The sequence below is a fragment of the Ranitomeya imitator genome, chromosome 3 (assembly GCF_032444005.1).
Source record: "Ranitomeya imitator isolate aRanImi1 chromosome 3, aRanImi1.pri, whole genome shotgun sequence".
Taxonomy (NCBI): domain Eukaryota; kingdom Metazoa; phylum Chordata; class Amphibia; order Anura; family Dendrobatidae; genus Ranitomeya; species Ranitomeya imitator.
The window spans coordinates 7,267,221-7,411,399 of NC_091284.1; the positions used below are offsets into that span (position 1 = coordinate 7,267,221).

General features: G+C 51.5%; 3 protein-coding genes across 10 annotated transcripts in view; 2 read left to right on the forward strand and 1 right to left on the reverse strand.

The window, feature by feature from the left end:
- The first annotated feature begins 16,681 nt into the window (after positions 1–16,681).
- Positions 16,682–70,992, forward strand: TTF2 (transcription termination factor 2). Of its 2 annotated transcripts, XM_069760421.1 has the most exons (24): positions 16,682–16,813; positions 17,020–17,055; positions 17,141–17,252; positions 25,060–25,143; positions 25,217–25,280; positions 25,476–26,951; positions 27,888–28,014; positions 28,632–28,808; positions 30,496–30,653; positions 30,727–30,808; positions 39,615–39,734; positions 39,850–40,000; positions 58,451–58,556; positions 59,711–59,898; positions 63,576–63,729; positions 63,819–63,910; positions 64,870–64,952; positions 65,030–65,166; positions 66,133–66,303; positions 67,361–67,407; positions 67,594–67,747; positions 67,822–67,904; positions 68,978–69,052; positions 70,676–70,992. In XM_069760421.1, the coding sequence occupies exons 2-24, from the start codon at positions 17,028–17,030 to the stop codon at positions 70,818–70,820; spliced, it is 4,014 nt and encodes a 1,337-aa protein (XP_069616522.1). In that variant the 5' UTR covers positions 16,682–16,813; positions 17,020–17,027; the 3' UTR covers positions 70,821–70,992. The 2 variants fall into 2 exon arrangements, with proteins under 2 accessions (XP_069616522.1, XP_069616523.1); XM_069760422.1 differs by lacking the exon at positions 16,682–16,813 and having other exon boundaries at positions 16,897–17,055.
- Positions 70,993–79,269: 8,277 nt separating this feature from the next.
- Positions 79,270–110,285, reverse strand: TRIM45 (tripartite motif containing 45). 2 transcript variants are annotated; one of them, XM_069760424.1, is made up of 6 exons: positions 109,397–110,285; positions 84,758–85,494; positions 84,546–84,672; positions 80,967–81,081; positions 80,759–80,885; positions 79,270–80,688 (listed from the first exon to the last, which is right to left on the reverse strand). In XM_069760424.1, the coding sequence occupies exons 1-6, from the start codon at positions 109,801–109,803 to the stop codon at positions 80,543–80,545; spliced, it is 1,659 nt and encodes a 552-aa protein (XP_069616525.1). In that variant the 5' UTR covers positions 109,804–110,285; the 3' UTR covers positions 79,270–80,542. The 2 variants fall into 2 exon arrangements, with proteins under 2 accessions (XP_069616525.1, XP_069616524.1); XM_069760423.1 differs by having other exon boundaries at positions 80,759–81,081.
- A 22,268-nt stretch (positions 110,286–132,553) lies between these two features.
- Positions 132,554–144,179, forward strand: part of LOC138672452 (uncharacterized) — a 91,035-nt gene continuing 79,409 nt past the window's right edge. For all 6 annotated transcript variants that reach the window (XM_069760425.1, XM_069760426.1, XM_069760428.1 and 3 more), the window contains exons 1-2: positions 132,554–132,693; positions 144,177–144,179. The exon at positions 144,177–144,179 is cut by the window's right edge and continues 291 nt beyond it. In XM_069760425.1, coding sequence (XP_069616526.1) covers positions 132,636–132,693; positions 144,177–144,179 — 61 coding nt within the window. In that variant the 5' untranslated portion in view covers positions 132,554–132,635. The remainder of the gene's footprint in view (positions 132,694–144,176) is intronic.

The following is a 144,179-nucleotide window of genomic DNA, read 5'->3' on the forward strand; positions in this document are numbered from 1 at the left end:
ACCATATGCTGACTCTTCAACTGAAGAAATGGATGAAATCGAGGTAGATCTGTCCCTTGGAGACGTTTTATTTTTACCAGGATGGCGACCACGCCACCTGTAAACACGATTCTGTTGTCGATCTGCCATATCGCGTTGGTACTTTTTCGTTTTTCTCTGAACAATTTCTGCCTCCCATTTCTTTAAAAGTATATCTAGTTCGGCTTTAAACTTTATCATTTCCGTCGTTAGATGTTTGTTGATTTCATCTTGTATAGTCCCAATTTCCCCATCCAATTCACTGAGTTGTTTTTCATTAGATTTGGATAACAATTCCATAAATTTTTTGGAACACATAGAGGCCGCCTCCTCCCATTGTGCCACAAAATCGACATCGTTAACAACAAACGAAGGAAAAACTTGAATCCGTAAGCCTCTTGGTATGAGGCCGCAGGTCAAGTATCTCTGCAGGAATGCCTTAATCTTACGCGTTTATTCAAAAGTTCCTTATGTCTAATGGTAAGTACACCAACATCACCTGTCCTGTGTTCCAAATTGCTACCCGAACCCTCATTAAAAACTTTGTCAAGCTCTGTCAGCCACGCTTTTTCTGCTGCAATGACCGGAGCATCGCTGATGGCGATTTTGGATGACACTTGCGTTTCAGTGATGTCATTACGACATGCGACTGACACGCAGTGTTACTCCTCCCCGCCGGAAGTGATGCTAGCACCGGCGTGCAGACCTGAGACATGCGCCGATGAGAGAGGTTCTGGCACGACTGGCTATATAAACACCGGCCCTCACACATGACATCAAAAAGAGCAGCGAAACGCGTGTCGGTAGCAGCGATACACAGGTTCGGCACTACACTTTATGATGGGTAAGCACTCCGGATAAATATTATTATATGCCATTATGTTGCCACTGAGTGATGAATATGCGACTTGGTACTGTGCCTCATAATAGGGACACAGTGTGGCTGCTTCCCAGGCTTACTTTTGAGCACTAAGCACTTTACCTTATAAGGGTATGTTCACACGTTCAGGATTTCCATCCTTTTTTTTTCAGGACAGTTTTTTTAAAAAACTGCAGCTCTTGGCAGAAAACGCAGGTCCTTTTTTTGTCCTTTTTTGATGCGTTTTTTGATGCGTTTTTTTTATCCTTTTTTTATGCAGTTTTCTATGCAGAGACTGTGTGTTTCCTAGGAAGCTTTTTAGGGCTAAAATGGCTGAAAATACCCTAACCCTACCCCTAACCCTACCCCTACCCCTAACCCTAACCCTATTCTAACCGTAGTGAAAAAAAAAAAAAAAATTCTTAATTTTTTTATTGTCCCTACCAATGGGGGTGACAAAGTGGGGGGGGTGTCATTTACTATTTTTTTATTTTGATCACTGAGATAGGTTATATCTCAGTGATCAAAATGCACTTTGGAGCGAATCTGCCGGCCAGCAGATTCGGCGGGCGCACTGCGCATGCGCCCGCCATTTTGCAAGATGGCGGCGCCCAGGGAGAAGACGGCCGGACGGACACCGGGACGCCGGGTAAGTATAAGGGGGGGAGATTAGGGCACGGGGGGGCATCGGAGCACTGGGGGGGGGGCATCGGAGCACGGGGGGGGGGCATCGGAGCACGGGGGGCGGGATCGGAGCACGGGGGGGCAGCCACACTCCGCCCACGCACTTCCGCCCGCTCCCCCGCACTTCCTGCTGCAGCGGTTCTGCACATCAAATCGCAGTAAAACCCGCAGATATATTTTTGATCTGCGGGTTTTACTGCGATTTTGACCTCACAATGGAGGTCTATGGGTGCAGAACCGCTGCGGTTCAGGAAAAAGAAGTGACATGCTCCTTCTTTTTTGCCGCAGCTATTCTGCGCGGCTTTTTAAACGAAATTACGGATCATGTGCACAGCAGTGACTGTTTTCCATAGGGTTACATTGTTATGTACCCTGCATGGAAAACTGCTGCGGAACCGCAGCGGCAATACCGCTGCGGTTCCGCAGTAAAAAACGCACTGTGTGAACATGGCCTAATAGTTGGCTTGACATATACCTGTGGCTGACCTGATCCCTCCTGTTTGTACCTGTTGTTATATGGATGTATATGTAATTGGTTGATTAATTTAATAATTTTATACATATTTTTACATATTTTTTTGTGGACTAAATACTCTTTATTCTCTCTTGGTGGCTATCAGCATGGAGGAAGCCCAGTCGCAGCTTCCCAGGAGCTGCAGAATCGCTCGTCTCCACGGCCCCAGCTTTCCTTCCTCTCTCCTTACTCATTTTAGTACCAGGGTGTCCTTGTGCACCAACAACAGTAATGATGCGGGGGACCTGGTCTTCGGCGGTGCCAGTGTTTCTTTGGTCTTAAGGACAAACAAGGCCCTACCCACGCTGGCAATGTGGGTAGAATCAATAGGCTGCACCTTAACCCCTTTACCCCCAAGGGTGGTTTGCACGTTAATGACCGGGCCAATTTTTACAATTCTGACCACTGTCCCTTTGTGAGGTTATAACTCTGGAACGCTTCAACGGATCCCAGTGATTCTGACATTATTTTCTCGTGACATATTGTACTTCATGACAGTGGTAAAATTTCTTTGATATTACCTGCGTTTATTTGTGAAAAAAATGGAAATTTGGCGAAAATTTTGAAAATTTCACAATTTTCCAACTTTGAATTTTTATACAATTAAATCACAGAGATATGTCACACAAAATACTTAATAAGTAACATTTCCCACATGTCTACTTTAAATCAGCACAATTTTGGAACCAAAATTTTTTCTTGTTAGGGAGTTATAAGGGTTAAAAGTTGACCAACAATTTCTCATTTTTACAACACCATTTTTTTTTAGGGACCACATCACATTTGAAGTCATTTTGAGGGGTCTATATGATAGAAAATACCCAAGTGTGACACCACTCTAAAAACTGCACCCCTCAAGGTGCGCAAAGCCACATTCAAGAAGTTTATTAACCCTTCAGGTGTTTCACAGGTTTTTTTTTAATGTTTAAATAGAAATTAACATTTAACTTTTTTTCCACAAAAAATTTACTTCAGCTCCAATTTGTTTTATTTTACCAAGGGTAACAGGAGAAAATGGACCCCAAAAGTTGTTGTACAATTTGTCCTGAGTACACTGATGCCCCATATGTGGGGGTAAACCACTGTTTGGGCACATGGGAGAGCTCGGAAGGGAAGGAGCGCCATTTGACTTTTTAATGCAAAATTGACTGGAATTGAGATGGGACGCCATGTTGTGTTTGCAGAGCCCCTGATGTGCCTAAACATTGAAACCCCCCACAAGTGACACCATTTTGGAAAGTAGACCCCCAAGGAACTTATCTAGATGTGTGGTGAGCACTTTGACCCACCGAGTGCTTCACAGAAGTTTATAATGCAGAACCGTAAAAATAAAAAAATAAAAATTTTCCCACAAAAATTATTTTTAGCCCCCAGGTTTGTATTTTCCTGAGGGTAACAGGAGAAATTTGTAACAACCCTGCTGGCATCACTGCATGGCCTCCCATCCCCCACCTGCATTACACTCAAACTCATTTACTTCTCTGGGCCTTGTGGTGACTTCTGTCTGCTGCCAGCTTCATGCTGTGTGCCTCATGTCTGCTGTTTGCTCTGTCTGTGTGCATAGGGGGGGCAGCGCCAGCAACTCCTGTTTCTTATAGAGACTGTGCGCACCTTGCTAAGGTGTCCCTATATTTAAGACATCCCCACCCATTGGTGGGGGCCTGTGCAACTAAAGGTACCGTCACACTCAGCGACGCTGCAGCGATATAGACAACGAGCCGATCGCTGCAGCGTCGCTGTTTAGGTCGCTGTAGAGACGTCAAACACAGCAGCTCCAGAACGATGCAGGAGCGATCCAGTGACGTAACGGCGACTCACTTATCGTTCTCGCTGGTTGTTAGCTCCATGTAAAACATTGCTGGCATCGTTGCTTTCAAACATGACGATACACGCCGACCTGACGACCAAATAAAGTTCTGGCCTTCTAGCTCTGACCAGCGATGTCACAGCGGGATCCAGATCGCTGCTGCGTGTCAAACACAACGAGATCGCTATCCAGGACGCTGCAACGTCACAGATCGTTGTTCTTCTCATAAAGTTGCTGAGTGTGACGGTACCTTTACTCCTTCAGTCAGTTCTTTGCTGCTGAGGTGCCAGGCCCTGTCTCGTTAACTCTCATGTCTGCCACCCAGTGGGGCATCGTACCCTGGCCTATGTCTGCTGTTGTGAATTCTGTGGTCAGGCTCCCTCCTGTGGTCATGAGTGGTACTTCGGCTGGTTCTGTCCATGAGCTTCCTTTGGTGGATGTGAGTGGGGCTGCGGCTTCTGAGTTTCCTTCCTCAGGTGACGAGGTTAGGTCGTTAGGTGCTGCTCTATTTAACTCCACCTAGTTCTTTGTTCCTGGCCTCCAGTCAATGTTCCAGTATTGGTCTTGCTCTCTCCTGGATCGTTCTTGTGGCCTGTCTGCCCTGCATAAGCTAAGTTCTGCTTGTGTTACTTTTGTTTGCTATTTTTTCTGTCCAGCTTGCTATATTGGTTTGTCTTGCTTGCTGGAAGCTCTGGGACGCAGAGGGAGCACCTCCGTACCGTTAGTCGGTGCGGAGGGTCTTTTTGCGCCCTCTGCGTGGTTGTTTGTAGGTTTTTGTGCTGACCTCAAAGCTATCTTTCCTATCCTCGGTCTATTCAGTAAGTCGGGCCTCACTTTGCTAAAATCTATTTCATCTCTGTGTTTGTATTTTCATCTTTACTCACAGTCATTATATGTGGGGGGCTGCCTTTTCCTTTGGGGAATTTCTCTGAGGCAAGCTAGGCTTATTTTTCTATCTTCAGGGCTAGCTAGTTTCTCAGGCTGTGCCCGAGGCGCCTAGGTCTGGTCAGGAGCGCTCCACGGCTACCTCTAGTGTGGTGTGATAGGATTAGGGATTGCGGTCAGCAGAGTTCCCACGTCTCAGAGCTCGTCCTATGTTATTAGTAACTATCAGGTCATTTTCAGTGCTCTTAACCACCAGGTCCATTGTGGTTCTAAATCACCAGTTCATAACAGTCTGCCACCCAGCGGGGCATCGTACCCTGGTCTATGTCTGCCACCCAGTGGGGCATCGTACCCTGGCCTATGTCTGCCACCCAGCGGGGCATTGTACCCTGGCCTATGTCTGCCACCCAGCGAGGCGTCGTACCCTGGCCTATGTCTGCCACCCAGTGGGGCTTCGTACCCTGGCCTATGTCTGCCACCCAGAGGGGCATCATACCCTGGCCTATGTCTGCCACCCAGTGGGGCTTCGTACCCTGGCCTATGTCTGCCACCCAGAGGGGCATCGTACCCTGGCTTGTGGTCCATGTCTCTGTGTCTTGTCTCGTTCCTGACTCTGTCTTAGTCTAGTCCTATTCCGGTGTCCGTTTATATCCCTGTCTTGGTTTGCCTTTTCTGCTGTGTGTACCCTGTGTCTTGCTTTGCACTATGTATCTAGCTCTGCCCTCTGTGTCTTGCTTTGCTCCGCTTTTGGCTCCGCTCTCTGCGACCTTGCTTTGCTCCTTGCACTGCATTCTCTGACCTTGCTCTGCTCTCTGTAGCTTTGCTCTGCACTCATCTCTGCACTTTGTGGCTTAGCTCTAGCTCTGCTCTCAGTAACTTTGTTCTGCAATCTGTGCTTTTGCTCTGACCTTGCTCTGCGGCTCCGCTCCTTGCGGTTCTACCTGGCTCCGCTCTTTGCGGTTCTCCTTCTCTCCGCCCCCTGCGTTTCTGCACTTGGCTCCGCCTCTGGCATCTCTGTTATTGGCTCTAGCTCCTGTGCTTTCGCTCTGCATCCGCTCTTGCGGTCTTCTTCTACCTTTTCCTTAAGTCCTCCTGTCTGAACAGGTTCTTACCTGTTTTACATACCTGTCTGCAGACCGGTCCCTACCAGTTCTTCCAGTGTTCCAGCCTTGTCCGCCTGTCCTGCCAGAGAGCCAGCCGTACCTGACTGCCTACCAGTGTCTCTGTTGTACCCGTCTCTCTGTGTCCCAGCCGTGCCCGCCTGTCTGCCAGAATGCCCGCCTGCCTATGTTCCGTTCCCCGGTGGGATCAGCATCCACAGCCAGACACCACCCTGGATTGGTACCTGGTAGCTTCCTATTGCACAAGTCTGACCTCACCATCAGAGGCTCCAGCGAACACCTAGGAAGCTACTTAGTTACGCCCCTTCCAGGGAAGTTTGGTCTGTGGTCCAGTGGGGCCACAACCCTGCACCAATCAGTCTGAGCGTGACAAAATTCGACCCCAAAAGTTGTCCAATTTGTCCTGAGTACGCTGATACCCCATATGTGGGGGGGAACCACCGTTTGGGCGCATGGCAGAGCTCGGAAGGGAAGGAGCGCCATTTGGAATGCAGACTTTGATGGATGGTCTGCAGGCATCACATTGCGTTTGCAGAGCCCCTAATGTACCTAAACAGTAGAAACCCCCCACAAGTGACCCCATATTGGAAACTAGACCCCCCCCAAGGAACTTATCTAGATGTGTTGTGAGAGCTTTGAACTCCCAAGTGTTTCACTACAGTTTATAACGCAGAGCCGTGCAAATAAAAAAAAATTTTTTTCCACAAAAATTATTTTTTAGCCCCCAGTTTTGTATTTTTCCAAGGGTAACAGGAGAAATTGGACCCTAAAAGTTGTTGTCCAATTTGTCCTGAGTACGCGGATACCTGATATGTGGGGGGGAAACCACCGTTTGAGCGCATGGCAGAGCTCGGAAAGGAAGGAGCATCATTTGGAATGCAGACTCAGATGGATTGGTCTGCAGGCGTCACATTGCGTTTGCAGATCCCCTAATGTACCTAAACAGTAGAAACCCCCACAAGTGACCCCATATTGGAAAGTAGACCCCCCAAGGAACTTATCTAGATGTGTTGTGAGAACTTTGAACCCCCAAATGTTTCACTAGTTTATAAACGCAGAGCCGTGAAAATAATAAAAAAAAATTTCCCACAAAAATTATTTAGCCCCCCATTTTTGTTTTTTTCCCAAGGGTAATAGGAGAAATTGGACCCCAAAAGTTGTTGTCCAATTTGTCCTTAGTACGCTGATACCCCATATGTGGGGGGGGGAAACTACCGTTTGGGCGCATGGGAGGGATCGGAAGGGAGGGCGTCGGCTCAGTCCAGCAGACACAGCACACCGGCCTCTGGGAGCCTCATATTTGCCAGTCGCACCTCCACCTGTGGTGCCATGCACCATTCCAGGAGGGAACGATGTGGAACGGAGTATGGGAGTCGCCTGTATAGTTTATCAGGCACTGAGGACTACGCAGGTTAGGGCTCGCTAATCCAGGAGTGCGGGATGATTATTTCTCACTTCTCATCCGCGTACAATCCGTTTTGTTACCCAGCAGCTTTTAATCATTTACAGGAACATTTACAGTTTCCTGCTATAGAACTGTAATGTGTCCGTAAATATCTGATGCCGCTCTGGTGGTCCGTATGACATGGGATTGTTTTCGCAGACACATCCGATTTCGGGGTGAGATTGCAGCATGCTGTGATTTTCTCTTCAGCCCAATTCCAGCGGAGGAAAAACTCACAGACGAACACTGCCACATTAAATAAAATTAGTGCAATTTTTTTTGATCGCATTGCGCTTTGTGCAAGGCCTTATAGAGAGGGATGGACCCTACACTGCGATATTGTGGGGTCACCGCTGACTCCATCATAATGCAGGCACTCCCTCCAGTGGTCTCTCTGCTGTACTCCACTCCTCTAAAAGGGTTCCTGGGCCGGCAGGTTCACACGTGTTTAGTATTTCAGGTAGGGGATGGTTATGCGGGTCCCTGGGATCCTCAGGGGCCACACTATACCGGCATCAGTTGATGATTAGTCAGATCTGTTTACGTCTTTATTGACATGAATATAAGAAAAGTTCAATGAGCACAGTCCTAAAAAAAGACATTGGCCCAGAGGAAGGACCACGGACACTGTGACAGAAAGGAGGATACCAGGAACGTGGAAAACGTAATACCTGTAATATCAGGAATGCAGTGGGGGAAAAAGTATTTGGTCCGCCACCAATTGTGCAAGTTCTCCCACTTATAAAGATGAGAGGCCTGTAATTACCATCATAGGTGACCACAACTATGAGAGCCACAATGAGGAAACAAATCCAGAAAATCACCGAGTCTGATTTGGCAAGATTCATTTTGCAAATTATGGTGGAAAATAAGTATTTGGTCATTAACAAAAGTTCATCTCAATATTTTGTTTTGGCAATGACAGAGGTCAGACGTTTTCAGTAAGACTTCACAAGGTCGCACACACTGGTGGTATGTTGGCCCATTCCTCCATGCAGATCTCCTCTAGAGCAGTGATGTTTTGGGCCTGTCGATGGGCAACACGGACTTTCAACTCCCTCCAAAGGTTTTCTATGGGGCTGAGATCTGGAGACTGGCTAGGCCACTCCAGGACCTTCATATGCTTCTTAGGATACTTTCACACTTCCGTCGGTACGGGGGCGTCGCAAACCGTCGGCCCGACGGACGTTGTGCTAAATTTAGCACAACGTGTGCAGCGGATGCAGTTTTACAACGCATCCGCTGCCCATTGTGATGAGCAGGGAGGAGGGGGCGGAGTTTTGGCCGTGCATGCGCGGTCGAGAATGGTGGGAACGTCGCACAAAAAAACGTTACATTCAACTTTTTTTGTGCCGACGGTCTGCCAAAACATGACGCATCCGTCGCACGATGGATGTGACGTGTGGCCATACATCGCTAACGCAAGTCTATGGAAAAAAAACGCATCCTGCGGGCAACTTTGCAGGATGAGTTTTTTCTCCAAAACGACGCATTGTGACGTCCGTCAGAAGACGCAAGTGTGAAAGTAGTCTTACGAAGCCGCTCCTTCGCTGCCCTGGCGGTGTGCTTGGGATCATTATTATGCTGAAAGACCCATCCATGCTTCATATTCAATGCCCTTGCTGATGGAAGGAGGTTTGCACTCAAAATCTCACGATACATGGCCCCATTCATTCTTTCATATACACGGATCAGTCGTCCTGGCCCTTTGAAGAGAAACAGCCCGAAAGCATGATGTTGCCACCCCCATGCTTCACAGTAGGTATGGTCTAGAGGCCATGACACCCCCCGTAATACACAGGTTGTCCAGGAGACCATGACGTCCCCCGTAATACACAGGTTGTCCTGCAGACCATGACGCCCCCTGTTATGAATAGGTAATTCAGAACCACAATGGACCTTGAAGTTCAGAGCACACAAGTGACCTGACAAAAACCACAAAACATAGGACGAGCTCTGAGACGTGGAAACTCTGCTGACCGCAATCCCTAATCCTATCACACCACACTAGAGGTAGCCGTGGATTGCGCCTAACGCTCCCTATGCAACTCGGCACAGCCTGAGAAACTAACTAGCCCTGAAGATAGAAAAATAAGCCTACCTTGCCTCAGAAAAATTCCCCAAAGGAAAAGGCAGCCCCCCACATATAATGACTGTGAGTAAGATGAAAATACAAACACAGAGATGAAATAGATTTAGCAAAGTGAGGCCCGACTTACTGAATAGACCGAGGATAGGAAATATAGCTTTGCGGTCAACACAAAAACCTACAAACAACCACGCAGAGGGGCAAAAAGACCCTCCGCACCGACTAACGGTACGGAGGTGCTCCCTCTGCGTCTCAGAGCTTCCAGCAAGCAAGCAAAACCAAAAAAGCAAGCTGGACAGAAAATATAGCAACAAAAGTAACACAAGCAGAACTTAGCTTATGCTGAGCAGACAGGCCACAGGAACGATCCAGGAGGAAGCAAGACCAATACTAGAACATTGACTGGAGGCCAGGATCAAAGCACTAGGTGGAGTTAAATAGAGCAGCACCTAACGACTTAACCTCATCACCTGAGGAAGGAAACTCAGAAGCCGCAGTACCACTTGTGACCACAGGAGGGAGCTTGATCACAGAATTCACAACAGTACCCCCCCTTGAGGAGGGGTCACCGAACCCTCACCAGAGCCCCCAGGCCGACCAGGATGAGCCATATGAAAGGCACGAACAAGATCGGCAGCATGGACATCAGAGGCAAAGACCCAGGAATTATCTTCCTGACCATAACCCTTCCACTTAACCAGATACTGGAGTTTCCGTCTCGAAACACGAGAATCCAAAATCTTCTCCACTATATACTCCAACTCCCCCTCCACCAAAACCGGGGCAGGAGGATCAACAGATGGAACCACAGGCGCCACGTATCTCCGCAACAATGACCTATGGAATACGTTATGGATGGAAAAAGAATCTGGAAGGGTCAAACGAAAAGACACAGGATTAAGAACCTCAGAAATCCTATACGGACCAATGAAACGAGGCTTAAACTTAGGAGAGGAAACCTTCATAGGAATATAACGAGATGACAACCAAACCAAATCCCCAACACGAAGTCGGGGACCCACACAGCGTCTGCGATTAGCGAAACGTTGAGCCTTCTCCTGGGACAAGGTCAAATTGTCCACTACCTGAGTCCAAATCCGCTGCAACCTATCCACCACAGTATCTACACCAGGACAGTCCGAAGACTCAACCTGCCCTGAAGAGAAACGAGGATGGAACCCAGAATTGCAGAAAAACGGTGAGACCAAGGTAGCCGAGCTGGCCTGATTATTAAGAGCGAACTCAGCCAACGGCAAAAAGGACACCCAATCATCCTGATCAGCAGAAACAAAACAGCTCAGATATGTTTCCAAGGTCTGATTGGTTCGTTCAGTCTGGCCATTTGTCTGAGGATGGAAAGCCAAGGAAAAAGACAAATCAATGCCCATCCTAGCACAAAAGGCTCGCCAAAACCTCGAAACAAACTGGGAACCTCTGTCAGAAACGATGTTCTCTGGAATGCCATGAAAACGAACCACATGCTGGAAGAACAATGGCACCAAATCAGAGGATGGTAATTTAGACAAGGGTACCAAATGGATCATCTTAGAGAAGCGATCACAGACCACCCAAATGACTGACATCTTTTGAGAGACGGGAAGATCTGAAATAAAATCCATAGAGATGTGTCCAGGGCCTCTTCGGGACCGGCAAGGGCAAAAGCAACCCACTGGCACGAGAACAGCAGGGCTTAGCCCGAGCACAAATCCCACAGGACTGCACAAAAGAATGCACATCCCGCGACAGAGACGGCCACCAAAAGGATCTAGCCACCAAATCTCTGGTACCAAAGATTCCAGGATGACCAGCCAACACCGAACAATGAACCTCAGAGATAACTTTATTCGTCCACCTATCAGGGACAAACATTTTCTCTGCTGGGCAACGTTCAGGTTTATTAGCCTGAAATTTTTGCAGCACCCGCCGCAAATCAGGGGAGATGGCAGACACAATTACTCCCTCTTTGAGAATACCCGCCGGCTCAGGCAAACCCGGAGAGTCGGGCACAAAACTCCTAGACAGGGCATCCGCCTTCACATTTTTAGAGCCCGGAAGGTACGAAACCACAAAGTCAAAACGGGAGAAAAACAGCGACCAACGAGCCTGTCTAGGATTCAACCGTTTGGCAGACTCGAGATAAGTCAAGTTCTTGTGATCAGTCAAGACCACCACGCGATGCTTAGCTCCTTCAAGCCAATGACGCCACTCCTCGAATGCCCACTTCATGGCCAGCAACTCTCGATTGCCAACATCATAATTTCACTCAGCAGGCGAAAACTTCCTGGAAAAGAAGGCGCATGGCTTCATCACCGAGCAATCAGTACCTCTATGCGACAAAACAGCCCCTGCTCCAATTTCAGAAGCATCAACCTCGACCTGGAACGGAAGCGAAACATCTGGTTGACACAACACAGGGGCAGAAGAAAAACGACGCTTTAACTCTTGAAAAGCTTCCACAGCAGCAGAAGACCAATTGACCACATCAGCACCCTTCTTGGTCAAATCGGTCAATGGTTTAGCAATACTAGAAAAATTACAGATGAAGCGACGATAAAAATTAGCAAAGCCCAGGAACTTCTGCAGACTCTTCAGAGATGTCGGCTGAGTCCAATCATAAATGGCCTGGACCTTAACAGGGTCCATCTCGATGGTAGAAGGGGAAAAAATGAACCCCAAAAATGAAACCTTCTGAACACCAAAGAGACACTTTGGTCCCTTCACAAACAAAGAATTAGCACGCAGGACCTGGAACACCATTCTGACCTGCTTCACATGAGACTCCCAATCATCCGAGAAGACCAAAATATCATCCAAGTATACAATCAGGAATTTATCCAGGTACTCTCGGAAGATGTCATGCATAAAGGACTGAAATACTGATAGAGCATTGGCAAGTCCGAATGGCATAACTAGGTACTCAAAATGGCCCTCGGGCGTATTAAATGCAGTTTTCCATTCATCGCCCCGTTTAATACGCACAAGATTATATGCACCACGAAGATCTATCTTGGTGAACCAACTAGCCCCCTTAATCTGGGCAAACAAATCAGATAACAGCGGCAAGGGGTACTGAAATTTGACCGTGATTTTATTTAGAAGGCGGTAATCAATACAAGGTCTCAGCGAACCATCTTTCTTGGCCACAAAAAAAGAACCCTGCTCCCAATGGCGATGACGACGGCCGAATATGACCCTTCTCCAAGGATTCTTTTACGTAACTGCGCATAGCGGCGTGCTCAGGTACAGATAAATTAAACAGTCGACCCTTAGGAAACTTACCACCAGGAATCAACTCGATAGCACAATCACAATCCCTATGCGGAGGTAGAGCATTGGACTTGGGCTCATCGAATACATCCCGGTAATCAGACAAGAACTCTGGGACCTCAGAAGGGGTGGATGATGAGATAGACAGAAATGGAACATCACCATGTACCCCCTGACAACCCCAGCTGGACACAGACATTGATTTCCAATCTTATACTGGGTTATGGACTTGTAGCCATGGCAACTCCAATACGACCACATCATGCAGATTATGCAACACCAAAAAGCGAATATCCTCCTGATGTGCAGGAGCCATGCACATGGTCAGCTGGGTCCAATACTGAGGCTTATTCTTGGCCAAAGGCGTAGCATCAATTCCTCTCAATGGAATAAGACACTGCAAGGGCTCCAAGACAAACCCACAGCGCCTAGCAAACTCCAAGTCCATTTAATTCAGGGCAGCGCCTGAATCCACAAATGCCATAACAGAATACGATGACAAAGAGCAGATCAAAGTAACGGACAAAAGAAATTTCGACTGTACCGTACCAATGGTGGCGGACCTAGCGAACCGCTTAGTGCGCTTAGGACAATCAGAGATAGCATGAGTGGAATCACCACAGTAAAAACACAGCCCATTCTGACGTCTGTGTTCTTGCCTTTCAGCTCTGGTCAAAGTCCTATCGCACTGCATAGGCTCAGGTTTATGCTCAGATAATACCGCCAAATGGTGCACAGATTTACGCTCACGCAAGCGTCGACCGATCTGAATGGCCAAAGACATAGACTCATTCAGACCAGCAGGCATAGGAAATCCCACCATGACATCCTTAAGGGCTTCAGAGAGACCCTTTCTGAAGATTGCTGCCAAAGCACATTCATTCCATTGAGTGAGCACAGACCACTTTCTAAACTTCTGACAATAAATCTCTACCTCATCCTGACCCTGACACAGAGCCAACAAATTTTTCTCTGCCTGATCCACTGAATTAGGTTCATCGTACAGTAATCCGAGCGCCAGAAAAAACGCATCAATATTACATAATGCAGGATCTCCTGGCGCAAGGGAAAATGCCCAGTCTTGAGGGTCACCACGTAATAAAGAAATAATGATCTTAACTTGTTGAACTGGGTCACCAGAGGAGCGGGGTTTCAAAGCCAGAAACAGTTTGCAATTATTTTTGAAACTCAGAAATTTAGCTCTATCTCCAGAAAACAAATCAGGAATAGGAATTCTTGGTTCTAACATAGAATTCTGAGCCACAAAGTCTTGAATATTTTGTACTCTTGCAGTGAGAAGATCCACACATGAAGACAGACCTTTAATGTCCATCACCACACCTGTGTCCTGAACCACCCAAATGTCTAGGGGAGAAAAAAGGCAAAACACAGTGCAAAGAAAAAAAATAGTCTCAGAACTTCTTTTTTCCCTCTATTGAGAAGCATAGTACTTTGGGCCTCCAGTACTGTTATGAATAGGTAATTCAGAACCACAATGGACCTTGAAGTTCAGAGCACACAAGTGACCTGACAAAAACCACAAAACATAGGACGAGCTCTGAGACGTGGAAACTCTGCTGACCGCAATCCCTAAACCTATCAAACCACACTAGAGGTAGCCGTGGATTGCGCCTAACGCTCCCTATGCAACTCGGCACAGCCTGAGAAACTGGCTAGTCCTGAAGATAGAAAATAAGCCTACCTTGCCTCAGAGAAATTCCCCAAAGGAAAAGGCAGCCCCCCGCATATAATGACTGTGAGTAAGATGAAAATACAAACACAGAGATGAAATAGATTTAGCAAAGTGAGGCCCGACTTACTGAATAGACCGAGGATAGGAAAGATAGCTTTGCGGTCAACACAAAAACCTACAAACAACCACGCAGAGGGGCAAAAAGACCCTCCGCACCGACTAACGGTACGGAGGTGCTCCCTCTGCGTCTCAGAGCTTCCAGCAAGCAAGCAAAACCAAAAAAGCAAGCTGGGCAGAAAATATAGCAACAAAAGTAACACAAGCAGAACTTAGCTTATGCTGAGCAGACAGGCCACAGGAACGATCCAGGAGGAAGCAAGACCAATACTAGAACATTGACTGGAGGCCAGGATCAAAGTACTAGGTGGAATTAAATAGAGCAGCACCTAACGACTTAACCTCATCACCTGAGGAAGGAAACTCAGAAGCCGCAGTACCACTTGTGACCACAGGAGGGAGCTTGATCACAGAATTCACAACAGCCCCCATAATACACAGGTTGTCCTGGAGGCCATGACGCCCCCATAATGCACAGGTTGTCCTGGAGGCCATGACGCCCCCATAATGCACAGGTTGTGCTGGAGGCCATGTTGCCCCCATAATGTACAGGTTGTCCTGGAGGCCATGACACCCCCCGTAATGCACAGGTTGTCCTGGAGACCATGACGCCCCCATAATACACAGGTTGTCCTGGAGGGCATGACGCCCCCATAATACACAGGTTGTCCAGGAGACCATGATGCCCCCATAATACACAGGTTGTCCTGGAGGCCATGATGCCCCCGTAATACATAGGTTGTCCTGGAGGCCATGACGCCCCCGTAATACACAGGTTGTCCTGGAGGCCATGACGCCCCCATAATACACAGGTTGTCCTGGAGGCCATGACGCCCCCATAATACACAGGTTGTCCTGGAGGCCATGACGCCCCCATAATACACAGGTTGTCCTGGAGGCCATGACGCCCCCATAATACACAGGTTGTCCTGGAGGCCATGACGCCCCCATAATACACAGGTTGTCCTGGAGGCCATGACGCCCCCATAATACACAGGTTGTCCTGGAGACCATGACGCCCCCGTAATACATAGGTTGTCCTGGAGACCATGACGCCCCCATAATACACAGGTTGTCCTGGAGGCCATGACGCCCCCATAATACACAGGTTGTCCAGGAGACCATGACGCCCCCATAATACACAGGTTGTCCTAGAGACCATGACGTCCCCGTAATACACAGGTTGTCCAGGAGACCATGATGCCCCCATAATACATAGGTTGTCCTGGAGGCCATGATGCCCCCGTAATACACAGGTTGTCCTGGAGGCCATGACGCCCCCATAATACACAGGTTGTCCTGGAGGCCATGACGCCCCCGTAATACACAGGTTGTCCTGGAGGCCATGACGTCCCCAGACCATTCAGGCTTTGCTGTGGGACCAGTCGCCGCCATTTTTGACTCCACATGATACGACTCCCGGATACACCACAATCCGGTGTCAGTGATCGGACGATGGCGACTTCTCCACAAGGACCACAAACAAAGGAAAAATACAAAAAGAAACTAAAACTATAAAAAAAAAACTGAATCCGTCGCCGATCACAGACCGGACCGGTGTCGCTGCGCCCGCGGACGTCGACCTCTCGGAATTCCATTATTTCACCATCAGCGAAACTCGTCAAGGAAAAAAATCGCAAGTACAAAATTCCATCTTCCACCTCCCGAAAAACCACAGGAAGAAGCGATGAAAGCGCCGCGTCCTCCCCACAATGCACCATGAGAACCGCCAGCTCAGCACCGGCCACAGAGCAACGACCACACACAATGGCCGTCACTGGAGACTGTCAGCTGCCTTCAACCAACACAGCCATCACCTGCCTCACCCACGTGCCAGGTCCACAACAGAGCACCATGGCAGCCGGAAAATACTAACATGGGCTGTTTCCCACAACGTCCGCTGCACAGACGCCATGTTCTCGAAGCCTCGCTGATTACTTGGAACGTAACATCCAACCAAATATGGCGGCCGTCAAGCTCTGTGATTGGAGTCACAACCTGAGAAAAGCTTTGACCTCTAACGTCAGTGATGGTCTGTGTGCTGATTGGCTGACTGAGCCATCTCGCACACAATGCGGTGACGCTTATTGGACGGGAGGAGGAGCGCAAGGTGTAGAAACGCCATGTGATTGGTTACTGAACGTTGCCTCAGTAAACTCGGTGGCCGCCCACTAAGCCGCGCCAGCTTTTTGAAAACTGTGACGCCTGGCTGCTGAGGAAAGTAATTGGTGGCTGCTTACGTGACGTCATCGCTATACTGCGAGCTCATTGGCTGAAGTTTCAGAAGTCGTGGTGAAGATACCGGTGAGAGTGAGGTAAGATCGCCGGTGACTGCAGCGCGGGGCCGGGGCCGCAGAACCGCCGCTCTCTACAGGAAGTCCGTAGTGATTGTACGGGCGGGTCTGCGGGTAGTGGTGATCGGTGTGCGGGCCCCGCAGCGCTCTGCACTGAGTGCGGGGGAGGGTCCAGCTGTGTCCCCGCCCCTGCGCTGCTCATTGCCCCCGTGTTTCCTCCTCCGCAGGTGACGTCATGGAGAAGGTTCGCTGTCCTGAGCACGGTGAGTAGTAACATGGCGGCCCCGGACGCCGCATGGGCCCCGGTGATTGGTTAAACTAAGTCATGTGACCTTCATATGTCTCCAGGGGCCGTATGTCTGCTGAAAACTGGCACCCGGGAGGGGCCCAACAAGGGGAGGAGCTTCTACGTCTGCCCAGCCAATGGTGGCCTGAACTGCCCATATACCCGCCCCACAGAGTAAGTGGGAGGAGTCAGGCAATGGTGACCAACCCCCGTGCAATGTCTCCGTCCCCTCCCATCTAGTGTCGTCATCCCCTCTTCCTCCTCCTCCCATCTAGTGTCGTCATCCTCTCTTCCTCCTCCTCCCATCTAGTGTCGTCATCCCCTCCTCCTCCTCCTCCCGTCTAGTGTCGTCATCCTCTCTTCCTCCTCCTCCCATCTAGTGTCGTCATCCCCTCCTCCTCCCGTCTAGTGTCGTCATCCCCTCCTCCTCCTCCTCCCGTCTAGTGTCGTCATCCTCTCTTCCTCCTCCTCCCATCTAGTGTCGTCATCCCCTCCTCCTCCCGTCTAGTGTCGTCATCCTCTCTTCCTCCTCCTCCCGTCTAGTGTCGTCATCCTCTCTTCCTCCTCCTCCCGTCTAGTGTCGTCATCCTCTCTTCCTCCTCCTCCCGTCTAGTGTCGTCATCCTCTCTTCCTCCTCCTCCCGTCTAGTGTCGTCATCCCCTCCTCCTCCTCCTCCCGTCTAGTGTCGTCATCCTCTCCTCCTCCTCCCGTCTAGTGTCGTCATCCCCTCTTCCTCCTCCTCCTCCCGTCTAGTGTCGTCATCCTCTCTTCCTCCTCCTCCCGTCTAGTGTCGTCATCCCCTCCTCCTCCCGTCTAGTGTCGTCATCCTCTCTTCCTCCTCCTCCCGTCTAGTGTCGTCATCCCCTCCTCCTCCTCCCGTCTAGTGTCGTCATCCCCTCCTCCTCCTCCCGTCTAGTGTCGTCATCCCCTCTTCCTCCTCCTCCCGTCTAGTGTCGTCATCCCCTCTTCCTCCTCCTCCCGTCTAGTGTCGTCATCCCCTCTTCCTCCTCCTCCCGTCTAGTGTCGTCATCCCCTCTTCCTCCTCCTCCCGTCTAGTGTCGTCATCCCCTCTTCCTCCTCCTCCCGTCTAGTGTCGTCATCCCCTCTTCCTCCTCCTCCCGTCTAGTGTCGTCATCCCCTCTTCCTCCCCCTCCCATCTAGTGTCGTCATCCCCTCTTCCTCCCCCTCCCATCTAGTGTCGTCATCCCCTCCTCCTCCTCCCGTCTAGTGTCGTCATCCCCTCTTCCTCCTCCTCCCGTCTAGTGTCGTCATCCTCTTCTCCTCCTTCTCCTCCTCCCGTGTAGTGTCGTCGTCTCCTCCACCTCTCGTCTATTGTCGTCATCACCTCCTCCTCCTCCTCCCGTCTAGTGTCGTCGTCTCCTCCTCCTCTCGTCTAGTGTCGTCGTCTCCTCCTCCTCCCGTCTAGTGTCGTCGTCCTCTTCTTCTCCTCCCGTCTAGTGTCGTCGTCTCCTCCTCCTCCCGTCTAGTGTCGTCGTCCTCTTCTTCTCCTCCCGTCTAGTGTCGTCGTCTCCTCCTCCTCCCGTCTAGTGTCGTCGTCCTCTTCTCCTCCCGTCTAGTGTCGTCGTCCTCTTCTTCTCCTCCCGTCTAGTGTCGTCGTCTCCTCCTCCTCCCGTCTAGTGTAGTCATCCTCTTCTCCTCCTCCCGTCTAGTGTCGTCGTCCTCTTCTTCTCCTCCCGTCTAGTGTCGTCGTCTCCTCCTCCTCCCGTCTAGTGTCGTCGTCTCCTCCTCCTCCCGTCTAGTGTCGTCGTCCTCTTCTTCTCCTCCCGTCTAGTGTCGTCGTCTCCTCCTCCTCCTGTCTAGTGTCGTCGTCCTCTTCTTCTCCTCCCGTCTAGTGTCGTCGTCTCCTCCTCCTCCCGTCTAGTGTCGTCGTCCTCTTCTTCTCCTCCCGTCTAGTGTCGTCGTCCTCTTCTTCTCCTCCCGTCTAGTGTCGTCGTCCTCTTCTTCTCCTCCCGTCTAGTGTCGTCGTCCTCTTCTTCTCCTCCCGTCTAGTGTCGTCGTCTCCTCCTCCTCCCGTCTAGTGTCGTCGTCCTCTTCTTCTCCTCCCGTCTAGTGTCGTCGTCTCCTCCTCCTCCCGTCTAGTGTAGTCATCCTCTTCTCCTCCTCCCGTCTAGTGTCGTCGTCCTCTTCTTCTCCTCCCGTCTAGTGTCGTCGTCTCCTCCTCCTCCCGTCTAGTGTCGTCGTCCTCTTCTCCTCCTCCCGTCTAGTGTCGTCGTCCTCTTCTTCTCCTCCCGTCTAGTGTCGTCGTCTCCTCCTCCTCCCGTCTAGTGTCGTCGTCCTCTTCTTCTCCTCCCGTCTAGTGTCGTCATCCTCTTCTTCTCCTCCCGTCTAGTGTCGTGGTCTCCTCCTCCTCTCGTCTAGTGTCGTCGTCTCCTCCTCCTCTCGTCTAGTGTCGTCGTCTCCTCCTCCTCTCGTCTAGTGTCGTCGTCTCCTCCTCCTCTCGTCTAGTGTCGTCGTCTCCTCCTCCTCTCGTCTAGTGTCGTCGTCTCCTCCTCCTCTCGTCTAGTGTCGTCGTCTCCTCCTCCTCTCGTCTAGTGTCGTCGTCTCCTCCTCCTCTCGTCTAGTGTCGTCGTCTCCTCCTCCTCTCGTCTAGTGTCGTCCTCTTCTCCTCCTCCCGTCTAGTGTCGTCGTCCTCTTCTTCTCCTCCCGTCTAGTGTCGTCGTCTCCTCCTCTCATCTAGTGTCGTCGTCCCCTTCTCCTCCTCCAATCGTCTAGTGTCGTCGTCTCCTCCTCCAATCGTCTAGTGTCGTCGTCCTCTTCTCCTCCTCCCCTCTAGTGTCGTCGTCCCCTTCTCCTCCCGTCTAGTGTCGTCGTCTCCTCCTCCAATCGTCTAGTGTCGTCGTCCTCTTCTCCTCCTCCCCTCTAGTGTCGTCGTCCCCTCCTCCTCCCGTCTAGTGTCATCGTCTCCTCCTCCTCTCGTCTAGTGTCGTCGTCTCCTCCTCCTCTCGTCTAGTGTCGTCGTCTCCTCCTCCTCTCGTCTAGTGTCGTCGTCTCCTCCTCCTCCGCCTCTCGTCTAGTGTCGTCGTCTCCTCCTCCTCTCGTCTAGTGTCGTCGTCTCCTCCTCCTCTCGTCTAGTGTTGTCGTCTCCTCCGCCTCTCGTCTAGTGTTGTCGTCTCCTCCGCCTCTCGTCTAGTGTTGTCGTCTCCTCCTCCTCTCGTCTAGTGTTGTCGTCTCCTCCGCCTCTCGTCTAGTGTTGTCGTCTCCTCCGCCTCTCGTCTAGTGTTGTCGTCTCCTCCGCCTCTCGTCTAGTGTTGTCGTCTCCTCCGCCTCTCGTCTAGTGTTGTCGTCTCCTCCGCCTCCGTCTAGTGTTGTCGTCTCCTCCTCCTCTCGTCTAGTGTTGTCGTCTCCTCCGCCTCTCGTCTAGTGTTGTCGTCTCCTCCGCCTCTCGTCTAGTGTTGTCGTCTCCTCCGCCTCTCGTCTAGTGTTGTCTTCTCCTCCGCCTCCGTCTAGTGTCGTCGTCCCCTCCTCCGCCTCCGTCTAGTGTCGTCGTGTCCTCCTCCGTCTAGTGTCGTCGTCTCCTCCTCCTCTCGTCTAGTGTCGTCGTCTCCTCCTCTCGTCTAGTGTCGTCGTCTCCTCCGCCTCCTCCCGTCTAGTGTTGTCGTCTCCTCCGCCTCCCGTCTAGTGTTGTCGTCTCCTCCGCCTCAGTCTAGTGTCGTCGTCCCCTCCTCCGCCTCCGTCTAGTGTCGTCGTCTCCTCCTCCGCCTCCGTCTAGTGTCGTCGTCTCCTCCTCCTCTCGTCTAGTGTCGTCGTCTCCTCCTCCTCTCGTCTAGTGTCGTCGTCTCCTCCTCCTCTCGTCTAGTGTCGTCGTCTCCTCCGCCTCCCGTCTAGTGTCGTCGTCTCCTCCTCCTCTCGTCTAGTGTCGTCGTCTCCTCCGCCTCCTCCCGTCTAGTGTCGTCGTCTCCTCCTCCTCTCGTCTAGTGTCGTCGTCTCCTCCTCCTCCCGTCTAGTGTCGTCGTCTCCTCCTCCTCTCGTCTAGTGTCGTCGTCTCCTCCTCTTCCCGTCTAGTGTCGTCGTCTCCTCTTCCTCTCGTCTAGTGTCGTCGTCTCCTCCGCCTCCTCCCGTCTAGTGTCGTCGTCTCCTCCTCCTCTCGTCTAGTGTCGTCGTCTCCTCCGCCTCTCGTCTAGTGTCGTCGTCTCCTCCTCCTCCTCCCGTTTAGTGTTGTCGTCTCCTCCTCCTCCCGTTTAGTGTCGTCGTCTCCTCCTCCTCCCGTTTAGTGTTGTCGTCTCCTCCTCCCGTCTAGTGTTGTCGTCTCCTCCGCCTCCCGTTTAGTGTTGTCGTCTCCTCCTCCTCCCGTCTAGTGTCGTCGTCTCCTCCGCCTCTCGTCTAGTGTCGTAGTCTACTCCGCCTCTCGTCTAGTGTCGTCGTCTCCTCCGCCTCCCGTTTAGTGTTGTCGTCTCCTCCTCCTCCCGTTTAGTGTTGTCGTCTCCTCCTCCTCCCGTTTAGTGTTGTCGTCGTCTCCTCCTCCTCCCGTTTAGTGTTGTCGTCTCCTCCTCCTCCCGTTTAGTATTGTCGTCTTCTTCTCCTCCCGTCTAGTGTCGTCGTCTCCTCCGCCTCTCGTCTAGTGTCGTCGTCTCCTCCTCCTCCTCCCGTTTAGTGTCGTAGTCTACTCCGCCTCTCGTCTAGTGTTGTCGTCTCCTCCGCCTCCCGTCTAGTGTTGTCGTCTCCTCCGCCTCCCGTCTAGTGTTGTCGTCTCCTCCTCCTCCCGTCTAGTGTTGTCGTCTCCTCCGCCTCCCGTTTAGTGTTGTCGTCTCCTCCTCCTCCCGTCTAGTGTTGTCGTCTCCTCCTCCTCCCGTTTAGTGTCGTCGTCTCCTCCTCCTCCCGTTTAGTGTTGTCGTCTCCTCCTCCTCCCGTCTAGTGTTGTCGTCTCCTCCTCCTCCCGTTTAGTGTTGTCGTCTCCTCCTCCTCCCGTTTAGTGTTGTCGTCTCCTCCTCCTCCCGTTTAGTGTTGTCGTCTCCTCCGCCTCTCGTCTAGTGTCGTAGTCTACTCCGCCTCTCGTCTAGTGTCGTCGTCTCCTCCGCCTCTCGTCTAGTGTCGTCGTCTCCTCCTCCTCCCGTTTAGTGTTGTCGTCTCCTCCTCCTCCCGTCTAGTGTCGTCGTCTCCTCCGCCTCTCGTCTAGTGTTGTCGTCTCCTCCGCCTCTCGTCTAGTGTCGTCGTCTCCTCCGCCTCTCGTCTAGTGTCGTCGTCTCCTCCTCCTCTCGTCTAGTGTCGTCGTCTCCTCCGCCTCCGTCTAGTGTTGTCGTCTCCTCCTCCTCCCGTCTAGTGTCGTCGTCTCCTCCGCCTCTCGTCTAGTGTCGTCGTCTCCTCCGCCTCTCGTCTAGTGTCGTCGTCCCCTTCTCCTCCTCCCGTTTAGTGTTGTCGTCTCCTCCTCCTCCCGTCTAGTGTTGTCGTCTCCTCCGCCTCTCGTCTAGTGTTGTCGTCTCCTCCTCCTCCCGTCTAGTGTCGTCGTCTCCTCCGCCTCTCGTCTAGTGTCGTCGTCTCCTCCGCCTCTCGTCTAGTGTCGTCGTCCCCTTCTCCTCCTCCCGTTTAGTGTTGTTGTCTCCTCCGCCTCCCGTTTAGTGTTGTCGTCTCCTCCTCCTCCCGTCTAGTGTCGTCGTCTCCTCCGCCTCCCGTTTAGTGTTGTCGTCTCCTCCTCCTCCCGTCTAGTGTCGTCGTCTCCTCATCCTCCCGTCTAGTGTTGTCGTCTCCTCCGCCTCCCGTCTAGTGTTGTCGTCTCCTCCTCCTCCCGTCTAGTGTCGTCGTCTCCTCATCCTCCCGTCTAGTGTCGTCGTCTCCTCCTCCTCCCGTCTAGTGTTGTCGTCTCCTCCGCCTCCCGTCTAGTGTTGTCGTCTCCTCCGCCTCCCGTTTAGTGTTGTCGTCTCCTCCGCCTCCCGTTTAGTGTTGTCGTCTCCTCCGCCTCCCGTCTAGTGTTGTCGTCTCCTCCGCCTCCCGTTTAGTGTTGTCGTCTCCTCCTCCTCCCGTCTAGTGTTGTCGTCTCCTCCGCCTCCCGTCTAGTGTTGTCGTCTCCTCCGCCTCCCGTCTAGTGTTGTCGTCTCCTCCTCCTCCCGTCTAGTGTTGTCGTCTCCTCCGCCTCCCGTCTAGTGTTGTCGTCTCCTCCTCCTCCCGTCTAGTGTTGTCGTCTCCTCCGCCTCCCGTTTAGTGTTGTCGTCTCCTCCTCCTCCCGTCTAGTGTTGTCGTCTCCTCCTCCTCCCGTCTAGTGTTGTCGTCTCCTCCGCCTCCCGTTTAGTGTTGTCGTCTCCTCCTCCTCCCGTTTAGTGTTGTCGTCGTCTCCTCCTCCTCCCGTTTAGTGTTGTCGTCTCCCCCTCCTCCCGTCTAGTGTTGTCGTCTCCTCCGCCTCCCGTGTAGTGTTGTCGTCTCCTCCTCCTCCCGTCTAGTGTTGTCGTCTCCTCCTCCTCCCGTCTAGTGTTGTCGTCTCCTCCGCCTCCCGTTTAGTGTTGTCGTCTCCTCCTCCTCCCGTTTAGTGTTGTCGTCTCCTCCTCCTCCCGTCTAGTGTTGTCGTCTCCTCCTCCTCCCGTCTAGTGTTGTCGTCTCCTCCGCCTCCCGTCTAGTGTTGTCGTCTCCTCCGCCTCTCGTGTAGTGTTGTCGTCTCCTCCTCCTCCCGTCTAGTGTTGTCGTCTCCTCCTCCTCCCGTCTAGTGTTGTCGTCTCCTCCTCCTCCCGTCTAGTGTCGTCGTCGTCTCCTCCTCCTCCGCCCGTCTAGTGTCGTCGTCTCCTCCGCCTCCCGTCTAGTGTCGTCTCCTCCGCCTCCCGTCTAGTGTCGTTGTCCCCTTCTCCTCCTCCCGTCTAGTGTCGTCGTCTCCTCCGCCTCTCGTCTAGTGTCATCGTCCTCTTCTCCTCCTCCTTCCGTCTAATGCTGTCTCCTCCCTTTGTGTAACATCCCTGGTCGGTGATGGCCGCCTTCTTCTTGCTTGATGTCTCCTCCGCTTCTCGTCTAGTGTCGTCTCCTCCTCCTCCCGTCTAGTGTCGTCGTCCCCTCCGCCTCCATCTAGTGTCATCGTCTCCTCCTCCTTCCATCTAGTGTCATCGTCCTCTTCTCCTCCTCCTCCCGTCTAGTGTCGTCGTCTCCTCCTCCTCCTCCCGTCTAGTGTCGTCGTCTCCTCCTCCTCCTCCCGTCTAGTGTCGTCGTCTCCTCCTCCTCCCGTCTAGTGTCGTCGTCTCCTCCTCCTCCCGTCTAGTGTCGTCGTCGTCTCCTCCTCCCGTCTAGTGTCGTCGTCTCCTCCGCCTCCCGTCTAGTGTCGTCTCCTCCTCCTCCCGTCTAGTGTCGTTGTCCCCTTCTCCTCCTCCCGTCTAGTGTCGTCGTCGTCTCCTCCGCCTCTCGTCTAATGTCGTTCTCCCCTTCTCCTCGTCCTTCCGTCTAATGCTGTCTCCTCCCTTCGTGTAACATCCCTGGTCGGTGATGGCCGCCGTCTTCTTGCTTGATGTCTCCTCCGCTTCTCGTCTAGTGTCGTCTCCTCCTCCTCCCGTCTAGTGTCGTCGTCTCCTCCGCTTCTCGTCTAGTGTCGTCTCCTCCTCCTCCCGTCTAGTGTCGTCGTCCCCTCCGCCTCCATCTAGTGTCATCGTCTCCTCCTCCTTCCATCTAGTGTCATCGTCCTCTTCTCCTCCTCCTTCCGTCTAATGTCGTTCTCCCCTTCTCCTCCTCCTTCTGTCTAATGCTGTCTCCTCCCTTCGTGTAACATCCCTGGTCGGTGATGGCCGCCGTCTTCTTGCTTGATGTCTCCTCCGCTTCTCGTCTAGTGTCGTCTCCTCCTCCTCCCGTCTAGTGTCGTCGTCCCCTCCGCCTCCATCTAGTGTCATCGTCCCCTCCTCCTTCCATCTAGTGTCATCGTCCTCTTCTCCTCCTCCTTCCGTCTAATGTCGTTCTCCCCTTCTCCTCCTCCTTCTGTCTAATGCTGTCTCCTCCCTTCGTGTAACATCCCTGGTCGGTGATGGCCGCCGTCCTCTTCTTTGATGTCTCCTCTTCCCTCCAGTCTGCCGGCCTCGCACTGTCTGCTCCATGACGACTCCCAGCTGGACCTTCAGGCTCTGGTGAAGCAGGACGCTGGGAATTACCGGTGAGACTCTCGGTGCTGTAGCTGCGGGTGAGGATGATGGGGGTGATTATGATGATTTCTCTGGTCTTTGCAGGTTGTATTATCGCTGTATAAAGAGCGATGGGAAGAAGTTCTGCGGCAGCGTTCCCTGGAAGCAGGTAACCACCAGTAGCTGGGTGACCACTGACTGGCCGCCATCACTGCTGTCCTATGTCCAGCAGCAGTGGTGGGGAAGAATACATAGCAGGATGAGAACCCTCATGGAGGCCATCATGGCGCCGCTCGGGGGGCTGTCCCTGGAGGATAAACTCCCGGGAGCGCTCACTCACTCATCTGTTGTTATATTCTTCCAGGAGTCAAGCAGCAAAGTCCCACAGAGATATGACCTTCCCCCTGAGATCAAGGAGAAGCCCCCCAGAAACCCCTTCAAGGTTTTAAATGAGGGGCCAAGACTTGCTACCTGGAAACAGATCAGCGAAGAGCAGAAGCGCAGCATCGAGGGCAGTGGTGAGGTGACCACTGATGGGAAACAGAAGATTAATGGCGAGAGAACTGCTGCTGATCATCGGAAGACGAGCGGCAAGAGAATCACTAATGATCACTGGAAGACAATCAGCGATAGAACTAGTGGTGGAAACCAGAAGACAAGTGGCGAGAAAACCGCGGATGATCACGGGAAGACGAGCGGCGAGAGAACCGCGGATGATCACTGGAAGACGAGCGGCGAGAGAACCGCTGATGATCACCGGAAGACGAGCGTCGAGAGAACCGCTGATGATCACCGGAAGACGAGCGTCGAGAGAACCGTGGATGATCACCGGAAGACGAGCGTCGAGAGAACCGCGGATGATCACCGGAAGACGAGCGTCGAGAGAACCGCGGATGATCACCAGAAGACAAGCGTCGAGAGAACCGCTGATGATCACTGGAAGACGATCAGTGATAGAACTAGTGGTGGAAACCAGAAGACAAGTGGCGAGAGAACCGCTGATGATCACGGGAAGACGAGCGGCGAGAGAACCGCTGATGACCACCAGAAGACGAGCGGCGAGAGAACCACTAATGATCACTGGAAGACAAGCGTCGAGAGAACCGCTGATGATCACCGGAAGACGAGCGGCGAGAGAACCGCTAATGATCACCGGAAGACAAGCGTCGAGAGAACCACTGATGATCACGGGAAGACGAGCGTCGAGAGAACCACTGATGATCACCGGAAGACGAGCGGCGAGAGAATTAGTGGTGGAAACCAGAAGACAAGTGGCGAGAGAACCGCTGATGATCACCGGAAGATGAGTGGCGAGTACAAATCAAGCAATCAAAAGAAAAGCAGCAAAGAAATGAGGCCCCTAAACATTGTGGAAAAGATAAGTAATGATCAGGCGAGGCAAAGCAATAAGAGCAGCGAGGAGTCCAGGAGAATGTCTGGGGACAGAGACATCATGGAGGAGAAAACCTGGAGCTCCGAGGTCAGGAGGACACGACCTCCCAGCGATGGCGGACATTCTGATGAACAAGCATCATTTCAGGGGTGGAGAGAGAGACAGCTGCCAGCCGGGGTCACCATCAAGAAGAAGCTTCCAGAAGAGACCATCGAGAAGGAAGGAGAGACCTCGGGGGGCCCCAGCATGAGACCTTCTGCTCCCGTACAGGATCTCGTGGAGGAGAAGGACGACGATGTTGTGTTTGTGAGTTCTCAGCCAGGAAGAGATAAAACATTGGGGAAACAGAGAACCATCACGTCCTTCCCGGGCTTCACCCCTGCGAGCGAGGATCAGAGCGCTGCAAGCCTGCACTCCATGCTGTCCGCCCAGCTGCAGCAGAAGAAGGTGAGGGGCTCCATCTGGGGGTCACGTGTGGTAAGGCAACAGCACAGGCAGGGCAGAACTGTCTGGGGGCAGGTGGCTGCAGTCCTCATCCTACCCTCCATTGTGGTCAGGGGTGCAGCCTCGCCTTCATCTGCCCCAACAGCTCAGTCACCTCCTCATATTACCCCAATACTTCTCCTGTGCCTGGTTCCACCCCCTCCACAGGTGTACCCTCTGTGGCTCAACACCTTCCCTCCATGGGTGTGCACTCTATGGTTCCACACCCTCCCTGGGTGTGCCCTCTATGGCTCCACCCCCTCCACAGGTGTACCCTCTGTGGCTCAACACCTTCCCTCCCTGGGTGTGCCCTCTATGGCTCCACCCCCTCCCAGGGTGTGCCCTCTATGGCTCCACACCCTCCCTGGGTGTGCCCTCTATGGCTCCACCCCCTCCACAGGTGTACCCTCTGTGGCTCAACACCTTCCCTCCATGGGTGTGCACTCTATGGTTCCACACCCTCCCTGGGTGTGCCCTCTATGGCTCCACCCCCTCCACAGGTGTACCCTCTGTGGCTCAACACCTTCCCTCCCTGGGTGTGCCCTCTATGGCTCCACCCCCTCCCAGGGTGTGCCCTCTATGGCTCCACACCCTCCCTGGGTGTGCCCTCTATGGCTCCACCCCCTCCACAGGTGTACCCTCTGTGGCTCAACACCTTCCCTCCCTGGGTGTGCCCTCTATGGCTCCACCCCCTCCACAGGTGTACCCTCTGTGGCTCAACACCTTCCCTCCCTGGGTGTGCCCTCTATGGCTCCACACCCTCCCAGGGTGTGCCCTCTATGGCTCCACACCCTCCCTGGGTGTGCCCTCTGTGGCTCCACACCCTCCCAGGGTGTGCCCTCTGTGGCTCCACCCCTTTCCCAGGTTTGCCCCTATTTAATCCCCTCTCCTGCACTTCAGGCCACCCTGGCGTCAGTGAACCTGAAGGCTCTGCCAGATGGAGGAGTCCGGCTCATGAAACAGGTGCAGGAGCTGGAAGAAGCGCTGGGCTCCCTGTCTCTATCTACTGAGGCTGTGACCCAATCAGGTGAGGATGGTGTCGGGGGTGGGTGATGCTGGGGAGGACGGTGTCGGGGGTGAATGATGCCGGGGGAGGACGGTGTCGGGGGTGGATGATGCCGGGGGAGGACGGTGCCGGGGGAGGACGGTGTCGGGGGTGGGTGATGCCGGGGGAGGACGGTGTCGGGGGTGGGTGATGCCGGGGGAGGACGGTGTCGGGGGTGGGTGATGCCGGGGGAGGACGGTGTCGGGGGTGGGTGATGCCGGGGGAGGACGGTGTCGGGGGTGGGTGATGCCGGGGGAGGACGGTGTCGGGGGTGGGTGATGCCGGGGGAGGACGGTGTCGGGGGTGGGTGATGCCGGGGGAGGACGGTGTCGGGGGTGGGTGATGCCGGGGGAGGACGGTGTCGGGGGTGGGTGATGCCGGGGGAGGACGGTGTCGGGGGTGGGTGATGCCGGGGGAGGACTGTGTCGGGGGTGGGTGATGCCGGGGGAGGACTGTGTCGGGGGTGGGTGATGCCGGGGAAGACGGTGTCGGGGGTGGGTGATGCCGGGGAGGACGGTGTCGGGGGTGAGCAATGACGGGGGAGGACTATGCCGGGGAGGATGGTGCCAGTGAACAGGACTCCTCATGTGATCTTTCAGGTAATGACCAGAAGACGAGGCCAAAGCTGCAGCCGATCCCCGGACCCCCGCCCAGCAGAGATGTCCTGGCAGAGGGACAACGAGGGGTGAAGCCTTTGAGTTTCCATGAACTTCCTCCCAGCACGCTGGGTCTTCAAGGGTTAACTCTGAGCCAGAATTACAGCAGCCTGTACAGCGGTTAGTGGGAGGGGGGAGATGCGGCATTGTGGGGGGAGATGCGGCATTATCGAGGAGGGGGGAGATGCGGCATTGTGGGGGGAGATGCGGCATTGTGGAGGAGGGGGGAGATGCGGCATTGTGGAGGAGGGGGGAGATGCGGCATTGTGGAGGAGGAGATGCGGCATTGTGGAGGAGGAGATGCGGCATTGTGGAGGAGGAGATGCAGCATTGTGGAGGAGGGGGGAGATGCGGCATTGTGGAGGAGGGGGGAGATGCGGCATTGTGGAGGAGGGGGGAGATGCGGCATTGTCGAGGAGGGGGAGATGCGGCATTGTGGGGGAGGAGGAGATGCGGCATTGTGGGGGAGGGGGAGATGCGGCATTGTGGAGAAGGAGGAGATGCGGTATTGTGGGGGAGGGGGAGATGCGGCATTGTGGAGGAGGGGGGAGATGTGGCATTGTGGGGGAGGGGGAGATGTGGCATTGTGGCGGAGGGGGGAGATGCGGCATTGTGGCGGAGGGGGGAGATGCGGCATTGTGGGGGAGGGGGAGATGTGGCATTGTGGGGGAGGGGGAGATGCGGCATTGTGGAGGAGGGGGAGATGCGGCATTGTGGAGGAGGAGGAGATGCGGCATTGTGGGGGAGGGGGAGATGCGGCATTGTGGAGGAGGGGGAGATGCGGCATTGTGGAGGAAGGGGGAGATGCGGCATTGTGGGGGAGGGGGAGATGCGGCATTGTGGCGGAGGGGGGAGATGCGGCATTGTGGCGGAGGGGGGAGATGTGGCATTGTGGGGGAGGGGGAGATGCGGCATTGTGGAGGAGGGGGAGATGCGGCATTGTGGAGGAGGAGGAGATGCGGCATTGTGGGGGAGGGGGAGATGCGGCATTGTGGAGGAGGAGGAGATGCGGCATTGTGGGGGAAGGGGAGATGCGGCATTGTGGGGGAGGGGGAGATGCGGCATTGTGGGGGAGGGGGAGATGCGGCATTGTGGGGGAGGGGGGAGATGCGGCATTGTGGCGGAGGGGGGAGATGCGGCATTGTGGAGGAGGAGGAGATGCGGCATTGTGGGGGAAGGGGAGATGCGGCATTGTGGGGGAGGGGGAGATGCGGCATTGTGGGGGAGGAGGAGATGCGGCATTGTGGGGGAGGGGGGAGATGCGGCATTGTGGCGGAGGGGGGAGATGCGGCATTGTGGGGGAGGGGGAGATGCGGCATTGTGGAGGAGGGGGAGATGCGGCATTGTGGGGGAGGGGGAGATGCGGCATTGTGGAGGAGGAGGAGATGCGGCATTGTGGGGGAGGGGGAGATGCGGCATTGTGGAGGAGGAGGAGATGCGGCATTGTGGGGGAGGGGGAGATGCGGCATTGTGGGGGAGGGGGAGATGCGGCATTGTGGGGGAGGGGGAGATGCGGCATTGTGGAGGAGGGGGAGATGCGGCATTGTGGGGGAGGGGGAGATGCGGCATTGTGGGGGAGGGGGAGATGCGGCATTGTGGGGGAAGGGGAGATGCGGCATTGTGGGGGACTGCGTTCTCTGGTGGTGGGGGCAGCTTCTGTGTCCCCTGTCCTCTGGGGCTGCTGGGGAAGTACAGCTCCCATCCCTTAGGACCTGGTGGGTGTTGTAATTTTGTGTCCCCCCCCCCCCCTCCCGTATGATCTGTGCCCCCTGGAGACATTGGCTGACGTCCTCTGTGCCCGCCGCAGTGACCCCTCAGTGGCAGAGCCTGTACGGCGGCCGGATGACCGAGGAAAAACTATTTGCTGTCAGAAATGCAACCAGCGACGCCATCGATCATCTGCACAAGAGCCTGGAGACCTGTCCGGGCCCCGAGAGCAGCACGGAGGACCCCCGAGGACTAAAGGTGACACCCCCCACCATCGGCCTCACACAATCACCAGCGGACGCCAGTGTCACAGCAGATCTTCATATTTCAGGTCCCGCTGCTCCTGCACCAGAAACAAGCCCTGGCCTGGCTGCAATGGAGGGAGACTCAGCGGCCACAGGGAGGGATTCTGGGTAAGTGGCAGCTGCTGCTCCGCAGATCTCAGTCTACCTAGTAGCGCAGGGTGGACAGCAAAATCACAGGACCCCAGTACTGCATATTCATCCACCACTAGAGGGAGCTCACTACATACAGATTTATACAGTCATCACTAGGGGGAGCTCACTACATATAGATTATACAGTCACCACTAGAGGGAGCTCACTACATACAGATTTATACAGCCACCACTAGGGGGAGCTCACTACATACAGATTTATACAGTCACCACTAGGGGGAGCTCACTACATACAGATTATACAGTCACCACTAGGGGGAGCTCACTACATACAGATTTATACAGCCACCACTAGAGGGAGCTCACTACATACAGATTTATACAGTCACCACTAGAGGGAGCTCACTACATACAGATTTATACAGTCACCACTAGGGGAGCTCACTACATACAGATTTATACAGTCACCACTAGGGGGAGCTCACTACATACAGATTTATACAGTCACCACTAGGGGGAGCTCACTACATACAGATTTATACAGTCACCACTAGGGGGAGCTCACTACATACAGATTTATACAGCCACCACTAGGAGGAGCTCACTACATACAGATTTATACAGTCACCACTAGGAGGAGCTCACTACATACAGATTTATACAGTCACCACTAGGGGGAGCTCACTACATACAGATTTATACAGTCACCACTAGGGGGAGCTCACTACATACAGATTTATACAGTCACCACTAGGGGGAGCTCACTACATACAGATTATACAGTCACCACTAGGGGGAGCTCACTACATACAGATTATACAGTCACCACTAGAGGGAGCTCACTACATACAGATTTATACAGCCACCACTAGGGGGAGCTCACTACATACAGATTTATACAGCCACCACTAGGAGGAGCTCACTACATACAGATTTATACAGTCATTACTAGGGGGAGCTCACTAAATACAGATTTATACAGTCACCACTAGGGGGAGCTCACTACATACAGATTATACAGTCACCACTAGAGGGAGCTCACTACATACAGATTTATACAGCCAACACTAGGAGGAGCTCACTACATATAGATTTATACAGTCACCACTAGGGGGAGCTCACTACATACAGATTTATACAGTCACCACTAGACGGAGCTCACTACATACAGATTTATACAGTCACCACTAGAGGGAGCTCACTACATACAGATTTATACAGCCAACACTAGGAGGAGCTCACTACATATAGATTTATACAGTCACCACTAGGAGGAGCTCACTACATACAGATTTATACAGCCAACACTAGGAGGAGCTCACTACATATAGATTTATACAGTCACCACTAGGGGGAGCTCACTACATACAGATTTATACAGTCACCACTAGACGGAGCTCACTACATACAGATTTATACAGTCACCACTAGAGGGAGCTCACTACATACAGATTTATACAGCCAACACTAGGAGGAGCTCACTACATATAGATTTATACAGTCACCACTAGGAGGAGCTCACTACATACAGATTTATACAGCCAACACTAGGAGGAGCTCACTACATATAGATTTATACAGTCACCACTAGGGGGAGCTCACTACATACAGATTTATACAGTCATTACTAGGGGGAGCTCACTAAATACAGATTTATACAGTCACCACTAGGGGGAGCTCACTACATACAGATTATACAGTCACCACTAGGGGGAGCTCACTACATACAGATTATACAGTCACCACTAGGGGGAGCTCACTACATACAGATTATACAGTCACCACTAGGGGGAGCTCACTACATACAGATTATACAGTCACCACTAGGGGGAGCTCACTACATACAGATTATACAGTCACCACTAGAGGGAGCTCACTACATACAGATTTATACAGCCACCACTAGGGGGAGCTCACTACATACAGATTTATACAGCCACCACTAGGAGGAGCTCACTACATACAGATTTATACAGTCATTACTAGGGGGAGCTCACTAAATACAGATTTATACAGTCACCACTAGGGGGAGCTCACTACATACAGATTATACAGTCACCACTAGAGGGAGCTCACTACATACAGATTTATACAGCCAACACTAGGAGGAGCTCACTACATATAGATTTATACAGTCACCACTAGGGGGAGCTCACTACATACAGATTTATACAGTCACCACTAGACGGAGCTCACTACATACAGATTTATACAGTCACCACTAGAGGGAGCTCACTACATACAGATTTATACAGCCAACACTAGGAGGAGCTCACTACATATAGATTTATACAGTCACCACTAGGAGGAGCTCACTACATACAGATTTATACAGCCAACACTAGGAGGAGCTCACTACATATAGATTTATACAGTCACCACTAGGGGGAGCTCACTACATACAGATTTATACAGTCACCACTAGACGGAGCTCACTACATACAGATTTATACAGTCACCACTAGAGGGAGCTCACTACATACAGATTTATACAGCCAACACTAGGAGGAGCTCACTACATATAGATTTATACAGTCACCACTAGGAGGAGCTCACTACATACAGATTTATACAGCCAACACTAGGAGGAGCTCACTACATATAGATTTATACAGTCACCACTAGGGGGAGCTCACTACATACAGATTTATACAGTCACCACTAGAGGGAGCTCACTACATACAGATTTATACAGCCAACACTAGGAGGAGCTCACTACATACAGATTTATACAGTCATTACTAGGGGGAGCTCACTACATACAGATTTATACAGTCACCACTAGGTGGAGCTCACTACATACAGATTTATACAGCCACCACTAGGGGGAGCTCACTACATACAGATTTATACAGCCACCACTAGGAGGAGCTCACTACATACAGATTTATACAGTCATTACTAGGGGGAGCTCACTAAATACAGATTTATACAGTCACCACTAGGGGGAGCTCACTACATACAGATTATACAGTCACCACTAGAGGGAGCTCACTACATACAGATTTATACAGCCAACACTAGGAGGAGCTCACTACATATAGATTTATACAGTCACCACTAGGGGGAGCTCACTACATACAGATTTATACAGTCACCACTAGACGGAGCTCACTACATACAGATTTATACAGTCACCACTAGAGGGAGCTCACTACATACAGATTTATACAGCCAACACTAGGAGGAGCTCACTACATATAGATTTATACAGTCACCACTAGGGGGAGCTCACTACATACAGATTTATACAGTCACCACTAGGGGGAGCTCACTACATACAGATTTATACAGTCACCACTAGACGGAGCTCACTACATACAGATTTATACAGCCAACACTAGGAGGAGCTCACTACATATAGATTTATACAGTCACCACTAGGGGGAGCTCACTAAATACAGATTTATACAGTCACCACTAGGGGGAGCTCACTACATACAGATTATACAGTCACCACTAGAGGGAGCTCACTACATACAGATTTATACAGCCAACACTAGGAGGAGCTCACTACATATAGATTTATACAGTCACCACTAGGGGGAGCTCACTACATACAGATTTATACAGTCACCACTAGACGGAGCTCACTACATACAGATTTATACAGTCACCACTAGAGGGAGCTCACTACATACAGATTTATACAGCCACCACTAAGGGGAGCTCACTACATACAGATTTATACAGCCACCACTAGGGGGAGCTCACTACATACAGATTTATACAGTCACCACTAGAGGGAGCTCACTACATACAGATTTATACAGTCACCACTAGGGGGAGCTCACTACATACAGATTTATACAGTCACCACTAGGGGGAGCTCACTACATACAGATTTATACAGTCACCACTAGGGGGAGCTCACTACATACAGATTTATACATTCACCACTAGGGGGAGCTCACTACATACAGATTTATACAGTCATTACTAGGGGGAGCTCACTACATACAGATTTATACAGTCACCACTAGGAGGAGCTCACTACATATAGATTTATACAGCCACCACTAGAGGGAGCTCACTACATACAGATTTATACAGTCATTACTAGGGGGAGCTCACTACATACAGATTTATACAGTCACCACTAGGGGGAGCTCACTACATACAGATTTATACAGTCATTACTAGGGGGAGCTCACTACATACAGATTTATACAGTCACCACTAGGAGGAGCTCACTACATATAGATTTATACAGCCACCACTAGAGGGAGCTCACTACATACAGATTTATACAGTCATTACTAGGGGGAGCTCACTACATACAGATTTATACAGTCACCACTAGGGGGAGCTCACTACATACAGATTTATACAGTCACCACTAGGAGGAGCTCACTACATACAGATTTATACAGTCACCACTATGAGGAGCTCACTACATACAGATTTATACAGCCACCACTAGAGGGAGCTCACTACATACAGATTTATACAGTCACCACTAGGAGGAGCTCACTACATATAGATTTATACAGCCACCACTAGAGGGAGCTCACTACATATAGATTTATACAGTCATTACTAGGGGGAGCTCACTACATACAGATTTATACAGCCACCACTAGGAGGAGCTCACTACATACAGATTTATACAGTCACCACTAGGAGGAGCTCACTACATACAGATTTATACAGTCACCGCTAGGAGGAGCTCACTACATACAGATTTCTACAGACACCACTAGAGGGAGCTCACTACATACAGATTTATACAGTCACCACTAGGAGGAGCTCACTACATACAGATTTATACAGTCACCACTAGGAGGAGCTCACTACATACAGATTTCTACAGACACCACTAGAGGGAGCTCACTACATACAGATTTCTACAGACACCACTAGAGGGAGCTCACTACATACAGATTTATACAGTCACCACTATGAGGAGCTCACTACATACAGATTTATACAGCCACCACTAGAGGGAGCTCACTACATACAGATTTATACAGTCACCACTAGAGGGAGCTCACTACATACAGATTTATACAGTCACCACTAGGAGGAGCTCACTACATACAGATTTCTACAGACACCACTAGAGGGAGCTCACTACATACAGATTTCTACAGACACCACTAGAGGGAGCTCACTACATACAGATTTATACAGTCACCACTATGAGGAGCTCACTACATACAGATTTATACAGCCACCACTAGAGGGAGCTCACTACATACAGATTTATACAGTCACCACTAGAGGGAGCCCAGTACATACAGATTTATACAGTCACCACTAGGAGGAGCCCAGTACATACAGATTTATACAGTCACCACTAGGGGGAGCTCACTACATACATATTTATACAGTCACCACTAGGAGGAGCCCAGTACATACAGATTTATACAGTCACCACTAGGAGGAGCTCACTACATATTTATACAGTCACCACTAGGAGGAGCCCACTATATACAGATTTATACAGTCACCACTAGAGGGAGCTCACTACATACAGATTTATACAGACACCACTAGGGGAGCTCACTACATACAGATTTATACAGCCACCACTAGGAGGAGCTCACTACATACAGATTTATACAGCCACCACTAGGGGGAGCCCACTACATACAGATTTATACAGTCACCACTAGGGGGAGCTCACTACATACAGATTTATACAGTCACCACTAGGAGGAGCTCACTACATACAGATTTATACAGTCACCACTAGGGGGAGCTCACTACATACAGATTTATACAGTCACCACTAGAAGGAGCCCACTACATACAGATTTATACAGTCACCACTAGGGGGAGCTCACTACATACAGATTTATACAGTCACCACTAGGAGGAGCTCACTACATACAGATTTATACAGTCACCACTAGGGGGAGCTCACTACATACAGATTTATACAGTCACCACTAGAAGGAGCCCACTACATACAGATTTATACAGTCACCACTAGGGGGAGCCCAGTACATACAGATTTATACAGTCACCACTAGGGGGAGCCCACTACATACAGATTTATACAGCCACCACTAGGAGGAGCTCACTACATACAGATTTATACAGACACCACTAGAGGGAGCTCCCTACATATAGATTTATACAGTCACCACTAGAGGGAGCCCACTACATACAGATTTATACAGCCACCACTAGGAGGAGCTCACTACATACAGATTTATACAGTCACCACTAGAGGGAGCTCACTACATACAGATTTATACAGCCACCACTAGGAGGAGCTCACTACATACAGATTTATACAGTCACCACTAGGGGGAGCTCACTACATACAGATTTATACAGACACCACTAGAGGGAGCTCACTGCATACAGATTTATACAGTCACCACTAGAGGGAGCCCAGTACATACAGATTTATACAGTCACCACTAGGAGGAGCCCAGTACATACAGATTTATACAGTCACCACTAGGGGGAGCTCACTACATACATATTTATACAGTCACCACTAGGAGGAGCCCAGTACATACAGATTTATACAGTCACCACTAGGAGGAGCTCACTACATATTTATACAGTCACCACTAGGAGGAGCCCACTATATACAGATTTATACAGTCACCACTAGAGGGAGCTCACTACATACAGATTTATACAGACACCACTAGGGGAGCTCACTACATACAGATTTATACAGCCACCACTAGGAGGAGCTCACTACATACAGATTTATACAGCCACCACTAGGGGGAGCCCACTACATACAGATTTATACAGTCACCACTAGGGGGAGCTCACTACATACAGATTTATACAGTCACCACTAGGAGGAGCTCACTACATACAGATTTATACAGTCACCACTAGGGGGAGCTCACTACATACAGATTTATACAGTCACCACTAGAAGGAGCCCACTACATACAGATTTATACAGTCACCACTAGGGGGAGCTCACTACATACAGATTTATACAGTCACCACTAGGAGGAGCTCACTACATACAGATTTATACAGTCACCACTAGGGGGAGCTCACTACATACAGATTTATACAGTCACCACTAGAAGGAGCCCACTACATACAGATTTATACAGTCACCACTAGGGGGAGCCCAGTACATACAGATTTATACAGTCACCACTAGGGGGAGCCCACTACATACAGATTTATACAGCCACCACTAGGAGGAGCTCACTACATACAGATTTATACAGACACCACTAGAGGGAGCTCCCTACATATAGATTTATACAGTCACCACTAGAGGGAGCCCACTACATACAGATTTATACAGCCACCACTAGGAGGAGCTCACTACATACAGATTTATACAGTCACCACTAGAGGGAGCCCACTACATACAGATTTATACAGCCACCACTAGGAGGAGCTCACTACATACAGATTTATACAGTCACCACTAGGGGGAGCTCACTACATATAGATTTATACAGTCACCACTAGAGGGAGCTCACTACATACAGATTTATACAGCCACCACTAGGAGGAGCCCACTACATACAGATTTATACAGTCACCACTAGGAGGAGCTCACTACATACATATTTATACAGCCAACACTAGGGGGAGCTCACTACATACAGATTTATACAGTCACCACTAGAGGGAGCTCACTACATACATATTTATACAGTCACCACTAGGAGGAGCCCACTACATACAGATTTATACAGTCACCACTAGGAGGAGCTCACTACATACATATTTATACAGTCACCACTAGGAGGAGCCCACTACATACAGATTTATACAGCCACCACTAGGAGGAGCCCACTACATACAGATTTATACAGTCACCACTAGGAGGAGCTCACTACATACATATTTATACAGCCAACACTAGGGGGAGCTCACTACATACAGATTTATACAGTCACCACTAGAGGGAGCTCACTACATACAGATTTATACAGTCACCACTAGGAGGAGCTCACTACATACAGATTTATACAGTCACCACTAGGAGGAGCCCACTACATACAGATTTATACAGTCACCACTAGGGGGAGCCCACTACATACAGATTTATACAGCCACCACTAGGAGGAGCTCACTACATACAGATTTATACAGTCACCACTAGGAGGAGCTCACTACATACATATTTATACAGCCAACACTAGGGGGAGCTCACTACATACAGATTTATACAGTCACCACTAGGAGGAGCTCACTACATACAGATTTATACAGTCACCACTAGGAGGAGCTCACTACATACAGATTTATACAGTCACCACTAGGAGGAGCTCACTACATACAGATTTATACAGTCACCACTAGAGGGAGCTCACTACATACAGATTTATACAGTCACCACTAGGGGGAGCTCACTACATACAGATTTATACAGTCACCACTAGGGGGAGCTCACTACATACAGATTTATACAGTCACCACTAGGGGGAGCTCACTACATATTTATACAGTCACCACTAGGAGGAGCCCACTACATACAGATTTATACAGTCACCACTAGGGGGAGCTCACTACATATTTATACAGTCACCACTAGGAGGAGCCCACTACATACAGATTTATACAGTCACCACTAGAGGGAGCTCACTACATACAGATTTATACAGTCACCACTAGGGGGAGCTCACTACATACAGATTTATACAGCCACCACTAGGAGGAGTCCAGTACATACAGATTTATACAGTCACCACTAGGGGGAGCCCACTACATACAGATTTATACAGCCACCACTAGGAGGAGCTCCCTACATACAGATTTCTATATCTGTTATTAATGGGACCTGTTGGGTAGTCTGGGCAGTATAATTCAGGGCGCACGCACCCCTTTGCTGTTGATTGACATGTTGTCCCCTCTGACTTTTGTGTCTTCAGCGGATGACATGGGGTTGGGGAAGACTCTCACCATGATCGCCCTCATTCTGGCCCAGAAGCAACAGCAGAAGTCTGTGAAGGAAGAGGAGAAGCAGTTGGAGTCCTGGATCTCTAAGACGGGTAATGATGGGGTTTCCTGCCTCATGTACCCGCTGATGCCCCCCTACATGTCTATAGCGGGCACAGTGGTCACATGACCCTGTACGCTGTGATAACACAGTCCTCCTGTTCCCAGATTCCACGCTGACGGTCTCTCGCGGGACTCTCATCATCTGCCCGGCGTCCCTCGTTCATCATTGGAAGAAGGAAGTAGAGAAGAGAGTGAGTGACGGGCGGCTGCGGGTGTACTTATATCACGGCGCCAACCGGGAGAAGGACTGTAAAACGTGAGTTACAGACAAATGTGATCTGTGCGCATGGGGCTACTGGGAGTGTGCTGCCGAGAATGCTGTGCCGTCTGAGGGTACTGTGCTGCCGAGAATGCTGTGCCGTCTGAGGGTACTGTGCTGCCGTGAATACTTTGCTGTCTGAGGGTACTGTGCTGCTGAGAATACTTTGCTGTCTGAGGGTACTGTGCTGCCGAGAATGCTGTGCCGTCTGAGGGTACTGTGCTGCCGAGAATACTTTGCTGTCTGAGGGTACTGTGCTGCTGAGAATACAGTGCCGTCTGAGGGTACTGTGCTGCCGAGAATACTGTGCCGTCTGAGGGTACTGTGCTGCCGAGAATACTGTGCTGCCTGAGGGTACTGTGTTGCCGAGAATGCTGTGCCGCCTGAGGGTACTGTGCTGCCGAGAATACTGTGCTGCCTGAGGGTACTGTGTTGCCGAGAATGCTGTGCCGCCTGAGGGTACTGTGCTGCTGAGAATGCTGTGCCGCCTGAGGGTACTGTGCTGCTGAGAATGCTGTGCCGCCTGAGGGTACTGTGCTGCCGAGAATGCTGTGCCGCCTGAGGGTAATGTGCTGCCGAGAATGCTGTGCCACCAGAGAGAACTGTGCTGCACTGACACTTTATGCCCCCGAGTGTCTCCAGGGTGGGGGCCGCTCACTGGCATTGATCCCCTCATGCAGGACCTGCCTGCATATGAATCCGGCCATTGTCTTGCACAAGGAGCCCCGGGCCACGGCACCAGCACACGGCGTAGTAGTGGCGCCAGGCGTTTTATTTCAGTAGTCGGGGCGTCGCTGGCCACGTGGAGGCTGTGCCTCATACCTGCCTTATGGTGCATTTGACGCCTGCACTGGACTATATGGCAGTAGACACTGGATTACACTAGATGGCAGCACTACACAGCACATACCACAGAGGCTGCATTACCCTGCAGGTGACACTAGATGGCTGCACTACACAGCACATACCACAGAGGCTGCATTACCCTGCAGGTGACACTAGATGGCAGCACTACACAGCACATACCACAGAGGCTGCATTACCCTGCAGGTGACACTAGATGGCAGCACTACACAGCACATACCACAGAGGCTGCATTACCCCGCAGGTGACACTAGATGGCTGCACTACACAGCACATACCACAGAGGCTGCATTACCCTGCAGGTGACACTAGATGGCTGCACTACACAGCACATACCACAGAGGCTGCATTACCCTGCAGGTGACACTAGATGGCAGCACTACACAGCACATACCACAGAGGCCGCATTACCCTGCAGGTGACACTAGATGGCAGCACTACACGGCACATACCACAGAGGCTTCATTACCCTGCAGGTGACACTAGATGGCAGCACTACACAGTATATACCACAGAGGCCGCATTACCCTGCATGTGACACTAGGTGGCAGCACTACACAGTATATACCACAGAGGCTGCATTACCCCGCAGGTGACACTAGATGGCAGCACTACACAGCACATACCACAGAGGCTTCATTACCCTGCAGGTGACACTAGATGGCAGCACTACACAGTATATACCACAGAGGCCGCATTACCCTGCATGTGACACTAGGTGGCAGCACTACACAGTATATACCACAGAGGCTGCATTACCCTGCAGGTGACACTAGATGGCAGCACTACACAGTATATACCACAGAGGCCGCATTACCCTGCATGTGACACTAGGTGGCAGCACTACACAGCACATACCACAGAGGCCGCATTACCCTGCAGGTGACACTAGATGGCAGCACTACACAGTATATACCACAGAGGCTGCATTACCCCGCAGGTGACACTAGATGGCAGCACTACACAGCACATACCACAGAGGCTGCATTACCCTGCAGGTGACACTAGATGGCAGCACTACACGGCACATACCACAGAGGCTTCATTACCCCGCAGGTGACACTAGATGGCAGCACTACACGGCACATACCACAGAGGCTGCATTACCCTGCAGGTGACACTAGGTGGCAGCACTACACGGCACATACCACAGAGGCTGCATTACCCTGCAGGTGACACTAGATGGCAGCACTACACGGCACATACCACAGAGGCTTCATTACCCCGCAGGTGACACTAGATGGCAGCACTACACGGCACATACCACAGAGGCTGCATTACCCTGCAGGTGACACTAGGTGGCAGCACTACACAGCACATACCACAGAGGCCGCATTACCCTGCAGGTGACACTAGATGGCAGCACTACACGGCACATACCACAGAGGCTTCATTACCCTGCAGGTGACACTAGGTGGCAGCACTACACAGCACATACCACAGAGGCTGCATTACCCTGCAGGTGACACTAGATGGCAGCACTACACGGCACATACCACAGAGGCCGCATTACCTAGCAGGTGACACTAGGTGGCAGCACTACACAGCACATACCACAGAGGCTGCATTACCCTGCAGGTGACACTAGATGGCAGCACTACACGGCACATACCACAGAGGCTTCATTACCCTGCAGGTGACACTAGATGGCAGCACTACACAGCACATACCACAGAGGCTGCATTACCCTGCAGGTGACACTAGATGGCAGCACTACACAGTATATACCACAGAGGCCGCATTACCCTGCAGGTGACACTAGGTGGCAGCACTACACGGCACATACCACAGAGGCTTCATTACCCTGCAGGTGACACTAGATGGCAGCACTACACAGCACATACCACAGAGGCTGCATTACCCCGCAGGTGACACTAGATGGCAGCACTACACAGCACATACCACAGAGGCCGCATTTCCCTGCAGGTGACACTAGGTGGCAGCACTACACAGTATATACCACAGAGGCTGCATTACCCTGCAGGTGACACTAGGTGGCAGCACTACACAGTATATACCACAGAGGCTGCATTACCCTGCAGGTGACACTAGATGGCAGCACTACACAGTATATACCACAGAGGCTGCATTACCCTGCAGGGGACACTAGATGGCAGCACTACACAGCACATAGCACAGAGGCTGCATTACCCTGCAGGTGACACTAGATGGCAAAACTACACAGCACATACCACAGAGGCTGCATTACCCTGCAGGTGACACTAGGTGGCAGCACTACACAGCACATACCACAGAGGCTGCATTACCCTGCAGGTGACACTAGGTGGCAGCACTACACAGTATATACCACAGAGGCTGCATTACCCTGCAGGTGACACTAGATGGCAGCACTACACGGCACATACCACAGAGGCTGCATTACCCCGCAGGTGACACTAGATGGCAGCACTACACGGCACATACCACAGAGGCTGCATTACCCCGCAGGTGACACTAGATGGCAGCACTACACAGCACATACCACAGAGGCTGCATTACCCTGCAGGTGACACTAGGTGGCAGCACTACACAGCACATACCACAGAGGCTGCATTACCCCGCAGGTGACACTAGATGGCAGCACTACACACCACATACCACAGAGGCCGCATTACCCTGCAGGTGACACTAGGTGGCAGCACTACACAGCACATACCACAGAGGCTGCATTACCCCGCAGGTGACACTAGGTGGCAGCACTACACAGCACATACCACAGAGGCTGCATTACCCTGCAGGTGACACTAGGTGGCAGCACTACACACCACATACCACAGAGGCTGCATTACCCTGCAGGTGACACTAGGTGGCAGCACTACACAGCACATACCACAGAGGCTGCATTACCCTGCAGGGGACACTAGATGGCAGCACTACACAGCACATACCACAGAGGCCGCATTACCCCGCAGGTGACACTAGATGGCAGCACTACACAGTATATACCACAGAGGCTGCATTACCCTGCAGGTGACACTAGGTGGCAGCACTACACAGCACATACCACAGAGGCTGCATTACCCTGCAGGTGACACTAGGTGGCAGCACTACACAGCACATACCACAGAGGCTGCATTACCCTGCAGGTGACACTAGGTGGCAGCACTACACAGCACATACCACAGAGGCTGCATTACCCTGCAGGTGACACTAGTTGGCAGCACTACACAGCACATACCACAGAGGCTGCATTACCCTGCAGGTGACACTAGGTGGCAGCACTACACAGCACATACCACAGAGGCTGCATTACCCTGCAGGTGACACTAGGTGGCAGCACTACACAGCACATACCACAGAGGCTGCATTACCCTGCAGGTGACACTAGGTGGCAGCACTACACAGCACATACCACAGAGGCCGCATTACCCTGCAGGTGACACTAGGTGGCAGCACTACACAGCACATACCACAGAGGCCGCATTACCCTGCAGGTGACACTAGGTGGCAGCACTACACAGCACATACCACAGAGGCTGCATTACCCCGCAGGTGACACTAGATGGCAGCACTACACAGCACATACCACAGAGGCATCATTACCCTGCAGGTGACACTAGATGGCAGCACTACACAGCACATACCACAGAGGCTGCATTACCCCGCAGGTGACACTAGATGGCAGCACTACACAGCACATACCACAGAGGCTGCATTACCCCGCAGGTGACACTAGATGGCAGCACTACACAGCACATACCACAGAGGCTGCATTACCCCGCAGGTGACACTAGATGGCAGCACTACACAGCACATACCACAGAGGCTGCATTACCCTGCAGGTGACACTAGATGGCAGCACTACACGGCACATACCACAGAGGCTTCATTACCCTGCAGGTGACACTAGATGGCAGCACTACACAGCACATACCACAGAGGCTGCATTACCCTGCAGGGGACACTAGATGGCAGCACTACACAGCACATACCACAGAGGCTGCATTACCCCGCAGGTGACACTAGGTGGCAGCACTACACAGCACATACCACAGAGGCTGCATTACCCTGCAGGTGACACTAGGTGGCAGCACTACACGGCACATACCACAGAGGCTGCATTACCCTGCAGGTGACACTAGATGGCAGCACTACACAGCACATACCACAGAGGCTGCATTACCCTGCAGGTGACACTAGGTGGCAGTACTACACAGCACATACCACAGAGGCTGCATTACCCTGCAGGTGACACTAGGTGGCAGCACTACACAGCACATACCACAGAGGCCGCATTACCTAGCAGGTGACACTAGGTGGCAGCACTACACAGCACATACCACAGAGGCTGCATTACCCTGCAGGTGACACTAGATGGCAGCACTACACAGCACATACCACAGAGGCTGCATTACCCTGCAGGTGACACTAGATGGCAGCACTACACAGCACATACCACAGAGGCTGCATTACCCTGCAGGTGACACTAGATGGCAGCACTACACAGCACATACCACAGAGGCCGCATTACCCTGCAGGTGACACTAGATGGCAGCACTACACAGCACATACCACAGAGGCTGCATTACCCTGCAGGTGACACTAGGTGGCAGTACTACACAGCACATACCACAGAGGCCGCATTACCTAGCAGGTGACACTAGGTGGCAGCACTACACAGTATATACCACAGAGGCTGCATTACCCCGCAGGTGACACTAGATGGCAGCACTACACAGCACATACCACAGAGGCTGCATTACCCTGCAGGTGACACTAGATGGCAGCACTACACAGCACATACCACAGAGGCTGCATTACCCCGCAGGTGACACTAGATGGCAGCACTACACGGCACATACCACAGAGGCTGCATTACCCTGCAGGTGACACTAGGTGGCAGCACTACACAGCACATACCACAGAGGCTGCATTACCCTGCAGGGGACACTAGATGGCAGCACTACACAGCACATACCACAGAGGCTGCATTACCCCGCAGGTGACACGAGGTGGCAGCACTACACGGCACATACCACATAGGCCGCATTACCCTGCAGGTGACACTAGGTGGCAGCACTACACAGTATATACCACAGAGGCTGCATTACCCTGCAGGTGACACTAGGTGGCAGCACTACACAGCACATACCACAGAGGCCGCATTACCCTGCAGGTGACACTAGGTGGCAGCACTACACAGCACATACCACAGAGGCCGCATTACCCTGCAGGTGACACTAGGTGGCAGCACTACACGGCACACACCACAGAGGCTGCATTACCCTGCAGGTGACACTAGGTGGCAGCACTACACAGCACATACCACAGAGGCTGCATTACCCTGCAGGTGACACTAGATGGCAGCACTACACAGCACATACCACAGAGGCTGCATTACCCTGCAGGTGACACTAGGTGGCAGCACTACACAGCACATACCACAGAGGCTGCATTACCCCGCAGGTGACACTAGATGGCAGCACTACACAGCACATACCACAGAGGCTGCATTACCCTGCAGGGGACACTAGATGGCAGCACTACACAGCACATACCACAGAGGCTGCATTACCCTGCAGGTGACACTAGGTGGCAGCACTACACAGCACATACCACAGAGGCTGCATTACCCCGCAGGTGACACTAGATGGCAGCACTACACGGCACATACCACAGAGGCCGCATTACCCCGCAGGTGACACTAGATGGCAGCACTACACGGCACATACCACAGAGGCTGCATTACCCTGCAGGTGACACTAGGTGGCAGCACTACACAGCACATACCACAGAGGCTGCATTACCCCGCAGGTGACACTAGATGGCAGCACTACACAGCACATACCACAGAGGCCGCATTACCCCGCAGGTGACACTAGATGGCAGCACTACACAGCACATACCACAGAGGCTGCATTACCCTGCAGGTGACACTAGGTGGCAGCACTACACAGCACATACCACAGAGGCTGCATTACCCCGCAGGTGACACTAGGTGGCAGCACTACACAGCACATACCACAGAGGCCGCATTACCCCGCAGGTGACACTAGGTGGCAGCACTACACAGCACATACCACAGAGGCCGCATTACCCTGCAGGTGACACTAGGTGGCAGCACTACACATCACATACCACAGAGGCTGCATTACCCCGCAGGTTACACTAGGTGGCAGCACTACACAGTATATACCACAGAGGCTGCATTACCCTGCAGGTGACACTAGATGGCAGCACTACACGGCACATACCACAGAGGCTGCATTACCCTGCAGGTGACACTAGATGGCAGCACTACACATCACATACCACAGAGGCTGCATTACCCCGCAGGTGACACTAGGTGGCAGCACTACACAGTATATACCACAGAGGCTGCATTACCCTGCAGGTGACACTAGGTGGCAGCACTACACAGCACATACCACAGAGGCTGCATTACCCTGCAGGTGACACTAGGTGGCAGCACTACACAGTATATACCACAGAGGCTGCATTACCCTGCAGGTGACACTAGATGGCAGCACTACACAGCACATACCACAGAGGCTGCATTACCCTGCAGGTGACACTAGGTGGCAGCACTACACAGCACATACCACATAGGCTGCATTACCCTGCAGGTGACACTAGGTGGCAGCACTACACAGCACATACCACAGAGGCTGCATTACCCTGCAGGTGACACTAGGTGGCAGCACTACACAGCACATACCACAGAGGCTGCATTACCCTGCAGGTGACACTAGGTGGCAGCACTACACAGCACATACCACATAGGCTGCATTACCCTGCAGGTGACACTAGGTGGCAGCACTACACAGCACATACCACATAGGCTGCATTACCCTGCAGGTGACACTAGATGGCAGCACTACACAGCACATACCACAGAGGCCGCATTACCCTGCAGGTGACACTAGATGGCAGCACTACACAGCACACACCACAGAGGCTGCATTACCCTGCAGGTGACACTAGATGGCAGCACTACACAGTATATACCACAGAGGCTGCATTACCCTGCAGGTGACACTAGGTGGCAGCACTACACAGCACATACCACAGAGGCTGCATTACCCTGCAGGTGACACTAGATGGCAGCACTACACAGCACATACCACAGAGGCTGCATTACCCTGCAGGTGACACTAGGTGGCAGCACTACACAGCACATACCACAGAGGCTGCATTACCCTGCAGGTGACACTAGGTGGCAGCACTACACAGCACATACCACATAGGCTGCATTACCCTGCAGGTGACACTAGGTGGCAGCACTACACAGCACATACCACATAGGCTGCATTACCCTGCAGGTGACACTAGGTGGCAGCACTACACAGCACATACCACAGAGGCTGCATTACCCTGCAGGTGACACTAGATGGCAGCACTACAAGGCACATACCACAGAGGCTGCATTATCCTGCAGGTGACACTAGGTGGCAGCACTACACGGCACACACCACAGAGGCTGCATTACCCCGCAGGTGACACTAGGTGGCAGCACTACACACCACACACCACAGAGGCTGCATTACCCCGCAGGTGACACTAGGTGGCAGCACTACACAGCACATACCACAGAGGCTGCATTACCCTGCAGGTGACACTAGGTGGCAGCACTACACAGCACATACCACAGAGGCTGCATTACCCCGCAGGTGACACTAGGTGGCAGCACTACACAGTATATACCACAGAGGCTGCATTACCCCGCAGGTGACACTAGGTGGCAGCACTACACAGTATATACCACAGAGGCCGCATTACCCTGCAGGTGACACTAGGTGGCAGCACTACACAGTATATACCACAGAGGCTGCATTACCCCGCAGGTGACACTAGGTGGCAGCACTACACAGCACATAGCACAGAGGCTGCATTACCCCGCAGGTGACACTAGGTGGCAGCACTACACAGCACATACCACAGAGGCTGCATTACCCTGCAGGTGACACTAGGTGGCAGCACTACACAGTATATACCACAGAGGCTGCATTACCCTGCAGGTGACACTAGGTGGCAGCACTACACAGCACATAGCACAGAGGCTGCATTACCCCGCAGGTGACACTAGGTGGCAGCACTACACAGTATATACCACAGAGGCCGCATTACCCTGCAGGTGACACTAGGTGGCAGCACTACACAGCACATACCACAGAGGCTGCATTACCCTGCAGGTGACACTAGGTGGCAGCACTACACAGTATATACCACAGAGGCTGCATTACCCTGCAGGTGACACTAGGTGGCAGCACTACACAGCACATACCACAGAGGCCGCATTACCCTGCAGGTGACACTAGGTGGCAGCACTACACAGCACATACCACAGAGGCTGCATTACCCTGCAGGTGACACTAGGTGGCAGCACTACACAGCACATACCACAGAGGCTGCATTACCCTGCAGGTGACACTAGGTGGCAGCACTACACAGCACATACCACAGAGGCTGCATTACCCTGCAGGTGACACTAGGTGGCAGCACTACACAGTATATACCACAGAGGCTGCATTACCCTGCAGGTGACACTAGGTGGCAGCACTACACGGCACATAGCACAGAGGCTGCATTACCCCGCAGGTGACACTAGATGGCAGCACTACACAGTATATACCACAGAGGCTGCATTACCCTGCAGGTGACACTAGGTGGCAGCACTACACAGTATATACCACAGAGGCTGCATTACCCTGCAGGTGACACTAGGTGGCAGCACTACACAGCACATACCACAGAGGCTGCATTACCCTGCAGGTGGCACTAGATGGCAGCACTACACGGCACATACCACAGAGGCTGCATTACCCTGCAGGTGACACTAGGTGGCAGCACTACACGGCACACACCACAGAGGCTGCATTACCCTGCAGGTGACACTAGGTGGCAGCACTACACAGCACATACCACAGAGGCTGCATTACCCTGCAGGTGACACTAGATGGCAGCACTACACGGCACACACCACAGAGGCTGCATTACCCTGCAGGTGACACTAGATGGCAGCACTACACGGCACAAACCACAGAGGCTGCATTACCCTGCAGGTGACACTAGATGGCAGCACTACACAGTATATACCACAGAGGCTGCATTACCCTGCAGGTGACACTAGATGGCAGCACTACACGGCACACACCACAGAGGCTGCATTACCCTGCAGGTGACACTAGGTGGCAGCACTACACGGCACAAACCACAGAGGCTGCATTACCCTGCAGGTGACACTAGGTGGCAGCACTACACGGCACATACCACAGAGGCTGCATTACCCTGCAGGTGACACTAGATGGCAGCACTACACGGCACACACCACAGAGGCTGCATTACCCTGCAGGTGACACTAGGTGGCAGCACTACACGGCACAAACCACAGAGGCTGCATTACCCTGCAGGTGACACTAGATGGCAGCACTACACGGCACAAACCACAGAGGCTGCATTACCCTGCAGGTGACACTAGATGGCAGCACTACACAGTATATACCACAGAGGCTGCATTACCCTGCAGGTGACACTAGATGGCAGCACTACACGGCACACACCACAGAGGCTGCATTACCCTGCAGGTGACACTAGGTGGCAGCACTACACGGCACAAACCACAGAGGCTGCATTACCCTGCAGGTGACACTAGGTGGCAGCACTACACGGCACATACCACAGAGGCTGCATTACCCTGCAGGTGACACTAGATGGCAGCACTACACAGTATATACCACAGAGGCTGCATTACCCTGCAGGTGGCACTAGATGGCAGCACTACACGGCACATACCACAGAGGCTGCATTACCCTGCAGGTGACACTAGGTGGCAGCACTACACGGCACACACCACAGAGGCTGCATTACCCTGCAGGTGACACTAGGTGGCAGCACTACACAGCACATACCACAGAGGCTGCATTACCCTGCAGGTGACACTAGATGGCAGCACTACACAGTATATACCACAGAGGCTGCATTACCCTGCAGGTGACACTAGATGGCAGCACTACACGGCACACACCACAGAGGCTGCATTACCCTGCAGGTGACACTAGATGGCAGCACTACACGGCACAAACCACAGAGGCTGCATTACCCTGCAGGTGACACTAGATGGCAGCACTACACAGTATATACCACAGAGGCTGCATTACCCTGCAGGTGACACTAGATGGCAGCACTACACGGCACACACCACAGAGGCTGCATTACCCTGCAGGTGACACTAGGTGGCAGCACTACACGGCACAAACCACAGAGGCTGCATTACCCTGCAGGTGACACTAGGTGGCAGCACTACACGGCACATACCACAGAGGCTGCATTACCCTGCAGGTGACACTAGGTGGCAGCACTACACGGCACACACCACAGAGGCTGCATTACCCTGCAGGTGACACTAGGTGGCAGCACTACACAGCACATACCACAGAGGCTGCATTACCCTGCAGGTGACACTAGATGGCAGCACTACACAGCACATACCACATAGGCTGCATTACCCTGCAGGTGACACTAGATGGCAGCACTACACAGCACATACCACAGAGGCCGCATTACCCTGCAGGTGACACTAGGTGGCAGCACTACACAGCACATACCACAGAGGCTGCATTAGCCTGCAGGGGACACTAGATGGCAGCACTACACAGCACATACCACAGAGGCTGCATTACCCTGCAGGTGACACTAGATGGCAGCACTACACAGTATATACCACAGAGGCTGCATTACCCCGCAGGTGACACTAGATGGCAGCACTACACAGCACATACCACAGAGGCTGCATTACCCTGCAGGTGACACTAGATGGCAGCACTACACAGCACATACCACAGAGGCTGCATTACCCTGCAGGTGGCACTAGGTGGCAGCACTACACAGCACATACCACAGAGGCTGCATTACCCTGCAGGTGACACTAGATGGCAGCACTACACAGCACATACCACAGAGGCTGCATTACCCTGCAGGTGACACTAGGTGGCAGCACTACACAGCACATACCACAGAGGCTGCATTACCCTGCAGGTGACACTAGGTGGCAGCACTACACGGCACACACCACAGAGGCTGCATTACCCTGCAGGTGACACTAGGTGGCAGCACTACACAGCACATACCACAGAGGCTGCATTACCCTGCAGGTGACACTAGGTGGCAGCACTACACAGTATATACCACAGAGGCTGCATTACCCTGCAGGTGACACTAGATGGCAGCACTACACGGCACACACCACAGAGGCTGCATTACCCTGCAGGTGACACTAGGTGGCAGCACTACACGGCACATACCACAGAGGCTGCATTACCCTGCAGGTGACACTAGGTGGCAGCACTACACAGTATATACCACAGAGGCTGCATTACCCTGCAGGTGACACTAGGTGGCAGCACTACACGGCACATACCACAGAGGCTGCATTACCCTGCAGGTGACACTAGGTGGCAGCACTACACAGCACATAGCACAGAGGCTGCATTACCCTGCAGGTGACACTAGGTGGCAGCACTACACAGCACATACCACAGAGGCCGCATTACCCCGCAGGTGACACTAGGTGGCAGCACTACACGGCACATACCACAGAGGCTGCATTACCCTGCAGGTGACACTAGGTGGCAGCACTACACAGCACATACCACAGAGGCTGCATTACCCTGCAGGTGACACTAGGTGGCAGCACTACACAGCACATACCACAGAGGCTGCATTACCCTGCAGGTGACACTAGGTGGCAGCACTACACAGTACATACCACAGAGGCTGCATTTCCCTGCAGGTGACACTAGGTGGCAGCACTACACAGCACATACCACAGAGGCTGCATTACCCTGCAGGTGACACTAGATGGCAGCACTACACAGTATATACCACAGAGGCTGCATTACCCCGCAGGTGACACTAGGTGGCAGCACTACACAGTATATACCACAGAGGCTGCATTACCCTGCAGGTGACACTAGATGGCAGCACTACACAGCACATACCACAGAGGCTGCATTACCCCGCAGGTGACACTAGGTGGCAGCACTACACAGCACATACCACAGAGGCTGCATTACCCTGCAGGTGACACTAGGTGGCAGCACTACACAGCAGATACCACAGAGGTTACATTACCCCGCAGGTGACACTAGGTGGCAGCACTACACAGCACATACCACAGAGGCTGCATTACCCTGCAGGTGACACTAGATGGCAGCACTATACAGTACATACCACAGAGGCTGCATTACCCTGCAGGTGACACTAGATGGCAGCACTACACAGCACATACCACAGAGGCTGCATTACCCTGCAGGTTACACTAGGTGGCAGCACTACACAGCAGATACCACAGAGGTTACATTACCCTGCAGGTGACACTAGGTGGCAGCACTACACAGCACATACCACAGAGGCTGCATTACCCTGCAGGTGACACTAGGTGGCAGCACTACACAGCACATACCACAGAGGCTGCATTACCCTGCAGGTGACACTAGGTGGCAGCACTACACAGCACATACCACAGAGGCTGCATTACCCTGCAGGTGACACTAGGTGGCAGCACTACACAGCACATACCACAGAGGCTGCATTACCCTGCAGGTGACACTAGATGGCAGCACTACACAGCACATACCACAGAGGCTGCATTACCCTGCAGGTGACACTAGGTGGCAGCACTACACAGCACATACCACAGAGGCTGCATTACCCTGCAGGTGACACTAGGTGGCAGCACTACACAGCACATACCACAGAGGCTGCATTACCCTGCAGGTGGCACTAGGTGGCAGCACTACACAGCACATACCACAGAGGCTGCATTACCCTGCAGGTGACACTAGGTGGCAGCACTACACAGCACATACCACAGAGGCTGCATTACCCTGCAGGTGACACTAGATGGCAGCACTACACAGCACATACCACAGAGGCTGCATTACCCTGCAGGTGACACTAGGTGGCAGCACTACACAGCACATACCACAGAGGCTGCATTACCCTGCAGGTGACACTAGATGGCAGCACTACACAGCACATACCACAGAGGCTGCATTACCCTGCAGGTGACACTAGGTGGCAGCACTACACAGCACATACCACAGAGGCTGCATTACCCTGCAGGTGACACTAGGTGGCAGCACTACACAGCACATACCACAGAGGCTGCATTACCCTGCAGGTGACACTAGATGGCAGCTTTCCTCGCTATGTGACAGATCTTCCATTAGTCAGTAGAGATGAGGGAACTTGTTTGGAAAATGTCGCTAATCTCACATTCGGCAGGAACGTCGCACATTCTGATTTGCATTTTTACTTAGTCGGTAAAATTCCGTCACACTTTGGTAAATCCTTGTTTCCACTGATGCTTTTGTTATTACTTTGGCTAGGATAGTGGTGCTGTATGATGAGCGGGGGACGGGAGGACGTGTTTGATGAGGGGAGGGGTGTGGAGCAGTTAGAGGAGCCACAGAGTGTAATTTTTATTTTTAACAGCTTTATGTGTGTTGATTCTGGCAGCCAATCAGGGCTCAGAAACCATCCACAAGGTAGTGACACAAGGTCTTCTGTGATTGGCTGCAGAAGTCACATGTCCTTGTCCATATATATAGCAGACATCTTGTTTTGCTGGTGCTGTTTTCTCAGTGTCACAGTGCAGAGAGGTCGCTCATGTGCTAGAGCTGCTGCTGAAAGTGAACTTGTCAGTCAGATCGGATCCTGTCCTGTGTGAAATCCATCTTCCAGCATTAAACTGTGCGGCCGTCTACAGAAGCTCCATTATCTGCTCCACACTATTTGTGATAAACCTGTGTCAGAGATAAATCAGGAGGCCGGATTTCACCTTAATAATCGTTAGGACCAAATTCTGCTGAACATTATACGTGGTGGAGAATTGTGTCTCAGAAATCACTATTAACTATTAATGCGCTGCACAATGTGGATGTAATGTGGACGACTGCCCCAACCGTAGTAATATGAGGAGAAGCCGGCGGCCATAGATCCGTCAGTGACATCTCCTCTATGGACATCTATAATAAGGCAGACGGACGTACAGGGCTGAAAGATGGCGGCACGATGATACCATCATAAGGACGGGTGCGGCACTGGATGCACGGCGTGGTAGCTGGTCACACAGATAATCACCATGTGGTAGGAAATGACACGGCAGAATGCAAACAATACCTCAGAGATGATGGACGGATCTCCAGGACTTTCTGCCCTGTCATTTCCTGCCACATGGTGACCCGTGATTATCTGTGTGACCCGCTACCACGCCGTACATCCAGTGCCGCACCCGACCTTATGCCGGTTTCATCGTGTCGCCATCTTTCAGCCCTGTACGTCCGTTTGTATCATCTGCCTTATTATAGATGGTGAAACACCCAAGAGACAGTAAGATAACGGTGACTCCAAAGAAGCAAAAAAACATCCAAATTACATCTTAATGTAGCCACATATTCAACATGACACCATATAACCCCACGGAGGGTAAACAACCGACCTATTTACATGAAGGAAACAACAATAAAAAATAATATTTTATATATCTCTATGTATTAATATTTCCTTCCCAGCACAAACAACACTTGTAGAGCAATTGCTTCCCACATAGCACTAAGAATATCTCAGGTGCTGCATAGCATCCTAAAAGGTTAGTGACCATATATAACTGCAAGGAAACAAAATGCCTTAAAAATGTGTGCTTAATGCCTTGATAAGGAAGAGGACAAGTACATCTAATCCGATAAATAGGGCAATAAAGATGAGGACGAGTGAGTGAAGCAGGTTCCCTAATATAGTAGAAAAGAAAATGTCCATATACTTTACCTCCAAAGTTGCCGTAATAGAGAGAAAGGTGCCGGTGTGTGACCCTCCGTGCCCCGACGCGCGTTTCGCCCACTAGCTTCTTCCAGGGGCGTGCCTGATAGTGTTAGGGAGGTCTTTTTATGTCCACAAAGGACCAATGAATGAGCCAATAAGGTTTGTTTATACTAGCGTGCCCGGTCGTTGTGTGTTTCAGTATTAGTAAGAAGTTTCATCTAAATAGGTCATTGATTGGTAGTCTCTTATTATAGATGGTCCACAAAGGAGATGTTATTGATGGATCTATGACCGCCTGGTTCTCCTTATATGTAATGTTAAGAATCGTTCACTATAACAGTGATGTTCAGGAACACTAAGAATATAATTAGTGATTGTTCATGTAGTGACAGGAGACTGACAGTGTCACCATAATGTTAATCTGCCATGTTTGGAGGCTTTTCAGCCTGCGTGCAACTCCCTCCCCCTGCTATATAGTGTAATGTGAGACCAGTGCGCCAGCAGCACTCACTAGAATCACTGAAGAATGTCTATGGCCTTCATCCGCAGAAGCTGATACTGGCCTAAACTGGTACAGCAAGCATGGGATTCTTTTGTTCTTGTAACGCTAGATATACTGGCACCGATTCGGGCTAGAGATATAAGGATTATGTATTCCGGATGTCCATCGAGAGATCTATAGCTCACAGAAATCGCTAGGAGCTAAACCCAACGAGTGTAAGGAGCTAGTTTCAACGTAAGCAGGTCGTGTAACTACACAGTGTTTACACTTAAAAGAATCACCACGACGTGGTGAACATCCCGATCATGGTGTCATTCGTATACGCGGTTCATACAGCGAGCTATATATAAAAATGGTTTGTCTTAACTCAAAGAAAAGGGGAGGATTCAGCCTCTGAGTGAGGTCACCACAGGGGGAGTGCCTTGGTTTTAGGCTGGGAAATAAGTGAGTGAAGCGGCAGTCTTCCAGTGTCTTTTGTCCAGTGTCTAGCTGCTATACAGGTGTCCCCTGAGCACATGGTCAGCCAGGAGATGAAATGATCTGAACAAAATGTAAGTGTTTTTTTTTTACAGTGTTTGTAATTGTACTGTACATACGATACTTGTCTTCTTTATATCTTTTTATACTTCTGTAAACACTGCCTACCTTTTTTGGAGTAAAATCTAAAATTACTAGCTTTCTCACTCCTTGCTCTATAACGTACAGTCACGTCCTCTAAAGTGAATTGCGCTACTAATCTGGGTTGGCTCCAGACCCGTTAATAATTAAGAAATCGGAGCTGGTGGCAGCGGATTTGTCCTATGCATTTGGGAGGCTTTGTAGCGACCGGCGGTGTTGATAATTATTGTTCCCGCCTTAGTGGGAGTAGTTATATCGCCCTCGCTGCAGTGTGCCCTTTAGCCAGTACAAAGTAAGGCAGCCTTTCTGGCGACTAATTATCCTAGGTGCAGTACCGTGTCTGACCTGAGGGTAAGGGGGCGCCAGAGAGCTGGAAGTTCCAAACTGGAACTGGGAAGTGGGATATAGATAAATCCTCTTCAGAAAGAACCAGGGGCAACCAAACCACCCCGGTGTGAGTGGCAGGGATGATAAAGGTATCCTCCCCGTGAACTGTGACTGACAGCTGTGGGCCTAAGGTTGTGAAACAGCAAAGTACAAGAGGGGAAGGCTACATACAACATGAGTGGGAAACAGCGAGGTCGTGGTGGAATTGGAATAGGCTTGGAGTTCAATGTGTACATGGGTTAGGTGTTAATGTGAATGAAAGTGAGCTGCAGACTTCACAAATATGTACAAGAAGAGGAAACACAGTGCTATGTATGAGAGGTAGAAACGCTAACAGTGAGCACCAGACTTCAGTACTATGTATGAGAGGTAGAAACGCCAACAGTGAGCCCCAGACTTCAGTGCTATGTATGAGAGGTAGAAACGCCAACAGTGAGCCCCAGACTTCAGTACTCTGTATGAGAGGTAGAAACGCTAACAGTGAGCCCCAGACTTCAGTACTATGTATGAGAGGTAGAAATGCCAACAGTGAGCCCCAGACTTCAGTACTATGTATGAGAGGTAGAAACGCCAACAGTGAGCCCCAGACTTCAGTACTCTGTATGAGAGGTAGAAACGCTAACAGTGAGCCCCAGACTTCAGTACTATGTATGAGAGGTAGAAACGCCAACAGTGAGCCCCAGACTTCAGTGCTATGTATGAGAGGTAGCAATGCTAACAGTGAGCTCCAGACTTCAGTACTATGTATGAGAGGTAGAAACGCCAACAGTGAGCCCCAGACTTCAATACTATGTATGAGAGGTGGAAACACTATCAGTGAGCCCTAGACTTCAGTACTCTGTATGAGAGGTAGAAACGCCAACAGTGAGCCGCAGAGTTCAGTACTATGTATGAGAGGTAGAAACGCCAACAGTGAGCCGCAGAGTTCAGTACTATGTATGAGAGGTAGAAACGCCAACAGTGAGCCCCAAACTTCAATACTATGTATGAACGACGTTTCTCACTTATGTTTCCTAAATACTTAAAGCCCCACAACGTCCCGATACTTCAGTAATAAATATAAGGGCAGAATGGTAATTTTGGAAGCCGCGGGGCGGTCGCACATAGTTGGGGATGGGAGTCTGGTGTGAGATGGCGCAGTGTGCGGAGCCTTCCTCCTTGTTCTGCCCGTCAGTGTTGTCATAGGCGCACAGTTGTAGATGTTTCGTGGCTGCTCATCTCACGGAGGATTGTCTGCGATCTGGATGAGACCTGTCTGTCCACTGGGAGGCGCCGTCGTGTCCGCGTGTGACCGTCTGTGGCACTTTCCTCCGCAGGTTGGCGCAGTACGACATCGTGGTCACCACATACAGCCTGGTGTCCAAAGAGATCCCTGCCAAGAAGGAGGAAGGGGACGCCCCGGCCCGGGACCAGGACCTGGAGGTGAGGACCCCCCACCGTCACAGCTTATCCTCCAGTCACCCCCAGAGCTGCACTCACTATTCTGCTGTTACATCGCTTCTCATCCTCCAGTCACCTCCAGAGCTGCACTCACTATTCTGCTGTCACATCTTATCCTCCAGTCACCTCCAGAGCTGCACTCACTATTCTGCTGTCACACCACATCTTACCCTCCAGGTCTTTTATTAAATAAAAATACTTCACATCTTACCCTCCAGTCACCTCCAGAGCTGCACTCACTATTCTGCTGTTACATCATGTCTTATCCTCCACTCACACCCAGAGCTGCACTCACTATTCTGCTGTTACATCACATCTTATCCTCCAGTCACCCCCAGAGCTGCGCTCACTATTCTGCTGTTACATCATGTCTTATCCTCCACTCACGCCCAGAGCTGCACTCACTATTCTGCTGTTACATCACTTCTCATCCTCCAGTCACCCCCAGAGCTGCACTCACTATTCTGCTGTTACATCGCTTCTCATCCTCCAGTCACCTCCAGAGCTGCACTCATTATTCTGCTGCTACATCACTTCTCATCCTCCAGTCACCTCCAGAGCTGCACTCATTATTCTGCTGTTACATCGTGTCTTATCCTCTAATCACCCCCAGAGCTGCGCTCACTATTCTGCTGTTACATCGCTTCTCATCCTCCAGTCACCTCCAGAGCTGCACTCATTATTCTGCTGTTACATCGTGTCTTATCCTCTAATCACCCCCAGAGCTGCACTCACTATTCTGCTGCTACATCACTTCTCATCCTCCAGTCACCTCCAGAGCTGCACTCACTATTCTGCTGTTACATCACTTCTCATCCTCCAGTCACCCCCAGAGCTGCACCCACTATTCTGCTGTTACATCAGGTCTTATCCTCCAGTCACCTCCAGAGCTGCACTCACTATTCTGCTGTTACATCGTGTCTTATCCTCCACTCACGCCCAGAGCTGCAGTCACTATTCTGCTGTTACATCACATCTTATCCTCCAGTCACCCCCAGAGCTGCGCTCACTATTCTGCTGTTACATCGCTTCTCATCCTCCAGTCACCCCCAGAGCTGCTATCTCCAGCGTTACATGTGAGCACTACATGTCCCAGGATGGCGGGCTGCGGGGTGACTCCGCTGTTGGTGTTGCAGGACCGCGCCGCCTCCTCTCCGCTGCTCCGCGTGGCCTGGAGCCGCATTATCCTGGACGAGGCGCACAACATTAAGAACCCGAAGGTGCAGACGTCCATCGCTGTGTGTAAGCTGAGGGCCGGGGGCCGCTGGGCAGTGACCGGGACCCCCATCCAGAACAACCTGCTGGACCTGTACTCCCTGCTGCGGTGAGTGACTGCACACATCAGTGGTCACATGACCTCGTCCTCCGCTACACGGGGGCACGAAGATTTATTCCATTCAGGCTGCAAACAGCATCTCCTGCCCCCGGGACCCCACAATCCTCAGCGGTGGTCTCTCCTGCTCCCGGGACCCCACAATCCTCAGCGGCGGTCTCTCCTGCTCCCGGGACCCCACAATCCTCAGCGGCGGTCTCTCCTGCCCCCGGGACCCCACAATCCTCAGCGGCGGTCTCTCCTGCCCCCGGGACCCCACAATCCTCAGCGGCGGTCTCTCCTGCCCCCGGGACCCCACAATCCTCAGCGGCGGTCTCTCCTGACCCTGGGACCCCACAATCCTCAGCGGCGGTCTCTCCTGCCCCCGGGACCCCACAATCCTCAGCGGCGGTCTCTCCTGCTCCCGGGACCCCACAATCCTCAGCGGCGGTCTCTCCTGCCCCCGGGACCCCACAATCCTCAGCGGCGGTCTCTCCTGCTCCCGGGACCCCACAATCCTCAGCGGCGGTCTCTCCTGCCCCCGGGACCCCACAATCCTCAGCGGCGGTCTCTCCTGCTCCCGGGACCCCACAATCCTCAGCGGCGGTCTCTCCTGCTCCCGGGACCCCACAATCCTCAGCGGCGGTCTCTCCTGCCCCCGGGACCCCACAATCCTCAGCGGCGGTCTCTCCTGCCCCCGGGACCCCACAATCCTCAGCGGTGGTCTCTCCTGCTCCCGGGACCCCACAATCCTCAGCGGCGGTCTCTCCTGCTCCCGGGACCCCACAATCCTCAGCGGCGGTCTCTCCTGCCCCCGGGACCCCACAATCCTCAGCGGCGGTCTCTCCTGCCCCCGGGACCCCACAATCCTCAGCGGCGGTCTCTCCTGCTCCCGGGACCCCACAATCCTCAGCGGCGGTCTCTCCTGCTCCCGGGACCCCACAATCCTCAGCGGCGGTCTCTCCTGCCCCCGGGACCCCACAATCCTCAGCGGTGGTCTCTCCTGCTCCCGGGACCCCACAATCCTCAGCGGCGGTCTCTCCTGCTCCCGGGACCCCACAATCCTCAGCGGCGGTCTCTCCTGCCCCCGGGACCCCACAATCCTCAGCGGCGGTCTCTCCTGCCCCCGGGACCCCACAATCCTCAGCGGCGGTCTCTCCTGCCCCCGGGACCCCACAATCCTCAGCGGCGGTCTCTCCTGCCCCCGGGACCCCACAATCCTCAGCGGTGGTCTCTCCTGCCCCCGGGACCCCACAATCCTCAGCGGCGGTCTCTCCTGCCCCCGGGACCCCACAATCCTCAGCGGTGGTCTCTCCTGCTCCCGGGACCCCACAATCCTCAGCGGCGGTCTCTCCTGCCCCCGGGACCCCACAATCCTCAGCGGTGGTCTCTCCTGCCCCCGGGACCCCACAATCCTCAGCGGCGGTCTCTCCTGACCCTGGGACCCCACAATCCTCAGCGGCGGTCTCTCCTGACCCTGGGACCCCACAATCCTCAGCGGTGGTCTCCTGCCCCCGGGACCCCACAATCTTCAGCGGTGGTCTCTCCTGCCCCCGGGACCCCACAATCCTCAGCGGCGGTCTCTCCTGCCCCCGGGACCCCACAATCCTCAGCGGCGGTCTCTCCTGCCCCCGGGACCCCACAATCCTCAGCGGCGGTCTCTCCTGACCCTGGGACCCCACAATCTTCAGCGGTGGTCTCTCCTGCCCCCGGGACCCCACAATCCTCAGCGGCGGTCTCTCCTGCCCCCGGGACCCCACAATCTTCAGCGGTGGTCTCTCCTGCCCCCGGGACCCCACAATCCTCAGCGATGGTCTCTCCTGCCCCCGGGACCCCACAATCCTCAGCGGCGGTCTCTCCTGACCCTGGGACCCCACAATCCTCAGCGGCGGTCTCTCCTGACCCTGGGACCCCACAATCCTCAGCGGCGGTCTCTCCTGACCCTGGGACCCCACAATCCTCAGCGGCGGTCTCTCCTGCCCCCGGGACCCCACAATCCTCAGCGGTGGTCTCTCCTGCCCCCGAGACCCCACAATCCTCAGCGGCGGTCTCTCCTGCCCCCGGGACCCCACAATCCTCAGCGGCGGTCTCTCCTGCCCCCGAGACCCCACAATCCTCAGCGGCGGTCTCTCCTGCCCCCGGGACCCCACAATCCTCAGCGGCGGTCTCTCCTGCCCCCGAGACCCCACAATCCTCAGCGGTGGTCTCTCCTGCCCCAGGGACCCCACAATCCTCAGCGGCGGTCTCTCCTGCCCCCGGGACCCCACAATGCTCAGCGGCGGTCTCTCCTGCCCCCGGGACCCCACAATCCTCAGCGGCGGTCTCTCCTGCCCCCGGGACCCCACAATCCTCAGCGGCGGTCTCTCCTGCCCCCGGGACCCCACAATCCTCAGCGGCGGTCTCTCCTGCCCCCGGGACCCCACAATCCTCAGCGGCGGTCTCTCCTGCCCCCGGGACCCCACAATCCTCAGCGGCGGTCTCTCCTGCCCCCGGGACCCCACAATCCTCAGCGGTGGTCTCTCCTGACCCCGGGACCCCACAATCCTCAGCGGCGGTCTCTCCTGCCCCCGGGACCCCACAATCCTCAGCGGCGGTCTCTCCTGCCCCCGGGACCCCACAATCCTCAGCGGCGGTCTCTCCTGACCCTGGGACCCCACAATCCTCAGCGGCGGTCTCTCCTGCCCCCGGGACCCCACAATCCTCAGCGGCGGTCTCTCCTGCCCCCGGGACCCCACAATCCTCAGCGGCGGTCTCTCCTGCCCCCGGGATCCCACAATCCTCAGCGGCGGTCTCTCCTGCCCCCTGGACCCCACAATCCTCAGCGGCGGTCTCTCCTGCCCCCGGGACCCCACAATCCTCAGCGGTGGTCTCTCCTGACCCCGGGACCCCACAATCCTCAGCGGTGGTCTCTCCTGCCCCCGGGACCCCACAATCCTCAGCGGCGGTCTCTCCTGCCTCCGGGACCCCACAATCCTCAGCGGCGGTCTCTCCTGCCCCCTGGACCCCACAATCCTCAGCGGTGGTCTCTCCTGCCCCCTGGACCCCACAATCCTCAGCGGCGGTCTCTCCTGACCCCGGGACCCCACAATCCTCAGCGGTGGTCTCTCCTGCCCCCGGGACCCCACAATCCTCAGCGGCGGTCTCTCCTGCCCCACAATCCTCAGCGGCGGTCTCTCCTGACCCCGGGACCCCACAATCCTCAGCGGTGGTCTCTCCTGCCCCCGGGACCCCACAATCCTCAGCGGCGGTCTCTCCTGCCCCCACGATCATTAGCAGCGGTCTCTCCCGCCCCCACGTTCCTCAGCGGCGGTCTCTCCTGCCCCCACGATCATTAGCAGCGGTCTCTCCCGCCCCCACGTTCCTCAGCGGCGGTCTCTCCTGCCCCCACGATCATTAGCAGCGGTCTCTCCCACCCCCATGTTCCTCAGCGGCGGTCTCTCTCGCCCCCACGTTCCTCAGCGGTGGTCTCTCCTGCCCCCACGTTCCTCAGCGGCGAGAGAGACCGCCGCTGAGGAACATGGGGGTGGGAGAGACCGCTGCTAATGATCGTGGGGGCAGGAGAGACCGTGGGGGCGGGAGAGGTCTCTCCTGCCCCCACGATCATTAGCGGTGGTCTCTTCTGCCCCCACGTTCCTCAGCGGTGGTCTCTCCCGCCCCCACGATCATTGGCGGCGGTCTCTTCTCCCCAGGTTCCTGCGCTGCTCCCCTTTCGATGAGTTTAAGCTGTGGAAGTCTCAGGTGGATAACGGCAGCAGGAAGGGTGGGGAGCGTCTGACCATCCTGACCAAGAGCCTGCTGCTGCGGAGGACCAAGGACCAGCTGGATCACACCGGGCGACCGCTGGTAACTGCCCCCTGGGGTCTGGCACTGGGGGAGGGTACATGGTGGGGGTGGATAGCGTGGTGTGTATCGGTGACCCCTGTGTCCTGCAGGTGGCGCTGCCCCAGAGGAGCAGTGAGCTGCATCAGCTGAGACTCTCCGCCCAGGAGCAGGCCGTGTACGACGTGATATTCGCCCGGTCCCGGTGAGGAGGGGACACTGACACTACACTGGGGTCCCGTGCTGGGGGGGGCTGTACAGGGGGGCAGGAATAACGGGTACAAGGCAGAGCAAGCTGTGGGGGGCCGCGGTGGTGGGTGCAGGTGTTGGGGTGTAGATGGTGGGAGCGCGACCAGATCAGGGGGTAAGGGTCTGATATGGTGAGAGGCATGGTGAGGGTCTGCAGTGACGGGGTGGGAGAGGGACTGGTACCGTGGGTAAAAAGTGGGGTGTGATGTAGAATGAGGGGGCAGTGTGATGGGTAAAGCTTGGGATCCAGTGTAGAAAGCCGGTGGCCGGTGTGGTGGTAGAAGGCGGTGGCCGGTGTGGTAGAAGGCGGGGGCCGGTGTGGTGGTAGAAGGCGGTGGCCGGTGTGGTAGAAGGCGGGGGCCGGTGTGGTGGTAGAAGGCGGGGGCCGGTGTGGTGATAGAAGGCGGGGGACGGTGTGGTGGTAGAAGGCGGGGGCCGGTGTGGTGATAGAAGGCGGGGGACGGTGTGGTGATAGAAGGCGGGGGCCGGTGTGGTGATAGAAGGCGGGGGACGGTGTGGTGATAGAAGGCGGGGGCCGGTGTGGTGGTAGAAGGCGGGGGCCGGTGTGGTGGTAGAAGGCGGGGGCCGGTGTGGTGGTAGATGGGGGGCCGGTGTGGTGGTAGAAGGCGGGGGCCGGTGTGGTGGTAGATGGGGGGCCGGTGTGGTGGTAGAAGGCGGGGGCCGGTGTGGTGGTAGAAGGCGGGGGCCGGGGTGGTGGTAGAAGGCGGGGGCCGGTGTGGTGGTAGAAGGCGGGGGCCGGGGTGGTGGTAGAAGGCGGGGGCCGGTGTGGTGATAGATGGCGGGGGCCGGTGTGGTGGTAGAATGCGGGGGCCGGTGTGGTGGTAGAAGGCGGGGGCCGGTGTGGTAGATGGGGGGCCGCTGCCCTCTCCTCATGTCCTGGCTTTTCCTCCCCAGGTCTACGCTCCAGAATTACTTGAGGCGACACGAGGGGGCATCTCCCGCTGAACTAAGGGGTCCGGATAATCCGTTTGACAGAGGTACCGGCACCTGAGACCCCACTGTTTGGTTTGTGGATGCCCCCTCCCCACCTTTCTTACCTGCCTCCTTCTTACAGTTGCTCGCGAGTTTGGAGCCCCCCAGGGAGATGCTTCTGCCCCTCCTCCGCTCTCTCAGGGTTCCAGCACCGTTCACATCCTGTCACTTCTGCTGCGTCTGCGCCAGTGCTGCTGCCACTTATCCCTGCTGAAGACCGTGAGAGAACCCCGGGCTCATCATGGAGGGCGGGCCTATGATCGGAGGGCAAGGGTCGTGGTGCGACGGCGGTCGTGTGATCGGCGAGAAGTAGCATAGTGGAAGGACGGGTGATTGGAGGGCAGGATCAGGGAGGGTGGCCGTGTAGTCAGAAGGCAGAGACGTCGTGGAAGGCGGCCGTGTGATCGGAGGGTGGGGTCATGGGAGGTCGGCAGTGTCATAGGAGGGTGGGGTCATAGTGGGAGGGCCGCCGTGTGGTCGGAGGGCAGGGGCATGGTGGCAGAGCAGCCGTGTGGTCGGAGGGTGGTGTTATGGTGGGAAGGCCGCTGTGTGGTCGGAGGGTGGGGCATAGTGGGAAGTCGGCAGTGTGGTCGGAGGGTGGTGTTATGGTGGGAGGGCGGCCGTGTGATAGGAGGGTGGGGTTATGGTGGGAGGGCGGCCGTGTGGTCGGAGGGTGGGGCATAGTGGGAAGTCGGCAGTGTGGTCGGAGGGTGGTGTTATGGTGGGAGGGCGGCCGTGTGATAGGAGGGTGGGGTTATGGTGGGAGGGCGGCCGTGTGGTCGGAGGGTGGGGTTATGGTGGGAGGGCGGCCGTGTGATAGGAGGGTGGGGTTATGGTGGGAGGGCGGCCGTGTGGTCGGAGGGTGGGGTTATGGTGGGAGGGCGGCCGTGTGGTCGGAGGGTGGGGTTATGGTGGGAGGGCGGCCGTGTGGTCGGAGGGTGGGGTTATGGTGGGAGGGCGGCCGTGTGGTCGGAGGGTGGGGTTATGGTGGGAGGGCGGCCGTGTGGTCGGAGGGTGGGGTTATGGTGGGAGGGCGGCCGTGTGGTCGGAGGATGGGGTTATGGTGGGAGGGCGGCCGTGTGATAGGAGGGTGGGGTTATGGTGGGAGGGCGGCCGTGTAGTCGGAGGGCAGGGGCGTAGTGGGAGAGCGGCCGTACGATGATTTCTGGTTAATTTCTGCCCCAGACTCTGGACCAGCTTGAGCTGAAGAACGAGGGGCTAAGCCTGACCCTGGAGGAGCAGCTCAACGCCCTGACCTTGTGTGACCTCCAGAGCCCGGACCCCAAATCCTCCGTCTCCCTGAACGGAACCAATTTCCAGGCTGAACAGTTTGAAAGTGAAAGGGGCAGCAGTAAGGTGAGAAAAACAGGCGTCACGTGTAATAGGGTGATGTCACATGCCCCGTGTAATGTACGGTGATGTCACACGCCCCGTGTAATGTACGGTGATGTCACACGCCCCGTGTAATGTACGGTGATGTCACACGCCCCGTGTAATGTACGGTGATGTCACACGCCCCGTGTAATGTACGGTGATGTCACACGCCCCGTGTAATGTACGGTGATGTCACACGCCCCGTGTAATGTACGGTGATGTCACACGCCCCGTGTAATGTACGGTGATGTCACACGCCCCGTGTAATGTACGGTGATGTCACACGCCCCGTGTAATGTACGGTGATGTCACACGCCCTGTGTATTGTACGGTGATGTCACACGCCCCGTGTAATGTACGGTGATGTCACACGCCCCGTGTGATTTAATAGATAAACGTGTGCACAGCTTGTGGAGTGTGGTGCCCAGGTAGGTTCCAACAACTTAGTAATATGAAATGAAACCTGGCACTCAACTTGTACGTGAAAGCGGTTTTATTTACCAGCAACAAAAAAACGTTTTGGTCGTTAATCTGACCTTCATCAGTTACGTATAGATAGTGTTGTTTATAGTGAGTGTACGCTCCTGTGAGCGAAGGGCTATGTTTTCCCAGTTATGAGAAGAGACCGGGTATGTGACCGGTAACCGCTGGCTTGTGATGTGACGCGGTGACCAGCGGTGGACACCGTGTCACATACCCGGTCTCTTCTCATAACAGGGAAAACATAGCCCTTCGCTCACAGGAGCGTACACTCACTATAAACAACACTATCTATACGTAACTGATGAAGGTCAGATTAACGACCAAAACGTTTTTTTGTTGCTGGTAAATAAAACCGCTTTCACGTACAAGTTGAGTGCCAGGTTTCATTTCATACACCCCGTGTGATGACGGTGATGTCACGCCCCGTGTGATGACGGTGATGTCACGCCCCGTGTGATGACGGTGATGTCACGCCCCGTGTGATGACGGTGATGTCACGCCCCGTGTGATGACGGTGATGTCACGTGACTTTCTGTCACTCTTTCTTGCTCTCTAGGTCGACGCTCTTATTTCCATGTTGAGGACCATCGTCCCCCAGAAGAGGTGAGCTCTCAGCCCGGGCCCCATATAGACGCTCTGTACGAGTGACGGGGGGTCATTATCTGTCCAGAGTTGGGGTTGTAGTCCGCCGTCCCACAATCATGCAGATTGTACCGGAGGGCTGTATTGGCGGCCATGCTGGTAGCCGCTTCCGTTTCTGGCTGTGGACGGGCGTTGTTTTGTTTGCAGCGTCGTTGTGTCGCAGTGGACCGGCATGCTGAAGATCGTGGCCCTCCATCTAAAGCGTCTGGGGACATCTTACGCCACCATCGACGGCTCCATCAATCCGAAACTGCGCATGGACCTGGTGGAGGATTTCAATACAAACCCCCGGGGGCCGCAGGTATGAGCAGTCCCAGCATGCACTGCAGTGTGACCACGGGGGCCGTAGCCCACTAATGACCCGTGTGTCCCCAGGTTATGCTCGTGTCGCTCTGCGCCGGAGGAGTCGGTCTGAACCTGATCGGAGGAAGTCACCTCTTCTTGATGGACATGCACTGGTAAGGCCTGTGGACCCCCGGCGTGGGCGCACTGTAGGCCATCGGCTGTGTGCTGGTTATTTTAGGGCTTCTTCAGGACCCCAGTACTGCTCACTTATTGCTACTGCAGCAGCTTGTGTTGTCTTGTGACTGCAGCTCTGGATGTGACTGGAGAATCGCTGGAGCATAAATCGTCTCAAGTGAAGTGTTCTCCTAACTCATTCTGCTGGAGCAGTCCTTCCCTCTTCTGCCCCGCCTCCCGCCCTCTTCTGCCCCGCCTCCCGCCCTCTTCTGCCCCGCCTCTCGCCCTCTTCTACCCCGCTTCCTGTCCTCTTCTGCCCCGCCTCCTGCCCTCTTCTGCCCTGCCTCCCGCCCTCTTCTACCCCACTTCCTGTCCTCTTCTGCCCCGCCTCCCGCCCTCTTCTACCCCACTTCCTGTCCTCTTCTGCCCCGCCTCCCGCCCTCTTTAACCCCACTTCCCGTCCTCTTCTGCCCCGCCTCCCGTCCTCTTCTGCCCCGCCTTCCATCCTCTTCTGCCCCGCCTCCCGCCCTCTTTAACCCCACTTCCCGTCCTCTTCTGCCCCGCCTCCCGTCCTCTTCTGCCCCGCCTTCCATCCTCTTCTGCCCCGCCTCCCGTCCTCTTCTGCCCCACTTCCTGTCCTCTTTTGCCCCGCCTCCCGTCCTCTTCTACCCCACTTCCTGTCGTCTTTTGCCCCGCCTCCCGCTCTCTTCTACCCCACTTCCTGTCCTCTTCTGCCCCGCCTCCTGCCCTCTTTTGCCCCGCCTTCTGCCCCGCCTCCTGCCCTCTTTTGCCCCGCCTCCTGCCCTCTTCTACCCCACTTCCTGTCCTCTTTTGCCCCGCCTCCCGCCCTCTTCTACCCCACTTCCTGTCCTCTTCTGCCCCGCCTCCTTCCCTCTTTAACCCCGCCTCACATCCTTTTCTGTCCCGCCTCCCATCCTTTATCTGTCCCGCCTCCCGTCCTCTACTGATTATTGTAGCTTTGTCATTCTGCTCATCCTGAGCCCCCTAATTCATGAGCTGTTGGTCCCTTTCAGATGTTCGCATTTTCTTGAGTCCACATTTCATATTTCAGGAATCCGGCTCTGGAGGATCAGGCCTGTGACCGAATCTACCGGGTGGGACAGTGCAAGGATGTGGTGATCCACAGGTGAGGAGGCGTCCGGTGATCATAGCAGGGTTGGAGGATGAGACGTATCTGAGGGGCCGCGCATCTGATACCTCTGGATACCGATCAGTAATGTTCCCATGTCCTGAGTGGCCCACACGTCATGTGCGTCGTCTCGTCCCGTGCCACGCGTCCGTTCTGCAACGTCGGCTCGTATTCCACGGTACCCCTCTCTGCGCACGTCTGCTCGTATTCCGCCGTACCCCTCTCTGCGCACGTCTGCTCGTATTCCGCCGTACCCCTCTCTGCGCACGTCTGCTCATATTCCGCCGTACCCCTCTATGCGACGTCGGCTCATATTCTGCCGCGCCCCTCTCTGCGCACGTCTGCTCGTATTCTGCCGTACCCCTCTATGCGACGTCGGCTCATATTCCGCCGTACCCCTCTCTGCGGATGTCGGCTCATATTCTGCCGTACCCCTCTATGCGGATGTCGGCTCATATTCTGCCGTACCCCTCTATGCGACGTCGGCTCATATTCTGCCGTACCCCTCTATGCGACGTCGGCTCATATTCTGCCGTACCCCTCTATGCGGATGTCGGCTCATATTCTGCCGTACCCCTCTATGCGACGTCGGCTCATATTCCACCGTACCCCTCTATGCGACGTCGGCTCATATTCCGCCGTACCCCTCTCTGCGGATGTCGGCTCATATTCCGCCGTGCCCCTCTATGCGACGTCGGCTCATATTCTGCCGTACCCCTCTATGCGACGTCGGCTCATATTCTGCCGTACCCCTCTATGCGACGTCGGCTCATATTCTGCCGTACCCCTCTATGCGGATGTCGGCTCATATTCTGCCGTACCCCTCTATGCGACGTCGGCTCATATTCCGCCGTACCCCTCTATGCGACGTCAGCTCATATTCCGCCGTACCCCTCTCTGCGACGTCAGCTCATATTCCGCCGTACCCCTCTCTGCGACGTCGGCTCATATTCTGCCGTACCCCTCTATGCGACGTCAGCTCATATTCCGCCGCACCCCTCTCTGCGACGTCGGCTCGTATTCCGCCGTACCCCTCTCTGCGGATGCCGGCTTGTATTTCGCCGTACCCCTCTCTGCGGACACTCGCTCGTATTCCGCTGCGCCCCTCTCTGGACGTCGGCCCGTATTCCGCCGTACCCCTCTCTGCGGATGTCGGCTTGTATTCCGCCGTACCTCTCTCTGCGGATGTCGGCTTGTATTACGCCGTACCCCTGTATGCGGACGCTGGCTTTTATTCCACTGCACCCCTATCTGCCGAAGGCAGCTTGTATTCTGCCGTACCCCTCTCTGGACGCCGGCTCGTATTCCGCCGCGCCTCTCTGCGGATGCCGGCTTGTATTCCGCCGCGCCTCTCTCTGCGGACTCTCGCTCGTATTCCGCCGCGCCTCTCTGCGGATGCCGGCTTTTATTCCGCTGCACCCCTATCTGCCGAAGGCGGCTTGTATTCTGCCGTACCCCTCTCTGGACGCTGGCTCGTATTCCGCCGCGCCTCTCTGCGGATGCCGGCTTGTATTCCGCCGCGCCTCTCTCTGCGGACTCTCGCTCGTATTCTGCCATGCTCCTGCGGATTCTTGCTGTTTCCTGGAGTTGTTATTATTCAGAGCTTCTTTGCTTCCTCAGGTTTGTCTGTGAGGGGACGGTGGAAGAGAAAATTTTGCAGCTCCAGGAGAAGAAGAAGGATTTGGCCAAGAAGGTTCTGACTGGAAACGGCAGCACATTCACTAAGCTCACCCTGATGGACCTGCGCCTGCTGTTCGGGGTGTAGTGTGACAGCCACCCCCAGTTGGCGGGTACATACAGGGTTGTGCCATCTGGCTCGTACGTATGGAGGCCGTGTCCCCAGCTGCGGGGTTCCTGTGGGCAGACGTTATATTTATATGTCCAGTGTGTGGTCTCTTCTGTGTGTCGTGTAATAAAGTGCTGACGTTTTTCTAGTAGTGAGCGACTCTGTCCACATTGGGACCCTGAGTATACAGGACTGCCGGCTGTATACTCATTCCATGGGCTGCCCGGGTTCCCTCATCTGGGATTTTCTTCTTCTGTCCGGCCTCCTGGTGCAGAGATCGACCGTGATAAAGAATCAAAACATGAAGTACAGCTGCGTGTAACATACTATCCGTCTGACATCACTGAGGGGGTAAATATCTGTTTTGGGGACAAAAGATCATACAACCTGGGAAAACTCCTGACTAGGTGTAGGCGAGTGATGGCCATGACATGCATGCTGCTATTTGGGTTAATTGACTCACTTAATGAAATGAGGGTGTACTAATTAATAGCAGTGTAGCGTTAATGAGTGAGCTCAGTCATTCTGTGAAGAATCAGGTGTCGATTATGGCCCTTATGTGAAGGAGGAGGCCACAGATCTTGTACCCGTTGGTTTGAGCCTTTGCTCACTGAGTAAAATGGGTCATTCCAGACATTGTACCGAGGGAGAAAGAACTTTGATCAAGAAGCTGATTACAGAGGGGAAAACATACACTGCTCAAAAAAATAAAGGGAACACTGAAATCCCCACATCCTAGATATCACTGAAATATTCAGCTATGTGCACACGTATTTGGGTCCACTGCAGATTTTTCTGCAGCGGATTTGATAAATCCGCAGTGGAAAACCGCTGCAGATTTACTGCGGTTTTACAACTGCGGTTTTACATAAGGGCAGTTGTAAAACCGCTGCGGAAAATGCAGAAAGAAGTGACATGCTGCGCAATGTAAACCGCTGCGTTTCCGCGCGTTTTTTTCCGCAGCATGTGCACAGCGTTTTTGTTTCCCATAGGTTTACATTGAACTGTAAGCTCATGGGAAACTGCAGCGGATCCGCAGCAAAATCCGCATCGTGTGCACATACCCAGTTGTAAATCTTAATTCATTACATAGTGGAATGTGTTGAGAACAATAAAACCTAAAAATGATCAACGTAAATCACAACTGATATCCCAAGGAGGTCTGGAGTTGGAATGACACTCAAAATCAAAGTGGAAAATCAAATTACAGGCTGATCCAACTTCAGTGGAAATGCCTCAAGACAAGGAAATGATGCTCAGTAGTGTGTGTGGCCTCCATGTGCCTGTATGACCTCCCTACAATGCCTGGGCATGCTCCTGATGAGGCGGCGGATGGTCTCCTGAGGGATCTCCTCCCAGACCTGGACTAAAGCATCTCCCAACTCCTGGACAGTCTGTGGTGCAACGTGACGTTGGTGGATGGAGCGAGACATGATGTCCCAGATGTGTTCTATCGGATTCAGGTCTGGGGAACGGGCGGGCCAGTCCATAGCTTCAATGCCTTCATCTTGCAGGAACTGCTGACACACTCCAGCCACATGAGGTCTGGCATTGTCCTGCATTAGGAGGAACCCAGGGCCAACCGCACCAGAATATGGCCTCACAAGGGGTCTCAGGATCTCATCTCAGTACCTAACGACAGTCAGGCTACCTCTGGTGAGCACATGGAGGACTGTGCGGCCCTCCAAAGAAATGCCACCCCACAACATTACTGACCCACTGCCAAACCGGTCATGATGAAGGATGTTGCAGGCAGCAGATCGCTCTCCACGGCGTCTCCAGACTCTGTCACGTCTGTCACATGTGCTCAGTGTGAACCTGCTTTCATCTGTGAAGAGCACAGGGCACCAGTGGCGAATTAGCCAATCCTGGTGTTCTGTGGCAGATGCCAAGCGTCCTGCACGGTGTTGGGCTGTGAGCACAACCCCCATCTGTGGACGTCGGGCCCTCAGAACATCCTCATGGAGTCAGTTTCTAACCATTTGTGCAGACACATGCACATTTGTGGCCTGCTGGAGGTCATTTTGCAGGGCTCTGGTAGTGCTCCTGTTCCTCCTTGCACAAAGGCTGAAGTAGCGGTCCTGCTGCTGGGTTGTTGCCCTCCTACGGCCCCCTCTACATCTCCTGGTGTACTGGCCCGTCTCCTGGTAGCTCCTCAAGCCTCTGGACACTACGCTGACAGACACAGTAAGCTTTGCCACAGCTCGCATTGATGTGCCATCCTGGATGAGCTGCACTACCTGAGCCACTTGTGTGGGTTGTAGAGTCCGTGTCATGCTACCACGAGTATGAAAGCACAATCAACATTCAAAAGTGACCAAAACATCAGCCAGAAAGCATTGGTACTGAGATGTGGTCCCCACCTGCAGAACCACTCCTTTATTGAGGGGGTCTTGATAATTGCCAATAATTTCCATCTGTCTATTCCATTTGCACAACAGCATGTGAAATTGATTGTCAATCAGTGTTGCTTCCTAAGTGGACAGTCTGATTTCACAGAAGTTTGATTTACTTGGAGTTCTATTCTGTTGTTTGTGTTCCCTTTATTTTTTTGAGCAGTGTATAAAGAATAAAATAATTGGCTGCTCAGCTAAAAAGATTTCCAATGCTTTAAAATGGCAAACAAAACCTGAAACAAAGTAGAAAAATAAATCCTACCAGCCGCATAGATGATAGAATCACAAGAATGGGTGATGAACCTCCAGAGATCGACTCCAGGGAGATCAGAGAAGATCTTCAGTTACCGGTCAGTCCTGCAGCCATCAGAGGACGAATACGAAAAGCCGACCTATCTGCAGGAAACCCTCATAACGTACCATTCCTGAGAGAGAGACGTGGTGAGCCAAAGAACAGACTGAGCTAAAGAGAAGGAACGTTCTATGGACAGATGACAGATTGTTCTTATTGGGTGTGAAGGCCACAGGGCGTTTCTGAGACCACCCATAAACGCAAACATGGAGGTGCGAGCAGAACGGTCTGCGGATGTCCTGATACTCTGGAGTTGGGCCCATTTATCACAGACCAGGCGCCATGGACCAGTGTGAATATATCACAATACTGGTAGAGGCCATATCTTATGCTGAAGAAGAAATGCTGTTGAAAAGGACAATGACCATGTCATCGCCACATTGTGTGAGACGTTGTGCCTGCTCCAAATTAAATTGTAAAATTCAAATACGTGTTCGGAATGGAGACACCGATACATCAAAAATCAAAGCAGATCTCTTCATTACATCTTCCGGTCAGTCTTTATATAGGTTATTGGTATTCGTGCACGGTAACAATATCATTGGCTCATCTTATCTCTATGTGCTGGCGTTAGGGTTAACCCTAACACCCAGCTTATGGTCTGGGGGTCGTACTGCCCCCTCTAAGTTTAGTTTCACTTTCCCATGTTTTTTTTTCCTAAGTGTTACACAAATTTATTCCCCCTTATCTGATCATGGACTCCATCTTGGAAGGAAAGAAACACATCTAGAGAGAAACTCTCACAACCCCAAACACATCAGCAAGTGAGCTGCATCCTGGGTTAGGACACTTATCTTTCGGATATCAGGGACCGACCTATTCCAAATAAAACCAAGACCCCACAACCTAATACTTCTAAAGATTCAGTTCTAGTGCCCCTAACCTGAGGATAAACTATCAGTGGAGACGGCATCAATTATTGGTTTAAATGGGTAAAATACTCTGCACTCGCCATGAACAAGAGTGATTGTATAGTCTGTGCCCGGCTGGACCTCATCTAGGCACGGTGTCCTTCCCTATAACCAACCAGACGAGCCCCATTGCTTTCTCCTGCCTACTTTAGCTATTTTCTGTTACAGAAGGAGATAATAGTGTAATCTGCTCCGACAGCTGTATCCTGCTATAAAACCTAAACATGTAAAGGCCAATGGAGTCAGCCCTTATCCCGGGAATTACACGTGTTTCCAGAGTTTAACGGGTACCATTGACCATGGGTTCCTCGTACTGGAGTCCCACCACTAAGTTGGTACGAGGCCATGTCCTCCAGAATCAGACAGTAGCTAGGGCTGACTTATGGTGGATGTGTGGAAATAGTGACTTATCCAGTGTTGCCAGTGGGACGGGTGGGTACATGCATTAAATTCAACAAGCTCCACGGATATGAAAGGGAAAACCAGAGACACAAGCGTGACACCAGCATTCCAACTTCTTTCCACCCTCACGTGTACATTGACGCTATTGGGGTTCAAACCCAGAGATCAAGTATCAGTGGGATAAGAATCATTATTCCCCATCGTTACAGAGAATAAAAACGTGGACTGGATGCGATAATTTTAGTAGGGATGCATCCGGGGGATCGCTGAACGGCTGGGTGCCACCTCAACCTTTCAGTATAGACTCTGCCTTGACATGATTCTGGCAGAGGGGAGGGGTATGTAAGGAGGTTAGGACATCGTGTTTTCCTTAATTCCTAACATCACTGCTCCGGATGGTAGCATAAGTAAAGCCCTGAGAGGAATCGATGCCCTGTCCAGCGAATTAGCTGAAAATTCAGGTGTTAGCAACCCCTTCAGTAAGTGGTTAGGAAACACGTTTGGTAACTGGGGATCCCTTCTTAGCAAGTTGGCACGTACTTTGTTGATAGTTCTGGTGGCCATTACAATACTTGGTTGCTGCCTTGTACCCTGTGTTCGGGGCATTGCTTTGAAAGCTATAGACAAGGCCACAGAGACGAGACCTGTTGTGGATTGCACCCAGTGTTAGTGAAAGATGGCACCCGTATAGTTCTCTTGCTTGTTGTGGTTTGGGCGTGTGTGTCCATCTGATGGTGTGACAGGCAGACCCATCCGGTGAAGCAGTGCAGGAAGACCGGCTTCTTCTATTAGGGGAGGAGAACGTATCTGGTGGAGTCTGTAGACCGGCACTTGAGCTGGAACTGCCACCCACTGCCACAAGAGAAGGGAATTGTGAGGGCAGGATCCATTTATCTATCCAGACTCCATTTTGGTCATTATTCATTCATCCCCTTGCTTTCCAAAATGGAGTCTGTGTATATTTTGAGAAAAGTCTCAGAAATTCCTTTATTTGAAGATATCATAAAGTGAAATAAAGTAGAGCCACACCTAGACCCTGGGTGTCGTTAGTGTTAACCAACGAGAAGTATGGATAGTAACATAGTAACATAATTAGTAAGGCCGAAAAAAGACATTTGTCCATCCAGTTCAGCCTATATTCCATCATAATAAATCCCCAGATCTACGTCCTTCTACAGAACCTAATAATTGTATGATACAATATTGTTCTGCTCCAGGAAGACATCCAGGCCTCTCTTGAACCCCTCGACTGCGTTCGCCATCACCACCTCCTCAGGCAAGCAATTCCAGATTCTCACTGCCCTAACAGTAAAGAATCCTCTTCTATGTTGGTGGAAAAACCTTCTCTCCTCCAGACGCAAAGAATGCCCCCTTGTGCCCGTCACCTTCCTTGGTATAAAAAGATCCTCAGCGAGATATTTGTATTGTCCCCTTATATACTTATACATGGTTATTAGATCGCCCCTCAGTCGTCTTTTTTCTAGACTAAATAATCCTAATTTCGCTAATCTATCTGGGTATTGTAGTTCTCCCATCCCCTTTATTAATTTTGTTGCCCTCCTTTGTACTCTCTCTAGTTCCATTATATCCTTCCTGAGCACCGGTGCCCAAAACTGGACACAGTACTCCATGTGCGGTCTAACTAGGGATTTGTACAGAGGCAGTATAATGCTCTCATCATGTGTATCCAGACCTCTTTTAATGCACCCCATGATCCTGTTTGCCTTGGCAGCTGCTGCCTGGCACTGGCTGCTCCAGGTAAGTTTATCATTAACTAGGATCCCCTATGTTAAATAGTTTTTTAACCCCTTCATGACCCAGCCTGCACATGATGCCTGCAAATGATGCCTGCACATATGATATTCTTACACTGTATGTCCAGAGAAAGCCTATAGAAAGAGTGACCAATGGTGTAATAGAACGAGTTCTGTTCTGATCCGAAGCGCGTCACTGGGGTTCTCTCATCGCCTACGTCTACTTGGACTTTATTTCATTCTTAGCAGACACAGCGTCTCAGGAGGTCCCACAATACGTGGCGACGACATTGTAACAATAGAATTGTCTCCGCTCCTCTCTACATATGTGCTGGCATTGGCTTATATATATCTGATTGCCTAAAGTTAATCCTGTCTACACCCAGCCGAAGAGTTTAGGTGCGGCCCCTCTTACTTTCATTTGGCTATAATATCTCGAAGTCCCATTAGGCAAACAGATTCCAGAGACTCCTTATCTCAAAATATACACAGACTCCATTTTAGAAAGCAAAGAGATGCACGAAGAATAACCAAAATGGAGTCAGGATAGATCAATCCTGCCCTCACACGGGGATTCAGCTTTGTATCACTTGTTTGAACCACACTGCTGTTATTTTGCACATAACTAAATGACCCAACGCCCGGAGAGGACATCCGCCTGGTGATCCTTCACAGAAGAAAGGTTTTATTTCGGGATGCATGCCGGTGGAGACGGATGAGGACGGTCCGTGGGTAGAACAAGAAAATAAATGCACTGTGAATTTATACCATATTTACTTTTTGGCATTTTTGCTATGTAAACGTTTTAATAATGACCATAGAAGATCTGTTGGATATTGATTATAGGATAAAAGACCACGAAGAATGAACAATATGCCTACAGAAGAAGCCATCAGGCGAAACGTCAGACAAGGACTGGCATGCCGCGTGCTACTTATGTAGCTGTTTTATTTGAGTATAACACCATCCTTTCTTGGACGGCGGCACCCGGCCGAGCTGTTCTATGTTCATATTATCTTATCTGAGAACTGGAAGCAAGAAGTTCAGATTGCCTAACAACGTGTTATGTTTTTTTTCCCTCCATATGCTGATGCTGCACTTGTGGTGAAGGAGGACACTGTGTCCGTTACTCTCTGCACCAACCTTCCAATCCCATCCGCCTTCAGCCTTGTTGGTCTATTGTGTTTCATATTTTCAAGATTAGCAAAGAAGGAAGGAAATGCGGGCATCTCAGAAGCTATGAACCCAACAGGAAAGCAGCTGAGAGCTCCTGGACAATGTCAATTGTCAGCCTGTTCCTCGGGGGCGTGACTGAGAAGGCATCTGTCACGAATCCCACCGGATATATCAGGGATTCCACCAATATGTCACGGTTCATGGGGAAGATACCTTTATCTTCCCCACCACTCACACCAATTTGTCATGAACCGGGGTTGTTTGGTTGCCCCTGGTTCTTTCTGAAGGGAATTTAACTATATCCCACTTCCCAGTTCCAGTTTGGAACTTGCAGCTCTCTGGCGCCCCCCTTACCATCAGGCCAGACAGGGTACTGCACCTAGGCTAATTAGTCGCCAGAAAGGCTGCCTTACTTTGTACTGGCTAATGGGCATGCTGCAGCGAGGGCGATATAACTACTCCCACTCAGGCGGGAACAATAATTATCAACGCCGCCGGTTGCTGCAGACTCCCAATTGCACAGGACAAATCCGCTGCCACCAGCTCCAATTCTCTTAATTGTTAACGGGTCCGGAACCAACCCAAATCAGTAGCGTAATTCACCTCAGAAGATGCAACAGTTTGTTACAGAACAAGGAGAGACCAGCTAGATATTTTACTCCCAAAAAAGTAGGCAGTGTTTACAGAGGTATAAAACGATATTATAAAGGAGACAAATCATATGTACAAACAAATACAAATAAAAAAAGGAATAAAATTGAAAAGAACACTTACAGGTCGTTATGTCATTGCATCATCATGGCTGGCAGTGTGCTGAGAAGGAGGGGCTACATCTAGATGCATCACACATCTGTACAGCAGCTAGACCCCGGACAGAAGATCCTGCAAGACTGCTGTCTCACTAAGTTATCTCACAGCCCATAACCCAGGTACTCCCCCTGGGGTGACCTCACTTAGAAGCTGAAACCTCCCCTTTACTTGGCGCTATGGCAACTATTTTTATGCCTAGCTCGCTGTAAGAATCTCGTATACTAAATACACAATGATAAGGATGTGCCCCATATCATGGGGATTCTTTTAAGTGTAAACATGGAGTAATTACATGATCCACCTGCGTTTAGCTGCTAGTGGTTTCAGTGAGTTATAGATCTATCGACGGACATCCGGAATATATATTTCTTATATATCTAGCTCGGATCGGTGCCCCTATATATCACTTTAATAGAATAAAGAATCTCAGGCTTTCTGTACCAGTTTCAACCAGTACCAGGTGGGAGGGGGAATGAGTAGGGTAGGGAGACTTGTCTGCTGCAGCTAAAAGCCATAAACTGCTCACTGGGGGCTGCTACACATTGTTATCAAGTTGCACAGAGTGTGTCTGCCATAGGGCTTTGTTTTTTTATCAGCGAATGTAGTGGGGGGAGAAAGGGGGGGGTCGAATCTGCAGCGTGTGTCTGTGCCATGGTACCTTCTAGAACTAAACTCACAATATGGCATTTTTACATTATCGTAACAACATCCATCCTCCTTCCCTATAAAAGCTGCAGATTTTAGATGGATGCAGTCGTAATGACCACGGTTATGAGAATGTGGGACATAAATGGCAAGAATAAGACATATTTATTCATATCAGTTAAGTAGCTTCCAGCGCAGATCTCCAGTGGCGGCTTCTCGGGGCCCCTTTTGGGAGGCGGCTCAGGAGTTTGTGGAATGGATGAATAGTCCACAAATTATAAGGCACTTTTCAAAGTTGTCTTTTCTTTTTGGCAGGTGAAATATATATTTTCAGCAGTTTGGCCATAAAATGTCTCTTCTACAATGCCGCAGTGGTATATTCCTCCAGTGACACCACTGTATAATCCTCCGTTGACACCACAGTGATATATTCCACCAGTAACTCCGCTGTATACTACTCTGGTAACGCTGTAGTATATTCCTTTCATAACGCCGTGGTACGTTCCTCTGGTAATGCTGCTGTACGCTCCTCCGATAACGCCACAGTATATTACTCTGATAACTGTGCTGTATGTTCCTCCGGTAATGCTGCAGTATGTTCCTCTGGTGATGCGGCCTTGTGTTCCTCTGATAACGCTGCAGTATGTCGCTCCGTTAATTCTGTGGTATATTCCTCCAGTAATGCTGCAATATGTTCCTCTGGTGCTGCTGTGTGTTCTTCCAGTAACGCTACAGAATGTTCCTCCGGTGATGGTGCAATGTGTTCCTCCAATAACTCTGCGGTATGTTCTTCAGGTGACGCTGTAGTACGTTTTTCCTGTGTTGCTGCAGTATGTTCTCTGATAACTCTGCGGTATGTTCCTCAGGTGACGCTGTAGTATGTTTTTCCAGTGTTCCTGCAGTATGTTCCTCCGATAACTCTGCAGTATGTTCCTCAAGTGATGCTGCAGTATGTTTTTCCAGTGTTGCTACGGTATGTTCTATGTTCCTCAGGTGATGCTGTAGTATGTTTCTCCAGGGTTGCTGCGGTATGTTCCTCCTGTGCTGCCACTGTGTGTTCTTCCGATAATGTTGCAGAATGTTCCTCCAGTGATGGTATCGTGTGTTCCTCCGATAACTCTGCGGTATGTTCCTCAGGTCATGCTGTAGTATGTTTTTCCGGTGTTGCTGTGGTATGTTCCTCCAGTGCTGCCACTGTGTGTTCTTCTGACAAGGTTGCAGAATGTTCCTCCAGCATTACACACATCTTCTGCCATCATAGCACTACTGTCCGGAGCAGATGGCGAGGAGCTGAGTCCTTCACACTGGTACAGTCTGATGTCTCGGAGGTGGATCCACAACATGACCAGTGAGACTTGCCAGGATGACCTTTGTGGCCGTGGCCACAACCCTGGAAGCCACCTGTAGAGGATGACAATTGTTATGTACAGAAGATAAGGACAGTATTCAGAATCAGGAGGGCGGCACGTACCTGGCATTGTCCCACCACAGCCGCAGCGGGCATCCTTCTGGCCACCACTGGAGCAGAATGTGCAGCAGTGATAGATGCCGCAGTGCGGCCGCAATGATCCCCTCACAAACACAGTAAACGGGGAATCCTGTGGAGAAAATGTGGATGTCAAGAGTAAAGACTCCAACATAACGTGCTGGCACAGTGCCCGTGTGTCGCCACCTCTTACCTGGATATGGCGACCTTTTATACACACACTTATGGAGATCTGGCCCGGCTCTGCTGGAGTGTAGGATATCTGATATGTCCCGTCATGGTTATCCTGAATGGAGACCGGCACAGACCTGTGTGACATGAAAAGACGTCAAGAATGACATGAGTGAGATAACGAGTAGCTCCATGGCTTACGAGCGGCCATTATCTGCTGCCGTGCGACGACCAGAGGGAAGATTTATTACACAACCAGCAGCGCTGAAAAGTGTGGCCCCGAATTATCAGGACACGGCCATGATGTGTCACCGATGATATGGGCATGGAGTCTACGGCAATGGTATGAGGGGCACTGGTGCCCGGCACTATAATGAGAGGCACTGAGCACCCAGCACTATAATGAGGGGCACTGAGCGCCCAGCACTATAATGAGAGGCACTGAGCGCCCGGCACTATAATGAGAGGCACTGAGCGCCCAGCACTATAATGAGAGGCACTGAGCGCCCGGCACTATAATGAGGGGCACTGAGCGCCCAGCACTATAATGAGGGGCACTGAGCGCCCGGCACTATAATGAAAGGCACTGAGCGCCCGGCACTATAATGAGGGGCACTGAGCGCCCAGCACTATAATGAGAGGCACTGAGCGCCCGGCACTATAATGAAAGGCACTGAGCACCCAGCACTATAATGAGAGGCACTGAGCGCCCGGCACTATAATGAGAGGCACTGAGCGCCCGGCACTATAATGAGAGGCACTGAGCGCCTGGCACTATAATGAGGGGCACCGAGCGCCCGGCACAATATTTAATATATAATTGTCTAGCCTACATCGTTGGCTCAATATCTTACAATAATGGAACAAAGGACTTCCATGGATTCTGGAAGCTTCTCTACTAGTTTCCACTAGTGCAGTTGGGAGGGGGCGAGTGACTTTCGTCGAGACTGGAATTTATGGCCCGGCAATAAAACCCTCTTCTACCATACATTCCAACACAAAGAGACAAAGCGAGCGAGAGAGAAAAAGGGAGGGGTTAGGGCTTCAGCGTGGGCTGAAGGACAAAGCTACAACATCATTTTATATTTCATACAATATCATGACACCTCCCCCTTTTGGTGTGCGCTACAGAGGTAGAACCCCTTGCTGTGCCTCCATGCGCACCTCAGCAGGTTCACCCTGGCGGGACAGTCCATCTGCATTTCCATGTTCCCTGCCTGTTTTGTGTTCAATGGTGAAGTCAAACTGCTGAAGGGCAAGGCTCCAGCGTAGCAACCTGCCGTTGGTTCCACACATGGCGTTTAGCCAGCGCAGAGGGTTGTGGTCGGTCACCACGGTGAAGGTGCGACCGTACAAGTAGGGATGCAAGCGCTTCAGGGCCCAGACTATGGCCAGGCACTCCTTCTCGATGGTGGAGTAGGCCACTTCCCTCAGCAAAAGTTTCCGGCTCAGGTATAACACGGGGTGCTCTTGGTCCTCCGAGTCAACCTGGCTGAGCACAGCACCAAGGCCAAACTCGCTGGCGTCGGTCTGCACCAAGTACGGTCGACTGCTTTCAACACAGGGGCATTGCACAGTGCTGTTTTCAAGGCCTGGAAGGCCCCCTCACAGCCATCGGTCCAGTTGACGATGTGGGGTAGCTTCTTCCTGGTGAGGTCCGTCAAGGGTTTTGCCAGGCTACTATAGTGCTGTACAAAGCGCCTATAGTACCGTGCAGTGCCCAGGAAGGACATCACCTGTTTTTTGGTCCCGGGAGTGGGCCAGTTCACGATCGCGCCCACTTTCTCAGGCTCTGGCTTTAGGGTGCCTCCGCCTACCCGGTGCCCCAGGTAGTGGACCTCACTCATGCCCGTCTGGCACTTTCCCGGCTTGATAGTCAGTCCTGCTCGGTGAATTCGCCTGAGCACCTCCTCGAGATGCTGCAAGTGTTCATCCCAGGAGGAACTGAAGATGGCAATGGCATCCAAGTACGCCACGGCGTACTTCTCCAGTCCCTGAAGCAGGAGGTTGACCATCCGCTGGAAAGTGGCAGGGACATTCTTCATGCCGAAGGGCATGACCGTGGACTCGTACAGTCCGAAGGGCGTCATGAAGGCGGACTTCTTCTGCGCCTCGGGGCTCAGGGGAATCTGCCAGTATCCTCTACTCAGATCCATTATTGTCAGGTATTTTGTGCCAGCTAACTTCTCAAGCAGCTCCTCGATGCGCGGCATTGGGTGCGCATCCGAGGCTGTGATGGCGTTGAGCCCCCTGTAGTCCATGCAGAACCGGGTGGACCGGTCTTTCTTTGGCACGAGAACTACAGGTGAGGCCCACATGCTCTTTGACCGTCGAATCACCCCCAGCTGTAACATCTCATCGATCTCTTGGCGCATAATCTGCTGCACCTGGTCAGAGATTTGATAGGGTGTTCGCTGTAGTGGGGCGTGATTCCCGGTGTCCACCTCGTGGACTGCTAACTGAGTCCTCCCAGGTCGGTTGGAGAACACGACCCGGAAGGGTTCCAGTGTGGTTTGCAACTGCCACCGCTGGGGTTCAGTTAACGAGGCGCTTACCTCTACGTCCTCGATGGACCCACCGGCCTTGGCTTGGGCCAGCATGTCTAGGAGGGTGTCTTCCTCCCCGTCTTTGGGCAAGCTGCAGACCGGTAGGACGAAAGGTTTACGTTCGTGATGAGCCTTCATCATGTTGACGTGAAAGGCCTTTCACCTACCCCGAGCGTGGTCAAGCATGACCACGTAGGTGACCGGGTAAAGTGCGTATGTTTGTTCCTAGACACGGTATCCACCACCTGAGTGGATACCGCATCTAGGCACAGACATACGCGCTTTACAAGCCTTACCCAACCTCTTATATACAGACACCGACAGCCATTGATTGACGCAGTTTACAATTAGTGTCCTTTTGACTCATGATCAAATATACTCACCTACCAGTACGTAACTGATGAAGGTCCTGAATTAGGACAAAAATGTTTTTTCTTAGTACTACAATAAACCTTTCACAGCATTAAGTTGAGTGCCAGGTTCTTTCTATTAGTATCATAAGGTGTGGGAACCTACCTTGGGACCGCTGACAGTACTGCACACGGCTTCACCTGCCAATACACCACCCGACATCTATTCTGGAGAGAGAAGCCCCAATATACCACCTGGCATCTATTCTGAAGAGAGAACACCCAATACACCACCGGACATCTATTCTGGAGAGAGGAGACCCATTCCATCATCCCACATCTATTCTGGAGAGAGGAAACAGAACCCATCACCTGGCATCAATATTCTTAAGAGAAGACCCTATGCACCACCAAGGCACCTATTTGGAGAGATAAGTCCCGAAGCCCCACTTGCGCATCTATTCTCTTGAGAGGATGTGTCCCACCACTCACTCAAACATCATCTCATGAGATAGGAAAATTAACTAATCACTCGATCAGGCATCAATCTTGAACAGACCAAACCCAGCCCCCAAGGATCTATTCTGGAGTGAGAAGACCCAACCAACAATCCTGACATCCATCTTGGACAGAGGAGACCAAACCCAGCACTCAGGAGACCCAATTTACTGCTGAGCATCAAATGATCCATGGAGAGCGACTGACCTGCCGGATTCTTTGTGCAGGATGGTGACTCTTGGTGGTGGCCCTTTATGTTCTAGCTGATCTCCGGATTTGGTGTTACAGGTGAGGGTGAAGCTACAGAGCTGTCCCTGCTGGATGGGCCGGAGACCTGGGTGCAGTCATGGAGGACACAAGGTCAGGAAACCTTATAAATGTGGTTCTATCACTGTTGGGAATGTGAAAGAAGAGCTCACCTTGTCCACTGACCTGGCAGCTCCCAGGATCCACGCCCCTGCGTTGTATCGTGCCGTATACCTGGTACCCCTGGCAGAGGCCGGCCTCTTCCTTGGCACTGAATACAATTCTGTTGGACTCCGCTTGGTCCACTTGGCTGCGGTCTCCATGGTTTAGTTCCTTCAAGCGGGCAATTACCAGGGCCTTAGTGCGAACAACATGGAGGTCTGGCCCATGATCCAGCAGGTCTCGGGTGAATGCGGTGGCTGTACCTAGGTCGGTCAGCTGCTGCCGTATCCGAGCTCGCTGAAGGCTCAGGGCTTGGTCTTTATGGCGCATTTCCTCCTCTATGTCCTGGAGAAGCCGAACCCTGTGCTCTTGAATGGCGCGTATGTACCCGTCCATGAACGCCACCACTTCTTTGCGCGCCAGGTCTGCACTTTTCTTTAGCTCCTCTTCAGCTTCTTGTACAGTGTGGAGTGCAGTGTCCAGCGCCTGCAGCTGAGGGCCACACTGCACTAAATTGTCCTGCAGCTGTGCGCGATGCCTCCCTGCAACCTCAGAGACTGCACGGATGTCGTGTCCTGAATGCTGCAGCAGAGCGCAGTCCCGACAGGTGGGAAGAGCGCAGGACGCACAGAACAGGCGCAGCTCCTCCAGAGGATGCAGCGCGCAGGCGGGGCGCGGAGACAGGGATGAGCCGGGAGGGAGGTCCCGCAGGGGCAGCACTGAGTGACCGCACGTCCGCTTCTGCCGCCTGTACAAAAACAGATCTATTAGGAGATGGCCAGGAAATGTATCATGTCAAAGTGAGAGAATAACAGATGACGACGGCACCGAGAACATCCCGCTGCAAGAGCAGCCGAGAGAAAGAGGGGAGACAGAGAGGAGCCGGGAGATAGAGAGGAGCCGGGGGACGGAGAGGAGCCGGGAGACAGAGAGGAGCCAGGAGACAGAGAGGAGCCGGGAGACAGAGAGGAGCCGGAGAAAGAGGGGAGACAGAGAGGAGCCGGGAGAAAGAGGGGAGACAGAGAGGAGCCGGGAGAAAGAGAGGAGCCGGGAGACAGAGAGGAGCCGGGAGACAGAGAGGAGCCAGGAGACAGAGAGGAGCCGGGAGACAGAGAGGAGCCGGGAGAAAGAGGGGAGACAGAGAGGAGCCGGGAGAGAGAGAGGAGCCGGGAGACAGAGAGGAGGTGGGAGACAGAGAGGAGCCAGGAGACAGAGAGGAGGTGGGAGACAGAGAGGAGCCGGGAGAAAGAGGGGACACAGAGAGGAGCCGGGAGACAGAGAGGAGGTGGGAGACAGAGAGGAGCCGGGAGAGAGAGAGGAGCCAGGAGACAGAGAGGAGCCGGGAGACAGAGAGGAGCCAGGAGACAGAGAGGAGCCAGGAGACAGAGAGGAGGTGGGAGACAGAGAGGAGCCGGGAGACAGAGAGGAGCCGGGAGAAAGAAGAGGTGGGAGACAGAGAGGAGCCAGGAGACAGAGAGGAGGTGGGAGACAGAGAGGAGCCGGGAGAGAGAGAGGAGCCAGGAGACAGAGAGGAGCCGGGGGACGGAGAGGAGCCGGGAGACAGAGAGGAGCCAGGAGACAGAGAGGAGGTGGGAGACAGAGAGGAGCCGGGAGAAAGAGGGGAGACAGAGAGGAGGTGGGAGACAGAGTGGAGCCGGGAGAGAGAGAGGAGCCAGGAGACAGAGAGGAGCCGGGAGACAGAGAGGAGCCAGGAGACAGAGAGGAGTCGGGAGACAGAGAGGAGCCTGGAGACAGAGAGGAGCCGGGAGACAGAGAGGAGCCGGGAGACAGAGAGGAGCCGGGAGACAGAGAGGAGCCGGGACACAGAGAGGAGCCAGGAGAGAGACAGGAGACGGAGAGGAGGTGGGAGACAGAGAGGAGCCGGGAGACAGAGAGGAGCCGGGAGAGAGAGAGGAGGTGGGAGACAGAGAGGAGGTGGGAGAGAGAGAGGAGCCGGGAGACAGAGAGGAGCCGGGAGAGAGAGAGGAGCCAGGAGAGAGAGAGGAGACTGAGAGGAGCCGGGAGACAGAGAGGAGCCGGGAGACAGAGAGGAGCCGGGAGACGGAGAGGAGCCTGGAGAGAGAGAGGAGACGGAGAGGAGGTGGGAGACAGAGAGCAGCCGGGAGAGAGAGAGGAGCCGGGACACGGAGAGGAGCCGGGACACAGAGAGGAGCCGGGAGACAGAGAGGAGCCGGGAGACAGAGAGGAGCCGGGAGACAGAGAAGATCCGGGAGACAGAGAGGAGCCGGGAGAGAGAGAGGAGCCGGGAGAGAGAGAGGAGCCGGGAGACGGAGAGGAGCCGGGAGACAGAGAGGAGCCGGGAGAGAGAGAGGAGGTGGGAGACAGAGAGGAGGTGGGAGAGAGAGGAGCCGGGAGACAGAGAGGAGCCGGGAGAGAGAGAGGAGACTGAGAGGAGCCGGGAGACAGAGAGGAGCCGGGAGACAGAGAGGAGCCGGGAGACAGAGAGGAGGTGGGAGACAGAGAGCAGCCGGGAGAAAGAGGGGAGACAGAGAGGAGCCGGGAGAGAGAGAAGAGCCAGGAGACAGAGAGGAACCGGGAGACAGAGAGGAGCCGGGAGGCAGAGAGGAGCCGGGAGAGAGAGAGGAGCCGGGAGACAGAGAGGAGGTGGGAGACAGAGAGGAGCCTGGAGAGAGAGAGGAGGCGGGAGACAGAGAGGAGCCGGGAGAGAGAGAGGAGCCGGGAGATGGAGAGGAGCCGGGAGACAGAGGAGCCGGGAGGCAGAGAGGAGCCGGTAGACAGAGAAGAGTCGGGAGACAGAGAGGAGCCGGGAGACAGAGAGGAGCCGGGAGACAGAGAGGAGCCGGGAGACAGAGAGGAGCCGGGAGACAGAGAGGAGCCGGGAGACAGAGAGGAGCCGGGAGACAGAGAGGAGCCGGGAGACAGAGAGGAGCCGGGAGACAGAGAGGAGCCGGGAGACAGAGGAGCCAGAAGACAGAGAGGAGCCGGGAGACAGAGAGGAGCCGGGAGACAGAGAGGAGATGGGAGACAGAGAGGAGCCAGGAGACAGAGAAGAGACGGGAGACAGAGGAGCCAGAAGACAGAGAAGAGCCAGGAGACAGAGAGGAGCCGGGAGAAAGAGAGGAGTCGGGAGACAGAGAGGAGCCGGGAGACAGAGAGGAGCCGGGAGACAGAGAGGAGCCGGGAGACAGAGAGGAGCCGGGAAACAGAGAGGAGCTGGGAGACAGAGAGGAGCTGGGAGACAGAGAGGAGCCGGGAAACAGAGAGGAGCCGGGAGAAAGAGAAAAGACGGGAGACAGAAAGGAGCCGGGAGACAAAAAAAAGCCGGGAAACAGAGAGGAGCCGGGAGACAGAGAAAAGCCGGGAGACAGAAAGGAACCGGGAGACAAAGAAAAGCCGGGAAACAGAGAAAAGCCGGGAGACAGAGAGGAGCCGGGAGACAGAGAAAAGCCGGGAGACATAGAAAAGTCGGGAGACAGAGAAAAGCCAGAAGGGAGGTCTCGCAGGGGCAGCACTGAGTGCCCGCACATCCCTTCGGCCCCCTGCACAGAAACACAGAACAAATCTATTAGGAGAGGGCCAGGAAATGTATCATGTCATACAGTAGAGAGAAAATAACAGTCTATGGAGCCGAGAATATCACAGGAATGGATTAGATACACGGCTGAGCCGAGGGTATCACACAGGATGGGATTAGATACACGGCTGAGCCAAGGGCATCACACAGGATGGGATCAGATTCACGGCTGAGCCAAGGGTAACACGCAAGATAAGATTAGATACAGGGCTGAGCCAAGGGTATCACACAGGATGGGATTAGATACACAGCTGTGCCGAGGGTATCACACAGGATGGGATTAGATACACGGCTGAGCCAAGGGTATCACACGGGATGGGATTAGATACACAACTGAGCTATGGGTATCACACAGGATGGGATTAGATACACGGCTCAGCAGACTGTATCACAGTGGATAGGATTAGATACACAACTCAGCAGTCAGTATCACACAGGAGAGGATTAGATACATGGCTCAGCAGTCAGTATCACACAGGATAGGATTAGATACACGGCTCAGCAGACAGTATCACACAGGATAGGATTAGATACACGGCTCAGCAGACAGTATCACACAGGACAGGATTAGATACACGGCTCAGCAGACAGTATCACACAGGACAGGATTAGATACATGGCTCAAATAAATAGGGCAGCACACTGCAGCGCCAAAACATGCAAACTTGAAAACACGAAATTTTTAAACTGCATTACTGCACTAGAAATATGAAAAATGAGAGCTTTTAGCGCATAAAAATGGCCAATTTTATGTGTACCTCGTAGCCACGTTACGGCATCTCTCTTATACGAGGTCCTACTCTAAACCTACCTCTCTGAGAATAAACGTCTCCATCTGAATGGGTACATGTGAAACCTCTCCTTGGACTCAAATTCTCTCTCACTGTGGAGGGGTATTGGACCTACTATAATTAAAACACCTGAAGCTAGGAGGCAGAGTGCACGATCAGAAGGCTAAAGAATACATTCCAAAAAAAGTGCAGTAATGCAGTTTAAAAATTTCGTGTTTTCAAGTTTGCATGTTTTGGCGCTGCAGTGTGCTGCCCTATTTATTTGATTATATACGAGTTGGCGACTCTGGGTTCAGCACCTGTTCACACTCAGTCTATGTTTGGATGTGCAGGTCAGGTTTTTTGAAATAGATACATGGCTCAGCAGACAGTATCACACAGGATAGGATTAGATACACGGCTCAGCAGACAGTATCACACAGGAGAGGATTAGATACACAGCTCAGCAGTCAGTATCACACAGGATAGAATTAGATACACAGCTCAGCAGTCAGTATCACACAGGAGAGGATTAGATACACAGCTCAGCAGACAGTATTACACAGGAGAGGATTAGATACACGGCTCAGCAGACAGTATTACACAGGAGAGGATTAGATACACGGCTCAGCAGTCAGTATCACACAGGAGAGGATTAGATACACAGCTCAGCAGACAGTATCACACAGGATAGAATTAGATACACGGCTCAGCAGTCAGTATCACACAGGAGAGGATTAGATACACAGCTCAGCAGACAGTATCACACAGGATAGAATTAGATACACGGCTCAGCAGTCAGTATCACACAGGAGAGGATTAGATACACAGCTCAGCAGACAGTATCACACAGGAGAGGATGAGATACACGGCTCAGCAGTCAGTATTACACAGGAGAGAATTATATACACGGCTCAGCAGACAGTATCATACAGGAGAGGATTAGATACACAGCTCAGCAGACAGTATCACACAGGATAGGATTAGATACACAGCTTAGCAGTCAGTATCACACAGGAGAGGATTAGATACATGGCTCAGCAGACAGTATCACACAGGAGAGGATTAGATACATGGCTCAGCAGACAGTATCACACAGGACAGGATTAGATACACGGCTCAGCAGTCAGTATCACACAGGAGAGGATTAGATACACAGCTCAGCAGACAGTATCACACAGGATAGGATTAGATACACGGCTCAGCAGTCAGTATCACACAGAAGAGAATTAGATACACAGCTCAGCAGACAGTATCACACAGGAGAGGATTAGATACACGGCTCAGCAGTCAGTATCAGACAGGATAGGATTAGATACACGGCTCAGCAGACAGTATCATACAGGAAAGGATGAGATACACAGCTCAGCAGACAGTATCACACAGGAGAGGATTAGATACAAGGTTCAGCAGTCAGTATCACACAGGAGAGGAATAGATACACTGCTCAGCAGTCAGTATCACACAGGAGAGGATTAGATACACGGCTCAGCAGTCAGTATCACACAGGAGAGGATTAGATACATGGCTCAGCAGTCAGTATCACACAGGATAGGATTAGATACACGGCTCAGCAGTCAGTATCACACAGGAGAGGATTAGATACACGGCTCAGCAGTCAGTATCACACAGGAGAGGATTAGATACACGGCTCAGCAGTCAGTATCACACAGGAGAGGATTAGATACACGGCTCAGCAGACAGTATCATACAGGAAAGGATGAGATACACAGCTCAGCAGACAGTATCACACAGGATAGGATTAGATACACGGCTCAGCAGACAGTATCACACAGGATAGGATTAGATACACGGCTCAGCAGTCAGTATCACACAGGAGAGGATTAGATACACGGCTCAGCAGACAGTATCACACAGGATAGGATTAGATACACGGCTCAGCAGTCAGTATCACACAGGATAGGATTAGATACACGGCTCAGCAGACAGTATCATACAGGATAGGATTAGATACACGGCTCAGCAGTCAGTATCACACAGGATAGGATTAGATACATGGCTCAGCAGACAGTATCACACAGGAGAGGATTAGATACACGGCTCAGCAGTCAGTATCACACAGGATAGGATTAGATACACAGCTCAGCAGTCAGTATCCCACAGGAGAGGATTAGATACACGGCTCAGCAGACAGTATCACACAGTAAAGGATTAGATACACAGCTCAGCAGACAGCATCACACAGGATAGGATTAGATACACGGCTCAGCAGACAGTATCACACAGGATAGGATTAGATACACGGCTCAGCAGACAGTATCACACAGGATAGGATTAGATACACGGCTCAGCAGACAGTATCACACAGGAGAGGATTAGATACACAGCTCAGCAGACAGTATTACACAGGAGAGGATTAGATACACGGCTCAGCAGACAGTATTACACAGGAGAGGATTAGATACATGGCTCAGCAGTCAGTATCACACAGGATAGGATTAGATACACAGCTCAGCAGACAGTATCACACAGGACAGGATTAGATACACGGCTCAGCAGTCAGTATCACACAGGAGAGGATTAGATACACAGCTCAGCAGACAGTATCACACAGGATAGAATTAGATACACGGCTCAGCAGTCAGTATTACACAGGATAGGATTAGATACACAGCTCAGCAGACAGTATCACACAGGAGAGGATTAGGTACACGGCTCAGCAGTCAGTATCACACAGGATAGAATTAGATACACGGCTCAGCAGTCAGTATCACACAGGAGAGGATTAGATACACAGCTCAGCAGACAGTATCACACAGGAGAGGATTAGGTACACGGCTCAGCAGTCAGTATCACACAGGATAGGATTAGATACACAGCTCAGCAGACAGTATCATACAGGAGAGGATTAGATACACAGCTCAGCAGACAGTATCACACAGGATAGGATTAGATACACAGCTTAGCAGTCAGTATCACACAGGAGAGGATTAGATACATGGCTCAGCAGACAGTATCACACAGGAGAGGATTAGATACATGGCTCAGCAGACAGTATCACACAGGACAGGATTAGATACACGGCTCAGCAGTCAGTATCACACAGGAGAGGATTAGATACACAGCTCAGCAGACAGTATCACACAGGATAGGATTAGATACACGGCTCAGCAGTCAGTATCACACAGGATAGGATTAGATACACGGCTCAGCAGTCAGTATCACACAGGAGAGGATTAGATACACGGCTCAGCAGTCAGTATCACACAGGAGAGGATTAGATACACGGCTCAGCAGTCAGTATCACACAGGAGAGGATTAGATACACGGCTCAGCAGACAGTATCATACAGGAAAGGATGAGATACACAGCTCAGCAGACAGTATCACACAGGATAGGATTAGATACACGGCTCAGCAGACAGTATCACACAGGATAGGATTAGATACACGGCTCAGCAGTCAGTATCACACAGGAGAGGATTAGATACACGGCTCAGCAGACAGTATCACACAGGATAGGATTAGATACACGGCTCAGCAGTCAGTATCACACAGGATAGGATTAGATACACGGCTCAGCAGACAGTATCACACAGGAGAGGATTAGATACACGGCTCAGCAGTCAGTATCACACAGGATAGGATTAGATACACGGCTCAGCAGACAGTATCACACAGGATAGGATTAGATACACGGCTCAGCAGACAGTATCACACAGGAGAGGATTAGATACACGGCTCAGCAGTCAGTATCACACAGGATAGGATTAGATACACAGCTCAGCAGTCAGTATCACACAGGAGAGGATTAGATACACAGCTCAGCAGACAGCATCACACAGGATAGGATTAGATACACGGCTCAGCAGTCAGTATTACACAGGATAGGATTAGATACACAGCTCAGCAGTCAGTATCACACAGGAAAGGATTAGATACACGGCTCAGCAGTCAGTATTACACAGGAGAGGATTAGATACACGGCTCAGCAGTCAGTATCACACAGGAAAGGATTAGATACACGGCTCAGCAGTCAGTATTACACAGGATAGGATTAGATACACAGCTCAGCAGTCAGTATCCCACAGGAGAGGATTAGATACACGGCTCAGCAGACAGTATCACACAGTAAAGGATTAGATACACAGCTCAGCAGACAGCATCACACAGGATAGGATTAGATACACGGCTCAGCAGACAGTATCACACAGGAGAGGATTAGATACACAGTTTAGCAGACAGTATCACACAGGATAGGATTAGATACATGGCTCAGCATACAGTATCATACAGGAGAGGATTAGATACACAGCTCAGCAGACAGTATCATACAGGAGAGGATTAGATACACAGCTCAGCAGACAGTATCACACAGGATAGGATTAGATACACAGCTTAGCAGTCAGTATCACACAGGAGAGGATTAGATACATGGCTCAGCAGACAGTATCACACAGGAGAGGATTAGATACATGGCTCAGCAGACAGTATCACACAGGACAGGATTAGATACACGGCTCAGCAGTCAGTATCACACAGGAGAGGATTAGATACACAGCTCAGCAGACAGTATCACACAGGATAGGATTAGATACACGGCTCAGCAGTCAGTATCACACAGGATAGGATTAGATACACGGCTCAGCAGTCAGTATCACACAGGAGAGGATTAGATACACGGCTCAGCAGTCAGTATCACACAGGAGAGGATTAGATACACGGCTCAGCAGTCAGTATCACACAGGAGAGGATTAGATACACGGCTCAGCAGACAGTATCATACAGGAAAGGATGAGATACACAGCTCAGCAGACAGTATCACACAGGATAGGATTAGATACACGGCTCAGCAGACAGTATCACACAGGATAGGATTAGATACACGGCTCAGCAGTCAGTATCACACAGGAGAGGATTAGATACACGGCTCAGCAGACAGTATCACACAGGATAGGATTAGATACACGGCTCAGCAGTCAGTATCACACAGGATAGGATTAGATACACGGCTCAGCAGACAGTATCACACAGGAGAGGATTAGATACACGGCTCAGCAGTCAGTATCACACAGGATAGGATTAGATACATGGCTCAGCAGACAGTATCACACAGGATAGGATTAGATACACGGCTCAGCAGACAGTATCACACAGGAGAGGATTAGATACACGGCTCAGCAGTCAGTATCACACAGGATAGGATTAGATACACAGCTCAGCAGTCAGTATCACACAGGAGAGGATTAGATACACAGCTCAGCAGACAGCATCACACAGGATAGGATTAGATACACGGCTCAGCAGTCAGTATTACACAGGATAGGATTAGATACACAGCTCAGCAGTCAGTATCACACAGGAAAGGATTAGATACACGGCTCAGCAGTCAGTATTACACAGGAGAGGATTAGATACACGGCTCAGCAGTCAGTATCACACAGGAAAGGATTAGATACACGGCTCAGCAGTCAGTATTACACAGGATAGGATTAGATACACAGCTCAGCAGTCAGTATCCCACAGGAGAGGATTAGATACACGGCTCAGCAGACAGTATCACACAGTAAAGGATTAGATACACAGCTCAGCAGACAGCATCACACAGGATAGGATTAGATACACAGCTCAGCAGTCAGTATCACACAGGATAGGATTAGATACACAGCTCAGCAGTCAGTATCACACATGAGAGGATTAGATACACAGTTTAGCAGACAGTATCACACAGGATAGGATTAGATACACAGTTTAGCAGACAGTATCACACAGGATAGGATTAGCTACACGGCTCAGCAGTCAGTATCACACAGGAGAGGATTAGATACACCGCTCAGCAGACAGTATCACACAGGATAGGATTAGATACACAGCTCAGCAGTCAGTATCACACAGGATAGGATTAGATACACGGCTCAGCAGTCAGTATCACACAGGATAGGATTAGATACACGGCTCAGCAGTCAGTATCACACAGGATAGGATTAGATACACGGCTCAGCAGACAGTATCACACAGGATAGGATTAGATACACGGCTCAGCAGACAGTATCACACAGGATAGGATTAGATATACAGCTCAGCAGACAGTATCACACAGGAAAGGATTAGATACACGGCTCAGCAGTCAGTATTACACAGGATAGGATTAGATACACAGCTCAGCAGTCAGTATCCCACAGGAGAGGATTAGATACACGGCTCAGCAGACAGTATCACACAGTAAAGGATTAGATACACAGCTCAGCAGACAGCATCACACAGGATAGGATTAGATACACGGCTCAGCAGACAGTATCACACAGGATAGGATTAGATACATGGCTCAGCAGTCAGTATCACACAGGATAGGATTAGATACACAGCTCAGCAGTCAGTATCACACATGAGAGGATTAGATACACAGTTTAGCAGACAGTATCACACAGGATAGGATTAGCTACACGGCTCAGCAGTCAGTATCACACAGGAGAGGATTAGATACACCGCTCAGCAGACAGTATCACACAGGATAGGATTAGATACACGGCTCAGCAGACAGTATCACACAGGATAGGATTAGATACACGGCTCAGCAGTCAGTATCACACAGGATAGGATTAGATACATGGCTCAGCAGTCAGTATCACACAGGATAGGATTAGATACACAGCTCAGCAGTCAGTATCACACAGGAGAGGATTAGATACACAGTTTAGCAGACAGTATCACACAGGATAGGATTAGATACACGGCTCAGCAGTCAGTATCACACAGGAGAGGATTAGATACACCGCTCAGCAGTCAGTATCACACAGGAGAGGATTAGATACACGGCTCAGCAGACAGTATCACACAGGAGAGGATTAGATACACGGCTCAGCAGAGAGTATCACACAGGATAGGATTGGCAGCAGCTGCCAAGGCAAACAGGATCATGGGGTGCATTAAAAGAGGTCTGGATACACATGATGAGAGCATTATACTGCCTCTGTACAAATCCCTAGTTAGACCGCACATGGAGTACTGTGTCCAGTTTTGGGCACCGGTGCTCAGGAAGGATATAATGGAACTAGAGAGAGTACAAAGGAGGGCAACAAAATTAATAAAGGGGATGGGAGAACTACAATACCCAGATAGATTAGCGAAATTAGGATTATTTAGTCTAGAAAAAAGACGACTGAGGGGCGATCTAATAACCATGTATAAGTATATAAGGGGACAATACAAATATCTCGCTGAGGATCTGTTTATACCAAGGAAGGTGACGGGCACAAGGGGGCATTCTTTGCGTCTGGAGGAGAGAAGGTTTTTCCACCAACATAGAAGAGGATTCTTTACTGTTAGGCCGGCGTCACACACAGCGTAAAACAATACGGTCCGTATATTACGGCCGTAATACGCTGAAAAGTCCCAAAAAAAATGGTCCGTTGCTCCTCCGTATGCAGGCTGTGTCAGCGTTTTTTGCGCATGGCATCCTCCGTATGTAATCCGTATGGCATCCGTACTGCGTGCTTTTCTCGCAGGCTTGCAAAACCAACATACCGCTATAGAAGTGATCCATGTGTCCCAAAAAGAAAAGAATATATATATATATATATATATATATATTTATATATATATATATATATATATATATATGTCAGTAGACACATATTTGTATATATATTAATATTTATTCCAGCGCTATACAGCTTGAAAGCCGGTAATTCAATTACCGGCTTTTTCCTTCTCCTTCCTAAACCCGACATGATTTGAGACATGGTTTACATACAGTAAACCATGTCTTCTCTCCATTTTTTTTGCAGATTCCACACTACTAATGTCAGTAGTGTGTATCTGCAAAATTTGGCCGTTCTAGCTCTTAAAATAAAGGGTTAAATGGCGGAAAAAATTGGCGTGGGCTCCCGCGCAATTTTCTCCGCCAGAGTAGTAAAGCCAGTGACTGAGGGCAGATATTAATAGCCTGGAGAGGGTCCATGGTTATTGGCCCCCCCCTGGCTAAAAATATCTGCCCCCAGCCACCCCACAAAAGGCACATCTGGAAGATGCGCCTATTCTGGCACTTGGCCACTCTCTTCCCATTCCCGTGTAGCGGTGGGATATGGGGTAATGAAGGGTTAATGCCACCTTGCTATTGTAAGGTGACATTAAGCCTAATTAATAATGGAGAGGCGTCAATTATGACACCTATCCATTATTAATCCAATTGTAGTGAAGGGTTAAATAAAACACAAACACATTATTTAAAATTATTTTAATGAAATAAAAACAATGGTTGTTGTAGTATTTTATTCAATGCCCAATCCAGTCACTGAAGACCCTCGTTCTGTGAGTAAAGAAACATAATAAACCAACAATATACTTACCCTCCGCAGATCTGTAACGTCCAACGATGTAAATCCTTCTGAAGGGGTTAAAACATTTTGCAGCAAGGAGCTGTGCTAATGCAGGCTGCTCCTCGCTGCAAAACCCCAGGGAATGAGGCTAAAAATAGATCAATGATCTATATTTAGCTTCATTTGCGGTGAGGCGCCCTCTGCTGGCTGTTCATAGATCGTGGGAAATTACCTAGAAAGCCAGGGAGCTCGATATAAAGCCAGGGAGCTTTCTAGGTAATTTCCCACGATCTATGAACAGCCAGCAGAGGGCGCCTCACCGCAAATGAAGCTAAATATAGATCATTGATCTATTTTTAGCCTCATTCCCTGGGGTTTTGCAGCGAGGAGGAGCAGCCTGCATTAGCACAGCTCCTTGCTGCAAAATGTTTTAACCCCTTCAGAAGGATTTACATCGTTGGACGTTACAGATCTGCGGAGGGTAAGTATATTGTTGGTTTATTATGTTTCTTTACTCACAGAACGAGGGTCTTCAGTGACTGGATTGGGCGCTGAATAAAATACTACAACAACCATTGTTTTTATTTCATTAAAATAATTTTAAATAATGTGTTTGTGTTTTATTTAACCCTTCACTACAATTGGATTAATAATGGATAGGTGTCATAATTGACGCCTCTCCATTATTAATTAGGCTTAATGTCACCTTACAATAGCAAGGTGACATTAACCCTTTATTACCCCATATCCCACCGCTACACGGGAATGGGAAGAGAGTGGCCAAGTGCCAGAATAGACGCATCTTCCAGATGTGCCTTTTCTGGGGTGGCTGGGGGCAGATATTTTTAGCCAGGGGGGGGGGGCCAATAACCATGGACCCTCTCCAGGCTATTAATATCTGCCCTCAGTCACTGGCTTTACTACTCTGGCGGAGAAAATTGCGCGGGAGCCCACGCCAATTTTTTCCGCCATTTAACCCTTTATTTTAAGAGCTAGAACGGCCAAATTTTGCAGATACACACTACTAACATTAGTAGTGTGGAATCTGCAAAAAAAATGGAGAGAAGACATGGTTTACTGTATGTAAACCATGTCTCAAATCATGTCGGGTTTTATGAAGGAGAAAGAAAAAGCCGGTAATTGAATTACCGGCTTTCAAGCTGTATAGCGCTGGAATAAATATTAATATATATACAAATATGTGTCTAATGACATATATATATATATATATATATATACCCTTATACTATGTGTACACATTTATTCTACCTATTCTACTGTAAGCTGTCAGTGTGATTTTACTGTACACCGCACTGAATTACCGGCTTTTCTCTCTAACAGCGCTGCGTATTTCTCGCAAGTCACACTGCTTGTCCGTGTGTAATCCGTATTTTTCACGCTTCCATAGACTTTCATTGGCGTATTTCTTGCGCAGTACGGTGACAAACGCAGCATGCTGCGATTTTGTACGGCCGTAGAAAGCCGTATAATACTGATCAGTAAAATACGGCAAATAGGAGCAGGGGCATAGAGAATAATTGTGCCGTATTTTTTGCGAGTTTTACGGACGTAGATTCTGCGCTCTTACGTCCGTAAAACTCGCATGTGTGACGGCGGCCTTAGGGCAGTGAGAATCTGGAATTGCTTGCCTGAGGAGGTGGTGATGGCGAACTCAGTCGAGGGGTTCAAGAGAGGCCTGGATGTCTTCCTGGAGCAGAACAATATTGTATCATACAATTATTAGGTTGTGTAGAAGGACGTAGATCTGGGGATTTATTATGATGGAATATAGGCTGAACTGGATGGACAAATGTCTTTTTTCGGCCTTACTAACTATGTTACTATGTTACTATGATTAAATACACAGCTCAGCAGTCAGTATCACACAGGAGAGGATTAGATACACGGCTCAGCAGTCAGTATCACACAGGAGAGGATTAGATACACGGCTCAGCAGTCAGTATCACACAGGATAGGATTAGATACACAGCTCAGCAGACAGTATCACACAGGAGAGGATTAGATACACGGCTCAGCAGTCAGTATCACACAGGAGAGGATTAGATACACGGCTCAGCAGTCAGTATCACACAGGAGAGGATTAGATACACAGCTCAGCAGACAGTATCACACAGGAAAGGATTAGATACACGGCTCAGCAGTCAGTATCACACAGGAGAGGATTAGATACACGGCTCAGCAGTCAGTATCACACAGGAGAGGATTAGATACACGGCTCAGCAGTCAGTATCACACAGGATAGGATTAGATACACAGCTCAGCAGACAGTATCACACAGGAGAGGATTAGATACACGGCTCAGCAGACAGTATCACACAGGAAAGGATTAGATACACGGCTCAGCAGTCAGTATCACACAGGAGAGGATTAGATACACGGCTCAGCAGACAGTATCACACAGGATAGGATTAGATACACGGCTCAGCAGTCAGTATCACATCACACAGGAGAGGATTAGATACACGGCTCAGCAGTCAGTATCACACAGGAGAGGATTAGATACACGACTCAGCAGTCAGTATCACACAGGAGAGGATTAGATACACGGCTCAGCAGACAGTATCACACAGGATTGGATTAGATACACGGCTCAGCAGTCAGTATCACACAGGAGAGGATTAGATACACGGCTCAGCACAGTATCACACAGGATAGGATTAGATACACGGCTCAGCAGTCAGTATCACACAGGAGAGGATTAGATACACGGCTCAGCAGACAGTATCACACAGGAAAGGATTAGATACACGGCTCAGCAGTCAGTATCACACAGGAGAGGATTAGATACACGGCTCAGCAGTCAGTATCACACAGGAGAGGATTAGATACACGGCTCAGCAGTCAGTATCACACAGGATAGGATTAGATACACAGCTCAGCAGACAGTATCACACAGGAGAGGATTAGATACACGGCTCAGCAGACAGTATCACACAGGAAAGGATTAGATACACGGCTCAGCAGTCAGTATCACACAGGAGAGGATTAGATACACGGCTCAGCAGACAGTATCACACAGGATAGGATTAGATACACAGTTTAGCAGACAGTATCACACAGGATAGGATTAGATACACGGCTCAGCAGTCAGTATCACACAGGAGAGGATTAGATACACCGCTCAGCAGTCAGTATCACACAGGAGAGGATTAGATACACAGTTTAGCAGACAGTATCACACAGGAGAGGATTAGATACACGGCTCAGCAGTCAGTATCACATCACACAGGAGAGGATTAGATACACGGCTCAGCAGTCAGTATCACACAGGAGAGGATTAGATACACGACTCAGCAGTCAGTATCACACAGGAGAGGATTAGATACACGGCTCAGCAGACAGTATCACACAGGATTGGATTAGATACACGGCTCAGCAGTCAGTATCACACAGGAGAGGATTAGATACACGGCTCAGCACAGTATCACACAGGATAGGATTAGATACACGGCTCAGCAGTCAGTATCACACAGGAGAGGATTAGATACACGACTCAGCAGTCAGTATCACACAGGAGAGGATTAGATACACGGCTCAGCAGACAGTATCACACAGGATAGGATTAGATACACGGCTCAGCAGTCAGTATCACACAGGAGAGGATTAGATACACGGCTCAGCAGACAGTATCACACAGTAAAGGATTAGATACACGGCTCAGCAGTCAGTATCACACAGGAGAGGATTAGATACACGGCTCAGCAGTCAGTATCACACAGGAGAGGATTAGATACACGGCTCAGCACAGTATCACACAGGATAGGATTAGATACACGGCTCAGCAGTCAGTATCACACAGGAGAGGATTAGATACACGACTCAGCAGTCAGTATCACACAGGAGAGGATTAGATACACGGCTCAGCAGACAGTATCACACAGGATAGGATTAGATACACGGCTCAGCAGACAGTATCACACAGGAGAGGATTAGATACACGGCTCAGCAGACAGTATCACACAGGATAGGATTAGATACACGGCTCAGCAGTCAGTATCACACAGGATAGGATTAGATACACAGCTCAGCAGTCAGTATCACACAGGAGAGGATTAGATACACAGTTTAGCAGACAGTATCACACAGGATAGGATTAGATACACGGCTCAGCAGTCAGTATCACACAGGAGAGGATTAGATACACCGCTCAGCAGTCAGTATCACACAGGAGAGGATTAGATACACAGTTTAGCAGACAGTATCACACAGGAGAGGATTAGATACACGGCTCAGCAGTCAGTATCACACAGGAGAGGATTAGATACACCGCTCAGCAGACAGTATCACACAGGATTGGATTAGATACACGGCTCAGCAGTCAGTATCACACAGGAGAGGAGTAGATACACGGCTCAGCACAGTATCACACAGGATAGGATTAGATACACGGCTCAGCAGTCAGTATCACACAGGAGAGGATTAGATACACGGCTCAGCAGTCAGTATCACACAGGAGAGGATTAGATACACGACTCAGCAGTCAGTATCACACAGGAGAGGATTAGATACACGGCTCAGCAGACAGTATCACACAGGATTGGATTAGATACACGGCTCAGCAGTCAGTATCACACAGGAGAGGATTAGATACACGACTCAGCAGTCAGTATCACACAGGAGAGGATTAGATACACGGCTCAGCAGACAGTATCACACAGGATTGGATTAGATACACGGCTCAGCAGTCAGTATCACACATGATTGGATTAGATATGCTATAATGATAAATAATAATAATATGCGTCTCCGATCCCCCCCGCACACAGAGATATATGAGCAGGTGTAGCCTCCACTAGTGGGCGCTCTGGGCGGACTGCAGACGTCAGTGGCAGTCGGGGTGTTGTCTCTTGTGCTGGAGGTTTGGGGCTTTTCCGGGGATTTTCCACTAGATGCATTTTGCTATTTCCAGGCTGGTAATAGATGTATGACCTCTGGGACCCCCCCGATCGTGAATACGGGGGTCCCAGTTCTCTTGTGTGAATGGATTGGCAGTGAACAACAGTGACAACCCTCCGTGCACTTCTATGGGACTTGCTGCTCGGTTGCACCTGGAGTTATCTATGGTGGGCAATACATGGAATCAGAAATCCCATTTACTATAAGCCGTTCTTGGCCCCCATAAGGATGTGTCATGGAATTACTCAGCGTAGGACATCGAGCCCACGAGGGACCCTGAGACTCTGCAACTGCCATCATCAGATCGGAGCGGGGCCAGTGATTGGGATCCCCCCGGCCCCCCACCATCAGCTGCAGGTGGCGACATATGTGATACGGAAATGTGCACGAGAAAGAAGAAATGAAACAAGTGAAAAGTATCGAGAAGATTGAGAAATGTGAAGCAACCGGGAGGGGAGCGCCCTGCGGGGATCACCGGGGAACTCCGAAAAATCACACATGCTAATAATAATCCCCAAATTCCCCGAGCGCTGGAGGATGGAGCACCCAGAGACACAGCCCGAGATAGAGGTGTAGGGATCATGGAAGGGTCGAGTAGGGATTGTGTAGGGATCGAGTAGGGATCGAGGCTGCCCTGCCCCCGCTCTGGCAGTTACATGGTTACAGCGACCCTCTCTTTGCCACGTTTTACGCCGACCTCGCTGAACAGCTCCTATAATGTGACACGTCTCCTCTGATGGCAATTTCCTGCAGTGCATTACTGACGTTATTCTACACTTAACCCCTGAAAAACTGATAAGTAAAAAATAAACTAAAACAAAAGGTCCAAAATACTAATAGGGTTCCCGTTGATGAAATATCGTCATATAATCTGCGCCTGCCTCTGATGTTCTGTACCAAACAGACTCCACTCTGGTGCTGAACTGCTTTCCCTATTGCCTGCTCCTTTCATCATGTGCTCCTCCCCATACGGTGCTTTTCTTATGAGCCTGTAACACCCCAGGTAACCGGTTGTTACAGTGGCATTGCTTTTCTCACAGGGAGAGTGATGTCATGCTTGGAAGCGAGGAAGGGTCCCTTTAACAGGTATTCACGCACATGCAACATGTTCTGACTCTAGGCCAGAAGGGGGAGCCTTAACCTCGGTTTCAGGGGAGCTTCCCTAGATATATATACTGGCCTGGGGGAGGAGTTAGTTAGTCTGTCAGAGAGACAGAGCAGAGTGGAAACAGAGTCTCAGAGGAAAGCTGGGGCCGTGCAGCCACGTGGGGTGCTGCAGCTCCTGGAAGGAACGAGAACAGTGCAGTCTGTAGGGGACTGAGAGTGGAAGTGGAGCACAGGAGAGTAAAGAGCTGGAGGGAAGCTGCGACTGAGCTTCCTCCATGCTGGAGCGCAGAATTCTGGTAACCGGAAGACCAAGGTTGTGGGGATAACTTCATGCCCCAAGGCAAAGATCAGCGGACAGCAAATTGCAGGTTTCCTCTCTACCATTAACACCCAAAGACACAGTAGCAGATAGAGTCTGGAGTAATCTGAGAGACCCTGTAAAAAGGCATGAGTTACGCTGCCTTGCAAAAGTATTCGGCCCCCTGGAACTTTTAAACCTTTTCCCACATATCATGCTTGAAGCATAATGATACTAAATGTAAATTTTTGGTGAAGAATCAACAAGTGGAACACAATTGTGAAGTTAAACAAAATTTATTGGTTATTTAAAATTTTTGTGGAAATTCAAAAACTGAAAAGTTGGGCGTGCAAAATTATTCGGCCCCTTTCCTTTCAGTGCAGCAAACTCACTCCAGAAGTTCATTGTGGATCTCTGAATGATCCAATGTTGTCCTAAATGCCTAATGATGATAAATATAATCCACCTGTGTGTAATCACGTCTCCGTATAAATGCACCTGCTCTGTGATAGTCTCAGGGTTCTGTGTGAAGCACAGAGAGCATCATGAAGACCAAAGGGGTTTCATTATTACGATGATTAACGAAATCTTCATTAACCGGAGAGACATTGAATCCCAATTAATGGAAGGACACCCTGACAGAGACTTCCAACCCCACTTGGTTGGGGGATTCCAGATTCGCTTCCATGCCAGCCGGACCATACCAGTACCTGTGATCCGGTACCCTGGACTGTGGCTGCCTGAATTCTACAGTAAAGAGACTGCAACTTGTGTCCTGTTTCTTCCTACACCATCTACCATCTGTCCCTACTACATCAGGATCCCTGGGGACCCAGCTTCACCTATGGGAAGCTAGCCATCCCTGCTGCCATAACATCACCCCACTGGACCCCTTTAGGCAGCATTGGTCATCCCTGACCGAATACCATAGTTAGAGTCACGAACATTCTTATTCCTAAAAACCCCTTTAAAAACCATCTCTTTTAATTTGGACGCCCAGGGCCACGGAATAGGTTGCTGCCACCGTGACCACCCCTTTAACAATGACCGGACTCGATGCTGAGTAACCCCTAGGCCATGGCGGGCGCTCCAAGCCCTTTCCCTATCGCCTGCTCCTTTCATCATGTTCTCCTCCCTTATCCTGTGCTTTTCTTATGAGCCCATTCCCTATTGCCTGCTTCTTTCCTCATGTGCTCCTCCCCTATCCTGTGCTTTTCTTATGGACCCTTTATCACCTGCTCCTTTCATCAGGTGCTCCTCTGCTTAGCTACTCCCTTTAGTCTGTGCTGCTGCTCTAATCTATGCTCATCACCTATACTGAGCTGCCCCTCACGTCTGCTCTTTCCCTATCCTGTGTTCCGGCTTTATCCCCTACCTTATCCTGTACCTCTCTCCTATCCCCTGCTCCTCTTCTCATCATGTGCTCCTCCTCTATCCTTTGCTCTTCGCTCTGTGCTTCTCACCTATCCTCTTTTCACTCTATGCTCCTCCCCATACTAAAGTCACACTCCTGTCAGAAGCAGGACGACGCATGATGATATGGAAAGGAAGGGGAGCACTGCCACTAGGAAAAGATTACAGGGGGCGCCCCTGACACATGCTCTCTGCTACCCTTAGCTCCTCAGATGGGTTATTTCACCCCATGCGACGATCACAATCCTATCCCTGTCTTACCCCAAGAAAGACCCTGACTAGTGCATAGAGCAGCAGGAATACTAGACCTACTCTAACATAAAGACAAAAAAGAGAAGCAGACAAGGATAAAAGCAGCAATCCCTAAATGTACTCCCAGACTACAGAAGGGAAAAGGGGAAGGAAAAGGTGATATAAGGTTGAAAAACACTAAACTTCCAAATATCTCCAGAGACTTCTAAACGATCTCTCTTCACACAGCTCACACCTCCAGCTCCAATCCAGGTGATAGCAAGCTATAACTGGCAACTACTCAAGGTAAGAAGCGAGTACTTATACCAGAGGGGCATGGAGAACTCAGAACAGCTGAGATAACTCAGTATGGAGAGCCCTAGGAGACAAACAGTTTAACTCTTGCAACAACAGGGCAAGGGAAATCTGCACAACTGGAGGGCAAAGCAGAGCCAACCAGTGCAGATGCATGTGTAGCCAGCGATGCAATCTCCTAACCTTTCTCTGTCGCACTATCGCTGTGGCACCTATGCTCTTTGCACTGTGCTTCTCACCTATCCTCTTTTTATTCTATGATCCTCCTCTCGTCCTGTACTTTTTCATCATGTCTTCCTGCCCTATACTGTGCCCTTTCCCTATTGTTCTTCTCTATTCTGTGCTCGTCTCATCATGTGCTCCTCCTCTATCCTCTGCTCTTTGCCGCTCACCTATCCTCTCTTCCCTCTATACTCCGCTCCTTTATTGAGCTCCTCCTTTCATCCTGTGCTCCACTCCTATACTGTTCTCCTTTTCATCATGCCCTCCATTCCTGTCCTATACTCTCCTCTTCACTCTGTGCCTATCATCTTTCCTCTTTTCCCTCTATGCTCCACTCCTATACTATGCTCCTCCTCTCTTCCCTCTATGCTCTGATCCTATACTGCTCCTCCTCTCATCCTGTGCTTCACTCCTATGCTGAACTCCTCCTCTCATCCTGTGCTACACTCCTATACTGAGCTCCTCCCCTCTTCCTGTGCTCCACTCCTATACTGAGCTCCTCCCCTCATCCTGTGCTCCACTTCTATACTGAGATCCTCCTCTCTTTCCTCTATGCTCCACTCCTATTCTGAGGTACACCTCTCATCCTGTGCTCCACTCCTATATACTGAGCTTCTCCTCTCATCCTGTGCTCCACTTCAGTACTGAGGTCCTCTTCTCTTCCCTCTATGCCCCACTCCTATAATATGCTCCTCCTCTCTTCCCTCTATGCTCTGCTCCTATACTGTGCTCATCCTCCTGTCTTCCCTCTATGCTCCACTCCTATACTGAGCTCCTCCATTCATCCTGTTCTCCACTCCTATACTGAGCACCTCCTCTCATCCTGTGCTCCACTCCTATACTGTTGTCATGATCTGCAGTTTGTGGGATTAGGCAGTTCAGAGGTTAATCTGGACGGCCTCACTATGGGATTCTGGGAGGCTTCTTATAGCCTCATTGTTTGCTCACTCCTCGTCGCTTTTACTCTGACCCTTGGCCAAGTGTGTGTGACCGTTGTGTCTGTGCTTTGTGCCTGTGCCACTTTATGCTTGTCTGGTTCTGATCTTTTTCTGTCCCCGTTTAGAGTTGTCTGTCCCTCCTGTACTGCGCTACCATCTCCATGTATGACTCCTTGCTTACGTTTTGACTATTCTCTGCTCGCCCCTCTTGTACCACGCTGCCCTCTCCGTGTATGACCCCCGCCTGTCTGACCTGGGTTCCCCTCTCCTTCACTTCAGGGTCCCTGTAGCATCCTGCACTCATCTCCAGCAGCAGGATGCTAAGCTCCGCCCCCTGCGGTCATATGATCGTAGGTCCTTCTGTTCTGTTTTTCTCAGCACACTGCTCAGGTCCCGTCCGCCTGAGCTTTCCCTGCGGTATCTGACCCCGGGCTCGCCCGCAGTGTGGTTGAGTCACCCTGTTCAGCTGTGGCAGTGCGCCGGTGCTGACAGGATCCTGATAACTGTGCTCCTCCTCTCTTCCGTCCATGCTACGCTACTATAATGTGCTCCTCCTCCTGTCTTCTCTATGCTCCTCTCCTATACTGAGCTCCCCCTCTCATCCTGTGCTCCTCTCCTATACTGAGTTACCCCTCTCATTCTGTGCTCCACTCCTATACTGAGCTCCTCCTCTCATCCTGTGCTCCACTCCTATACTGAGCTCCTCTCATCCTGTGCTCCTGGAGCGCCCCCAAGGGCTAGGGGTACTCGGTACCGGGTACTTCGGTTCTCAAGGGGGATGTCACGGTGGCTGACCCGGTCCGTGGCCCTTGGGACGTCCGTTGTAAAAGGGGGAAAGGTCTTTAAAGGAGAAATGTTCGTGACGCCACATGTGGTATTCGGTCAGTGTGACCGACACTGCTTAGGGGTCCGCTGGGGTGATGTGATGGCAGCTAGATGGTATACCTTCCCACAGGTGAAGTATGTCCCCAGGACTTCCCAGTGTATAGATGGTGGATGGTGTGAGGTGCAGTGAAGAACGAGGACACAAGGTTGCAGTCTCTTTACCTTTTACTGAAGGCTTCAACATCCACAGTCCAGAGCACCAGATCACAGAGCAGGCAGAGTCCGGCTGGCTTGGCGGCAAATCCAGAATCCCCTTATCCAGGTGGAAATCAGTAGCCTTCCTCTAGCGCCTGGGTGTTGTAGTACCTTACCGCTGAGCCTCTCATAAGGTCCTCACAACTGTTGTAGATGTTCTAGATGTTATGTCTCTCTCTGTCCCCCAGATGGATAGGACAACCCGTATGACTGATGGCCTGAGGCTTTTTACAGGGACTCTAGCACGCCCCGGCCTCTCGTGGGTGCCACCTTGCCTCCTGGTTATGGGGCAGATCAGTAACATGAAATTAGCTGTCCTGCTGGTCTCTGGAGCGAGGCATAAAGGACTGTTGCTCCCTCAATGTTCCGGCTACCGGGATCCTGCACCTCAGAAGGAGGCAGCCTGTGCAGGGCAGAACTCCTTCTGGTTTCCACTCCTTTTGCTATGACTTCTTTCTTACTCTCTACAATACAGTTCTCTTGTGTCCTTTCTTAGGAACTGCCGCACGTGGGGCAGGCGCAGCTCCGTGTCCTTCTGTCTGGGCCTCTGACATGCTCCCACCCCTGTCAGGGACCAACTACCCGAGCCGAAGCTCAGCCAGCAACTGCCTAACTTCCTATCCAGGCCACCAGTTTTACCTAATTATGAAGAGTGCCCTAATAAATAGGAGCATAGCTCCCCCTGGTGGACTGGAGCGTGAAATGTGTTGTATGTTTGTGGTACCTGGTAAAGAAATTTCCTTTATTGCCTCCAAACATAACATCACTCCCCCCTAGAGAACGATATTACTGCAACGACCAGGACCCTGGGGCGCTGCACTCCACTCCTATACTGAGCTCCTCCTCTCATCCTGTGCTCCACTCCTATACTGTGCTTCTCCTCTCTTCCGTCTGTGCTCTGCTCCTATACTGAGCTCCTCCTCTCATCCTGTGCTCCACTCCTATACTGTGCTTCTCCTCTCTTCCTTCTGTGCTCTGCTCCTATACTGTGCTCCATTTCATCATGCCCTCCACCTCTATCCTATACTCTTCTTCGCTCTGTGCCTCTCATCTTTCCTCTCCTCCCTTTATGCTCCTCTCCCGTACCCAACTCCTCTCATCCTGCGCTTTTCTTCTTCATCTTGTGCCCTGTATGATGTGTCTTATTAGAGTTGTCTGAGTTATATAGAAACCTGCACACGAGCTGCAGCAGCGCTAAAGTATGAAATAATACCGTACGTTTCGGTGGTGAGCGGCGCTGGAACTCCTTTATTAGGCATTTTTTTGTGCCTTATGAAAAACGTGTGATTGAAAAACTTCCCAAATTTGTTAATGGCACACACCAGTAATTTTTTGGCTGGGGTAGGGCATTTAAAAAATGGTCTAAAAATAACCAAGTGGTGTAAACAGTATCTAAGACATCTGGCACACATACGACTCTCTAGCGTAAGGCTGTGAAGTCTAAAATACAGGCAGGACCGTAAATCTGCCCCTAAACCTGCAGACAGCTCCCATGTCTTTTTCCCCATCATCCCTCTTTTCTCACCTGTGTGCCAGGCAGCAGAATTCGCACATAGTCACCCTGCAGTCTTGGCACCGCTTCTCTCCCTTACTGTCTCCGCACAGATCACATGGCATCTCATCTCCACCACATCGAAGCCGCTCGAGCAGCACCTCTGTCTGTGCCGGCAGGTCCGGTATTAAGTCTCTGATGCCTCCGGGTGGTAGGGTCACTTCGGAGTCGCACACTGGGCACAGGACACTTTGCTGGGCCAATAGCTTCTGCCCTCGCTCCAGCGTGCTGAAGGGTTCTAGGCTTTGGAGGCAGCGCATACATAGAGTGTGTAGACAGGGCAGGACTCGGGGGTCCGAGAACAGGTCGTGGCACTGTGGACAGCGAGACCGGCACTTGATTGTCGCCACATCCTCCGGAGGGCAATGTACCTGTGCCATGGATCCCACCGACAACTCTTGAAATGTCTGTGATCAGAAGTAGCAGAAAAGTGAAGAACAGAAGGACTGTTCTAGGTGCTCCTAGGTGTAGGGCACAGTTCTAACCTGCAGTGGGTGCCGCGCAAAGTTCTAGACTGCAGTGGGTGCAGGGCAAAGTTCTAGACTGCAGTGGGTGCCGGGCAAAGTTCTAGACTGCAGTGGGTGCCGGGCAAAGTTCTAGACTGCAGTGGGTGCAGGGCAAAGTTCTAGACTGCAGTGGGTGCCGGGCAAAGTTCTAGACTGCAGTGGGTGCAGGGCACAGGGCATGAGCGGGGGATGAGACGTCTGCTGGGCCAGGCCTCAGTCACTGAGTGCACCCTGCTAATCTGCTCCCAGGAAGTGTAAAGAGCCTGGACACAGGTCTCACTCTGATCCGGACAGAGGGTGCTGCAGCCGTGCAGGCAGAACGGCCAAATCCTGAGCACATTCCCGGAATTCCAGTCCTCGGCTCTATGAACTCGCCCTGCCCCCGCCCTGCTGCTGGCGGTCACCCAACTCCACGAGTACCTGCAGCGCCCCCCACGTCTCAGAGATAGGCTAACAATGCCTGCAAAGGATATATATATATATACACATACACACACACATATATACAGAAGAAACGAGACGTTTCCATCCACTATATATACAGAGTAGTGATGAGCGAATATACTCGTTACTCGAGATTTCCCAGCATGCTCGGGTGTCCGTGGAGTATTTCTTAGTGCTCGGAGTTTTAGTTTTTCTTGCCGCAGCTGAATGATTAACAGCTATTAGCCAGCATAAGTACATGTGGGGATTCCTTAGCAACCAGGCAACCCCCACATGTACTTATGCTGGCTAACAGATGTAAATAATTCAGCTGCGGCGATGAAATCTAAATCTCCGAGCACTAAAAAATACTCGGAGGACACCCGAGCGTGCTGGGAAATATCGAGTGACAAGATGTGTCTTTATATAGCGTATAGAAACTCCTGGTTTCAACTGTATATATATATATATATATATATATATATATATATATATATATATATATATATATATATATACACACAGTTAGGTCCATATATATTTGGACAGAGACAACATTTTTCTAATTTTGGTTCTAGACCTCACCACAATGAATTTTAAACAAAACAATTCAGATGCAGTTGAAGTTCAGACTTTCAGCTTTCATTTGAGGGTATCCACATTAAAATTGGATGAAGGGTTTAGGAGTTTCAGCTCCTTAACATGTGCCACCCTGTTTTTAAAGGGACCAAAAGTAATTGGACAATTGACTCCAGGGCTATTTCATGGACAGGTGTGGGAAATCCCTTCGTTAAGTCATTCTCAATTAAGCAGATAAAAGGCCTGGAGTTGATTTGAGGTGTGGTGCTTACATTTGGAAGGTTTTGCTGTGAAATAAACATGCAGTCAAAGGAGTTCTCCATGCAGGTGAAACAAGCCATCCTTAAGCTGCGAAAACAGAAAAAACCCATCCGAGAAATTGCCACAATATTAGGAGTGACAAAATCTACAGTTTGGTCCATCCTGAGAAAGAAAGAAAGCAGTGGTGAACTCATCACTGCAAAAAGACCTGGGCGCCCTCAGAAGACAACAGTGGTGGACGATCGCAGAATAATCTCCATGGTGAAGAGAAACCCCTTCACAACAGCCAACCAAGTGACCAACACTCTCCAGGAGGTCGGCGTATCAATATCCAAATCTACCATAAAGAGAAGACTGCATGAAAGTAACTACAGAGGGGTCACTGCACGGTGCAGCCACTCATAAGCATCAAGAAGAAAAAGGCTAAAAACATCTAAAAAAGCCGCACAGTTCTGGAAGAACATTCTATGGAGAGACGAAACCAAGATCAACCTCTACCAGAATGATGGAAAGAGAAAAGTATGGTGAAGGCGTGGTCCAGCTCATGATACAAAGCATACCGCATCATCTGTAAAACACGGCAGAGGCAGTGTGATGGCGCGGGCATGCATAAACCCGGCGGAGGCAGTGTGATGGCGCGGGCATGCATAAACACGGCAGAGGCAGTGTGATGGCGCAGGCATGCATAAACCCGGCGGAGGCAGTGTGATGGCTTGGGCATGTATAAACCCGGCGGAGGCGGTGTGATGGCGCAGGCATGCATAAACCCGGCGGAGGCAGTGTGATGGCTTGGGCATGTATAAACACGGCAGAGGCAGTGTGATGGCGCAGGCATGCATAAACCCGGCGGAGGCGGTGTGATGGCGCGGGCATGCATAAACTCGGCGGAGGCGGTGTGATGGCACGGGCATGCATAAACCCGGCGGAGGCAGTGTGATGGTGCGGGCATGCATAAACCCGGCGGAGGCAGTGTGATGGCACGGGCATGCATAAACCCGGCGGAGGCAGTGTGATGGTGCGGGCATGCATGGCTGCCAGTGGCACTGGGTCACTAGTGTTTATTGATGATGTGACACAGGACAGAAGCAGCCGGATGATTTCTGAGGTCTTCAGAGCCGCCATACTGTGCGCTCAGATCCAGCTAAATGCAGCCAAACTGATTGGTCGTCGTTTCATACTACAGATGGACAATGACCATAAAACATAAAGCCAAAGCAACCAGGAGTTTATTAAAGCAAAGAAGTGGAATATTCCTGAATGGCCAAGTCAGTCACCTGATCTCAACCCAATTGAGCAGCATTTCACTTGTTAAAGACTAAACTTCAGACAGAAAGGCCACAAACAAACAGCAACTGAAAACCACCGCAGTGAAGGCCTGGCAGAGCATCAAAAAGGAGGAAACACAGCGTCTGGTGATGTACATGAGGTCAAGACTTCAGGCAGTCATTGCCAACAAAGGGTATTCAACCAAGTACTAGAAATTAACATTTTATTTAAAATTATTGAATCTGTCCAATTACTTTTGGGCCCTTTAAAAACAGGGTGGCACATGTTAAGGAGCTGAAACTCCTAAACCCTTCATCCAATTTTAATGTGGATACCCTCAAATGAAAGCTGAAAGTCTGAACTTCAAGTGCATCTGAATTGTTTTGCTTAAAATTCATTGTGGTAATGTCTATAACAAAAATTAGAAAAATGTTGTCTCTGTCCAAATATATATGGACCTAACTGTATATATATGTATATATATATATATATATATTTATACACACACACATACACCATGCATGCACTGTATACAGATCTACGGTATATACACCCTATATATACACTGCGCACGGAAGTACAGTGGGTGCAGAAAGTATTCAGACTTCTTTACATTTTTCACTGTGTCATTGCGGCCATTTGGTAAATTCAAAAAAGTTCATTTTTTTCTCATTAATGCACACTCTGCCCCCCATGTTGACAGAAATGTAGAAATGTTTGCAAATTTAATAAAAAAGAAAAACTGAAATGTCACAGATCCCACTGGGCTGCCACCAATATGTCACGGATCCCACCGGATATGTCAGGGATCCCACCACTATGTCACGGTTCACGGGGAAGATACCTTTATCCTCCCCACCTCTCACATCAATTTGCCACGAACAGGGATTTTTTGGTGGCCCCTGCTTACTTCTGAAGGGGATTTATCTATATCCCACTTCCCAGTTTGGAACTTGCAGCTCTCTGGCGCCCCCCTTACCCTCAGGTCAGACTAGGTACTGCACCTAGGGTAAATAATTGCCAGAAAGGTTGCCTGCTATGTGCTGGCTATTGGGCTCACTGCAACGAGGGCGATATAACTACTCCCACTCAGGCGGGAACAATAATTATCAATGCTGCCATCGCTACAAAGGCTCCCAAACGCACAGAACAAAGTATGCTGCCACCAGCTCCGATTGACGGGTCCGAAGCCAACCCAATCAGTAGCGTAATTCACTTCAGAGGACGCATCAGCTCGTTTAGAGCAGAGGTCCCCAACCTTTTTTGCACCAGGGACCGGCTTTAAGCAAGACAAGTTTTCCATGGCCCGGTGGGGTGGGGGTGGGGCAGGGGTGGGGCTCTGGTCATATGGGGGTGGGGTTATGGAGGGGTGGAGCTTAGTGCATACTTATCATGTAATTATGACATTTATAATGAGAATGTGATTCACACATTCACACACACACATTCTCACACACACATTCACACACACACATTCACACACACACACACACATTCACACACACACACATTCTCGCACACACATTCTCACACACACATTCACACACCCCTCTCACCTCTCCTCGCACTCTACCACAGCATCTCATTGCCTTCCTCTGACACAGCCGGCCGCTGAATGATGACGTCATCCAGCGGTGCGTCTGTGTGAGAGGAAGCAGGAAGACAGATCGCTGGGCAGCGGAGCTGCGGGGATTTCTCCCTGCCCGTTGCAGCCACCCTGCAGGGGCTCCCCTCCACCTCTGCACACGTTGGGAGCCTGCGCTCTGCAGCTTCTCTGTGCCGGATGTCAGCTTGACAGTCGGCACAGAGAACAGCTGACTCCCTGACCGGGGGCGGCAGAATGCAGCCGCCGGTGGAGACACTGCGGACCGCCGAATGAGGCGGCCCGACTGCGCCCCTCCCTGCCGGCTGCGCCCGGGGCAAATGCCCCGGCTGCCCCCCCCCCTAGATACGCCACTGGGCGTGTCAGTGAGGAGAGCCTGCCACCCCACCCCATCAGGAACACACCATGCTGCGCAGGAGGGCTGCGTCACTAAGACCCGCCTGACGCCCCGCCCCGTCCTGCATAATGTTCTCTGCCGGGAGCTGCGAGCTGTCACAGAGCGTGCTCTGACCAGGCGCAGGGCCGCGAAGCTAGCTGTCAGCGGCGCCGCGGACCGGCTGAAAAACCTCAACGGCCCGGTCCTGGTCCGCGGACCGGCGGTTGGGGACCTCTGGTTTAGAGCATGGAGAGACAAGTTAGTAATTTTATATTTCACTCCAAAAAAGGTAGGCAGTGTTTACAAGGTATAAAAAGATATTATAAAGAAGACAAAATCATGTGTACATTACAATTACAAATAAAAAAAGGATTAAAATTGAAAAAAACACTTACCTAGCATTCAGATCATTTCATATCATCCTGGCTGACCTGTGGGCTTTGTAGGATGCACACATCTAGATGTATGTCACATCTATATAGCAGCTAGACCCCGGAGACAAAGACTTCAGAAGACTGCTCGCTTCACTACTTGTTTCTTAGCCCAAAACCCAGCCACTTCCCCTGCGGTGACATCACTTAGGACCTGAAATCTCCCCTTTACTTAGACTTAGGAAAACTATTTTTTATGCCTAGCTCCCTGTAGGAATCTCGTATCCAAAATACACCCGGATCACGAGGTGCGCCATGTGAGGGTGATTCTTTTAAGTGTAAACACGGAGCAATTACCTGAACCGTTTACTGAGAAATCTGCACTTTGCCCTTGTTGCATTTAGCTGCTATCGGTTTCAGGGAGTGATAGATCTATCGATGGACATCCAGAATATGCAATTCTTATATCTCGAGCCAGGATCGGTGCCAGAGTATGTCACTTTAATAGAACAAAGAATCTCATGGTGGCCACGCCAGTTTCAACTAGTACCATGTGGGAGGGGGAATGAGTAGTTTTAGGGAGACTGCTCTGCCTGCAGCATAGAACCATAAAAATTCTTCAGGGAGGGGTTTTGGATTCACACACACACACACACACACACACACACACACACACACACACACACACAATATGACATTTTTACATTATCGTGACATGAAATATCACATGGTCATAAGTATTAAGGCCCTTTGCTTAGACACTTATATTTAAGTCACATGCCGTCCATTTCCTTGTGATCCTCCTTGAGATGGTTCTACTCCTTCATTGGAGTCCAGCTGTGTGTAATTACACTGATAGGACTTGTTTTGGAGCGGCGCACACCTGTCTGTATAAGACCTCACAGCTCACAGTGCATGTCAGACCAAATGAGAATCATGAGGTCAAAGGAATTGGCCAAGGAGCTCAGAGACAGAATTGTGGCAAGGCACAGATCTGGCCAATGTTACAACAGAATTTCTGCAGTACTCAAGGGTTCCTAAGAGCACAGTGGCCTCCATAATCCTTAAATGGAAGTTTGGGACCACCAGAAGTTTTCCTAGACCTGGCCGTCCAGCCAAACTGAGCAATTGTGGGAGAAGTGCCTTGGTTAGAGGTAAAGAAGAACCCCAAGATCACTGTGGCAGAGATGCAGTAGGGAGATGGGAAAAAGGTCCACAAAGTCAACTATCATTGCAGCCCTCCACCAGTCGGGCCTTTATGGCAGAGTGGTCCGACGGAAGCCTCTCCTCAGTGCAAGACATACGAAAGCCGCATGGAGTTTGCTAAAAAAAATACATGAAGGACTCCCAGACTGTGAGAAATAAGATTCTCTGGTCTGATGAGACGAAGATAGACCTTTATGGTGATAATTCTAAGCGGTATGTGTGGAGAAAACCAGGCACTCATCACCTGTCCAATACAATCCCAACAGTGAAACATGGTGGAGGCAGCATCACGATATGGGGGTGTTTTTTAGCTGCAGGGACAGGACAACTATTTGTCATTGAAGGAAACATGAATGCAACCAAGTACAATAATAATTTTATTTATATAGCACCAACATATTCTGCAGCGCTTTACAAATTATAGAGGGGACTTGTACAGAAAATAGACATTACAGCATAACAAAAATCACAGTTCAAAATAGATACCAAGAAGAGTGAGGGCCCCGACCACCAGATACCAAGAGGAATGAGGGCCCCGACCACCAGATACCAAGAGGAATGAGGGCCCCGACCACCAGATACCAAGAGTGAGGGCCCCGACCACCAGATACCAAGAGGAGTGAGGGCCCCGACCACCAGATACCAATAGGAGTGAGGGCCCCGACCAGATACCAAGAGGAGTGAGGGCCCCGATCACCAGATACCAAGAGGAGTGAGGGCCCCGACCACCAGATACCAAGAGGAGTGAGGGCCCCGACCACCAGATACCAATAGGAGTGAGGGCCCCGATCACCAGATACCAAGAGGAGTGAGGGACCCGACCAGCAGATACCAAGAGGAGTGAGGGCCCCGATCACCAGATACCAATAGGAGTGAGGGCCCCGATCACCAGATACCAATAGGAGTGAGGGCCCCGATCACCAGATACCAATAGGAGTGAGGGCCCCGATCACCAGATACCAATAGGAGTGAGGGCCCCGACCACCAGATACCAATAGGAGTGAGGGCCCCGACCACCAGATACCAATAGGAGTGAGGGCCCCAACCACCAGATACCAATAGGAGGGCCCCGACCACCAGATACCAAGAGGAGTGAGGGCCCCGACCACCAGATACCAATAGAAGTGAGGGCCCCGACCACCAGATACCAAGAGGAGTTAGGGCCCCGACCACCACATACCAAGAGGAGTGAGGGCCCCGACCACCAGATACCAATAGGAGTGAGGGCCCCGACCACCAGATACCAATAGGAGTGAGGGCCCCGATCACCAGATACCAATAGGAGTGAGGGCCCCGATCACCAGATACCAATAGGAGTGAGGGCCCCGATCACCAGATACCAATAGGAGTGAGGGCCCCGACCACCAGATACCAAGAGGAGTGAGGGCCCCGACCACCAGATACCAAGAGGAATGAGGGCCCCGACCACCAGATACCAAGAGGAGTGAGGGCCCCAACCACCAGATACCAAGAGGAGTGAGGGCCCCGACCACCAGATACCAATAGGAGTGAGGGCCCCGACCACCAGATACCAAGAGGAATGAGGGCCCCGACCACCAGATACCAAAAGGAGTGAGGGCTCCGACCAGATACCAAGAGGAGTGAGGGCCCCGATCACCAGATACCAATAGGAGTGAGGGCCCCGATCACCAGATACCAATAGGAGTGAGGGCCCCGATCACCAGATACCAAGAGGAGTGAGGGCCCCGACCACCAGATACCAATAGGAGTGAAGGCCCCGACCGCCAGATACCAATAGGAGTGAGGGCCCCGACCGCCAGATACCAAGAGGAGTGAGGGCCCCGACCGCCAGATACCAAGAGGAGTGAGGGCCCCGATCACCAGATACCAAGAGGAGTGAGAGCTCTGCTGCTCGCAAGCTTTCAATCTATAGGAAAAAGGGAGACACGAGAGGTGGATGGTAACAATTGCTTTCGATGAAGAGAGAAATCCTGGTGAAAACCTCTTCCAGAGCGCTCTGGACCTCAGACTTGGCAAAAGGTTCACCTGCCAACAAGACAATGACCCTAAGCACACAGCTAAAATAACAAAGAAGTGGCTACAGAACAACTCTGTGACCATTCCTGACCGGCCCAGCCAGAGCCCTGACCTAAACCCAATGGAGCATCTCTGGAGAGACCTGAAAATGGCGTCCACCGACGTTCACCATCCAACCTGACAGAACTGGAGAGGATCTGCAAGGAAGAATGGCCGAGGATCCCCAAATCCAGGGGTGAAAAACTTATTTCATCATTCCCAAGAAGACTCATGGCTGTACTAGCTGAAAAGGGGCTTCTACCCAATACTGAGCAAAGGGGCTGAAGACTTATGACCATGTGAGATTTCAGGTTTTCTTTTTTAATAAATTCGCAAAAATTTCTACATTTCTGTTTTTTTTTTTCAGTCAAGATGTGGTGCAGACTGTACATTAATGAGGAAAAAATGAACTTTTTTGAATACTTTCCATACCCACTGTATATAGCTACACCATACACTGTATACAGATCTATACAGACCCCATAAACAGTTCCTTGAAAAAGTATTCATACCCGTGCACTTTACCACACGTTCTCACATTACACCACAAATTTAACTGTATTTTATTGGGATTTTCTGTGAACACAAAGTAACAAGTATTAGTGATGTGTAAGGGAAGGATACAAGGTTTTCTAAATATTTATAAAGAGTATAAATCTGATACTTGTGCAGTGCTTTAGTCTTCAGCCCCCCTTTTTCATGCTTTGGTATTATAGCTTTAAAGTAGGCCATTGGGCCATGTGCTTTTACATCATATATTGCTACATTATGCCTCATTGGCGATTATGTGCTTATTTTCTAAGATCTAGTTATTTTAAGTTTATTCTAAGATCTATTAAGTGGGACAACTGCTCTAAGATTGTTTCCATATGAAATCGTCCATCGTTATATTTGATCAGAAGGAGATATGTCCTCAATTGTAGACTTTTTTTTAAAATAACTATCAAGATTGACTGCGACTTTATCCAAGTTTTTAATTTTGGCCCTATCTGTATTTGAGTTTGGCATCCCTGCTCTAGAGGAATCTGTATATCATATACCAGTCCTATTAGATCATCTCAGGGCACAAGTCTCAGGTGACCACGACCACAATACATGCATCAAACTTGCTCCTACTTCATCCCACATTCAAGTGACAGTCTTTTATTATTTGTACACAGGGAACACCAAGCAAGACCTGCCGGGAAGTGGGAACACCAAGCAAGACCCTCCTACACGGGGAACACCGCATAAGGCCTGACGTGTACTGGGAACACCCACATTTACATTATACTGAGGGGAACACCCTCCTACACGGGGAACACCGCATAAGACCTGACGTGTACTGGGAACACCCACATTTACATTATACTGAGGGGAACACCCTCCTACACGGGGAACACCGCATAAGACCTGACGTGTACTGGGAACACCCACATTTACATTATACTGAGGGGAACACCCTCCTACACGGGGAACACCGCATAAGACCTGACGTGTACTGGGAACACCCACATTTACATTATACTGAGGGGAACACCCTCCTACACGGGGAACACCGCATAAGACCTGACGTGTACTGGGAACACCCACATTTACATTATACTGAGGGGAACACCCTCCTACACGGGGAACACCGCATAAGACCTGACGTGTACTGGGAACACCCACATTTACATTATACTGAGGGGAACACCCCGCTGTACACAAGGAACACCCAGCAAGACCTGCCGTATACCAGGAACACCCCACAACACTTACCTTATACTGGGAACACCCTGCAAGACCCGCTGTACACAAGGAACACCCAGCAAGACCTGTCATATGCTAGGAACATCCCACAATTACATTATACTGGGAACACCCTGCAAGACCCGCTGTACACAAGGAACACCCAGCAAGACCTGTCGTATGCTAGGAACATCCCACAATTACATTATACTGGGAACACCCTGCAAGACCCGCTACACAGTGGCGCTGCTACCATGAGGCAATTTGAATACTTTGCCTCAAGCGGCGGAGCATTCCTAAAGACAGGGGGCGGCAGAGCGGCAGTCAGAAGTTAGAACACGTGGTGCCGACTCTCCCTGCAATCCCTGCTGACAGTGCAGACAGTGTCACAAACAACCTAACGTGCGTTGTGCCTGGCAGGTGACTGTTACCACCCGGCCCAGGGCTGAGGTGCAGAAGCGGTGCCCTGTCTCCTGACCTGCTAGCTGCTGTGCTGGGAGTCCAACATACACATTGATGGGACAGTAACCGGCAGCAGTAAGTGTGAGTAACTATAAAAACATCATTTACCCCCCGCCACCCCCCATGCTGCTGCACAGCTCTGTCACAGTTCACAGCCTCCCTCCAGATTGTCAGACTCAGTAGATTGAAGGAGCGAGAGCCTCGTGTCAATGCAGTTACTCGATTAACTGAATTTCTTAAAGCAGTGGAAGGAAAGCATTTAATTACAAGGGGCAGCCGTGGACAGAGCGGAGCCATGTGTGTACGAGGTGTACGGAGCGGAGCAGTTAAAAAAAGACAGCCGGAAAAAAGTATTATAATATTCTTAATTTCACCATACTAACAACCACACCTAATTCCCCGAAGCCCTCGATCGCCTGCAAAAAAAAACCAACCGTATACTCCCTCTCCGATGCAGTACAATAACGAATGTCCCACGACGATCTTCCCTATAGAACAGTAACATCGGGTAATGTCACCGCTCTATAGGCCTCCAGTGACATTGACAGGAGACAACGGCTACTGCAGTGCATCACTGAAGAGGTCACCTTAGTTCATTGTCTCGCTTTATGGCAATGCTGCTTGGGAATTTTCTCATTCAGCGCTGCCGGCGAGAGAATGAACTTAAGTGACCTCTCTCCCGGCAGCGCCAGAGGGATACATTGCGGAGGATTACCTCCGCTGTCAGTTGATTGCAGGACCCCTGCAAAGCACGGACATCGCCCGTTGTCACTGTACTACATGGGAGATCGTTGTGGGACATTCGTTATTACATGGACTACATTGGATCAGGGAGTATACTATTGGTTTATTATTTTTATAGGTGATCGATGGCTTTGGGGACTAGGTGATGGGTATGTACTGTATGTGTTTTTTTTTTTACACTTGAACAGTGGCTGGATGATGGGACTATACTGTCCCATCATCCGGCTACCTGTCACTGTAGCAGGCATAGCCGGATGGGACTAGTAGTCCCATAGGACGATGCCTGCCTACATACAGCCCCGCACATACCCACAGCCTCGGAGACCCCTGCATAGCCCCGCCATCTCCGCAGACCCCCGCACACACACAAACACGCTGTTACGATCCATGGTTGGATATGTGGCAGATCTGGTTTCCATTTGATTAAAACCTTTTTTCCTTTCTGGTCATTTGGGGTTAAGGCAGTTTTTCCCCCGGTGGCCGCTGGTGTTATTGCATTGCTGCTGGGTCAGCTGATGTTGGTGGTGACCACTCCCACCAGCCTTCATAAGGTCACCTGATGCATCAGCTGACTGTTGGTTATACTGGTCCTCTGGGAGACTAACCAAGCTGGAGTCAGGAGCTTGCTGGGTTCAGTGGTACTTCTGCCATTTGGTGCCTTACTCTGCTGCGTGGTGCATTGAAGCAAACAAAGCTAAGTGTTGTTTTGTGTATTCTTTTCCCCTGGTGTTTGTCTTACCTTGTACCTTGTGTTGTATTAGTGCAGCAGTGGGACCGGGGATTTCACCTGCCAGCTCCCTACTTAGGCTACGTTCAGATTAGCGTTTCCCGACGCTGCGTCGGGAAACGCAGCGGCGACGCACGCGTCATGCGCCCCTATGTTTAACATGGGGGACGCATGCGTTTTTCTGGTTGCGTTTTCCGACATGTGCGTCGTTTTCGACGCTAGCGTCGGACGCAAGAAAATGCAACAAGTTGCATTTTTCTTGCGTCCGATTTTCGTCAAAAAACGACGCACGCGTCGAAAAACGCAGCGTTTTTGCGTGCGTCGTGCGTTGCGTCGCCGATGCAGCGGCGCGCAACGCTAATCTGAACGTAGCCTTAGGGATTCTCTCTCTGCACACAGACCACTCTGTAGTGTCCAGCCTGGACACATGGAGGCCTGTCCACACTGGCAGACTCCCAAACAAACCTCCATTACATAGTGGTAACCACACCCAGGTACCCATCACATGGCCAGTCAGGTGACCGTGACATCACCGCAGGTCCTCAAACACCATCTTGGGAGTTCAGACACGCCTCTTAGGGTGGGTATGTAGGTGACTGGACCCACCCATCTCTAAGTCACCTGGAAGCCTTCCCAATTTAAAACAAACCCCTCAGCAGTAGATCTGCTGAGCAAAACACGCCCAGGCTTCCATCACAGGGCCACCCACCTCTGCGCTACATACCGCCCATTAATCACATGACCAGCCGCCATACCACAGACCCTAAAAAAAAAAAAATTTTTTGTAAATTTCCTTGAAAAAAATGAAAAATTGCAGCTACATTTTTAAACCTCCTAAAATGCGAACAAAATAATTTTACAAATGGTGCTGGTGTAAAGCCGACATGAGGGAAATATTATTTATTAATGTTTTTCTATGGTATGACTATCTGAATCAAAGTTTGAAAATTGCAAATTTTTTTTAACATTTTTCTCACATTTCCAATATTTTTTGCAAATAAACACAAAACATATCGAAAAAACAGTCTCAATCACTGGGATTTGTTGAAGCGTTCCAGAGTTATTACCACAAAGTCACGCGAGTCAGATTTCAAACATTTAGCCCAGTCACTAAGGAGTTAAGAAGGGGGTCGTCCAAGAAGTGGACAACCCCTTTGTCAGATAATAATAATAATAATTTTTATTTCTATAGCGCCAACATATTCCGCAGCGCTTTACAAATTATAGAGGGGACTTGTACAGACAATAGACATTACAGGATAACAGAAATACAGTTCAAAACAGATACCAGGAGGAATGAGGGCCCTGCTGCTCGCAAGCTACAAACTATGAGGAAAAGGGGAGACACGAGAGGTGGATGGTAACAATTGCTTTAGTTATTCGGACCGGCTATAGTGTAAGGCTCGGGTGTTCATGTAAAGCTGCATGAACCAGTTACCTGCCTAAGTATGTAGCAGTACAGACACAGAGGGCTATTAACTGCATAAAGTGAATGAGAACATGATGCGAGGAACCTGATTGCCTATTTAAAAAAAAAAAAATAAAAACAATAGGTCACACAGGGATCGTTAGGTTAATGCATTGAGGCGGTAGGCCAATCTGAACAAATGAGTTTTTAGGGTACGCTTAAAACTGTGGGGATTGGGGATTAATCGTATTAACCTAGGTAGTGCATTCCAAAGAATCGGCGCAGCACGTGTAAAGTCTTGGAGACGGGAGTGGGAGGTTCTGATTATTGAGGATGCTAACCTGAGGTCATTAGCGGAGCGGAGGGCACGGGTAGGGTGGTAGACTGAGTCCAGGGAGGAGATGTAGGGTGGTGCTGAGCCATGGAGTGCTTTGTGGATGAGGGTAGTAGTTTTGTACTGGATTCTGGAGTGGATGGGTAGCCAGTGTAATGACTGGCACAGGGTAGAGGCATCGGTGTAACGGTTGGTGAGGAATATGATCCTGGCAGCAGCATTCAGGACAGATTGGAGCGGGGAAAGTTTGGTAAGAGGGAGGCCGATTAGTAGAGAGTTACAATAGTCCAGACGAGAATGAATAAGTGAAACAGTCAGAGTTTTTGCAGAGTCGAAAGTAAGAAAAGGGCGAATTCTAGAAATGTTTTTGAGATGCAGGTAAGAAGAGCGAGCCAGTGATCGGATGTGGGGGGTGAATGAAAGGTCAGAATCAAGGATGACCCCAAGGCAGCGGGCATGTTGCTTTGGAGTAATGGTGGAACCGCACACGGAGATGGCAATGTCAGGCAAAGGTAGGTTCGTAGATGACCTGACTTTGCAAGAACATTTGTGGGGTCCACATTCCGGAGTGTACAGACGTGGGTACGTGGACGGGAATGTGTCTTTATAATAGTTTGGTACGATGTGATTGATCAAGTCCTGGAATTGATTATGAAATGGTGTAAAATGAGATTTAGTGATGAAAATATTCTTATCACTTGTTCTATAAATTACTGGGACCATAAAATAAGTTCTGTGAAGAAAAAAAACCAAACCCTAATAATTGTAAGATGTGCGGTAGGTCTCAAAACAGGGGGAGATGCAAATGCCTGGCTGTGATGGGCACACGGTGCGATAGTTATCAGGAATCACTCCGTCTACCGCGCTTCCTACAAACCCAGCATTGTTTTTGGGGATACTTTTGGGTGGGGGTGGCAGGGACAGGGCAAATAAAATGGCGCATGGCAAGTCTCCAGACATTTTCTGACTAGAAGGCTTCCTCCTGTGCCATCAAGTCAAATATGAGACAATTTCTCCGGGAACTGGAGGAAAGTGAGCGCTTCTTGGGATTTTTTTGTTGTAGAGGACAAAACTGTTGTATGTAGCAATTTGGGTGAGGTAGACTGCTACCTTAATACCAGGCTCTGGTCTTCCGCTCCACCAGGAATGGTTGAAGAGCCTGGTCTGACAAGTCAATGCCTCCCATATATTATATAGATTTTAGCTTGTCTAACGTGGTTCCCCCGTCTCTGACACGTCCGCATGCAGTATGGTCAGCATGTACACGTCCTTTTATTTCACTGCAAGAAGTCAGCCACTTTCAAAGGAGAATAACGCCCCCAACTCCAGACGTCTGGACACCAACTGTGGAAGAACCCAGCACTCAACTTAAGTATATGATGCACCTAATTTATTCCTAGTACCAATAAACGTTTCAGTCACAGGGGACCTTCATCAGATACTGATTCCCCAGAGTTAACTTACCATCTAGTAAGATGGAGGAAAATCAGCGCTTAGTGGTGAGGAGGTCCAGTGTGAGACGCGGAGTCCACTCACTGCTTGGATGGCGTGTGCGTGACACCAACTGTAACGGAAAACCTACCGGATATACTCGTGTATAAGCTGAGATTTTCAGCACAATTTTTTGTGCTGAAAACGCCCCTCTCGGCTTATACACGAGTCAATTGTCCAGACCGCTGGCAGGGGAGGGGACATCATACTCACCCTCCGTCGCTGCATCTCCATTGTCACGGCGCCGGCAGCTCAACTCTCCTGAGCGGTCACGTGGTACTGCTCATTAAGGTAATCAATATGGACGTGTCTCCACTCCCATAGGCGTGCAGCGCATATTCGTTACCTTAATGAGCAGTACCACGTGACCGCTCAGCAAAGGAGAGCTGCCAGCACGAGGGCGAGTATGACGGGGGGGGGGGGGGGGGTGTTATGTGAGCCATGCATACAACCAGGGGAAGGGGGGGAGCGGACCCATGCATACAACAGGGGGAGGCAGACATACCAAGACAGGACAGGGGGAGCCACACATACCAGGACAGGGGGAGCCACATACCAAGACAGGACGAGGGAGCCACATACCAGGACAGGGGGAGCCACACACAAGGACAGGGGGAGCCACATACCAGGACAGGGGGAGCCACACATACCAGGACAGGGGGAGCCACACATACCAGGACAGGGGGAGCCACACATACCAGGACAGGGGGAGCCACACATACCAGGACAGGACAGTGATGAGGGGACTGCATACCTGGCTTATACTCGAGTCAATAAGCTTACCCAGTTTTCCCTGGCAAAAGTAGGTGCCTAAGCTTATACTCTGGTCAGCTTATACTCGCGTATATACGGTACTTGTTTTTTTCCTGTCCCACAGGCACAGAGTGTTGCTTTTTTTTTTTACTAAACTGATATTGAGGAGAAGGCTCAACATTTTTTTATTTCAGGAAAATTTGTACCAATCCAGGAACGGAAATGAAAAGCAGTAGGTTTTGGGGAAACATACTGTGGGCCATATAAAGTGGTTTGGTGGACAATTAATTATAGGACTTCTGGGGTAACGAAAATATGGAAAAATTCCAAGGGGGGTCAAATTGATGACATCTAATTATATTCCAGGGGATGCCAAAAAAGGTGGAATTTGAGGGGGAAATGCAAAGTGAAGAGGGGACTGCGGCACTTGGACCTGTCTCTGACTCTTCAGCAGTGACGACACTAAGCTACTATCGAGCTGTTGGATCCCGTAGAGTCGTCACTGTCTGATAACTGCACAGCTTCAGAAGCAGATTTGGTGTCACTCCTGCAGCAAAGCCGGGTGTACACCTGCTCCGCAGTGAATGTTCCAAGAGCCATAAATATATTGAATACGCCTACCTAACACTACTAGGCCTAAACCTAATCTAACAATAGTATACCAATACCTAACTTTTTTTTTTAATTTTTTTTAACTTTTGAATAAACCCTAAGGCCTCTTTCACACTTGCGTTTTTACAATCTGCCCAGGATTCGTCAAAATGACGGATCCTGGGAAGATTGTAAAAAGCGGGTGCACTGGGCCTGTTTTCTGACAGACCCATTGAGGCTATGTGCACCTGTAGTGTATGCGTTTTCGCAGCGGTTTTCCGCTGTGAAAACACATACACAACGCAGGTTGAAAAAAAAATATTGCAATATTCTCACCTTCCGGTGTCCCGCGCAGCGTTACCGATGCTCACGATGCTCCCGGGCAGCTAGCGATCCCAGTAATGCCTTGCGTTACAATGACCTCTGATGACATCATCGGGTCATTTCACAATGCATTACTGGGAATTCTAGCTGCCGGGAGCATCGGTAACACTGCGCGGGACGCCGGAAGGTGAGAATATTGCGATTTTTTTTTTTAACATATCTTTTTACTATTGATCTAGATTTTTTTTGCTCCGCCAGGACCGCACTTGGATGTAGTGTATCTCTCTTCGCTTGCAGCACAACTACGAGAGGAAAGCGCAAGCCCAAGTGCAGCCATATTTGCTAACATCAGGGGTTTTCATCAGTGTAATAGGGTCTATCACAGTAATCAAACGTTATCACCCAATATAAAAGATCCCTGCTGTTGCCGGGAGGCAGATCTCGGCGGGCGCACTGCATCGGCGCCCACTATATTACATTGGAAGAAAGAGGGGGCCGGACGACTGTGGACCCGGTACCAATGTACTATGGGGGTTAGGGGATCTCATTTCTCTCTCTTCTGATATGTTATATCATGTCAGAGGACAAAGAAATTAAATCGAACTTTACTTTTTTTTTTTTTTACGTGATCGCCATTATTCGGTGAATAACTGCAATCAAGTGAAAGGAAACTGTAAAAACTGACCCTGATCATGTTCTCTGCGGTCTCCGATAGCTGAAACGCTGGAGATTATCTAACGCTGGGGGGCTTTATACCCTCATTTCTCGGCACCGTTAAAAAGCCGCGCTGAGGAAAAAGGACCCTTAACTTCCGCCAAGAGAAGGTGTATCAGCTGTCATTAAGGGGTTAAATGTATAACAACAACACAGGGGAACCTCCACACAGAATATCAGGCCCTTGGCAGCTCCTCAATAACCTCAGGCCTGAGTAGATGTCAGGGGCGGCCCCCCTATAACCCCAGGCCTCAGTACAGGTCAGGGGCAGCCCCCTATAACCCCAGGCCTCAGTACAGGTCAGCCCCCCTATAACCCCAGACCTCAGTACAGGTCAGCCCCCCTATAACCCCAGACCTCAGTACAGGTAAGGGGCAGCCCCCTATAACCCCAGGCCTCAGTACAGGTAAGGGGCAGCCCCCTATAACCCCAGGCCTCAGTACAGGTCAGGGGCGGCCCCCCTATAACCCCAGGCCTCAGTACAGGTCAGGGGCGGCCCCCCTATAACCCCAGGCCTCAGTACAGGTAAGGGGCAGCCCCCTATAACCCCAGGCCTCAGTACAGGTCAGCCCCCCTATAACCCCAGGCCTCAGTACAGGTCAGCCCCCCTATAACCCCAGACCTCAGTACAGGTAAGGGGCAGCCCCCTATAACCCCAGGCCTCAGTACAGGTCAGCCCCCCTATAACCCCAGGCCTCAGTACAGGTCAGCCCCCCTATAACCCCAGGCCTCAGTACAGGTCAGCCCCCCTATAACCCCAGACCTCAGTACAGGTCAGGGGCGGCCCCCTATAACCCCAGGCCTCAGTACAGGTCAGGGGCGGCCCCCTATAACCCCAGGCCTCAGTACAGGTCAGGGGCGGCCCCCTATAACCCCAGGCCTCAGTACAGGTCAGGGGCGGCCCCCCTATAACCCCAGGCCTCAGTACAGGTCAGGGGCGGCCCCCCTATAACCCCAGACCTCAGTACAGGTCAGGGGCAGCCCCCCTATAACCCCAGACCTCAGTACAGGTCAGGGGCAGCCCCCTATAACCCCAGGCCTTAGTACAGGTCAGGGGCGGCCCCCTATAACCCCAGACCTCAGTACAGGTCAGGGGCAGCCCCCCTATAACCCCAGGCCTCAGTACAGGTCAGGGGCAGCCCCCCTATAACCCCAGGCCTCAGTACAGGTCAGGGGCAGCCCACTATAACCCCAGGCCTCAGTACAGGTCAGGGGCAGCCCCCTATAACCCCAGGCCTTAGTACAGGTCAGGGGCGGCCCCCTATAACCCCAGACCTCAGTACAGGTCAGGGGCAGCCCCCCTATAACCCCAGGCCTCAGTACAGGTCAGGGGCAGCCCCCCTATAACCCCAGGCCTCAGTACAGGTCAGGGGCAGCCCACTATAACCCCAGGCCTCAGTACAGGTCAGGGGCAGCCCCCTATAACCCCAGGCCTCGGTACAGGTCAGGGGCAGCCCCCCTATAACCCCAGACCTCAGTACAGGGCAGCCCCCCTATAACCCCAGGCCTCAGTACAGGTCAGGGGCAGCCCCCCTATAACCCCAGGCCTCAGTACAGGTCAGGGGCAGCCCCCTATAACCCCAGGCCTCGGTACAGGTCAGGGGCAGCCCCCCTATAACCCCAGACCTCAGTACAGGGCAGCCCCCCTATAACCCCAGGCCTCAGTACAGGTCAGGGGCGGCCCCCCTATAACCTCAGGCCTCAGTACAGGTCAGCCCCCCTATAACCTCAGGCCTCAGTACAGGTCAGCCCCCCTATAACCTCAGGCCTCAGTACAGGTCAGGGGCAGCCCCCCTATAACCCCAGGCCTCAGTACAGGTCAGGGGCGGCCCCCCTATAACCCCAGACCTCAGTACAGGTCAGGGGCGGCCCCCTATAACCCCAGGCCTCAGTACAGGTCAGGGGCAGCCCCCCTATAACCCCAGGTCTCAGTACAGGTCAGGGGCGGCCCCCTATAACCCCAGGCCTCAGTACAGGTCAGGGGCAGCCCCCCTATAACCCCAGGCCTCAGTACAGGTCAGGGGCAGCCCCCCTATAACCCCAGGCCTTAGTACAGGTCAGGGGCGGCCCCCTATAACCCCAGACCTCAGTACAGGTCAGCCCCCCTATAACCTCAGGCCTCAGTACAGGTCAGCCCCCCTATAACCTCAGGCCTCAGTACAGGTCAGGGGCAGCCCCCCTATAACCCCAGTACAGGTCAGGGGCAGCCCCCCTATAACCCCAGGCCTCAGTACAGGTCAGGGGCGGCCCCCCTATAACCTCAGGCCTCAGTACAGGTCAGGGGCAGCCCCCCTATAACCCCAGACCTCAGTACAGGTCAGCCCCCTATAACCCCAGGCCTCAGTACAGGTCAGGAGCAGCCCCCCTATAACCCCAGTACAGGTCAGGGGCGGCCCCCTATAACCCCAGGCCTCAGTACAGGTCAGGGGCGGCCCCCCTATAACCCCAGACCTCAGTACAGGTCAGTGGCAGCCCCCTATAACCCCAGACCTCAGTACAGGTCAGCCCCCCTATAACCCCAGGTCTCAGTACAGGTCAGGGGCGGCCCCCTATAACCCCAGGCCTCAGTACAGGTCAGGGGCAGCCCCCCTATAACCCCAGGCCTCAGTACAGGTCAGGGGCAGCCCCCCTATAACCCCAGGCCTTAGTACAGGTCAGGGGCGGCCCCCTATAACCCCAGACCTCAGTACAGGTCAGCCCCCCTATAACCTCAGGCCTCAGTACAGGTCAGCCCCCCTATAACCTCAGGCCTCAGTACAGGTCAGCCCCCCTATAACCTCAGGCCTCAGTACAGGTCAGGGGCAGCCCCCCTATAACCCCAGTACAGGTCAGGGGCAGCCCCCCTATAACCCCAGGCCTCAGTACAGGTCAGGGGCGGCCCCCCTATAACCTCAGGCCTCAGTACAGGTCAGGGGCAGCCCCCCTATAACCCCAGACCTCAGTACAGGTCAGCCCCCTATAACCCCAGGCCTCAGTACAGGTCAGGGGCAGCCCCCCTATAACCCCAGTACAGGTCAGGGGCGGCCCCCTATAACCCCAGGCCTCAGTACAGGTCAGGGGCGGCCCCCTATAACCCCAGGCCTCAGTACAGGTCAGGGGCGGCCCCCTATAACCCCAGGCCTCAGTACAGGTCAGGGGCGGCCCCCTATAACCCCAGGCCTCAGTACAGGTCAGGGGCGGCCCCCTATAACCCCAGGCCTCAGTACAGGTCAGGGGCAGCCCCCTATAACCCCAGGCCTCAGTACAGGTCAGGGGCAGCCCCCTATAACCCCAGGCCTCAGTACAGGTCAGCCCCCCTATAACCCCAGGCCTCAGTACAGGTCAGGGGCAGCCCCCTATAACCCCAGGCCCCAGTACAGGTCAGGGGCGGCCCCCTATAACCTCAGGCCTCAGTACAGGTCAGGGGCAGCCCCCTATAACCCCAGGCCTCAGTACAGGTCAGGGGCGGCCCCCTATAACCCCAGGCCTCAGTACAGGTCAGGGGCGGCCCCCTATAACCCCAGGCCTCAGTACAGGTCAGGGGCGGCCCCCTATAACCCCAGGCCTCAGTACAGGTCAGGGGCGGCCCCCTATAACCCCAGGCCTCAGTACAGGTCAGGGGCGGCCCCCTATAACCCCAGGCCTCAGTACAGGTCAGGGGCAGCCCCCTATAACCCCAGGCCTCAGTACAGGTCAGGGGCGGCCCCCCTATAACCCCAGTACAGGTCAGGGGCAGCCCCCTATAACCCCAGGCCTCAGTACAGGTCAGGGGCGGCCCCCCTATAACCCCAGTACAGGTCAGGGGCAGCCCCCCTATAACCCCAGTACAGGTCAGGGGCGGCCCCCTATAACCCCAGGCCTCAGTACAGGTCAGGGGCGGCCCCCTATAACCCCAGGCCTCAGTACAGGTCAGGGGCGGCCCCCTATAACCCCAGGCCTCAGTACAGGTCAGGGGCGGCCCCCTATAACCCCAGGCCTCAGTACAGGTCAGGGGCGGCCCCCTATAACCCCAGGCCTCAGTACAGGTCAGGGGCAGCCCCCTATAACCCCAGGCCTCAGTACAGGTCAGGGGCAGCCCCCTATAACCCCAGGCCTCAGTACAGGTCAGCCCCCCTATAACCCCAGGCCTCAGTACAGGTCAGGGGCAGCCCCCTATAACCCCAGGCCCCAGTACAGGTCAGGGGCGGCCCCCTATAACCTCAGGCCTCAGTACAGGTCAGGGGCAGCCCCCTATAACCCCAGGCCTCAGTACAGGTCAGGGGCGGCCCCCTATAACCCCAGGCCTCAGTACAGGTCAGGGGCGGCCCCATATAACCCCAGGCCTCAGTACAGGTCAGGTGCGGCCCCCTATAACCCCAGGCCTCAGTACAGGTCAGGGGCAGCCCCCTATAACCCCAGGCCTCAGTACAGGTCAGGGGCGGCCCCCCTATAACCCCAGTACAGGTCAGGGGCGGCCCCCTATAACCCCAGTACAGGTCAGGGGCAGCCCCCCTATAACCCCAGTACAGGTCAGGGGCAGCCCCCCTATAACCCCAGTACAGGTGAGGGGCGGCCCCCTATAACCCCAGTACAGGTCAGGGGCGGCCCCCTATAACCCCAGGCCTCAGTACAGGTCAGCCCCCCTATAACCCCAGGCCTCAGTACAGGTCAGCCCCCCTATAACCCCAGGCCTCAGTACAGGTCAGCCCCCCTATAACCCCAGACCTCAGTACAGGTCAGGGGCAGCCCCCTATAACCCCAGGCCTCAGTACAGGTCAGGGGCGGCCCCCTATAACCCCAGGCCTCAGTACAGGTCAGGGGCGGCCCCCCTATAACCTCAGGCCTCAGTACAGGTCAGGGGCGGCCCCCCTATAACCTCAGGCCTCAGTACAGGTCAGGGGCGGCCCCCTATAACCCCAGACCTCAGTACAGGTCAGGGGCAGCCCCCCTATAACCTCAGGCCTGAGTACAGGTCAGGGGCAGCCCCCTATAACCCCAGGCCTCAGTACAGGTCAGGGGCGGCCCCCTATAACCCCAGGCCTCAGTACAGGTCAGGGGCGGCCCCCTATAACCCCAGTACAGGTCAGGGGCGGCCCCCTATAACCCCAGTACAGGTCAGGGGCGGCCCCCTATAACCCCAGGCCTCAGTACAGGTCAGGGGCGGCCCCCTATAACCCCAGGCCTCAGTACAGGTCAGGGGCGGCCCCCTATAACCCCAGTACAGGTCAGGGGCGGCCCCCTATAACCCCAGTAAAGGTCAGCCTGTACATCCGGTACCGAGCACCGCAGCTTTCGGTTTCACTTTCCTCTACTTCCGGTGTCCTGCCTCGGGCGGAGCCGCCGTCCTGCAGCGGAGCTCGGCCGCACGATGCGGGAATTGGAGACCGGGACTGTGGTTCTGCTGCTGCTGAGCGTCTGGTGTCGGGGTGAGTGATGGACGAGCGGTAAAGCCGGGTGTTCAGTATCTGCAGCAGCGGAGGAGCTCCCGTCCCCGGGACTGTGCCCGGCAGTTACCTGAGGCGCACACACCTGTCCTCCCCCGATTCCCTACATGGTATCTCCCGCTCAGGCCCACACCCCAGAGGCCGCTCTCATTCACACACACAGAGGGGGGTGCACTGAGGGTCTGTCCACACGTTGCGGTTTACTTTCCCCACACGATCCACCTGTGTTCTGCCTCCTCAGGGAAAAGAAATGTCGCCCGTGTGCTGAGCCGCCTCAGACGTGCGGGCGATGCGTTTCCTGGCGCGGATCATGACCGGACACGTTCTATACCAGGTGACATTTACGTGCGGTGGGCGAGATACCGGCACAGGCCGTGTTCACACGCCGCAGAAACAAAGCGCAATGTGTGCAGATATGTGAGGACCCACAGCGTCTTCTCCATGACAGGATCTCACCTCAACCGTCATCGCTGGTCAGAAGGTGTGAACGGTCCGGTAAACAACCACGCTACGGCGCTCGTTACCGTCCTCACATCAGCCCCGAGGTCTGCGGGCAAATCAACGGGTGCGACTCCATACAAGTCAACGAGGACGTCCGGACTCCTGTGGCCTCCTCCTCTGATCTGGTCCCGGCTCCGGTGTGACCGGCCTCCTTCCTCCTCTGATCTGGTCCCGGCTCCGGTGTGACCGGCCTCCTTCCTCCTCTGATCTGGTCCCGGCTCCGGTGTGACCGGCCTCCTTCCTCCTCTGATCTGGTCCTGGCTCCGGTGTGAGCGGCCTCCTTCCTCCTCTCATCTGGTCCTGGCTCCGGTGTGACCGGCCTCCTTCCTCCTCTCATCTGGTCCTGGCTCCGGTGTGAGCGGCCTCCTTCCTCCTCTGATCTGGTCCCGGCTCCGGTGTGAGCGGCCTCCTTCCTCCTCTGATCTGGTCCCGGCTCCGGTGTGACCGGCCTCCTTCCTCCTCTGATCTGGTCCTGGCTCCGGTGTGACCGGCCTCCTTCCTCCTCTGATCTGGTCCAGGCTCCGGTGTGACCGGCCTCCTTCCTCCTCTGATCTGGTCCAGGCTCCAGTGTGAGGGGCCTCCTTCCTCCTCTGATCGTGTCCTGGCTCCGGTGTGAGCGGCCTCCTTCCTCTCATCTGGTCCCGGCTCCGGTGTGAGCGGCCTCCTTCCTCCTCTGATCTGGTCCCGGCTCCGGTGTGAGCGGCCTCCTTCCTCCTCTGATCTGGTCCTGGCTCCGGTGTGACCGGCCTCCTTCCTCCTCTGATCTGGTCCTGGCTCCGGTGTGACCGGCCTCCTTCCTCCTCTGATCTGGTCCAGGCTCCGGTGTGACCGGCCTCCTTCCTCCTCTGATCTGGTCCAGGCTCCGGTGTGACCGGCCTCCTTCCTCCTCTGATCTGGTCCAGGCTCCGGTGTGACCGGCCTCCTTCCTCCTCTGATCTGGTCAAGGCTCCGGTGTGACCGGCCTCCTTCCTCCTCTGATCTGGTCCAGGCTCCGGTGTGACCGGCCTCCTTCCTCCTCTGATCTGGTCATGGCTCCGGTGTGACCGGCCTCCTTCCTCCTCTCATCTGGTCCAGGCTCCGGTGTGAGCGGCCTCCTTCCTCCTCTCATCTGGTCCCGGCTCCGGTGTGACCGGCCTCCTTCCTCCTCTGATCTGGTCCAGGCTCCGGTGTGACCGGCCTCCTTCCTCCTCTGATCTGGTCCAGGCTCCGGTGTGACCGGCCTCCTTCCTCCTCTGATCTGGTCCAGGCTCCGGTGTGAGGGGCCTCGTTCCTCCTCTGATCTGGTCCAGGCTCCGGTGTGAGCGGCCTCCTTCCTCCTCTGATCTGGTCCAGGCTCCGGTGTGAGGGGCCTCGTTCCTCCTATCATGATTGTAGCTTCTGTCATTCTTGGTCAGATCTTATTTTATTCAGGACTATTAGTGGAAACCTGTTGTGGCTCTTGTTTTTTGGTTGGTGAAATCCGCGTTGATATTCTCCAGTGGGTGGATGAGATTTGTGCCCAATCCGTGTGGATTCTGCTCGGATTCCTCCACCTCAGTGAGTAACGTGCCACTTACTGAAGCTGCACAAGAAAAAAGTGCCACTTTGAACCACTGCAATAATTTCCCCTTTAAAATCTCCAGACGTTCCTGGCATTTTCTTCGCACATAATGTCACATGGAAATTGGTCTTTTTCTGCACCAGAGTCGAGAAAAAAGAAAAGCTATGAGGGAACGAATCCTCACACGATAGTATTGTACTGATGAGGGGCAAACTCCCTGAAACACGTCTCTGCAAATTGCCTCTGGTTTGGCTTTTGGCCTAAGTCGTGCCACAAGGCTCATAAAGGGATGATACTGACTTTAACTAGCTATCTACATGCAATAGCGGGCTGTAGACATCCCCAGAGTCCTTCTCTCTGAAGGTATATTTTAAATTTTATAGAAGTAATACGGAATGTATAATGTGACCGGACCTCGTCCTGCTGCTCGTCCTCCGCCATCATTCCCCAACCTTGTGTGCTGGGTGTGATGAGATTGAGGTAATGGAGGAACAGGGGCAAAGCATTCAGGGAGTAGACAACCTATGTGCGAAGCTTGCTGATAGTGGCAAGTGCACAAGCAAACTGCACACAGTGACTGCACCAGCAGAATAGTGAGTGCAGCTCTGGAGTATAATACAGGATGTAACTCAGGATCAGTGATGTAATGTACACAGTGACTGCACCAGCAGAATAGTGAGTGCAGCTCTGGAGTATAATACAGGATGTAACTCAGGATCAGTAATGTAATGTATGTACACAGTGACTGCACCAGCAGAATAGTGAGTGCAGCTCTGGGGTATAATACAGGATGTAACTCAGGATCAGTAATGTAATGTATGTACACAGTGACTGCACCAGCAGAATAGTGAGTGCAGCTCTGGAGTATAATACAGGATGTAACTCAGGATCAGTGATGTAATGTACACAGTGACTGCACCAGCAGAATAGTGAGTGCAGCTCTGGAGTATAATACAGGATGTAACTCAGGATCAGTAATGTAATGTATGTACACAGTGACTGCACCAGCAGAATAGTGAGTGCAGCTCTGGGGTATAATACAGGATGTAACTCAGGATCAGTAATGTAATGTATGTACACAGTGACTGCACCAGCAGAATAGTGAGTGCAGCTCTGGAGTGTAATACAGGCTGTAGCTTGGGATCAGTAATGTATGTACACAGTGACTGCACCAGCAGAATAGTGAGTGCAGCTCTGGGGTATAATACAGGATGTAACTCAGGATCAGTAATGTATGTACACAGTGACTGCACCAGCAGAATAGTGAGTGCAGCTCTGGAGTATAATACAGGATGTAACTCAGGATCAGCAATGTAATGTATGTACACAGTGACTGCACCAGCAGAATAGTGAGTGCAGCTCTGGAGTATAATACAGGATGTAACTCAGGATCAGTAATGTAATGTATGTACACAGTGACTGCACCAGTAGAATAGTGAGTGCAGCTCTGGAGTATAATACAGGATGTAACTCAGGATCAGTAATGTAATGTATGTACACAGTGACTGCACCAGCAGAATAGTGAGTGCAGCTCTGGAGCATAATACAGGCTGTAGCTCGGGATCAGTAATGTAATATCAGTAATGTAATGTATGTACACAGTGACTGCACCAGCAGAATAGTGAGTGCAGCTCTGGAGTGTAATACAGGCTGTAGCTTGGGATCAGTAATGTAATGTATGTACTGTTGTGAATTCTGTGGCAGAGTTCACTCCTGTGGTCACAAGTGGTACTTCGGCTGATTCTCTCTGGGAGCTTCCGTTTGTGGAGGAAAGTGGTACTGCAGCTTCTGAGTTTCCTCCCTCAGGTGATCTGGTGAGGTCGTTAGCTGCTTCTCTACTTAACTCCACCTAATGCTTTGATCCATGCTTCCTGTCATTGTTCCAGTGTTGGACTTGTGTTTCTCTGGATCATTCCTGTGGCCTGCTGCTCAGCATAGCTAAGTGCTTCTTTGCTATTTGTTGCTATTTTTTCTGTCCAGCTTGTCTATTTGTTTTGCTGGAAGCTCTGGGACGCAAAGGGTGTACCTCCGTGCCGTTAGTTCGGTACGGAGGGTCTTTTTGCCCCTTTGCGTGGTTTTCTTTAGGGTTTTGTGTAGACCGCAAAGTTATCTTTCTATCCTCGTTCTGTCTAGAATATCGGGCCTCACTTTGCTGAATCTATTTCATTCCTACGTTTGTCTTTTCATCTTACTCAGTCATTATATGTGGGGGGCTGCCTTTTCCTTTGGGGTATTTCTCTGAGGCAAGGTAGGCTTATTTTTCTATCTTCAGGCTAGTCAGTTTCTCAGGCTGTGCCGAGTTGCATAGGGAGCGTTAGGCGCAATCCACGGCTGCCTCTAGTTGTGTTTGGAGAGGATCAGGAATTGCGGTCTACAGAGTTCCCACGTCTCAGAGCTCGTTCTATTATTTTGGGTTATTGTCAGATCACTGTATGTGCTCTGATCGCTATGTCCATTGTGGTACTGAATTGCCTTTCATAACAGTACAGGAAGCCCAAAGTACTAATGATTCTCAATAGAGGGAAAAAAGAAGTTCTGAGACCATTTTTTTTCCTTTGCACTGTGATGTCTTTTTTTTCCCCTAGACATTTGGGTGGTTCAGGACACAGGTGTTACAATGGACATTAAAGGTCTGTCTTCATGTGTAGATCAGCTCACGGCAAGAGTTCAAGATATTCAGGATTTTGTGGTTCAGAATTCTTTGTTAGAACCGAGAATTCCTATTCCAGATTTGTTTTTTGGAGATAGAACTAAGTTTCTGAGTTTCAAGAATAATTGTAAACTGTTTCTGGCTTTGAAACCTCGCTCCTCTGGTGACCCAGCGCAACAGGTTAGGATCGTCATTTCTTTTTTGCGTGGCGACCCTCAGGACTGGGCATTTTCTCTTGCGTCAGGAGATCCTGCATTGGGTGATATCGATGCGTTTTTCCTGGCGCTTGGATTGCTGTACGATGAGCCTAATTCAGTAGATCAGGCAGAAAAAAATTTGCTGGCTCTTTGTCAGGCTCAGGATGAGATAGAGCTATATTGCCAGAAATTTTGAAAATGGTCCGTGCTCACTCAATGGAATGAAGGTGCGCTCGCAGCCATTTTCAGAAAGGGTCTCTCTGAAGCCATTAAGGATGTCATGGTGGGATTTCCTATGCCCGCTGGTTTGAATGAGTCTATGTCTTTGGCCATTCAGATCGGTCGACGCTTGCGTGAGCGTAAATCTGTGCACCATTTGGCGGTATTACCTGAGATTAAACCTGAGCCTATGCAGTGCGATAGGACTTTGACCAGAGTTGAACGGCAAGAACACAGACGTCTGAATGGGCTGTGTTTCTACTGTGGTGATTCCACTCATGCTATCTCTGATTGTCCTAAGCGCACTAAGCGGTTCCATAGGTCTGCCGCCATTGGTACTGTACAGTCAAAATTTCTTCTGTCCGTTACCTTGATCTGCTCTTTGTCGTCGTTTTCTGTCATGGCATTTGTGGATTCAGGCGCTGCCCTGAATTTGATGGACTTGGATTATGCTAAACGTTGTGGGTTTTTCTTGGAGCCCTTGCAGTGTCCTATTCCATTGAGAGGAATTGATGCTACGCCTTTGGCCAAGAATAAGCCTCAATACTGGACCCAGCTGACCATGTGCATGGCTCTTGCACATCAGGAGGTTATTCGCTTTCTGGTGTTGCATAATCTGCATGATGTGGTCGTGTTGGGGTTGCCATGGCTACAGGTCCATAATCCAGTATTGGATTGGAATTCCATGTTGGTGTCCAGCTGGGGTTGTCAGGGGGTACATGGTGATGTTCCATTTCTCTCTATTTCGTCATCCAACCCTTCTGAGGTTCCAGAGTTCTTGTCTGATTACCGGGATGTATTAGCCCAAGTCCGATGCCCTACCTCCGCATAGGGATTGTGATTGTGCTATCAATTTGATTCCTGGTAGTAAATTCCCAAAAGGTCGACTGTTTAATTTATCCGTGCCTGAGCACACCGCTATGCGGAGTTATGTGAAGGAATCCCTGGAGAAGGGACATATTCGCCCGTCATCGTCGCCATTAGGAGCAGGGTTCTTTTTTGTAGCCAAGAAGGATGGTTCGCTGAGACCGTGTATTGATTACCACCTTCTTAATAAGATCACTGTTAAATTTCAGTACCCCTTGCCTTTATCTGATTTGTTTGCTCGGATTAAGGGGGCTAGTTGGTTCACTAAGATAGATCTTCGTGGTGCGTATAATCTGGTGAGAATCAGGCAAGGCGATGAATGGAAAACTGCATTTAATACGCCCGAGGGTCATTTTGTGTATCTAGTGATGCCGTTCGGGCTTGCCAATGCTCCATCAGTGTTTCAATCCTTTATGCATGACATCTTCCGTGAGTACCTGGATAAATTCCTGATTGTGTACTTGGATGACATTTTGATCTTCTCGGATGATTGGGAGTCTCATGTGAAGCAGGTCAGAACGGTTTTTCAGGTCCTGCGTGCTAATTCTTTGTTTGTGAAGGGATCAAAGTGTCTCTTCGGTGTGCAGAAAGTTTCATTTTTGGGGTTCATCTTTTCCCCTTCTACTATCGAGATGGATCCAGTTAAGGTCCAAGCCATCCATGATTGGACTCAGCCGACATCTCTGAAAAGTCTGCAAAAGTTCCTGGGCTTTGCTAATTTTTATCGTCGCTTCATCTGCAATTTTTCTAGTGTTGCCAAACCATTGACCGATTTGACCAAGAAGGGTGCTGATTTGGTCAATTGGTCTTCTGCTGCTGTGGAAGCTTTTCAAGAGTTGAAGCGTCGTTTTTCTTCTGCCCCTGTGTTGTGTCAACCAGATGTTTCTCTTCCGTTCCAGGTCGAGGTTGATGCTTCTGAGACTGGAGCAGGGGCTGTTTTGTCACAGAGAGGTTCTGGTTGCTCAGTGATGAAACCATGCGCTTTCTTTTCCAGGAAGTTTTCGCCTGCTGAGCGAAATTATGATGTGGGCAACCGAGAGTTGCTGGCCATGAAGCGGGCATTCGAGGAGTGGCGTCATTGGCTTGAAGGAGCTAAGCATCGCGTGGTGGTATTGACTGATCATAAGAACTTGACTTATCTCGAGTCTGCCAAGCGCTTGAATCCTAGACAAGCTCGTTGGTCGTTGTTTTTTGCCCGTTTTGACTTTGTGATTTCGTACCTTCCGGGCTCTAAAAATGTGAAGGCGGATGCTCTGTCTAGGAGTTTTGTGCCCGACTCTCCGGGTGTATCTGAGCCGGCGGGTATTCTCAAGGAAGGAGTAATTGTGTCTGCCATCTCCCCTGATTTGCGGCGGGTGCTGCAAAAATTTCAGGCTAATAAACCTGATCGTTGCCCAGCGGAGAAACTGTTCGTCCCTGATAGGTGGACTAGTAAAGTTGTCTCTGAACTTCATTGTTCGGTGTTGGCTGGTCATCCTGGAATCTTTGGTACCAGAGAGTTAGTGGCTAGATCCTTTTGGTGGCCGTCTCTGTCGCGGGATGTGCGTTCTTTTGTGCAGTCCTGTGGGATTTGTGCTCGGGCTAAGCCCTGCTGTTCTCGTGCCAGTGGGTTGCTTTTGCCCTTGCCGGTCCCGAAGAGGCCTTGGACACATATCTCTATGGATTTTATTTCTGACCTTCCCGTTTCTCAAAAGATGTCAGTCATTTGGGTGGTCTGTGATCGCTTTTCTAAGATGGTCCATCTGTTACCCTTGTCTAAATTGCCTTCCTCCTCTGATTTGGTGCCTTTGTTCTTCCAGCATGTGGTTCGTTTGCATGGCATTCCAGAGAATATTGTTTCTGACAGAGGTTCCCAGTTTGTTTCGAGGTTTTGGCGAGCCTTTTGTGGTAGGATGGGCATTGACTTGTCTTTTTCCTCGGCTTTCCATCCTCAGACTAATGGCCAGACCGAACGAACCAATCAGACCTTGGAAACATATCTGAGATGCTTTGTTTCTGCTGATCAGGATGACTGGGTGTCCTTTTTGCCTTTGGCTGAGTTCGCCCTTAATAATCGGGCCAGCTCGGCTACCTTGGTTTCGCCGTTTTTCTGCAATTCTGGATTCCATCCTCGTTTCTCTTCAGGACAGGTTGAGTCTTCGGACTGTCCTGGTGTGGATACTGTGGTGGACAGGTTGCAGCAGATTTGGACTCAGGTAGTGGACAATTTGACCTTGTCCCAGGAGAAGGCTCAACGTTTCGCTAATCGCAGACGCCGTGTGGGTCCCCGACTTCATGTTGGGGATCTGGTTTGGTTATCTTCTCGTCATATTCCTATGAAGGTTTCCTCTCCTAAGTTTAAACCTCGTTTTATTGGTCCGTATAGGATTTCTGAGGTTCTTAATCCTGTGTCTTTTCGTCTGACCCTCCCAGATTCTTTTTCCATACATAACGTATTCCATAGGTCATTGTTGCGGAGATACGTGGCACCTATGGTTCCATCTGTTGAGCCTCCTGCCCCGGTTTTGGTGGAGGGGGAATTGGAGTATGTTGTGGAGAAGATTTTGGATTCTCGTGTTTCAAGACGGAAACTCCAGTATCTGGTTAAATGGAAGGGTTATGCTCAGGAAGATAATTCCTGGGTTTTTGCCTCTGATGTCCATGCTCCCGATCTTGTTCGTGCCTTTCATGTGGCTCATCCTGGTCGGCCTGGGGGCTCTGGTGAGGGTTCGGTGACCCCTCCTCAAGGGGGGGGTACTGTTGTGAATTCTGTGGCAGAGTTCACTCCTGTGGTCACAAGTGGTACTTCGGCTGATTCTCTCTGGGAGCTTCCGTTTGTGGAGGAAAGTGGTACTGCAGCTTCTGAGTTTCCTCCCTCAGGTGATCTGGTGAGGTCGTTAGCTGCTTCTCTACTTAACTCCACCTAATGCTTTGATCCATGCTTCCTGTCAATGTTCCAGTGTTGGACTTGTGTTTCTCTGGATCATTCCTGTGGCCTGCTGCTCAGCATAGCTAAGTGCTTCTTTGCTATTTGTTGCTATTTTTTCTGTCCAGCTTGTCTATTTGTTTTGCTGGAAGCTCTGGGACGCAAAGGGTGTACCTCCATGCCGTTAGTTCGGTACGGAGGGTCTTTTTGCCCCCTTTGCATGGTTTTCTTTAGGGTTTTGTGTAGACCGCAAAGTTATCTTTCTATCCTCGTTCTGTCTAGAATATCGGGCCTCACTTTGCTGAATCTATTTCATTCCTACGTTTGTCTTTTCATCTTACACAGTCATATGTGGGGGGCTGCCTTTTCCTTTGGGGTATTTCTCTGAGGCAAGGTAGGCTTATTTTTCTATCTTCAGGCTAGTCAGTTTCTCAGGCTGTGCCGAGTTGCATAGGGAGCGTTAGGCGCAATCCACGGCTGCCTCTAGTTGTGTTTGGAGAGGATCAGGAATTGCGGTCTACAGAGTTCCCACGTCTCAGAGCTCGTTCTATTATTTTGGGTTATTGTCAGATCACTGTATGTGCTCTGATCGCTATGTACATTGTGTTACTGAATTGCCTATCATAACAATGTACACAGTGACTGCACCAGCAGAATAGTGAGTGCAGCTCTGGAGTGTAATACAGGCTGTAGCTCGGGATCAGTAATGTAATGTATGTACACAGTGACTGCACCAGCAGAATAGTGAGTGCAGCTCTGGGGTATAATACAGGATGTAACTCAGGATCAGTAATGTAATGTATGTATATAGTGACTGCACCAGCAGAATAGTGAGTGCAGCTCTGGAGGATAATACAGGATGTAACTCAGGATCAGTAATGTAATGTATGTACACAGTGACTGCACCAGCAGAATAGTGAGTGCAGCTCTGGAGGATAATACAGGATGTAACTCAGGATCAGTAATGTAATGTATGTACACAATGACTGCACCAGCAGAATAGTGAGTGCAGCTCTGGAGTATAATACAGGATGTAACTCAGGATCAGTAATGTATGTACACAGTGACTGCACCAGCAGAATAGTGAGTGCAGCTCTGGGGTATAATATAGGAGGTAACTCAGGATCAGTAATGTAATGTATGTACACAGTGACTGCACCAGCAGAATAGTGAGTGCAGCTCTGGGGTATAATACAGGAGGTAACTCAGGATCAGTAATGTATGTACACAGTGACTGCACCAGCAGAATAGTGAGTGCAGCTCTGGGGTATAATACAGGAGGTAACTCAGGATCAGTAATGTAATGTATGTACACAGTGAATGCACCAGCAGAATAGTGAGTGCAGCTCTGGGGTATAATACAGGATGTAACTCAAGATCAGTTATGTATGTACACAGTGACTGCACCAGCAGAATAGTGAGTGCAGCTCTGGGGTATAATACAGGAGGTAACTCAGGATCAGTAATGTATGTACACAGTGAATGCTCCAGCAGAATAGTGAGTGCAGCTCTGGGGTATAATACAGGATGTAACTCAAGATCAGTTATGTATGTACACAGTGACTGCACCAGCAGAATAGTGAGTGCAGCTCTGGAGTATAATACAGGATGTAACTCAGGATCAGTAATGTATTTACACAGTGACTGCACCAGCAGAATAGTGAGTGCAGCTCTGGGGTATAATACAGGAGGTAACTCAGGATCAGTAATGTAATGTATGTACACAGTGAATGCACCAGCAGAATATTGAGTGCAGCTCCGGAGTATAATACAGGATGTAACTCAGGATCAGTAATGTAATGTATGTACACAGTGAATGCACCAGCAGAATACTGAGTGCAGCTCTGGGGTATAATACAGGAGGTAACTCCGGATCAGTAATGTAATGTATGTACACAGTGAATGCACCAGCAGAATAGTGAGTGCAGCTCTGGGGTATAATACAGGAGGTAACTCAGGATCAGTAATGTAATGTATGTACACAGTGAATGCACCAGCAGAATAGTGAGTGCAGCTCTGGGGTATAATACAGGAGGTAACTCAGGATCAGTAATGTAATGTATGTACACAGTGACTGCACCAGCAGAATAGTGAGTGCAGCTCTGGAGTATAATACAGGATGTAACTCAGGATCAGTAATGTAATGTATGTACACAGTGACTGCACCAGCAGAATAGTGAGTGCAGCTCTGGGGTATAATACAGGAGGTAACTCAGGATCAGTAATGTAATGTATGTACACAGTGAATGCACCAGCAGAATAGTGAGTGCAGCTCTGGGGTATAATACAGGAGGTAACTCAGGATCAGTAATGTAATGTATGTACACAGTGACTGCACTAGCAGAATAGTGAGTGCAGCTCTGGAGTATAATACAGGAGGTAACTCAGGATCAGTAATGTAATGTGTGTACACAGTGACTGCACCAGCAGAATAGTGAGTGCAGCTCTGGGGTATAATACAGGCTGTAGCTTGGGATCAGTAGTGTCAGACATGTACAGTCTGGGCTCATCCACGGTCGCTCGTCACTATTCTTTCAGGTCACATTGAGGTGTCCATATACCTTTGATCCCTTGTTTCTTTTTCAGGAG

Bases quoted from the DNA above. Each gene is read 5' to 3' on its own strand.
- TTF2 (XM_069760421.1), top strand. From the start codon at position 17,028: ATGGAGAAGGTTCGCTGTCCTGAGCACG. The intron at 25,144-25,216 runs GTGAGACTCTCG...TGGTCTTTGCAG, and splicing joins CAGGACGCTGGGAATTACCG to GTTGTATTATCGCTGTATAA. The intron at 59,899-63,575 runs GTGAGTGACTGC...TCTTCTCCCCAG, and splicing joins GACCTGTACTCCCTGCTGCG to GTTCCTGCGCTGCTCCCCTT.
- TRIM45 (XM_069760423.1), bottom strand. From the start codon at position 109,803: ATGGCACAGGTACATTGCCCTCCGGAGGATGTGGCGACAATCAAGTGC. The intron at 81,082-84,545 runs GTCAGTCGCTCT...CATGTCACACAG, and splicing joins CTGCACAAAGAATCCGGCAG to GTCTGTGCCGGTCTCCATTC. The intron at 80,689-80,758 runs GTACGTGCCGCC...CATCCTCTACAG, and splicing joins CTGTGGTGGGACAATGCCAG to GTGGCTTCCAGGGTTGTGGC.